General features: G+C 32.3%; 1 protein-coding gene across 1 annotated transcript; it reads right to left on the bottom strand.

Annotated features, from left to right (window-relative positions):
* Positions 1-69,604: 69,604 nt before the first annotated feature.
* LOC118202750 (beta-scruin-like) lies at positions 69,605-126,882 on the bottom strand. Its single transcript, XM_035374945.2, has 8 exons — positions 126,761-126,882; positions 120,962-121,171; positions 111,652-111,823; positions 110,638-110,757; positions 99,296-99,482; positions 83,501-83,698; positions 75,505-75,722; positions 69,605-69,840 (listed from the first exon to the last, which is right to left on the bottom strand). Exons 1-8 carry the CDS (start codon positions 126,770-126,772, stop codon positions 69,680-69,682), a joined length of 1,278 nt encoding a protein of 425 aa, XP_035230836.2. The 5' UTR covers positions 126,773-126,882; the 3' UTR covers positions 69,605-69,679.
* Between the last annotated feature and the right edge of the window lie 17,297 nt (positions 126,883-144,179).

Here is a 144,179-nt window from a genome sequence, read left to right as displayed (position 1 = left end):
GTTTTATTTCGAACAGTGTTGCCACTGCTCGTTTCCAAATCGTTCAGTTTGTAAAAACAAAATTATTAAATATTTATAAGATATGAAATAAATAATAAAACAAAGTCAAAATTCTAGCTTCCAGAGGTACATGTTTACATAGAGGACTATGTTATTTAAAATGGGATGGCTCTATGTACGGTCGATTTTTTTCACATTACGAGGATCGTATATATTGTGGCTTGGCAAATGCGGTCGAGAGCAGGAGACTGACGTTAATTACGGAAGGGGAAAGTAAACGGCTGTGTCAGGGATAATAAGGGGTGATATATTTTTAAAAAAAGTGTTTTTAGGTCTCATTCAGTATCAGTATATCAGAAATAAATGATGCACATGGTATCAGAAGAGACAAATTACATAAGATACGAAAAGTTATATTTATTTGTTAATTAACATTTCATTATTACATTGTTTTCGTTCAGGAATTTCCTTCCACCCCCCTCTGAGCAATACAAACAGGTACATGTAAGTCGGCTGAAAAGCACTGCTATAAACAAATAATCCAACCCAATTCCAGTTGAACAGCGATTATTAATACTAATTGTTTACGGAAAGCATCCTAGTTTTTGAAAAGCTTCGTATCATCTAACATAAAATTAATTAATTAATCATCTTAAGAATGATTTTGTGTTGAATATTGCAAAACATATGAGGGTTGGCTAGGCATGATTTCATGGAGAATTTTCTAAGGAAAATGGGCTCATATTTACATACCTTAAGATTATAAGTATTGATTAACATTTCCTATAACTACTTCTAATTGAGGCTTTCTAAGAGTAAACCCCTTAATTTTGACTCGCAGCTTTTAATTTTAGACTAAAATATGAGCATAGAATCTACCTTTAAACAATGGGATTTGTTTTTAAACACTGTGACATGAGAGTGCCTAGTAATAATAGTTTTAGCGTCGCTAAGAATCATTTTCTGGATTCTCATATTAATTTTTTCCCAAAAGATATTAAAAGCTGCAATTGACAAGTATGAGCAATGCATAATACATACATATATAACGTAAGCATACCATAAAGAAAAATGAACCCCCAACAAAAGCTCATCGACTGCTATTGAATTCTAAAGAGGGGTTTATCAGAGGGAAAATGGCAATTAAAATCAATTAAAATTCCATTTAATTGATTTTAATTATTTATTTACTGTATCGATTTATTACTTATTGTAATGGATTGGAATATTTGAACATGAATTGGCTGAATATTTAAGAAAAATATTATGACTGCGAGAATAGGAAAAAAAAAAACATTTTTTGAATATCTGCTTTCTTATAGAATGCAGATTAATTCCTTTTTACTCAACGAAAATCAAAATTTAGTAGCTAATTAATCTGTCCTGTATCGACCACTTTAGTTCAGTGATTCGTATTAATGTGCGCTTTTTAAAAAAAAATTTAAATGCTTCAAGAATAATTAATTAGAAAAAGGCATAATTATCTTCTTACCCTTAAATTCTTCAATAAAAAAACTGCATTTTCAGCTATAAACAAGTGAAATAATTTTCTAAATATAATTCAAAGCATGAAAAATAAGGTACATAAACAGCTTAGAAATGGAACTAGCATTGAGATTCTCTTTAATAAATATGGTGAAGCTTAACAAAAAGTCTACGAAGTGAAGTAATTCTGTAGAATATTTTCTAACTCTTTATGATTAAATTGCACTCAATTATACTTTATAAACGACATGTAAATACTATTTAATGTATATGTGTGGATGTGCGTGTGTGTGTGTGTGTGTGTGTGTGTGTGTGTGTGTGTGTGTGTGTGTGGCTCGCTAGCGGCTGAGCTGTAAAGTCGTTGAACTTTGGCAGGTCGATCCAGGGTTTGAATCCGGATCGACGGGGATGGCATACAGCCATTCCCGTCGGCGTTTTCGAGGTTTTCCCCACGTGTAACGTGCATGAGAGTCAGTTTTGCTTAGAAAGTTCTCCACGAGGCACCCTTACCCTTAGGCAAATAACCGTCGAATTCTTTGCTATAATCAAACAAAGCAGACCAAACAATAGATATATAAATAAGTAGCTTAAAAACTGCTATATTTTATATATACTCATTAAGTAGTATTTCAATATATATAATGATTAAAAGAAAGGTAAAGTCGGATCCTAACTGATTGTATATAATGTAATCCCTATGAAGGCCCTAACAATTCTTTCTCACTTAAAGTCGTAACCCAAAAAGAGAACAAATTAAACTTCAGGTACGTATACAATACTGAATCTAATACAAAAAATACAAAATATAAAAATAAATTATATATGTACGAAACCTAACTAACTATTTATATTGATATTACGTAAATATACGTATGGTAATGAACATTGTATAATAAAGATATTTTATACCTTATTCTATATTTGGTTCCATTTATATATACCTATACATAGATATATATAATTTAAGGATTCCGTTTAAGGATTATAGTAGTAGTTAATACTACTACATATAAAACACAAAAGTGCATCAATAATGTATTTTTCAGTATTATTTAACTTCATTCTTAGGAATTTTCTGCAGTCTAGTTTGCGTTATTTTATTCATAAGTTTCAAATAAAAACAATTATTGTTTATATGCCATTAGAAAATTAACCAAAAAGCAGCGACCACAATGTAATTGAGAAACAGTCCTTAGCCGTGAAAAGGTTGAAAGCCATTCGGTTATGACTATTATCTCACATACTCAGCTACTTCGCATACATGGAACATAGCATTCGAAATGAAAAACTCAATATTTAGTACAAATTCATTCGTGTAACAAATATCTGTCTTTCTACACCTATGGCTTTAAAAAAAGATGTTATTTATCTTACAGTTTATCGTTAAGTAATACATTTTCATTGTACAAAATTGCATTCATTCGAAGAATTCAATTTGTATTTTCCTGTGTATAAAACTGAAAGTAGAGAAGTTAGATGTTTAAACAACCCTCGCATTTTCTCAAGATCCCTAGCGAGATTGTCCGCTCCTTGTCAGCTCTCCCCTGAAAAAAGGGATTGTAAATTTATGACCTGACCGCAAATCAGGGTATTTCGTATATATAGACATGCAGGTTCTTAGTTAATTTCTTTAAAAATAAAACATGGCGATAATATATCGTGGCAACAATTTGAAAAATCATACGCCGTTTACAGTGAACCGGTGCAACCCATTTCGAGATTAATAGTCTCTTTTGGGCTTGATATATTATTAATATATATAAAAATAATAATGTTTCATAAGAATAAATTGAATTAAATTAAATAAATTTAATTTAAATACAAATTTAGTTAAATATTCTTTGCGCCATTGCTGCAAGGAATGAAATTTAAATTTAAACAAATTAAAATTTTAACAAACGCGTATAAAAGTAAAAAAGCAAATTTAAAGCCAAAATAAAAAAGCCAAAATAATTTTTTAAAAACTTTTATAAAAAGATGTGTAAACATATAAAAGATTTAATTATCGAACTAAAAAAATTCATTGGTTTCTAAAATACATTGGTTCCTTGATTATTTTATAAAGAATTAATTTTTTTAAAAAATTTTAATTTTTTTGAAAAAAGTTTAATTTAATACTTGACGTTACTTGTTTGTTTCTCAAAAGACTTCATTAGTATTTTCCTTTTAGAACTTTAATTCTTAAATGTTAATTTCTAAGGGTACCACTTTATTGGTATTTCTTTTTACTTTTGGTTTCGACTTTTACCCTTGCCTGCATGAATGACGAAACACGAATTGAATGATTGGAGAGTTAGGTTTTGAGGCAACTTCCCCTTGATAAGTCTGTCTCCTGCCTACTCAACAGTCATTCACTTATGCATTTAAAAAATTTTTTTGGTTTAATTTAAATTTTAATTTTGTTTTGCACTTGATTTGCTTATGCTTCTGAATTTAGTTCGAGAATTAAATCTTTTATATTGTAAGGATCTAAGTTTTACTAACGTTTATTTTATTTTAAATCTTTACTATCACTTCTTATTTTCTACTTCCGGCCAGAATTATAAGCGTTAACGTATTTATGCAAAGTTTGTCTGGCGAACGCCAAGTATTTAAGTTGTGGCTTTTTGCCAAGCGAGAGAGAGGAAGCAGTTAGTCGAAGCAAGCCGCTTACCTTAAAAGTTTTACTCAGTTGCTGGTTGCCTTCCAGGCCAGAGGTTTAATCCTCTTGATAACTTTAAACGTATTGTAGTGTTCACAGTTCTCTGTACTACATACGGCTTCCTGTTAATATAAGGCCAATCTTCCACGTTTATTATTTTAAAGTTAAATTAGAGTTAAGTTTTATTTTTATATTTTTACGTTTAGACCACAAGTAGTGGGTCTTTGTATTCCGAAGTACGGAAGTTATTGTAAATAGAGAAAAATAAAGGGTTTTGTATACCCTTCTTGTGTATTCTGTCTACTTCCCACAGTTATTGAACATAGCTTTAGTAAGCTCTCTGTTCCGAGTCAGGTCCTTGCATGTTCCCGAAGAAAGTAAGACGGAACATTGAACCTGATAATATGTTTACGCATTTTTTTATAAAATTTTTTAAAAAATTATTTTGGCTTTTTTATTTTGGCTTTAAATTTGCTTTTTTACTTTTATACGTGTTTGTTAAAATTTTAATTTGTTTAAATTTATAACAATAATAATATATATTATTAATACATATTATAATAATAATATATGTTATTAATATATATATTATAATAATAATTAAAGTTATTATATTAATTAACTTATATGTTTAGGAAATGAATTATCAATAATACAGAAAAAGATATTGGATATTTTTGAAAATTGAAAGCAGTGATTAAATATGACAGTGAAAACAAACAATAAATATTTCTTTTTCAATACCGAATTTCTTAAGGTTTAAAACCAAAAGGCCTTCACAACGAATTTAAAAAGTGAAAGAAAAATGGTGTTTACGAGGAATTTGTGAAGAAAAGTAGAATCTTAAAGCTTATACTTACATTTCATTCTTTTTGCCTTTACAAATATTGGTCTTTCTTTAAAATACTTTCTTAAAAAATGCAAAATATTTGGAAAAGATACTTTAAAATTTTATATCTCTGCAAACATATTATTGCTTATACCTGAAAAAAAAATTCGGGACATTATCATGGATAAAAATATTGATGGATGCGCTCATGTCAAAATATATGTCATTTGAAAAAAGACAATTTTGCATTTTTAAAAGAGCTACATTTTTGTTTTTAAGGAAGATTTCAGTCAACGTTGACAAAAAATATTTCATCGACAATCTTGTGATTAATGACTTCCAGAAAAAGCAAACAACATCAACAAATTGCAACGAGTGGTTCGACCCATTTACTGCGAGCTTTTTAAATGAAATCTGTTTTGGGAATTATTTCTTCCATTCTTGTAGGAAGTAACGGAATTACTGTAATCACGAGAAATGCCGGCTATAATATTTCAAAGAAAATATCCATTTTGACCGCTATCGAATGCAATTTAACGATGTTTTCCCGTGACATCTGTACGGAATGACGGAATAAAGGACTTTTTATCCCCAGAAGGCTTATAAAATTAATTTAAAATGAATTCACAAGACATTTTTTCCTTGACGTCAGTACGCCACACCTTTACTTGTTGTTGAGTTATGTGAGATATATACATTTCGCATAACTCAAAAACAAATAGCCTCAGAATGCGGAAATTTTGTATGTAGGACTGCTATAACACGTAGTTGTGCACATATATCCTCACTTTCTTACCCGGCTCGATTTCAACCAAAGTATCCACTTTGACCTCCATCGAATTTTATTTAACGATGTTTTTCCGTGAACTTGATAATTTTGTGTACGCAAGGAAAAATAAAGGAATGTTTTCCCCCAAAACGTATTGCGAAAGGTGGTTCTAATTCTAAATGAAGTGAAATACTTCAACAATCTACAAAAATAATCATTTTATTTACAAAGCAACCTGGATTGCATCGAAGGTTCACTGCTCACTAACTACGTCGCAAACTAAAAACTAACATTCCTTTTCAGAAGCGAAGCGCCCTCTAACGGCGATATATAAATCATTTGGGGGATTTTTCCACACTCCCCACCTGATAATTTTTGCAAAAATTATCACTATTTCAGCATACAAATAATAAAATATAAGAAAGCAACTTACATATCAAATGCATTCAACTGATGTAAATATAAACTGCAAAAGGAAATTCTATAAAATAAACAAATATAGTTAACTGCATCAACTCAAATGTTACTCAATACGTAAATATTAATTCAAATTACAAACAGTAAATTATTAGTAATAACTAAACTAATTATCTAAAATTAATGTTAGTGAATATGAAATACAAGAAGTAAAATTAAAAGGTTACAAATTTAGTTCATTTTCAGTCTGATAGTTCAAGGGGGTATATCAATTGTACAGGTCTCTTAAAGTCCCCTTTTTTAGTTTTTACCGCACATGATCGTACAAGACCATCACGTCCTTTGAAGACTTGAATTACTCGACCTAAATCCCAGAGGAACTTAGATTTAGTTGTTCCTTCAAGTAAAACTATATCACCAATTTTAAGATTTTTCTTGGCTTCTGGTGTACCGAAGAAGTGAGCATTTCTTAACTCAAGGAGATACTGATTTTTCCATTTTTTCCAGAACTGTTTTATAAGCGTTGTCTGATATTCTTTTCGTTTTATTAGACTCTTTCTTGTTGGAGAGTTATTCAGGATCTCAGCAAAGTTGTATGGATATTCATCCTTATGTCCGATCAATAGAAAATCAGCCGGTGCAAGCGGTTCAGGTTCATGTAAATCGTTGTAAACGTAGGTCAAAGGACGTCTATTCACAATATTTTCGACCTCTGTCAACACAGTCATAAATTCTTCAAAATTCAATTGAGCTCTGCCTAATATCTTTTTCAATGGTTCCTTTATGGTTTTCATAAGGCGTTCATAAAAAGCTCCCCACCATGCAGCAAGCTCGACGATAAATTTCCAAGTCAAGCCTTCATTTGCTAGAAAATTTTGAAACTCTGTACCTTTAATTATGCTGTAAAAATACTGTAAATCTTTGGCAGCATATTTGAAAGTTTTCGCGTTATCTGAATAAAAGGTGCGACAGTTTCCTCTTCTCGAAATGAAACGTCTGAGAGCCAAAATGAATTTGTTTGCAGACATGTTGGAAATGAGTTCTAGATGTAACGCTCGTGTAACAGCGCACGTAAACAATACGATGTATGATTTCTGAATGTCGTTTCCAGACCTGATGTAAACTGGACCTGTGAAATCCACGCCTGTAACATAGAAAGGTGGAGTTTCAACAATTCGATCTTTAGGTAACTGAGCTGTCATTTGTTTCTCTGGTTTTACTGCGTATTTCCGACAAATTAAACAGTTCCCTAAGACTTTCTTTACCAACTGACGGCCTTTAGGAATCCAAAATTTCTGTCTTAGTTTGGCTAAAGTTGCTGCAACTCCCGCATGCAGAACGTTATTATGTTCCCTTTTTACAATTAATTCAGTAAATTTGGAATCTTTAGGAAGAAGAACTGGATGCTTCTCGTCAACTGTATATTCGGTTTCTTCTAATCTTCCCTTAATTCGGAGAATTTTATTTTCATCAAGAAACGGTGCCAAGCTGAATATATCAGAGCTTGGAGAAAATGACTTGTTAGATTGAAGAGCCTTAATTTCAGGTGTGAAGAAATCCATCTGGGATTTACGAACACAAAAAATTTCAGTGTCCTGAATTTCAAAGGCACTTAATGTTCCACTATTAGCAGGCAGTTTTCTTGCCTTAGCAACGAAACGTCTAACCCATGCCATAATTCTGAGATATTTCAGCACATTACTGAATTTTGTTATATCCAATAGTTGATCATCTCTTTTCACAACAACGTCATAAACAGATATCTTACTACGGAGTTCTAGTTGCTTATCGTTTCCCACGTCAAACTTCGGTTGAACTGGACAGTCTATACGTTTGTTTTGCAACCATTCTGGTCCAAACCACCAAAGTGAACAATTTCTTAAATTAGCAACAGTAGTTCCTCGTGATACGAGGTCGGAGGGTTATCTTTCCCACGGCAATAATGCCAATTATTGCTTTCAGTTAGTTTCTGAATTTCATAAACTCTGTTTTTGATGAAAGATTTAAATCTTTCGGGAGATCCCTGAATCCAAAAATACGTTATTTGAGAATCAGTCCAGCGGAAGGGGATTACTTCGTATTTTAAAGATTTTGCTATTTTATCACTCAATCTAGCGGATAAAAGCGCACCCAAAAGCTCCAATCTAGGAAGTGTAAGGGATTTCAGAGGTGCAACTCTACTCTTGGAAGCAACAAAAACTGTTTGAAAAGTTCCATTGTTCAAAACTATTCTCAGATATACCACGCATCCATAAGCTTTCAAACTAGCATCAGAAAAGCTATGGAGTTCTATTTGTTTCACATCTGCATCTAATATTCCTTCTAAATAGTAGCGGGGAATTCTGAGGTGGTTCAGTTCTTTAATTTCTTCGTACCAGGCTTTCCATTTACAACTAAGATCAGGTGGCAGTTCATCGTCCCAATCAATTTTCGCAGACCAGATTTCCTGAATCAGACACTTTATTCTTATAGTGAAAGGGCCATAAAATCCGACAGGATCAAAAATACGGCCTGCGGTTTGCAATAGAAAACGTTTTGATTTGACTGACGAGGAAATGAAATTTGTCAAGTGCTGAGTGTCAAAATAAAAATTATCATTATCCGTATCCCAGTTAATTCCTAACACTTTAATTAGGACAACTTCAGGAGATTCTTGCATCGAAAATTCTTTGCGATGCCAAATATCTTTGAGTTCTTTGGAATTAGTATGCCACTTATATAGTGACATGCTAGCTTCATTAAAAATGTTCACAATTTCTAAACTTGTTTTCAGGGCTTGTTCTAAATTTTGGTGACCACCAATAATGTCATCAACATACAGGTAGTTGTTTAAGAGTTCTACTGTTTCAGGATATATTTCTGAATATTTTTGAAGGTGATGCTTAATAGTAGCAGCTAGGAGAAAGGGACTAGATTTTACTCCAAACAAAACTCTTGTAAATCTAAAGATTTTCAAACTTCCATTGTTATCATTAGGATCATCTTTCCAAAAGAATCGTGTAACGTCCCTGTCTTCTTCATTTAACTCTATCTGTAAGAATGCTTGTGTAATGTCCGCTGTAAAGGCTATCGAATTTTGTCTAAATTTTATCAATAAATCAAAAATATCAGGATATAGGTTCGGACCAGTATATAAACAGTCATTTAGAAAGAGTGTTTTTGGTTTATGGGCTGAAGCATCATAAACTATTCTTAGTTTGCTTGTTGCTCTATCCTTTCTGATGACTGCTCTATGAGGTAAATAAAATAGGGTTTTATCATTTTGATTGTCTTCTTGAACTGGTTCAATAATATGTTTTAACTCGTAATCCTTTAAAACCTCTGTGTATTGAACAAACAAAGAGTTATCAATTTTAAATTTGTTACTCAATTTCTTAAATCTTTCTAGTGCTATATCCCTATTATCTTCCATTAAATGTTTTGAATTCGGTTTCGAAGGTAATTTTACTTGGTATCTGCAGTTCTTATACCTGATATCAGATTCGAAAGATTTCATAATTTCTAAATCAACAGTTTTGTCGTTTTGAGTATCACTTTCCAAACCCAAGTTTTCTAGCTTCCAAAACTGTTGTAACTGATCTGATATCAAGTTTTCATTTACAATTACTTTCATAGTTAATAATTCACTATGATCATTATTAACTTTACCCTGCAAACACCACCCAAATAAAGATTCTGTGGCTACTACATTTCTTGAAATTCTTTTACCAGTAATTATAGAATAGTAGAAATCTACCCCTATGAGAATATCAATTTTGTCACTTTTTCTACAACAATCTGCTAATTGTAAATTTTGTAAAATTTTATTTTTCTTAGCAAAGTTCAAATCTGGAGGAGAGATAACAGTATTGGATATATTTTCGGTTTCAAGAAGCTCAATATATATATTAAGATTAGGATCGTTTACATTTTCTAGTTTTGCTCTAACAACATTAAAGGTTTTTTCTAACGCACTTTTATCACCAAAGGAATAAACAGAAAGTGATTCTTTTCTAACAATCGGAAGTTCCATTTTAGTAGATACATCTTTAGTTATGAAAGATCTCATTGAGCCATTATCAAAAAGAATTCTGACATTTTCAGATTTATCATTATTTCGGATCAATGCAGAAGCCGTTTGTAATAATATTTTATTAGATCTATTTTCATCGGAATTATATGACGAAACAGCGGAAATAACGCTCGAATCCGACGTTTTCTTTTTAGGTTTTTCATTATCTTTTTTCTGATGGAATGAATAACAAATGGCTTTCGAGTGTTTATTAAGCAGAAGGCACAGTTTATTTTTTGTTTACAATTTTGGATCCGGTGAAATCGACCCAAACATAAAAAACACCGCGATTCACTTTTTAAGATCTCCTTTTTCTTTTCTACACTTAAAATTTCGCAATCCGCAGATTTATGATTTGTGTTCCCGCAGAACAGACACTGCGATTCGGATGACGCCGCTAATAACTCAACTGTAGACGGCTTGCTCGTTATGGCTGGAGAATGTTTATGTTTGAAGGGCAAATGCTTTTCCAATCGAGAATATTTTTCTCTAGAATTATAATTAACAGAAGCCGCGCGTTCTCTACTGAATACTTCGTTCCTCAAAAAGGCTAACAAACCTTTTAAATCCCAATTTTCGTCTTTAATTTTTCGGCTATAATCAAGAACGAATTCATTAGGAAGTAATTTCAAAATTAAAGGCGTTAAGAGATTTCCGTAGGTATCAGAGTCTATTTTTAATGCTTCAAGATTTCTTATCTGTACTTCGGCGTGATCTAAAAGTTTTCTTAATCCGTTTATATCATTAGGATTTCTAACCGGTGAAGTACTTAAGAGTTGTCCTAAATGCGAATTAATTAAGATGTTCTTTTGACCAAATCTGGAACGTAACAGTTCAAGAGCAGCTTCGTAATTATTTTCGATGAGAGCGAAACCAGAAATAGCTTTAGCGGCTGAGCCACCAAGAAAGCTTTTTAAGTAAATTAATTTTTCTATTTTTGATAAATTCGGATTTTTATCAATCGCATTTTCGAACTGACCTATGAATTCTAACCAATCCGAAGAATCACCATAAAATTTAGAGATCGTTAATTTTGGAAGACGAGTGAATTTGTTACTTTCGTTTTGGGATTCTGTAACGGTTTCATTAGAAGTGTATCTATTTGCATTGTCCGAATTTTCCAACTTATTCAACTCTTTCAACTTTTTCTTTCCTCTAAACTGCCACACTTGTATTTTCTCTTCATATTCCAAAGCGGATGAGATTTCAAGTTCAAATTCGTCTTCTCCGACTTTTAATTCTCGTTCTATTTCAGCGTCTAAATTGCTCAAGGATTTTGATTTATCGTTTAACTGGTCTAAAATTTCTTCTAATACATTTACATTTATACTACTATCATCTTTATTCAGTTCGGTTTCAATTTTCTTTAATATCTTGGACACTCCGGTCCTCAATACCTTTCGTTTCGATTTCAGTTTAGCAATAAGATCTTCCATATTATATTAAAACAGAAAATACAGGCTTACCTTGGCTGTCTTCGCATAAAATGATATCCAAAATTAAAAAACACAAACTTCTAAATTGGCCAAAGGTTCTCGGCACCGATGCGCCATATTGCGAAAGGTGGTTCTAATTCTAAATGAAGTGAAATACTTCAACAATCTACAAAAATAATCATTTTATTTACAAAGCAACCTGGATTGCATCGAAGGTTCACTGCTCACTAACTTCGTCGCAAACTAAAAACTAACATTCCTTTTCAGAAGCGAAGCGCCCTCTAACGGCGATATATAAATCATTTGGGGGATTTTTCCACAAAACGTATTGCAAAAAGGATTTAAAATGAATTCAGAAGATTTTTTTCATGACGTCTGTACATATGTACACACGTAAGTACTTGTATATGTATGTACTTATCTCGCATAACTCAAAAACGAGTAGCCTCAGAACTTTGAAATTTTGTATATCATGCAGTTGTGCACCTATTCGTTTGGTTGCAATCGGCCGCACGAAACGTATATAAATATCTCCCTTTCTCTCTCTCTGTATATATATATATATATACAGAATGATTCTAAATTACCTTTACAAATTAAGAGAGGTCATAGTACTCATCCAGATAAGCAATAATTACCATAGAACATAGGGTCACTTTCCACTGTGAGAGGCAGAAAAATATAATATTAGAATTCCAATCTGAACTTACAACAGTGTTGGGACAGCGAATGAACGAGATCAAATGTTGCACAATCAGTTTAGTGAAAAACTCACAGAGAGTGCACAAAACGGATAAAATTGAAAACTTGGCGTTCGAGTGTTAATTCGAACTCAGACGTTGATGGCAAACACTCAAATGCGCATCTTTAGTTGGTAAGATCTCAACCTCGCAAACGATTGCAACAAGTCAATTATGTAATCAAGAGCTGAATATTATCAACTAACTCCAATGTCCGCTGCATACCGAGATTATCATGAAAAGTTCATGCTGCGTTCCGGCTGTCAGAACTTAGTATCCCATAGAAGGGTGCTTCAAGTAGAATGAACGCAGCAGAGTAATCCAGGAAGACAGAATAGAAGATGGCTAAGAGAAAAACAACTGCTACCTTGATACTTGATATCACGTTAGTTTTTCTCCCTAATATATAATTTCTCCCTAGTAATTTAAATAATTAACTTGTTGCAATTATTTGTGAGGTTGAGACCTTGTCAACCAAAGATGTGCATTTGAGTGTTTGCCATCAAAGTCTCACCTCTAATTAACACTCAAACGCCAAGCTTTCGGTTTTATCCGTTTTATGCACTCTCTGTGAGTTTACCATTAAACTGATTGTGCAACGTTTGGTCTCATTCACTCGCTCTCCCAACACTGTTGTAAATTCAGATTGGAATTCTAATATTCTTCTTTTCTGCCTCTCAGAGTTTAAGTGCGGCTAAGCTTAATTTATTTTTACTATAGCAGCCATATTTGTTTACATTTGAAACTTAGCAGAATAGTCAATTTCTACACCTTCAGTGACTTTTTGCCCACTGAGACCAAATAACAACTTTCAATTTTGTGCACCAAAAAATCTGCCTATTTTTGCCGACTGAATTGCTTGTTTTTCGTAAGAACTCTAATTTTAATTTGAAAAAAATTTTTTTTTTTTAAATTTTTTACCTGTATTTAGTGTTTTGTGTTTATCCATAGTTTTCAATTTTTTATTTTTTTTAAGATATTTTGAGGTTTTATGTATTTTTGCCTTGCCGCAAAGTGAGAACTGAATTAATTAAATGAGAAATCTATCTCTAATGAAATTCGAGGACATAATTTTAAATGAAATGCAGCAAAAAATGTGTATAATTTCCAAAATGCAATTCCCAAACGCGAAAAATGCGTGTTCCGCACAAAGAAGTCATGTGGTGTACGCATCCGATTTTTTTAATTGCACAACAGTTTAATAATTGTACTATAACCTGTATTTACTGAGCAACCAAAAGAGAATCCTTGCTCTGTTTACTATTATTTCCCGTTTGTAACAGTATGCATTTCTCTGTATTACTGCTCCAAGATAGTACGTAAACTGGCATTTTTAACAGCCAGTTGCTTCATTTCAAAGAATTAATACGTTTGATTTCAACACTTGTGCCACTGTTTAATTTCCTTTTCAAATAAGAACATTTTATCAGACACAGTCAAATTATATATAGATACGGGTATATCGGTTGTAGCCCACGCTTCTAAAATGCGATCGGAGCTGTCGCATGATAAACTACACGCTTCTTAACACGCTAATCATGTTCTTTAATTTTCTTTGGCTAAAAAGCCAAAGAAAATTAAAGAAGGAGCTATCTCATGGTCGTTCATTGGAGATTGCTCTGATATTCTTACTTTCGATCCTGAGCGTTCAGTGGATTTTTTTAGTTGTGTGCAGAAATATTTAATTTTATGCGCCTATATGATACTTATTTGCAAGAGCCGGAAAATATCTGGTAAAATGCCCAATAATCGTCGCATGCAGAGGAATTTGGAGTTGGAGTTGGCGGATGTGAATCTTTTGTGTAGACTTGCGAAAATACTCGCATCTGTGATGGTCCATTTTAATTTATGCCTTGCTGTTGAGAGAGGGAGTTTTTTGAAGCTTTTGAAACAGGAACAAATTAAAATGAATAACTATAATCTTATTTTTTAAGAGACTGGTGTTGATTCTGTCCTGCACTGTAGAATTTTAGCGCAGACTGTAAACAGGGCCTAATGTGGAGTGATAAAGAAGACTAGATAAGTCTTTCAGAAAATTTCGCGAAATGGAAAATATTGAAACTGATAAAGCTTATAATTAAGAAACTTTAATTTATGAGAAACATTTCGCAGAAACTTATGCATGAGATAAAACCGATAGGTATGCCGTTAAGGAAGGATCCAGCCGCTTTAGATGGTTAAAAACGAATTGCTAAATGTAAATTAAATTATTTGCGGAAACGCCTAGTGAAGAATCCCGAGTATTCAAAATTATAATCGTATTTTAAATGAATATCAAAAGTTACGGCACACTAGAGAAAGCGATGAGAAACAAGGATAATATTACATTCTTTATATTGGAGTATATAGAGGAGAAGACAAAAGTAAGTCGGCTAGTTTTGTATGTTCTTAATTTTATTCGTGAAATAAACATTTATACTCCGTTATACTCAGATTTAGAAATATATATTTGCTTCCACTGAAGACATACAAAATATGTATCGAGCTATCTCTATCCACCTAGATCAGTGGACGTTGCAAAGAATATTTGTGGAAAGAAAGCAAATAAAAATTTCCGGCTGAATACCCTTACTTATGATACTATAAGTGCGCACTTTTTAACCATGCGGTCACTTGTACAGCTGTTTAAGGACAAAAAAGATAAATTCCCTTGAACAACACCTGTACTGAGAGAAAACATGTTCATGGATTATATTTTATCCAGAGTTGAATCGTTTAATTCTCCATTAAAACTCCAAAATGAGTTAAAAAGCATTTTGAAGAGTAGAAGTATGGGTTCTCCATAAGTATTGTGGTAATGCTAAGGAATTATGTGAAACGAAGTATAAAATATACTGCTTTGGTGAATCCGAAGAATATTAAGTGTAAGGTATTTTATGGAAATGTAAAATATGTTTTTTGAGGTGCATCGTTAAAATCGATAACAAGATGAATTTCACTAAACGACAAGCGTTATCCTCAATATCTCGCATCTTTGATCCCCTGAAATTAGTAGTCCTAGTTATAATATTAATCATGCAGAAATTGTGATTAAATGCTATTAAATATTCATGCAGAAATTAAAGTTATTAAAACAGAACTGGATTGACGTTCTCTCTGAAAAGGTTTCAACTTTTTCTGAAAGGTTTAGTTGATTGCCGCAAAGTACGCTAGGGTTATCTGCCTAAGAGGAGGGATGCATTCTTGGAGGACGTTTTAAGGGAAACTGGCTCGTATATCCCTTACACATAGAGAATCCTATGAAAATGCCCGTGTCCCCGTTCGTCTTAAATTCAACCCAGGTCAGGACTACCAGTTTCTCGCAATTTTACCACTCGGCCAATGGCGGGCTTTTGCCGGAAAAAGAGGTTAAGGAATGGAAAAATATTTCCACTACCTTACATTTAATTAAAAACACTGAAGTCAATAGATGTAGCTATAACTACGATACAATTAAGGTAGAAATGCACAGCATTTTCAAGGAAATCAAACGCCCAAGTAAAAGTCATAAAAATTTCGACAATGATTTCTTTCAGACATCCAGACGTTGTTCATTTGAATCCCAGAATATGTACCAATAGTTTATCTTACAACATAGTCTCATTTGTCTTTACCATTAAGTTTCTCTTTAATTCAACGCCTTTCGTAATTAATTTCGCTTACATCCCACATAGCACAAAAACATCCTTGGGATATCCCAAGGATGTTGCTCGCGGGATATGCGCACATCCTCAGGACATCCCGGAATAAATCCCGCGAACCTCCTAAACACCTCCTCCCGAGTGCTTAATGTCACATCCCGGGATATCCTCAGGACATCCTAACCAAGTCCCATCGACAGCGTGCGGGATGTTATTAGGATATGAACTCCTACTTACTACATCCTCAGGACATCCCACAAACCTCCTAAGCACATCCCATTATATCCTAAAAACATCCTATCTATGTCCCATCGACAGCATATGGGATGTTATTAGGATTTAAAGTCCTACTTACTAAGGACATCCCGTAATATCCCAATTTCCTCCTAAACTCATCCTCCTGAGCGCTTAATGTCACATCCCAGTATATCCTTAGGACATCCTATCTACGTCCCACCGACAGCGTATGGGATGTTATCAGGATTTGAAACACTAGTTACAATTCCCTTTAACCTCTTAAATACATACTCTCAACTGCTTAGTGTCACATCCCAGTATATATACAGAGGAAAATTTTAGTGAATAAAACTGAAAATTTTGCTTTTATTTTTTAAGATATTAAAAATCTTTTGATCATTTTTAAACATCCAATAGTCCCTAAATTCAATTATTCATAATTAAATTATTTTACAAAATCAATCTCTAATTTCAGTTAATTTGTATTAAAAATTGAATAATAAAATTACCCATTTAATAATCTTTACATAAATGAATCATCTTTCTTTAAAACATGTAAGGAATTTATAGTGTTTTGATGACACTGTTGGGAAATTGTTAAAAGGAATAAATTGTATTTTTAAAACTAAATCAATTCCTAGCCTCAGAATAAATAAATATGTTTTCGTAACATGAGAATGCTGCAGGCTTTTTTATATATTTAATACTTAGTTGTAAAAATTTGACATTATGTTAACAATTCTTTATATCATTCAAAAGGTAACTCAAGAAGCTCTTCTAAAATTCTATCTTTCTGCTCACACAATTAAAAAAAAAAAAAAAAAAAAAAAAAAAAATCCGAAAGGCCTCAGATTTTAGCAGTCACTCAAAGAGGCTAAAAGTTTATGAATGCATAGATTATCAATACAGATGGGGCAGTGGAAATAGCAAAACATTTTATAAGATACTGACACCAGAAAGTTATATGTCTTCTATATATTTGAAAAATGAAGAAATATATCATGTAATTATGTAGAAATATTAAAATGTTTTCAATTAGATATATCACGAATTAAATGCATTTTAAATCAATCAGATTAAAAATTTAAAAAAGCATTGTTAAGAACTGTGTGTAATGCTTTTAAATAGCTTGGTTGTTAGTCAATAATATATTAGATTTTAAAGGTAAATATGTTAAATTTTGCCAAATGGCAAGACTTGAATGAAAAGCGAAACAAGTTTACGACAGACGATATGAAGTCACATTTCAAAACTAATAGCCCTTTTAGATTAAAAAAAAAAAGTTCTGAAAATAATTTGCAATGGTTCATTGGTATTATTTTACGCAAAATTCAGTAAAATAAAATTTACCCGTTGAAATCAGCACCAAATTAAACTTTGTAAATTCTAGCGCATGTTAAAGGTTGTTTCATCCAGAATTTTATTACTAACCATTCATTTCAGAGCAAAATAAAACAGTAATTGCCATTTATATGACAATCAATATCAAAAATTTAAATCTGCATTTTATGCAACATAGAAAAACTCCAAAAGATCTACTGTTTATCATGCAATTAAGGCATTTTATTCTGCTATCAACTCTACCAATTATTAATTCCATTAAGTATATTCAGTTTACTCTTTCTGCTCAATATATGCAATGTAAAATTTTCCATAAATTTATTAATTCATTTTATTTTGAGGTGAGCTTTTATTCAACTCTCAATGTCAACGAGAATGTTTAGTTCATTTTTTATTCGGTCTCAAAAGAGAAATCAAAATACGTGGATTTATGTACGTGTATTTATGAATCAAAATACATGAGAAATCACAGTGAGAAAAGCACTGCTACCTTAAACTGTGATTATATATAACAAATGCAGTGAATTATAGTTAAAAAATAGTGAAAATATTTATATTTCTGAACTATTTCATATATAACATTTTCAGTTTCGCATATGTGGCAATTTAAGAACTTTTTTACGTATACCAATTTTTTGAAATATCTGCAAATTTTTGTATCTTTAAGGAAAGCTTATTCTTTCACCTGTAGTATATAAGTAATGGTAATTTACCAGATAAAATTACTTAATGGGGAATACAGAAAAATATCTAACCACTTACCTTTGTGACTTCATCTGCAAAGAGACTAAAAAAGTAGTTCAGCTAAATCTGCTATAATAAATATTTATAATAATGCTAAATTATGCAATATCTATTAATATGACAAATTTTTGTAAAGCTATTTATTTGGATGAAAAATAAACACATTCAGAAATTTATGGCACTATATTATGATTAACAGAGGAAAAACACTTTTCAAAATTCAAAATAGTTTTTATTAATCCAATTTATCACATTTTATTTGAATTCATGAAAAACAATCTTATATCCATGTATTCTTATGTATATAAGAACTCTTGATAAATTGGACTCTGTCATTGCCTTTCACAGCACCTAAAATAAAAAAACACTCACAATTACTATATGTGAATATAATTCATAATTAAATTTAAACAAATGACTATTAGAATGCAAATTAAAGGAAGCATTTAAAATATTTTAACATTTAGTACCTATAAACAGAGTAGCAATTATTTGATTTTTCAATTATAGTAAAATAAACATGGGGGATGCCTTTTAAAATTTTTTAAAAATACTCAAACCACCAGCTGAACATATGAGCAGTTTTATCAATCAGCCACTGGTAGGTAACATGGATACTGAATCAACATATAAAGTTGCCAAGATAAAGAGAGAAACAAAATTATGATAATCACATCTTACCTATTCATAAAACTATTTTAAATTTAATGTGTAGGCAAGTCCAAAAAGTGTGAGAATGAATTTATTTTGCAACACAAAGTAAAGTCTTGCAGGAGCAAAAAAAAACTTGTCTCATGAGATTGGCAAGTAAAAAATAATTAACTGCATCTGGTAACATTTATCTGACAACACATAAGTAATTGTTAGCTACGTGCAGAAAATAAAATCTGATCAGGGGCGTAGCTAGAGGGGGGCATCTGTCCTCGGGTGCAGAATCCAAGGGGCGCCAAACTGATGTTAGAACATTTTAGAATTAAATGTTTTCCATCCTTGGCAAGCAGTAGGGGGCGCGAAATCTTCAGTTGTCCCTGAGCGCTGAAAACCCTAGCTATGACTCTGAATCTGATCATGTTAATGCAATTTTAAACTTTTGAATTTAACCGCAGAAATTTATCAAAGAAGTACTTGTAACAGTAGTAAATGAAGATGCGGCTAATCTTTACTGTATGGTACACCTTGGTTTCTGTCTGAAAAAAAATCGCAAAGTGGTATTGGTTGTTTGTGAAATGTGGAAGCCCATTGCGTCAAATAAGTTTTTCGGTAACCCTAATGTTGATGAAAGTAGCCTTTGGGAAAAAAAAAAAAACTTTTTTTTTTTTGTCAATAAAAAGGAGTTATTTCTGCAAATATTGCCAACGTGCTGTGATAAATTTAGTTTTGGGCTATTTTTTTTAATAGTAAACCTTTTGTACGGTCCCAGGTTTTTGGTTCTTACCATTCTCTTCAATTGCTGTGTTTGGTTGCACGGAAGTGGTATGGTCTTGTATTTTGAACATGCTATTTATTATTTTGGTGTGGGTACCATCGTTTGAGTATGTCTGAGGTGACTAAGAGACGAAAAATTTAATTGAATTGCTTACCTGGAGAATGGTGGTGGGAAGCCTAAACATATGCATGTGAAAAAAAAGGTATGTTAAAAAAATGACGTTTTATTTATTTTTTTATCTCTGTGTGTTAATTTTTGTTAGAAGATTTGTTGTTTAATGTTTTTATGTTAGGAAATATGTATTTTTGGTAACTTATTCCTCTCTGTTTGTGTATTTTTGGTTGTCTGTGTGTTAAGACAGTGGCAAATTTTTTCTGGTAACTATGATATTTTTAACTTTCTGATTTTCTTAAAGTGAAAATAGATCAATGTGTACATGGACAAAGTTAGGCAGTGCACAATGCCCAGTTTGTGCAGTTCTCTGTTTTAATAGGTCGATGTGTACATGGACACAGAGTTTGTGTATGTCTTTGACTTCTTATTTTGGTTTTGTGTAGCGGCCACCTTGAAATTGGTGCCGATCCTCTCAGGTGACGATCTTGATATAAAAAAAAAGAAACGATTCGCCAAGGGTTACAGTAGAGTACATTTTTACCAAAGATGTTCTACCATAATCACCATTTCAGTGGTTTAAACACTAGTGGAGCAGTATGCAAAGATGAAGATTTGAGTTTTGTTTACACAGCATGATGGTTTAGGCATCCAGCCATTACAGTGAACAAAATTATAATAAACATAGCCACAATAATTGTCTATAAATATTGATGTATAACACTGCATTAACTAATATATTTCTTACGCTAGTATATACAGAATCCTTAATCGAAGGGAAAATCAGAAGACAGTGCATGCACTTTCCTTTAACTGAAACATGGATTTGACCATACAAATCTCAGTCTTACAGGACATGCCACACTATGCAGATAGACAGTAAAAAGTGCTTGTGTTGTTTTTATTTGTTAGAGGTATGAAATAAATATACTTCTAGATTTTAATTTCTTCTTTTCTTGTTTTACATTTGGATTACCTATCAAAAAGTAAGGAATTTTGATATTATTACAATATCGGAGTTAAAATAACAATTATTGGACATGTTAAAGTAATGAAAATTTTAAATTAGGTTAAAAAGTAACCCTTAATGTGGCATATTTTTGAATTAAACTCTATCGACATTTAAAACAACAAAACGTCCCTCTTTATTAAGGACTTTAATTAACTAATTTTAAATGCGAAGCGATTAATGAATTATTTCCCTTGCATGTTATAATAACTGAAACAAAATTACTCTGATACAGTCAAAATTCCTAAATGCAAGTACATAAAATTTACTTTAGCAATTTAAAGAGATGAGACACACTGAACACATGAATAAATTTCTATCAAAGAATAATTTATTAAATTTGGCCCGTTCCATAGTAAACTTTAACCATTAGATTACATTATTACACCATGTTATCAGTTTGAAAAGAAAGTCATATGCCAGATCTTGGATGTAAAATAAATGCACAAAATAATATACAGATTATTGAAAAATGATGTATACCAATGTTTATAGATATGATTAAATGTAACAGAAAATTTACTGTCACAACCACATTTTTAAGTGAAATGTATTATTTTAACATTTTACAATATTTAAGGTATGGCATTAAATGCAACATTATGTGCCTGAATATAAGTTAGTAAATTAAAAAAAAAATAATAATAATCAAAGAATGAATGTCATGAAAAATTTCAAAAACAAGCAGAATTTAATTTAGAAGACCTTTAGACACTTATGATAAATAAATTTGAGAATTCTTCACCCAAAATTAAATTATAATTAACTAAAACCAGTTTGACTGACTTTCTACAAAATCCTTCAGCTGCAATTGTTTCTAGCTTGAAAACCAAATTCTTCTCCACATGGTAATAACATCTTAACCAGTTGAAATTCCTGCAGAAAGTTTGATAACACAGTAATAGAATTAATAGAATAGAAAAATTAACACAAAAGTATAGAACATCATTTAAACTTAACATTATTACAAATTTTGGTGCTTTCTGACTATCTGTAAAGCTGTGAAAATTGGCAAAATGGTTAGTTTAAGGTTCATATCTACTGCTCTGTTCACAAGTAGTAATTCAAATAAGCACTTTATAAGAAACAAGAAATTTTAGGATGCATACACAGAAAAATATACACATTGGGTCAATATTCACATATTTTTCATCCAATGGAATACTATTCAGAAATAAAGATTAAATATAAAGCATGTAAATACATGTGTGTGGTATGCATATTCATAGTTTGCTATTATCGTGTGCATACTCTTGCTGTTTTAGCATAAGTTGAAGCTGTGAGGGCAGATGATAAGAAAGTATCAGAATTTTTCATGTAGATTGCCCTGACAATAGTATCTCAATTGTTTAGCACTGACATTTACATAGCGCATTAGAAATATATGTATAATAAAAAGATAATTGCATATTATTAATTCATTTTTTTAAATGCCAAACTTTAACAATTCTTTCACATATAATTAAACAGAATTCTTTCACATGAACATCTAAAATCCATTCTTAACTAAAGAATAAATAATAAAACCATGTAAATTTCTTATCAAGCCCATCATTTCCGAAATGTCTACTTCTGAAAGTTCCCAGCATTTCTCAATATATTTTTAAATTACTAAACTAAGCATCAATGATCGTCATGTTCGCTAATGTGGCAATATCTTTCACACTTCTTTGTTACCACAAGTAACAAGTAGGCTTCAATAAATTTTTAACTGTTACATGCTATTTTTGTTTAAAATTTGTACAAATAATAAAATTAAATGAGCTCTTTATAATATGCTCAAAGAAATAATTTAGTATGAAAATTTCTATGTTATATATTGGCCTGATTAATTATTCAGGAAATAATTCGGGTTTTCAAAGTGCTTCCAATAATTCAAATTTCAGCTTGTGTCAAAATAAAATCTATAACACAAAGATAGGCAAATTTCCTTATGAACAATGCATTTTAACATTATTCAATCACTGGCAATCACACAGTACTGATTGCTTCAATAAACATTACTGTAACTGTGTTATTTAAAAGACTGTAATGTTTTAATTATTTCCTTAATTAAAACATTACAGTCTTTTCCTCCTTCTAACACCAAAAGAAAACCCAGATAAGAAATATAAAAATATCAGTAAAAAGAAATTATATTATTGAATGACACTTTACATTAATTACACTTATGCATATATTATTTTATTATAAATTATTTCAAAATCAAAGAAGAGAAGGGGGAGAAACTTTAATATTGACATTTCTAAAATGATATAAACATTAATCATTTAGTACAGTTTGTTATTTCCTGCAAAAAGAATTCACTTTTCTGGATAGCATTTATATTTCCATCTCACTTTCAATGAAACATTAAGAGAAATGCATATAATTTAAACACCAGTTTATTTTATTTATCAGACAGATTATATCAACTCGAAGAAACCTATCAGTAAAATTCGGTAGTAATAATTCTGAATGTTAGGTAACTTGCAAGATTCAACAAAAATTATAAATACTTTTATTATAATGACAATACTACGGTAACATGAACATAAAATTAAACTGCATATAACTATAAAATAAGCCAGCATATAATAATGGTGCATTGGTTTCTAAAACAATGGGCTCGATGAAAAAATACATGTATTATGGTAGCTATTCATATTCTTCAGCTTTCCTAATATTCTCACGTTCACTTTACATAACTAAAGTATCTAAAATACAATAAAAATGCAAACAATATTTATGAGAAAATGTTAAAAGCAATCATAAGCATTTGATTGAATGACCATATTTTGTCTTCCTGCAAGTCGAATCTTAAAATGATATGCAGTTTGAAAAATGCTTAATCCTTTTATAAAATATTCAAAAAGGATTAAAAAAAGGTACTGTTCTGTTATCAGGACCGGGTTCAGAATTGTATTTATGTATGCTTGTATATTTGTATGTCTACATATACACATCTATGCACATACTTACGAACACAGGTTCATACATTTCCGATTCTGGTCCCAATAACAGAACAGTACCCCCCAAAAAACTTGAATTACAAACTAGATTAAGATAATGTTTCAACCATACATATTTTGGACAAAACAATGCATCTCACTTTCAATGAAACATTAAGAGAAATGCATATAATTTAAACACCAGTTTATTTTATTTATCAGACAGATTATGTCAACTCGAAGAAACCTATCAGTAAAATTCGGCAGTAATAATTCTGAATGTTAGGTAACTTGCAAGATTCAACAAAAATTATAAATACTTTTATTATAATGACAATACTACAGTAACATGAACATAAAATTAAACTGCATATAACTATAAAATAAGCCAGCATATAATAATGGTGCATTGGTTTCTAAAACAATGGGCTCGATGAAAAAATACATGTATTATGGTAGCTATTCATATTCTTCAGCTTTCCTAATATTCTCACGTTCACTTTACATAACTAAAGTATCTAAAATACAATAAAAATGCAAACAATATTTATGAGAAAATGTTAAAAGCAATCATAAGCATTTGATTGAATGACCATATGTAGTGTCGCTTCAGTTCCGTTACATTTCTAATTAAATTTAGTTAAAGCGGAATGGCAACACCTTCTAGTCTCCGAAAAGAACGAAGTAAACAGAACTGCGAGTTTTTGTCACGCGATGCTATGTGCATGTAAAATGTAAATAAATCTTATGAATAAGAATCTATAACTTCGTAAGGAATAAAATATTGGTTCCATTGGAGTCAGAGAAGTGTTATTTTTCTATATTTGCACACCAGACACTTCACTGGTGTATCCCGGCGTGATCGAATTCTACAATGGCTGACGAAGACGAAACCGAAATTAAAGCAACAACTGCATCTGTCGCCAAGGTAAGCGTTAAAGTTCCTCCTTTTTGGAAGCCAGATCCTAAAATATGGTTTATTCAACTAGAAGCACAATTTAGAAATGCAAAAATTAGTGTAGATCAAACAAAATATGATTATGTTATAAGTTCCATTGAACCCGATATTTTGTCACAGGTATCTGATATTCTGCTAAGTCCACCACAAGATAATAAATATGAGGCAATTAAAAATAGACTAATTTCATTATATGCTGATTCAGAGACTCAAAAAACCCAAAAATTACTGAGTGAGTTAGAATTGGGTGACAAAAAGCCATCTCAATTACTGTGTGAGATGCGTAATTTGGCTGGCGATAAAGTAACAGATACTTTCCTAAAAACATTGTGGCTACAACGTTTACCCGTTAATATGCGTAGCATTATATCTGTTAGTAGTGAAGATTTGTCAAAAGTGGCTACAATGGCCGATAAGATTTGGGAATTAAACCCTGTTACTCCCCAAATAGCTGCTGCATCATCCATAACGGTAAAAGCGGAAGTGATTGAAAGTTTACAAAAACAGGTTAGTGAACTTAGCTTACAAGTTTCTGCTTTAAGCAAGCAACGTCATAGTCGTCCCTATTGTCGTAACCGATCCAAATCACGAGATAGGAGTTACAGTGGTAACAGATCTAGTGATATTTGTTACTATCATAAAAAATTCGGTGATAAGTCATTTAAGTGTAAACAACCCTGCAACTACTCATCAACATCGCAGACAAATAGTCCGGAAAACCAGCTCCCCGTCTCTCATTGACGACGGAGGGACAAGGGGTGCAGCTGAGTCGTCTTTTCATCAGCGACAAAGAATCGGCTACCCAATTTTTAATAGATACTGGGGCAGAAATTTCTGTCATTCCTCCCTTGCCTGCAGATAAAAAAAACATCTCAAAATTAGAACTCTTTGCTGCAAATGGTACGAAAATTAAAACATATGGCCAAAAATTACACAAGCTTGATCTTGGACTCAGACGATCATTCACATGGCCTTTTGTAATTGCGGACGTAAACAAACCGATAATAGGCATGGATTTTCTTGCAAATTTTAACCTTTTGGTAGATTCTAAAAATCGCAAGTTGATTGATGGTACTACATTCTTAACAACCAATGGAACTCCTTGTTTTCAAAATAACAATAATAATATTCCGATTTTAAATGCCGTAAATGATCCATATAAACGTATCATTAACGATTTTCCGGATTTGTTAAAACTGAATGTAGTTAATAATAAAGTTAAAAATCATAACATCGAACATTATATCGAAACCAGAGGTCCACCAGTTTTCGCTAAAGCCAGGAGACTATCAGCTGAGAAACTTAAAGCGGCTAAAAAGGAGTTTGAATTTATGCTCCAAATGGGTTTATGCAGACCATCCAAAAGTAATTGGTCGAGCCCACTACATCTCGCTATGAAGAAATCAGGTGATTGGAGACCTTGTGGAGACTATCGAGCGTTAAACAACGTCACGATTCCTGATAGATACCCTCTACCATTTTTAACAGATTGCAGTTCCATTTTAGCTGGAAAAAAAGTTTTCTCATCCATAGACCTCATTAGAGCGTACCAACAAATTCCAGTTCGCGAAGAAGATATACCGAAAACGGCCATTCTCACTCCCTTTGGCTTATTCGAGTTCCCATTCATGACGTTCGGCCTACGAAATGCGGCCCAAACGTTCCAACGTTTCATGAACAGTGTGTTGAATGGACTAGAATTCGTGTTTTGCTATTTGGATGACATTCTAATAGCCTCCCCAGATGAAGAAACTCACCAAAAACATCTACGAGCAGTCCTTGAGAGACTAAACGAATATGGCCTGTGTATTAATGCGGCAAAGTGTAAATTTGGTCAAGCAAAACTTGCATTCCTGGGATACGAAGTGTCAGCTGAAGGACTTAAACCTCTTTCAACGAAAGTTGATGCCATCAAAAATTTCCCAGAACCAAAGTCATTTACTAGTTTAAGACGATTTTTAGGTATGGTGAATTTTTATCATAGATTGATACCAAATTGTGCGAAATTGCAACAACCTTTAACAACATTGCTCAGTGGTATTAAAAAGAACTGCAGAAAAGAAATAACCTGGACGGCAGAAACAAGAAACGCCTTCCAGATCTTAAAAGATGCACTTATTCATGCCACAAACTTAACTCACCCATCCGAAAAGGCTGAAATATCGCTAACAACTGATGCTTCCGATACTGCCATTGGAGCCGTTTTACATCAGATTGTGAATAATGAAAAACAACCTTTAAGTTTCTTTTCCCGAAATTTGACATCAGCACAACAAAAATATAGTGCCTACGATAGAGAACTCTTAGCCATCTATACAGCAGTAAAACATTTCAAATACATCTTAGAAGGGCGAACTTTTGCAATATACACGGATCACAAACCACTAACATTTGCCTTCCAACAAAATTTGGAAAAAGCTTCCCCACGACAAGCTCGACAACTGTCATATATTGGCCAGTTCTCAACCGATATCCGATTCATACAATGGCATGAAAATACCGTCGCTGACGCTCTCTCTCGCATAGACACCATTTCTGTACCATCTGCAATAGACTTACAAGCTATAGTAGACTGTCAAGATGACGACGACTTGGAGATACTTAAAAACAACCCAAACTTAAAAATCCTACAGATCCCTATACCGGACAGCGACAAGAAAATTTACTGTGATACTTCTACAAATTATAATCGACCATACATCCCTGCAAAGTTTCGGCAGAAAATATTTTCTTCAATCCATAATTTATCTCATCCTGGAATAAGATCCACGATAAAATTGATAACATGACGTTTCATATGGCCCAATATGAATAAAGACTGCCAACTATGGACTAGAGCATGTTTATCTTGCCAAAGATCTAAAGTTCACAGACATACACATTCATCTTTGGGAGAATTCAAAGTACCTCCACACAGATTCCAGCATTTAAACATAGATCTGGTGGGTCCGCTACCTCCTTGCAAAGGATTCAAATACCTTCTAACCATCATCGATCGTTATACACGATGGATCGAAGCGGTACCGTTAGAAGATCAATCAGCAGACTCTATTGCTAAAGCTTTGATTTATACTTGGTTTTCACGCTTTGGAATTCCGAATCGCATAACATCTGACCAAGGTCGGCAATTTGATAGCCAACTTTTTCAAGCTTTAGGAAAATATCTTGGTTTTCATACAAACACTACAACTGCGTACCATCCACAGGCAAATGGCCTGATTGAAAGACAACACCGAACATTAAAAGCAAGTCTCAAATGTCATTTACTCGAATCAAAATCATGGTTGGAAGCATTGCCTTTCGTTCTTTTAGGCATAAGATCTGCCATCAAGGAAGACTTAGGTTGCTCATCCGCAGAACTTGTATACGGAACTCCTTTAGCATTACCTGGTGAATTCTTTTCAACAGTACCTCATATGAAACAGTCTGAATTTTCTCAAAACCTTCAGAAAATAATAAGAGCTATGAAGCCAAGTTCTACCACCACCCATGGAAATAGAACAGTCTTTGTTTCTAAACATCTTTCCAACTGTTCTCACGTATTCCTATACAACAACATTAATAATTCGTCGCTACAGCCTGTCTATCTTGGACCGTATCCTGTAAGAGCAAGAAAGGATAAGTACTTCGATATTGAAATCCAAGGAAAAGTTAAAAGAGTTTCAATAGACAGACTAAAACCATGTTTCCTAGTGCAAGATTCTGATATTCCTTTTCAAAACTCCCATTCCAAGAAAGCGGAACTTGGGAAAACACCTGCACTCAAGAACACTGAAGAAAATTCAGAAAATCATCATGAAACTAAGACTACTAGAACCGGCAGACATGTGAAGTTCCCCAGTCACTTTAAAGACTATTTTCCATAATCGCTGTCACTAGGAAGGGGGTGTGTAGTGTCGCTTCAGTTCCGTTACATTTCTAATTAAATTTAGTTAAAGCGGAATGGCAACACCTTCTAGTCTCCGCAAAGAACGAAGTAAACAGAACTCCGAGTTTTTGTCACGCGATGCTACGTGCATGTAAAATGTAAATAAATCTTATGAATAAGAATCTATAACTTCGTAAGGAATAAAATATTGGTTCCATTGGAGTCAGAGAAGTGTTATTTTTCTATATTTGCACACCAGACACTTCACCATATTTTGTCTTCCTGCAAGTCGAATCTTAAAATGATATGCAGTTTGAAAAATGCTTAATCCTTTTATAAAATATTCAAAAAGGATTAAAAAAAGGTACTGTTCTGTTATCAGGACCGGGTTCAGAATTGTATTTATGTATGCTTGTATATTTGTATGTCTACATATACACATCTATGCACATACTTACGAACACAGGTTCATACATTTCCGATTCTGGTCCCAATAACAGAACAGTACCCCCCAAAAAACTTGAATTACAAACTAGATTAAGATAATGTTTCAACCATACATATTTTGGACAAAACAATGCAAACTCTTATTTTTATACAATTGTTCAAACTATTTAACATAAATTTATTGCTGCAATAAAATAATAAGCAATCTGATCACACATATTATTTTGAAACTGAATGCATAAACTAGACTAAAAAAATTCAGTCATAAACATTTGGATAGCAGGGCAAATTATTATTAGATATTTGAAAAGACAGCCAGCCATTGAGATACACGTAATTCACGACAGAATGGTAACAATTCATAAAGCTGTGAAACATTTAACTGTCAAAATGACATAAATAACATAAATTCGAAAAGCAAAAAAAGTAAACATACAAGTATTGCAACTGAACTTACCTTTCATGCAACAAAAAATATCCATACAAGTTATCCTCATGGCGCAGCCATTTTGGATTTCGTTTCAAATCAGACCTTGAATCAAACACGGGCGGCTAAAACCCGCCGGGAACTGAAGAAATTCAACCAATCAGAATAAGCCACCGTCGGAGACTGCTTTTGGCCGCCAATTTTTATGCCAATAATTGAAGAGTTTGCTTTGGATTCATTTCCTCCTCATATTCCATTTTTCGTATCTTTTGATGATATGTTTTTTGTTTAGATTTGTAACTTTTATTTTTATAAAAGGCAACGGAGTGGAAAATTCGGTGGATTCTCATGTGAAATGTGTAATAAAATTTCTAGCGAAAACAGTGTGTTAGTGAATCAGCTGTGTCTTTTTTAAGGTGGTATATCGCAAAAATTATTTGCCGTATAGAACTTTCCGCTTCATTTTTAGCGCTGAAAATTACAGACAGCATTTTTTTTTTATCACCAAGTAAAAAATACACACAAAAAAGGCTTTCTCACGTTTTCGTGCTCAAAAGATATTTTTTTTTTTTTCCAATACTGGGTACTAAATTTAGCTCACAAAGCCACAAGTTTATACTTTTTTTTTTTTTTTTTTTTTTTTTTTTTCAGAAAGTTTCTAAATACTAACAAATTATAATTTGAACGTTTTCTAAAATGTATTGCATTTTTGTGTGATGTTTGTTTTCAAGAAATGTAACACATTAGATTGTATAAATTGATAGTAAAATTCTCAAATATACTGTATTTTTGAAAAGCTTAATATATAATTTTTAAATTGTTTTATTTATATAATAAAATTTGGAATTCTCTGCCAATTTCAACACTAAATAATATATTAGGAAAGTCTTCCAATTTGTATATGTAAATCTCAGTTCAATTAAAGTATTTGATTTCTGCAATAGTATTTTCTCACAGAAGATTAGTTGCAATACTTTTACAGACTTTACGTGTGTGAAGGATTAATTCACATAACAAATAGATTTTTAGAAAAAATGTCAGTAGCATAACATGAGGAATGTAAAATGTGAAGATTTTCTCTACAATGTATTATACATATGCAGTTTATAATCATTCGAAAAAGAGGCCCGTGAGTGGTAAGACTGTTGAATACTGATAGTTAGGTTTATAAAATATGCTTTTGGACACATTTTGCACAGCTTATCTGGTCTGACATTTTCTGTAAAGTATTAAATGAAAAATGTAGTATTTGTACCCAATATAATACCTGATCTGCAAAATAAGATTACTGTGGCTGTGGAGACTGACATACCAGTGAAACTGTTATATGGTGTTGTAGATATTACACAAATAGATCAGCTAGATTATCAAGCAGTATGAGGGTAGGTATCATATAACCAAACATTTATAGGTATGTGTTTTAAAGTTATAGACTGATAATATGATTAGAAATTATATTTCTGTCATACTTATGAATCTTCTGTGAAACATACTTATTTTGCATAAATCTACTTTCAAAATACTCTATTTTGATACAACCCATAGTTTAAAAAATTAATGGCTTTAGCATGGAAACTGCATAATGAAATTCCTAATTGTGTAAAGGAAGCTACAGTCATTATGGAGATTATTGCTTATAGGTGAAGTTAAACAGGCTTTAAGCTTGATGAATAGTATTTCCACAGTAAGATCCTTAACATTCGCAATAAATTTTAAATTTAAAGACAATTGTAAATGGGGAAACATTTAGCAGAACGTAAAAACTTTTTGAAAAATCTGAGCTTCGTTCTTAAAACTTTTCGAATGATCAACTGAGGTGAGAGAACAAAATAGCGTGTGGCAATTTCTGGCATAAATTTTGCATGTCATGAAATTTATTCGATATTTTCGATAATTTCTACAATATTCTTTATTTCGGTTTTTTTTTTTTTTTTTTTTTTTTCATGCACAGTTATTTGTTTTCTGTGTTTGTAAAAATTAAAACATTTAATTATAATTTGGTATTTTGTTTTATGGAATAAAGCGCAAGCTCTTTGTTAATATTTTGGTAGCTAATATTTAATCAAAATTTTATTTAGGTTGATAAATTACAATTTAATATATATTGCCAAAAACATCAGATTATGTTGCATAATATGAATATATTTATAAATTCTTAAAATCTGTAAATATTAAGTTTTTTAGTACTGCATTCAAATATATTTTTTGCACATGGATCATATGCATAATTACAAAATATAACTTAAAGTTGGAATATTTCAATTGTTTGTTTTCTATATACAAATGCGTTGTTTTTATCCATTTAACATTTCATCAGTAATTTCTTAACACATTAAATATTGCATTGGTCCCTAGGAAACCAATATTAAACCAAGCAAAATAGACTTGCTGTTTAATATATTAGATATTATGAAAACATAACATTAGTTTAAACCATTGTAAAACAATAAATGAATGTTAATTATGTAATTAAATGCACATAAGCCATTTTTGACTCTTATATAACAATGGTATAATAAATTGAATGATGTTAAGCTATTAAATTTGCTTGGAAAATAACAATTATAAACACTTTTTATATAGTTATTCTGCTACTAGGCATAATTATTAAAAATGAAAAAAAAAGTGCAGTTTCTAAATCAGTTTTGATATGAAGAAAAAACAATGATGATACATCATGTAATGGTAACTTCATCCGAAGATTCTACAGCAGAGTAAACTGAGAAACCTTCTATAAAATGAACATAAAATTCTTACAAGTAAAATTATTATCATCTTTCATGATTAGTATTCATTCACAAGATTAGTATTCATTCGAGTGGATAAGACTAAGGTGCACTGGCAGTTTGAACGCTGGTAGACAGGCTAGCTTTTCAGGATATTTCTTGTGTGTCACATGAAACAGAAGTCATTTTCTTGTAATATACTTCATGAAAGTCTTCTTCGCTCAAAAAGATACTGTTTTCATGATTTGCAAAAATCAGTTAAGCAAATAAGAAAACATTCTCATTTTCTACCATCCGTATAGAACTCCGGGGGGGGGGGAATTGTACGATCTCTTATAAACATAAATATTTTTATGCATGTTCTGATTTAAGAGAACAAAAAAATTTATTTATAAAAAAAAAAAAAAAAAAAAAAAAAAAAAAAAAAAAATTAGTTTTTCTTATTTATATTTATACTGAAAAACTACATAATTATGAAAATTCACCACATTTCCACCATCAGAAATGATAGTAAATTATAGGCACATAGGCAATAGATGTGTAGGCTATAGTATAAAATTTCTTGCTGCTTACAAAAAAAAAATTAGAGTCATCCAATGGTGGTAGGTTTTATTGGAATATTTTATTTATACAGAAAAAGAAAATGCATGGGATTTCAAGAAAATTTGTTTAGAATTTGTGCTAGGGATTACTATATGACATCCGAAATCATAATCATTTACAGCAATCATAAGTAAATGAAATTAAAATTGCAGATTAAATATTCTGTGATTTCCAAATATGTATAATTACAAACTCTGAAGACTACTTAAGGTGATAAATTAAGGCATATTATTCAGAAAAGTCCTGACAATAAAAAAAAAAAAATAATGTACAAACCAACACATATAGTGTAAAATTATCCACGGATTTATCATGAATAAAACTTACTTGAATGTGCTAATGCTGCATTTTTGCAAGACGTAAAAATTACATCTTTATATTAATAATTACATCTTTATATAACACAATGAAATGAAACAGAATTATTTAGATACAGAATAATGCATAATCTATTATTTTTTTTTCTTTTGGGAATTACTGGGTCAGCTGAAATTTTATGAGCTATCCCATACCCTTTTAATATGTAGATTCTCTGAATAATCACTCCATTTTATATGTTTCAGTAAGCCCTTTTGTTAATATAGTTTTGCTTACAGAAAAATACACAAAAGAGAGATTTCTAAGATCAGGTTGTTTAAATAAAACATATTCTTAAAATATTTTCTTTATCGAATTTTATGTACATACAATACATGAAATAATAAGAAACCTAAATATCACCAAACATTTTCAAAAACACAAAGAGCCAAGAAATTTTACAATACAGTAATGTTTATCAATTATTACTTTATTTAAAAGGGTATTAGAAAATCGAAAAGTTATTCGGTATCGGGATAGCAAGTTGAGTAGAATTTACAGTTGTATTTGTTTTAGAAATTGAAATTTAAATTAATCCCAATAAATATTGTACATTACTTATCGCCTCTACGGTAAATTAAATATTAAATCACGTCAACTTCCTCAAAATAATAAGCGAAACAAATTATCTATCTACTACGAAAGAAGAACGAACAAGTTACCATAACATTAACAAGCACATTCTGGTATACCAGTTTTGCACTAAAATTGCGTTTGGCGAAAGAGAAATGATGCCAAAAGTTCCTGGCACAACGGTTCTCTCTGATTGGTTAAATTTCTTCAGTTCCCGGCGGGTTTTAGCAACACCACCTAGAACTAACTCAAGGCCACGGCGCGCAGTTCGTGACGTCACTGCAGTAGGGATACTTTCGTCCTCGCCAACTTTAAGGGTGCCTTCTTAAATATCCATTTGACAGGCTTATATAAAAACTGAAATTTTTATATTTAATTCTTATCGTTTATAAATATGGAAAATACCTTGCTTTCATTAGAATGTGAAGAACCGAGATTTTTATTTTTAGAATGTTTTCGATACGAATAACTAGAATTTTTAATTCCATTAAAAGTTATTACTGATGTTACTAAATTTAATCGCTGAGAAACTCTTGTTAACGAAAGAAACTTCACACTTAATGAATCGGAATTTTATTTGTACGCAATAATTAAACAGAAAGACAATTTAAGACATGAAGGCAGGATATAGATCCTAAAAAATTGAGATAAATTCTAACTGATTTAAAATATGAAGCTAATTTACCTGGAATCATGTAGCAACATAAAATCGTTAGTTGAAAACAAATATAATTAATCAGAGATGTTTATTGGTCAAGGGTCGTATTAATTATACTTACAACAATTTATGCCTTGACTAATAAACATCTTTGATAAGTATAAGTAATATATCTTATTTTTGACATATGTTACCGAATAATAATAAATACTCATGTTTGAAACAAATAACGCTAAGCTTGCAACGATTTAAATAAGTTTTTATAATTATTTGAGACATTAGGTGCACAGAGAGAATTGCATATTATTTTGCATTTTAAATGGCAAATATCAAATCTCTGATAGAGGTCTGATATAGATCTAAATAGCTAACCTCTGATCTTTACAGGGAAATTTTATAACATGGTTTAGCAGTATTGTGTGGAAGGCAAATGTAACAAATCCTAAACTGGGATATTGAACACAACAAATGAAAAACACAACTATCATTGCATTATTACTGCCGAATAAAATTACTAACATATAAATGCCCTTAGGATGCACTAAATTATACATTACAATTCGAAACAATTTATACAGAAATACTTTAGATAATATGTATATGCTTATTTTCAATCAGTCAACTAAAAAGAGGAAGGATTGTTTTCAATCAGTCAACTAAAAAGAGGAAGGATAGAGGAAAAGAAGAAAATCATCGAAATTGTCTTTGCAGTCAATTCAGAATTATTCAAAACTGTCTGTAAACGGGGAACGATAAATATTGCTTTTTTTTTTATCACAGACTGCATTTCATCAAATAAAAATGTATGGCATAATATTTCATAAAGACTACATTTCTATCTTTAGAAAGAATTTAAATTGTAGTCTTTATGAAATATCATGCCATACATTTTTATTTCCATACGTATGTATATGCATGCGTATATATGTATGACAATATATTCGATTTCTTTGGAAAAAAAAAATTGCTTCGACATACTGATATACAAAATATACAATTAGCTACCAAAGATGATCATAACCTTTGAATTGTCCGAGGGTGAGGAGCCAAAATACACCCAGAACTCCTTAAAAATTTATAAGCATGGGGTGAAATTGTACATAAAATACTGAATAGTATCATACTCTCTGGAGAATACCGTAAGTTTTCTTTGGATGTATTAATTAATGTTAATTGCTCCCTAATGAATTGTATGGCTTTCTGCTTATTTTCATCGTATTGTTCTTCAATATTTTCTAAAGTTTCACAAACAGAATTTATTCTTAAATTCTGCACATCACTTTTAAATTCATATGACAACAAAGCGTTTAAAATAGAAATTACCTCATCTACATTGCCAACAGATGCTGGCAAAGTTAAATTATTAAATTTTTTAAGTTCAGTTTACCCAATGTAAACTGAAAGTTCAAGTTTTTCGTTTATTAATGCTGAAATATTTATTTCAGGGCACGGTGTTAGCTCAATAATTAAAAAGATAGCTTCCCGTGCTCTTTTAATACAGTTCCACAAGCCAGGTAGCTTTCCTTTTCCCATCTTATCTAAAAATTCAGAAAAAGAAGAAAAGGATTTTTCTTTTTCATTCGTCTGAAACTGGGATATACTTTCAGTTACAGCCCACTGAAGATTTTTATTTTCTAGCCTTTTACGACGTTCATCTGGGCTTTCTCTCATGATAAATTCCCTTGAAATATATTTTGGGCAGTTTGGGAAAATACTAGGAATCGCAAAACGTTTTAATTTGTACCTCGATAAGGAAGCAGTCACCTTCCTTCCAGTCCTTTCATCAACGAATTCTGTACATTTTGAAATGTCCTCAGGGTGAAAATGAAGGGCACAAACCTATCAGCAAGAATTTGTATACATTAAGTTTTTCGGCTTTAAACTGAGCATACATTATTAAATTTCATTAAATTTGTAGCATAAAATAATACAGGTTAAGTTATTTTAATTATGGCAAAGCCTCGAGGGCTGTCTGCCTAAGGGGAGGGATGCCTTCATGGAGGACTTTCTAAGGGAAACTGGCTCGTATATACGTTACACATGGGGAAAACCCCGAAAACACCCATGCAGTCAGCCCGTTGGCGGGATTCGAACCTCGGACCGAACTACCAGTGTTCAGCGACTTAACCGCTCGGCCGCTGGTCGGCCACTAAAATAATATAAGTTAATGTTTATTCACGACTAATAGAAAGAAAATCATACTTATCTATTAATTGTATAAAGTGAAACAGGTACTAGTTTTGAAGAATAATGTCTAATTAGATAGAAAAATCTTTTGTCAAATAAAGTGTTGCATAAATTTAATTATTTACTTACAAAAAATACGAAACACTTGCATGCAAAGATTGTTATAATCGGATTTAATTATCTAAACTAGAATTAAATACAAGATTTTGTAAAACTTCATATTTAATTATTTATGTTATATTAAGTGAATTTTGAGAATATCAGGCATGAACTCACAAAAATTTAAATAGCGTATTTTTTCGCATTAACATCAGAAACAAAATTGGTATTAGTTACAGAGATATTATCAAGATTTTTCAAGGTCTTCGGATTTTAATAAATACGCTGTTCCTGTGACAAATGTATCAAGATATTTAAATGCAAGCATTTTGCAACATACAAAATGTATTTACAATTTTGAATTTTTATTAATCCTACATTTAATCTAATCCTACTTTTAAGTCACACATTTGTTTAATTTACTTAACTTGGTAAATGATGCTATTTACTACAAATTGACTAGCATGACGATAAAGAATGCCATCTGCTATGGATTGAACGATTAGCATGATGATAAACAGTACTATCTGCTATAAATTAAATTCATAGTATGATTAAATCATCATACTTATATAATCACTATTAGACTTACAATAAGATTAAATATGTTTACTTTCTATAAATGTATGTACTCGCTTTAGTTTATGATAATTATAACATACTTAACACAGAAGCACTTTTTAAAGCACAGATAAGTATAAACTTATTCATTAAAAAAAAAAAAAAAAACGCAACTTACCTTCGAAAATTTTGTTGGCTTGAAATTGCTTCTATGAATCGCCTTTATCCATTTATTTAAGAATTCTTTCTCTTTCGGAAAAGAGAAAACCTGTACTTTTGGACCATTTGGATAGTTCCCTTTACAGTTAGGTACACAGCATGTGTAAACCATATCAAAAATTTGAAAAACAAATAATAAAGTGGAATACTTATAATATAGAAATATCTGAAAAAAGAAAGAAAATGTCGACTGTTCTTATGGACGATTTCTGACCAAGTGACCGTCAAAACTCCGGAAATCCACCCACCACAGTCCTGGGTGGGGAGAGTTAAATGAAATACAATCCCTACTGACACTGACGTCACACCTCCTCCTGGGAAACGCGCCGTGGCCTTCAGTTAGTTCTAGGAGGTGTTGGTTTTAGCCGCCCGTGAATCAAACAGATGTTTACGGATTTGCGGAAGAATACGAGGAACTAGTAGTTTGCCGGATACAATGTGCAATGACGCGAAAGAATATAGTTCTGTAGAATTTCCTACATTATTCCGTAATAAACAGTACTATTTCCTAATTTTTTTCTTTATCTAATTAATTAATTAATAGGGAAATAGTTAAATAATGCCGAGTTCATTTTTAATGAAATGTAAAATTTTGCATGTATGGGACGACCACCTTCCGTCCAATATTTCTGAGAATATAAACAAATTTTGGAATCTGAGAGTATCAGTAAATAAATATATAGAATATCGCCTCTCAAACGACCACTTCTGAAAGTGACTAATAGTTCTGAGATTATAAATAAATATTGATATTAAGCATTATTTCTATAAGACGACCATCTCTATATAAGACCAAAGTTTCTAGAATCTTGGATAGTCATCAGAGATGTATCTTTACTGCGAAATTATCGCACGACTGTAATTCAATATCAATAACGGATCGCGCGATTGAAAAACATTTTCTGTCCCGTAATTAGAGGAAAAAAAAAATTTCCTTATGAGGTATTTCTCCCGCTTTCCTAGCGTGCCTTCGTGGTATAATAGTTCTGCACGCTGGGCCGGTATTTCAGAGGTCCGTGGTTCGATTCACGGCGAAAGCGGTTGCTAATTTTTCATCTCTACGGCTTCCCAAAAAAATCCTAATGTCTCTACAGTGGCGCCCGAATTAAAAAGGTGTTGGATGAGGTATATCCACACCCAGGATTTAGTGATTGGATCCCCTTAAAAAAAAAGTCGGCCTTTAAAAAGAGAAGTAATATAAGGTATTTCTCCCGCTTTCCTAGCGTGTCTTCGGCCCACCAGCGGCCGAGCGGTAAAGTCGCTGAGCCCTGGTAGTGCGATCCGAGGTTCGAATCCCGCGAACGGGCTGGCTGCATGGGTGTTTTCGTGGTTTTCCCCACGTGTAACGTGTATACGAGCCAGTTTCCCTTAGAAAGTCCTCCACGAAGACATCCCTCCCCTTAGGCAGATAGCCCTAGTGTGCTTTGCCATAATTAAATACGCCACCACCACACCTAGCGTGGTGTAGTGGTTCTGCACACTGGGCCGGTATTCCAGAGGTCCGTCCTTCGATTCCCGGTGAAGGCAGTTGCTAATTTTTCATGTTTCCTGCTTCCAAAAAATACCTAATGTCTCTATACCCAAATTAAAAAAAAAAAAAAAAAAAAAAAAAAAAATTCGTTTCCGTAATTAAATATTTTTTATAAAAAAAAATATATGTTATTTAGAATTTAGAATGCTAATCCATTGAAAAAAATCTTTTCCATGACTAAATAAATTTTTAAAAACGTCAGAAAAAATAGCAGTTAAAATTAATAACAAAATAACAAGAATAAATCATCAATCATATCAATATTTTTAATGTACAGCATTTAGAAACAACTTAGTAAAATACATATGAAAAATAAAATAATGTGCAAGTTTCAGATGTGCAATGTCAAAAAATTAAAACTGGTAAATTTAAGAACAAATATCCTCAAAATGTTTGACAACGAAAGTCCTCCGGACAATGCAGAATGAATGTCCTCAGGATGTGAAATTGGTGAACTCCTCAGGACATCTGAGAATCAACATCTTCAGGACATCCTGTCATATCCCGGGACATAGCGACTTAAATAAGACATCCTCAGGATGTTAAATTACGATCTCCTCAGGACATCTGAGAATCAACATCCTTAGGACATCCTAAGTATGTCCCGGGATATTGCGACTTAAATAGGACATCCTGAGGATGTTGCTATGGGGGATATATTCGTTGCCAACGTGCCATGGATCTATGGTAGTTGCCGTGGATTTCCGAAACGTTAAATGATCTGTTTTGATGTGTACTTTTAAGCGAATTATGAATTGATTCCATTGTATTAAGTAGTTTGAATTTAGTCAGCAGCAGAGGGAATTGAGTGATCTTTCTTTTTCACACAATTTATAGAATCATGAAAAGTTGGGAACTGTCTATCGCTAGGGGTTTGACGCATTGAATATTGGACTGTGCAAATAGGATCTGAGAAATAAAGATAAAGAAATAATTTGAAAGAAAATGAAAACCAAATCTCAGAGAAGTAATTGAAAAAAAAAATCAAGAATATTATATTAAATGCAGTGAGCCGAAAAAAAAAAAGAATTATTCATCCAGCAGATATTAAAGAAAAGTTCTAAAATCAATTTTCTTGTCTTACAATGGAATCAGGGTGTTTCAAGAAATCGCAAGATAAATATACCTTCAATTATTTGCTTAAATTCATGGTTGTACTACTAAGTTTAGACAAGAACTGAGTAAAGCAATCTTTCAGGTCACGATAAATTTGTTCGATAGTCTACGATTATTTTCTCATGTTTTAGTAAAAACTGAGAAAATGTAATTTGTAAGTATCCGTTTCAAAAATGGTTCTATGTTTTTAGAAATATATCTTTTAAAAGGAATTATTAACGGATGTATAATAAAAAGGAATCTTAAAAAATGTAAAAATTCATTTATAAGTAGTTCTAGATATTATCATACAGAGTATCTAACCCAAGATATCAAGGAGTGCACTTATAGTGTGCAAGGAAGATTGCATGCATTTTAAAGAGTTAAATGTTTACATGAAAACAGCTATATAAAAGAATATACGCATATTTATTTATATTAAAGATTTTTACTTATTTAAAAATTAGTGGGTCGTTTTGGAGCAAAATGTAAGCGGGGTTTGGAATCTAAAAGTTTCAGTCTTCAAGTTAGATTTTTTCTGTTTGTTTACATTAATTAAACCCCGTTTCTCACTAAAGGACATTCCTTGCAATTAAAGTCATCATGTCGTTGCCTGAATCTATAACTCAACTTAAGACAGTTAAAATTTGCTTAAATAATAGAAAGTGTTTTTATGAGCTTAACATTTTAAATCCTTTTAATTCATAAATAACTAAAAAAAAGACCAATAATTTAAATAAAACAAATAAAATACATAACTGAAATAAAATAAAGAATTTAATTAAATAACAACAGAATTATATGTCTGACAACTGAAGAAACTTAAAACGTTACATCAAAGTAAGAGTTTTAACTATGTAATAGTAAGAGGAAATGAACACTTAAATTTAATTTAATTCTATCTCTTTAATTAAGTAGGTTGAAAAGATGTTATTCGCCTGAAATATAAGAACCTTACCGCTAAGTAAACTGTATAATTATCTCAAGACGTACTAATTCGTTTTGTGCTTCTTGAAACAATTCAAACTCAGTTGAAATAATATTTAGTGGAATGAATTATTCAGTACTACTCCACGAAGTGCACCGACTAAAGTTAAACTTTAAATTAATAACTTCAAAAGGCTTAACCTGCTAAATGAGCATTTAAATTCGATATAATGAAATATAGTTTGACTGAATGCGCGTAAATTATGCTTTAGAACATTTACTAGCAAGCGTTTTACAAAAAATTCGCAAAAGGCTTTACTTTTCTTATTCCTTGATGCTAAGTCTTGCATTTCCAAATACACAATTTCTTAAAATTTTCATCGCGAATGATTTGATACTAATAATAAGATACTAATATAATTATAAGTTTTCCTGATAATAGAAACTGTTTTATACTCTCCCCATAGAACAAAAATTCTATTTTCTAAATGATTCATTGGTCTTAGGAAATGAACTCAGAAGCTATCGTACTTATGCATGTTTAATTTTCAAACGCAGAAAGTACCGTACTTATGCATGCTTAATTTCCGAAATCTCCCATTTTAAACCCTTAATCAACAAAATAAGCAAATTTAAATTGGGAGTTATAAGGTGCATTTTAATTTTAAAAAAGTTATTTTAATTGTGCTTTCTTATCATTCCTCGTTTCCACTTGCAACTCCCTACCAGAATGAGTTTTTAGAATTGCGTTGAATGCAAATGAGTAAGAAGTAGTATTTAAGAAAAGTTCAGCTTACTTCGAGAGAGAGAGAGAGAGAGCTAAGAATCCTGAGTAGCGCGCGTTTGCCTTCGGGCTAAGTCTCTAGAAGTTGTTACGCTCGGTCGTATCTTACGTGCCTCTTGATAGTCGTCCGCTAGTTCAAATTAAGTGTTACATTAGATTTGTGTAAGCTTTGGCTAAATCTCTTAGTGAGTTATAGTTAGTTCTTATTTTTTATTTGCTCGAGTGGAGGCTGTATTGTAAGCCCCAAGAAAGGAGCCTACTGTTCATTTATTTTGAGTGAAATACAAGAGTAGTTAGCTCTTGAGATCACGATTCCTGTTATTTGAACTAAGCGATAAGTCGCTTAACAGTTCACTTGGTTCCTTAACATTTACTTTAGTAGAATAAGAAAGAGGAACTCTACAGAGTTTCTCCTTAAATCTGAGAACAAAGTGCTGGAATTCGGCTAACAAGAATAGGCATTTTCCAAAGGGGAATGTAATGTCTTTCATTCAACTTACTAGAATATCACAACTAATACATGGGACGAACCTTTCTAGGAGATCCCGTAGTAAAGTGGTTGAGACTAAAAAAAAATGGTATTTCGATAAACATTCGCATCACAACAAACAAGCTAATTGCATAGATATCATTATGATTTTCCCCATATTTAAGCAATTACGAGTTAATTTCTTTTCAAAAATCCACCGCATGACAATCATTCTCATGGTCGTTGCATTTAAATAGCTTAAACTAACCATATAAAAGCTCGTATAAAATGTTTTGTATTTGCAAGAACCTATTACAAACAGTTCTGAAAAGGTTTTGATAAAATTAACTATCTTACTTTGAAAATCTCTGCATTTAAAAGAATACCTGTATCTGCAGTTTTCAAAAGCGCTGTATATTTCGCTTCATAATTAACATTTTATGCTTAAAAGCGAAATTTGATTCTGAGTACGAATACCTCTGAAAGATTCCACATATACTTTGAAGAATAAAATAGTAAACATAATCATTTCAATGAAATACTGATCAGAAAAGGGAAATCTGCAGCAATACTTTACATAAATATAGCATGCAGCTATTTTTGTCAAACATCCTCAGTAGCACTAAATAGAGGATATTTCAAATTAATTTCAGGGCTAAATATCGTTTGAAACATTTTAAGGTGATACATTATTCAAATTTTAGAAAATGACTTAAGCAGTGCTGGCACTGATTTCATAACCAGTTTTTTATGTAACATATTCTAGTAAATGCATATAGAACCGTATCATTATCTGCCTGAAAGAAGGACCTATTTTAATTTAATTCTCGTTTAAAAATCTAGCAAAGACTTGCTTCAGAAAATTAATAAATATTATATTATGCATTCACTCAATGAAACAATGTAGCAGAATAGAATATCACAGGCTCTTCTGCGTTTCACGAGGACATTTTAAAGTTCAGCGCTAGTATAATACTTAATTATTCATATTTTGTTACGCGAAACATTAACGCGAGTAACCATATCTTTTAGAAATTTAGACTCAAAAACAGGCTTGAATGTTTCTCTTTAGTAAAATTTTAGACGACTCCCTGTTGCTCTCTAAAAATTCTCAGTTAGCTGTGTTATGCCATTTATTTTTCTTTCCTTGTTTGGGTGGTATCCTTTCCTCTTCAATAATCCGTTACAAAAATTAAAAAAAAAATTAAACTGTTACTTTTATTAGCATCAGCGATTTCATTGGTCTTTATCCTAACATATTTTTCGCATAACTTTTTAAAAAATACTGATGTGTACGCCACATGACTTCCGTGTACGGAATATTAAATTGTACGCATTTTTTGCTGCATTTCATTTAAACTCATTTCCTCGAATTTCATTAAATATATATTTCTCATTTAATTAATTAAATTCTCACTTCGCGGCAAAGCAAAAACACATAAAAACTCGAAACACCTTCATTAAAATTATAAAGTACAGAAAAGCATAAAACCCCAAATACACTTAAAACATTTAAAAAAAAGCAGTTTTTACAATTAAAATTGGAGGCTCTAGGCAAAAGCAACCAATTAGGCCATCGGGTCAGAAGACAGATTTTTCGGTGCACAAAATCAAAAGTTTACTTTTGGACTCATTCGGCAAAATAGACACTGAAAATGTAGAAACTGACTTAATTCACTATTCTTCTAAGCTTTCAATGTAGACAAACATGGTTACTATGGTAAAAAAAAAAAATCTGATGTGTACGCCACATGACTTCCTTGTACGGAATAGTATTTTTTCCTGCATTTCATTCAAACTTATTTCCTCGAATTTCATTAAACATATATTTCTCCTTCATTTCATCCAGTTCTTCACTTCACGACAAGGCAAAAATACACAAAAACTCAAAATATATATATTAAAAATTGAAAGATATATAAAAACATGACACACCAAATACAGTTAAAACAATTTTTTAAAAAAAATATGATTAAAATTACAGTTTCTACTCAAAAATAAGTAATATGGCGAGCGAGCGAAAAGGCAGATTTTTCTCACTCGCCAAAAAGACACTGAAGGCGTAGAAACTGCTTTAATTTCTTGTGGGCGCTGTGCTGAGTGAATATGAGGGATAATTTGATAACTTAAATGATAATTCCAGAATGGTTTAAGCATGAATTCGCAATAATAAAAAGACGCTGCTTTGTTGTGCGAAGGTTCGTTTCTCTACATTGGCAACAAATCCAATTTTATGTAAGTTTCAAATGTAAACAAATATGGGTGCTATGGTAAAAACATCAGGCTTAGCCGCGCTTAAAGAACTTTTAAATTGTTGATAATTCTACAACTATAACATGCAGGTTAACTAAAGGCATAAAAACCTTAACCGGAATATAAGAACAACATAATTCAATCCTTTTTTAAAATTAAAAAATCCACAATTTACAAACATAAAATAAAGAAATTGAGCTAACTGAGCCGAGTAACAGAGTGGATATATATATATATATATATATCCACTCTGTTATGTATATATATATATATATATATTTATATTTATACACCTTTGCTGCGGGAGATTCCAACCAAAACGGGAGGTGCACATGTACATGTTATACCGGACCCATATACAAAGTTTGAACTTTCTGAGGCTACTCGTTTTTGTGTTATGCGAGATACATACATACATACGTACGTACAGACGCCACGAAAATATCTCTTCAGAATCCATTTTAAATCAGTTTTGTAATTGATTTGGGAAAAAACAGTCCTTTATTTTATCCTTACTTTGGAGATCTCACGCAAAGACATTGCTAAGTTGCATTCGATATCGGTCAAAATGGATATTTTCTTTGAAATATGATACCCGAAATTTTTCTCGATTAAAATACTTCCTTTTTACTTCGTACAAGGAAGTAAAAAGAATCTGATCTGTACACCACTTGACTTCCTTGTACGGAATATTATATTATATGCATTTTTTCTTGCATTTCATTTAAACTTATTGGATTCAATTAAATCTATTTCCCACATGTTCTATTCAAATACTATATATAATAAATCTAAAACGATGTGTAAATGAAATTAAAAAATAAAAAAAAAATAAAAAGAAAAGAAAAGGAAAGAAAAGAAACAGTTTTTCTCATTCACTTAATTCAGTTCTCACTTCGCGGCAAGGCAAAACTCAAAAATATCTGTATTACAAATTACGAAGTAAATCTTAAACACTTAATCCCTCGAATAAATTCCAGAGTGAATTAAGCATGATTTAATTCGCAATAATAAAAGAAGCATTATCTTTGTTGTTGCGGAGCTTAGTTTCTCTAGATTAGCAACAAATCCACTATTCTGCTAAGTTTCGAATGTCAGCAAACGTCGCTGCTATAGTCAAAATAGCCGCACTTAAACAAATTTCAAATTGTTGATAATTCTACAAATATTGCATACAAATTTATTAAAGGCATGAAAATCTTAACAGGAAGATAAGAACAGCATAATTCAATCATTTTGACACTATTTCTAGGAGTAAAATCAAACTCAAATCTTTATTAATATGGGTTAATTAATATTTAAAAGGGTTTTTTTATTCTGATCTTAAACTAGTCTCTCGGTGCTCGAAATTTCCCGCAGCTCACTCTAATTTTTCTTGAATCTGAAGCTAGTACTACTTTATGCAGTTTTAAACATATATTTAGAATTTTCTATTCTAATATTAATTTTATTACATTGTGTCAACAAAATAGTTGATTAGTTTGAATAAAACGCTGTTTTTTTTTTTTAAATTTAAATGTTGTATAAAACTACTTAAAACTGATTGTATTATGCTGGTAGAAGTAAATTTCTTCTTAGGTACAAAGAAAAAAGTAATATAAGATTCAAAAACAAATAAGCAAGTAAAATTTGCTTTTAATATTACACTAAATCCCTAACAACTGAAGTTGAAGCCCGCAGTTCGAATCGCGTTTAGATCTCGGTGAATGGGTAGCTTCATAAGCGTTTCTTGGCTTTGCCACATGTGCTACTGAAATACGAACCACTTGCCTTAGAAATCCTTCACTTAAGCAGATAGCTTTTGCATGCTTTGTTTTAATCAATTAGTCTCTTGGCAATAAATAAATTAAATTAATTTGTTTATGCTCCTAAATAATATTTTCGAAAGAAAATAAAGCTCAGTTCATTCTGAACGTTCCTGTCATGAAATGATCTGTGAATTGTTACCAGTTAAAATTTGAATCCCAAATTGACTTGAATAAATGACTGTTTACTTCAAATATTTAGATTGCAATAAGATGTCGCATTAGTGAAATTTCCGAATGTCTAAATTCGTTTATATTTCATCGCTGATCATTAAGCTTCGTGATGCTTCTTTGATTAAATGCAAAAGATATTTTAACCTAGTGTCTGAGAAGTAGTTAAAATCGCTAAACACTTGCCGTTCGATACCGGTTCGAATCCTGTCGAATATAGTAAGTGCATGCCTGTTTTTGTGACTTTTTGTATCTGTAACATAATATGAGGCGGTTTCGCGAATACTCCTTGTCGGATTTACTTATTTAAATAAATACACAATAATTTTGACTACTTCATCTTGCATTAAATAACGTCGAATTAAAGTAGACAATAGAGTTATGATTTAAGATTTTTACCGAGTCTGAATTTAAAGCATTGTTAGTTGCAAATGCTTCATCTTTTATTATTGCCGGTCTCAAATTTGTACCATTTTCCCTTTTCTGCAATTTTTCTAAACTCGTCTTCTATTGTTCCTTCAGATTTCTTTCAAACGCTCCACGTTTTAACAAAAAGATATCAATTATTTAATGATTCTCGTTTCATTTATTTCATTCCATGATCGCTTGTGCTGTTTAACACTCTATATTTATTTTCCTTTCTCACTAATTTCGCTCATATTTGCATTATTAACTTTGGGTTAATTATGCAAGGCAAAGAATGTGAAGTTTTTCGACAATGCAAAAAAACGTCTTCGTGTCTCACTTAATGAATATCACTTAATGAATGGCACCATAAATTAAATTTGCATTTTAAAACAGAAACCCTTTGATGTTTAGCACTTTTACTTATTTCTAATAGAACCTACTAGCCATCATTCATGGCATATTGAAGTGAATTGGAGAACCAATTTTATTAAAAAAATAAAATACAATTAAAAAAAATTTATACAATAAGCTTTTATTTTTATCTAATGAAATGGATATGATTATTAACGCACTAAAGAGAGAAAAATAGTTTTCTGTATAGTTTAATGGGAAAAATAAATTCAGAAGTTGAATTTACAAAATCCATGTACCATTTAATATCATGAATAATAAACGCATTGGCCCCCATAATAAATTTTAAAAGATAATGGCTTGGTAGGCCATGCTTTTGTTTTTCGCGATGTACAATTTTAGATAAAATATAATAATATATTAATTATATAAAAAAAAATCTGAAATGTTTCAGATTTTAAATTACGTCCAAAGGGGCGTTTTTTAACATTTTGTGTGTTACCTTTCTTTATTAAATATCATGTTCCTCGCACTTAAAACCATAAGATCCAGTGCAACAGCAATATCGCAAAATAGTTTTAAAACGAGCATATCTTTAGAATTTCCGATACAGCGACTCACACGCTGGAGATAAAAATGTTTTTTCTGCACAACGTTGCCATTGCTCGCTTTGAAATCCTTGAGTTTGTTAATCAAAAATTCGTCAAAGTTTTAAAAAATAGGAAATCGATCATAAAACAAATTTCAAATTTCAAATTTGGTCTTCCACATGCTCATATTCGTTGGAGGATTACGTTATTCAAAATTCGATGACTCTATGTACCGTTGTTTTATCACAATACGAGAAATATACATACATTTATGCAGCTTTTTCATTATTTAATTTCTTCAAATATAATGCAGGACTCTAACATTTTGTGGCAACAGTTTAAAGGAACCGGAAAAGTGAACCGACATTTATGAGTCCGACGCAAAATGCCAAAACGAAACTAATAGTCCTTCGGGATTCAAATCCCTTTGGACTAATAATAATTATTAAATATAACTTAAAACAAAGAATAATTATAATAAATAAATTATAATAATATAAATTAAATAGTGCTATATAACCTATTTTTCGCATTATAATTTGTGATAAAATATTTTCCCCCCTTTAGTTTATTTGTTCCCATATTCAGTTTAAATAAAGCTCATTTTTATTAAAAAAACTTTCTGAAAATTGTTTTTTTTTTCTGTTTTTTGGTCTCAATTATGCGTTATCAATAATGAAAATTTTAGTCAGTATTAAAACACAAGCGAGAAATTAAAAGAAAAATATGAAATAATGAAAAATAATTGAGCATCATTGAAGTAATGAAGAAACCACTTTGAATATTCAATTTCGGAAACTTAATGTAATAATAATGTTGCAGCGAGCATATTACTTTAAGGTAAAATGAAAGAAAGAATATCCTGAATATTTCATTAAATATGCCATTTAAGCGCGCCAATATTCCAAACTAAATTTTTTTCTCTCGTCTGCTTTAGACAGCAACACGTTGTTTAGAACATAGTACAATATTGCTCACTTAATTTTATGATCAAACTTAATTTAAAGGATGGCGAAACATTTGCTTTGTAAACAATGTACATTTCACATTTTCATATTCAATGCATTTTCAGATGTTTGAAATTTTATCAATTCATAAATGTCAAATATTCCAACAATTCGAGTGATTTTTGAAAATGTGATTAAATTTCAGAAATTAAGTTACGATTTTCATTGAAAAGAATTTTTTCGCTGATGAATCGTTCGATTATTCGATGATACAAACAGTAAAATTATAATATACTATGTTCCTTCATTAAGCAAACATATGTGCCAAAAATGATTTAAGCACTAAATAAAAAATCGAATTCGAGTTTTTTAAAAATCGATTCACACCATTGCATTATAATCGACAAACAGAACGTGTACAAAATATGTGCTCAGTAGCTTATCAGGAAGTAATCTGAAAATCGATGACAGAATTCTACTTCTAATAAAGCACCAAGAGTGAGCTAAATTGAAAGTTTATAATTACAGATGTTTTTCAAGAAAGCGGCTGCCAGCATGAATGCAGGCTTTGCACCTTCCATGCAGTGATCCGAGGAGATACGTGAAAATACCAGACATTTCTCGAATAATAAATGCAACAACAGAAATCCTAGCAACATGATTTTCTATGGAATCGATTGGGGTTTCTCAGAGACGGCTATTCTAATGACCCTACAGTAAAACGTGCAGATAATGAAAATTTGGGTCAGCGCCAGAGCCACTTCTATGATCTATTCATTTGGGAATTCTGCATCCAAAGCATTCCACTCATTCATACCCAAATAAGGTAATTTTCCGCTGTGTTGAAACTATTTGCGTATTTTAATATTTATTTTAAAAGGTGTTGGAAAAGCGTTTTCTAAATATACTGAGTACATTCCCATCCAATCAGCCTGATAAAAGACATTAAACGATCAAACGGTCATGAATGATTCCAAACCAAATATTTCTGAGAAACACCGCTTGTGCGAATATGGGTGTATGGCATGTTGAGTTGCTGGTAACTGCAGCTTGAAAGTTCCGGTCATTAAAAATTTCTAAGCATCTTTCGTCGATGAGTTAAACAAATCCAGAAAACTCCAGCTGCAGTGAAATCTCGTGAAGAAACCAATGCAAGATCAACACGAAAATCTACAGGTATCAAGGCTTGCAACCTTTGTACATGATAAAGGTATTATTTCCCACCTTGTGGTTATGCGCGACATAGTTGAATGGGGCATACATCCTACATGGGCTATTTCTCAAGTGCTACATACAGTCTAGACATCTCTAACCCTAAGAAGAATTTCTAAGTAATATTTTGGGGCCTTCCATTCTTTGGACGCGCTATATTTTAGCTTAATATTTCTAGAAATAAATTTCTGCCAGCTCTGTTTAAATATTCTTTTAAAGCTACGGCATATTGGCAGCCAACTTATGCTATCTTTCGATATGTGTCTCTTCCTCTGAAACTTTATACTTTCGTTTCTTGATGCGATGAGTTTGGCAAATTCCCAAATTTTTAAATTGCACTCAAAAGGGAACGTTTTCAAAGTCATCAATTATCACTGTATTGCCCACCAATCTTGTATTTTGGACAACTTTTAACTGTATAGTTATAGAATATTAGACACTCATTTTTACTACTACTTATTTTCCAATTATAATATTCAAACCTAATTGTTTCAGAGAATTGAGAATTCAAGGATGGAAGACGCTCTTTACAAAGTGCTTATATTTCAAACTTCGGAAACAGGATTTGAAACCGCTACTTGCGAACGGGTCTCAAAATACGTGGCACGAATTTACAGATAGTTGTTCAAAGAAAGCAACGCATTTTAATCAATATATGAGATACACAGTACCTGAGTAACCAGTTAATAGAAAGAAGCGACTTTTGTTTCAAAGAATATCTTGAATGTGCTATGTTCGTATCTATTTTAAAAGAAATGCTTTAAGAAAACTGCATTAAATAAATCAAATTTATGATATACCTTATATTTTAACGTATGAAATTATTAAAGCGTGAAAATACATGAGTCATTTTACCCCAATGATGAAACGAGTTCCGCTAATAATTTAAGACCTTAATTTAACGATACAGCTATTTATCATCCCCATCCTTTGACTCTTTAATGCTTAGTATGCAAATTATGTATGGTTTTAATTTATTTGCCAAAGATGCATAACTTCCAACGGAGCGGAATTTTACTGTAAAGAGTGAAATATCACATGCGCATATCTCAAATGGCGTCTCGCTTAAAATGTATCTTTCTGAAGATATTTGTCTTCTAGATATAAAGATCAGCTACAGAGAAGAATTGCCTACGTATGTGTGTTTATAACCGGTATTTTTTCTTCTAAATAGAGACTAATAAATTGAATTATTGAAAAAAAAATTTTGAGCCTTTTCTCCTTAGAACCTGATTTGAACTTTTATGAACCGTCCTTATATTCGAACCAGGAGACCTTTCTTTATTTGAATGCCCGGCATGCGAGCGATCGGTTCTTTGAAGGTGACTAAATTTGTTAACTAAAAGATATGGAGGAATTTTCCAGAAATATTTTGAAAGTAGTAGTTAGTACAAACTTGCTTAACTAAATTATTTGAATTCTCAAAATGGCCGCCTGAGTAATAATCGGTAATTTACATGCTATATGTATATATGCAAATATAATGAGCCATTATTCATCCATTCACATTTTTTAGAATTACTTCTCCCGTTTTCGCACTAAGCAATTTAAGACTTTTGTTTATTCGGTTCAAAATTTCTCCTGAAAGTAAACATGGATTCTGAAAATGTATTTATCCTAACTAAGATGTCCATAATGCAGTAGAGGCACCATACATGAATAGAACCTGAAAGCGCCAGAATCAGCCGTCTGTTGTCTAACCGCTGCCGTAATCGTTCATGAATCTGCACTAGCCAAGAGCCCATTCAGCTAGAGTTAAACCAAAAAGCATGACTTTAATCTGGGCGCTTAGTATGAGGCACTCTGTGTTTTCTACGAGGAAACAATACCCTGGTCATTATTTCATTTCTCTTCATCACACCATTGTAGAATCTTCTCTCTAAGAACCAATTCGATTAAGTTGTGACGCATTAATGAGAGAACTCCTTTCAGTCAAGTGACGAGTTTGCAAGCCTAGGTGCATTAAGCAATGTGTTTATGAACTTTATTGAATTAGATGGCATCATTATAAAAGTTGCATGGCTATATGTTATGAAATAAGATCTTTACACATGATTTCAGAGTATATTGCTGTGAAAGAAATTTTGGATTACCCTGTAGAAAAAATGAAGGAAGAAGTATACTAAGCACACAACGTTTTTGAAAAAATGTAGAAAAGACAAATTAGTGATTCTTTTAAATCGTAGAATCCTCCCGATTTCGTGACTCATAATTGCATACTATAATCTATCACTTTCAATTGCACCTCAGTTTCAGGACTTTTATTTTTAAAACATTCATGAATTCTCAAAGTTAATTGCATTTACTGCATCTGAATGTGAAACAAGTTTATATGTTTCTGAAAATTAATTGAGGAAATCTTAAAGAAATTTCATTGGATTCAAGTACACTGAAAGCTATTATTATATTTCAAACTATAACACATAACTTTTCGAAAAATTCTAAAATATATAATTTACATCAATGTGAATGTTCACATTTTTAATTTTTGGATTTTTCATTGTATAATGTACATTATCCTTTCTTTCTGCATACCTTCCTGGTGTAATCACAATACACTCGGCGCGTATTCGAGAGGTTCAGATTCAAGTCCCAGCGAGAGCACTTCACTTTGATCACATCTACTGCTGCGAAAAACCTAATGTTTCTAGAGTTGTCTTAAAAAATCTACTGCGATTACGTTTTGGTAAATTATGAATGCCCAATGTAATTTTTTTCGGAAAATCGCCTTCTACTGAAATTAGTCATGGATCCATATCTAATTTCTTTAATTTAAACCAAAGCAAGCACATTATATGAGAACTGAAAGCATATTCGTGATTATATCACTTATGCTTTCGGTTCCAGACAGGAACCGAAAGCATATTTTTTTCCGGAAAGAACAGATTCTTTTTTTTCGGAAAGGAAAAAAAAAATTGCTTTTGTGATAAAAGCAAGAGAAAATACTAACATAAATTAGTAAGCAGTGAATTATAAATCTAGACATGCCACCATAATGATATAATCGAGTAACCTTCAACATGAGGGAAAATTTATGTTAATATCTTGCAGTTGTTGCACATTTCGTCTTTTTCATGGTTATATGATAATTGCGCATCACATTAAATTTCATATTTGGAGAGCAATATATTAGGAAATGAAAAGCTGAACCATTCGGTAGCAAATAAATAGACATTTAATTATAATTATTTTTGGCTCATATTTATTATAAAATGATTATCTACAGAGTCGATCGATTTTGAAAACGCCAGTTAATTTTATTAGATTTTTGGAATAAAATTTATTTAAAAAATTAATTTTCAACTATATGAAGGCACAACGAATGAAATTCTATGATATTCTTTAATCAAACATTTGAGAAAAATAAGTATAAATTTATTTGTATTAGATAAAATAATATTGTTACGAATTTGGTATTTAAAAAGCTAATGTTAGTTCAATTATAAATTAAATGTTTTTTTCCCGCGCAGCGCAGCGCGTGACGAATATTAAAAGAAAGCTAAGCCGGAAAAAAAATTGAAAATACAAGAGCTCGTGCATTTAACATTAAATAAATAAATATCTCTTTTTGATTTCTAGAAAGTACTAGAAAATTCTCGCACGCGATTTTAAAATCTTATAAACAGAGGAAAACCTCTCAGTTCATGGTAGGTATTAAAATACGTTTCTGAAAATTTGTGACTTGTGACGCGCTTTCGAAACGCTTTAAATTACATCAGAGTATAAAGTTTATACAAAGCTGTGGCTACCAGTAGCTAACAGCTAGGTTGGAGCTAGCGATGTCAGAAATAGAGATAGATGATTTACGGAAATAATCTATATGAACGGGTTATCCGTAACCTACCGAAGGAAAAGTTTAATGAGATTTATAATCTGATTATGGAAAAGATACAATTAGAAAAATCAGGTTTGAGAGCAGGACCGGTTACTGAGAGAATTCAGCATATTTCAGAGAAGTTAAGTGATCTCCAGCTAAATATGCAAGCGCAGGAAACCCCTAAAATTAGGAGGACAAATTCTAAGCTTAAAAAGAAAAAGTGGTCAATGAAGACGGATTTATTGCCCCTCTCAATACCCTAAAAAGAACGCGATCTGAGACTGAGATAAATGAACCACCTCAGAAAAATAAATTTGCGGATTTACAGAATGACGACAAAATGGATAGTGCAGATACCGAAGGTGAATTTATTGCCCCTAGAAAAACTGCAAACCATATTCCCCCAATCGTGTTAGACGAGTTCAGTGACGACTGGGATAAGATAAAAGAGAGAATAGAGAAAGATTTAAAAATTAAAAGTTACAAAGCTGGAATGAAAGGAGATACCCTAACCATTCGAGCAAAAACCCCTGATGATTATAGAGCGATCACAGGCATGTTCGCAAGTGAAGGAGTCCCTTTCCACACTTTTAAAATTAACTCAGATAGACCGCTAAAAGCGATGATAAAAAAGCTACCCAGAACGATGAAAGTAGAAGCTATTGAAAACGAGCTGAAGGAGTTAAAAATACCCGTAGAAAACGTGAGGCAGCTGACCAGCTATAGGGAAGGTCAGATAGTGAAGCTACCCTTGTTTCTAGTTGAAACCAAGCGAAACCATGATGGAAAGAAGATTTGGAATTTGGAAAAACTTGGAGGACTTGATGTCGTAGTCAGACAGTACAAGAAAAAGCCTGGACTTGTGCAGTGTCACAGGTGCCAGCGTTATGGACACTCAAGAGAGCACTGCCATTACAGAGCCCGCTGCATGAAACGTGCAGGCTGGCATGAAACGTACACGTGCAAAACTCCCAAGGAGAAACTACCGGCGCGCTGTGCGCTCTGTGATGAAAGTCATGTCTCGTCGTACAAGGGATGTGAAAAGTATCCTAAAATACAAAGAAATGAACCCCAACTCTCAGCGAAAGAGCAGGAAGCTAGATTTAATTTGAATAAAGATGACTTCCCCACATTGCCAGGTGGAAAAACTGACGAAAACGCCAAAACTTGGCCCAGTTGGGCGAAAGGCGGAAAACCTGAAAAGAACATATTTGATTGGTTCAAAAAGCAGCTTTGCAAAGTGAAGGAACTTTTTATACGAAGTTTAAGTCAGCAAAGTTCCTAATGGGAAAAATTGAAGTCGGCATGGAAGCCATCGAATACATTTCAAATATTGAATATGAGTTCTAATAACCATGCTCACGTGACAAATCTGATCGATGCGACGCATTCTTACTTAAGGATATCGCTTTTCAATGCAAATGGTGTTTACTACAAGAAATTTGAATTAATGGACTTTTTATCGGCTCATGATATTGACATTATGTTGATAAGTGAGACTCATCTCAAGCCTTGTGATAAGTTCAAAATTCCAGGTTATAGCGTTATTAGAAGCGATAGGCTCAGGACTACTCGTGGAGGTACTGCAGTTGCGATCAAGAATCACATTAAGGGGACTCATACACCTTAAAATCCATAAGATGTTCGAATGGGTGACTGTTGCAAGAATTGGGATAACTTATTTATTTTAACTTACAGGACTTAGACATCATAATTTCGACGAATTTCCCTACCATACTTGCGGGTGATCTAAATGCAAAAGATCGCTCCTGGGGAGCCAGGATGGGTAACAGAAATGGTAGTCTGCTTAAAAACTATATCTATGCAAATAACTTACAGCTAGTCACCCCAAGTGAATACACTTTCTACTGTCCAAGTGGCGGAGACATACTAGATATTGCATTACTTAAAAATATTAGTCAGACTCCCTACTTAGAAGTCAAGAAAGAACTATCGTCAGACCACTATCCAGTAGTGTTTGATTTTCACGGCTTTTACCCTGACCCTCTAAGGAAACGTACTAAAGTGAATTGGACCAGCTTTACAGATAAACTACGGAACATGCCTTGTAATCCCTTCTGAGAGACAGCGGGGAAATTGAAAGTGAAATTTATTCGCTGACTTCCGAAATTCAAAATGCTATTAAGAGTTCTTCGTATGCTTGAAGAGATACCTTAAGGAATAAACTCCCTGAAGATATATATCGCGACATAAAGGAAAGAAATAGAATTAGGAAAAGGTTTAATGTTACGCAAGCCCCTTCACTTAAAAGGACTATAAACTACTTCAACAGGAAAATTCAGGTCGCCATCATGGAATTCAGGTCAAGTAATTGGGATAATCTTTTAGAGCATTTTAGCACTGATACAAGCTCTGTGTGGAAAATTGTGAATGCGATGAAAAAAGATAGGACGTATCACATTGCTCCAATTAGTCACATGGGATCCACCCACTATTCTTAAGAAGACATAGCCAATGTGTTCGCAGAGAAACTGGAGGAGACGTTTAGGCCCAATCCCTCGACCAACCCTCAGCACGAAGAGGAGGTTGAAAATGTCGTTAACATGCTCAAAACCAGGGATAATACGGATTATATAAAATTCATCTCCCCGAAAGAAGTCGATACTATCATTAAACATATCAATACCAAGAAAGCTCACGGGTTTGACGGGATCAGCAATTGTGCTCTGAAGGCACTCCCTCTAAGGTGTATACTTACAAACATCTTTAATGCTTGCATCAAGACGAGTTATTACCCTTCGCAGTGGAAACACTCGATTAATATCACTATACTGAAGCCGGGGAAAAACCCCTCACTTACAGACAGTTATCGTCCTATCAGCCTTCTTCCGGCTATCGGAAAAATATTTGAGAAAGCTTTAAACAACAGAATTACAGACCACCTAGAAAGATTGGATCTGATAGACCCGGCCCAATTTGGTTTCCGGAAACATCACAGTACAACCCATCAAATACTAAATATCGTTGAGATTATCACGCGAGCTTTTTTTCCACAAGACTGGTGTGGCAGCATGCTTCATAGACCTTGAGAAGGCCTTCGACAAGGTCTGGCACGAAGGACTGATTTACAAGCTAAATAACTTTCTTTTTCCTCTCAGCCTTGTGAAGTTAATCATCTCATACCTAAAAAGAAGAACCTTCCAGGTGAGAGTTGGAGACTCCCTTTGGCCCAAAATTATTCAACATTTTCGTTAATGATTTACCCAACCCACTGAGTCCTTCAGACTCTTCCCGATAACAAAAGGTTAGATTTCGAAGCTCTGTCCGGCGCCTTGGAGCTGCGCTTTGGAGAGAAGTGTTTAAAAGATTACAGCAGGCTTCAACTAAAATCCCGTCAACAGAAGCCCACCGAAACATTTTAGGAGCTCGCCACGGATGTTGAAAGGCTATCACGTCACGCCTTTTCGGAGTGCCCGACAGAAACAAGAGAAATCCTGTCGCTGCAATATTTCATCGATGGCATCCGGGACCCTGATATACAGAAATCACTGTGAATGGCGGATGTGAAGGACATAAAAAGCGCTCTTTTGTACGCCATGAAGTTCGAGGCAGCCCAGCAAGCAACTAGTATAGATCGCTACCCAGTCAGAGCTGTGCGAGTCGACAAGCCAGTGGATCAACTGATGGCTCGTTTAGATGATTTAGCCAGAGAAGTTAATGCTTTGATACGGAGTAGGAGTGAGAACAAAGTGGCTGGAGGTGTTGGAGATGTGGTTCTGAAGGTCACCTACGACGGCATTGCAGAACACACGAGAGCACGGAAAATAAGGCATACGATTCAAATAGACAATTAAATGCCATGAGTCAGAAAAGGATTGACAAGAAACCAAAGTGCTGGAACTGTGGAACTGAAGGCCACGTACGAAAGAATTGCAGAACACCCCAGGGTACGAAAATGGAGACCATTTCTCAGCAACGGCGCAGGAAACAAATTAATGACCATATCAAGGAACGGAGGTTGCCAGATAATGAAAAACCTTGTTTTAAAGCACTCAAGATTTCTACAGTGAGTGGCAACAGTAACGGTCTGTCCATCAATGAGGTATATCGATGGAGTTCCTTGCAATATGATAATTGACACAGGAGATAATGTTACCATCATTAGGAGAGATTTAGCTGAAAATTTTAAAAATAAACTTATTTGGACGCCCTCCTGTGTTACCCTTCAGACTGCGTCTGGTGATAAGATCGACATAGCTGGGAAGTTAAACGTGAGCATCAAACGTGAGCATTTGGAAGTTCCGTCTACCATCACACTGCTTATGCGGCGGATATCACAGATCCATGCATACTTGGATTGGACTTTTTAAGGAAATACAATTTTTCCTTAGACTTCAAAAACAACAAGCTGTTTTCAGCATCTGAGGACATGACTATCCAATACTCAGAAGGGATCCTCACCTGGAAATCCCGACGCCTTGTCCGAAAGACCCAGTTCGGGAAGCTGCCGAAATCATACTAGGGTCGAAAAGAAACGCAAGACTACCAACTGTTCTCCATCACAAATGCTCTTCGGTAGTGACCTTCGTCTGCCTTGTGACCGCCTGTTTGATCGCCATGCGGATGCGCCTTCATCGCCTGAGGAATACATCCAAGATGACCAGGCCCGTTTTGAAGTGATGCACCGTTCCGTACGAAAGCGAGTCAACCTGGCGACGGAGAAAGTGAAGTCCAGATACAACACGAGAGCTACTAGACATAGATCCAAGAAAGGAGACAAGGTGTGGTCGTGGAACCCGATTCAACGAAAAGGACTCAGTCCTAAATTTTAGTCACCTTCGGATGGTCCATATACAGTGCTGAACAGACTGAATGACGACGTGGTTCGGATCCGTAAGTCTTCGAACTCTAAACCTAAAGTCATTCATTGCGACAGGTTAGCTAATTACTATGGCCATAGTACGTAATGTAAATAATTGTAAATAGTATAAGACCATGGTCCTTTTTGTTTTTAAATGTGTATCTGATTTGATTTGTATTTAGTATTTGTTTTGTATTTTGTATTTGATAGCATTTGATTTTTTTTATTTATAGCATTTATTCTTCATGTTGTTTATTATTGTAATGTAATGTTTATTAATGCATTTATGCCACAGTTGTAAGTTTAGTTTCCTGTCCAGGAATTGTACTGCCCGGGACGTGCAGTCTTTAGGAAGGGAGCAGTGTTACGAATTTGGTATTTAAAAAGCTAATGTAATTCAATTATAAATTAAATGGTTTTATTTCCCGCGCAGTGCAGCGCGTGACGAATATTAAAAGAAAGCTAAACCGGAAAAAAATTGAAAATACAAGAGCACGTGCATTTAACATTAAATAAATAAATATCTCTTTTTGATTTACAGAAAGTACTAGAAAATTCTAGCACGCGATTTTAAAATCTTATAAAAGGAAGAAAACCTCTCAGTTCGTGGTAATTACTTAGTTTGTTGTTTAGAAAACTGCTCCTGTTGATTGTAGCGAATTCGCGGATTAGCTTTCTTTAGCTGTTTTGTAATTAAGTTCTATTGAACATTTGAGTAGTTAAAAGATAACTACTGTCAGCTATTGTAATACTGCACGATAATGTGAGGAAATTTAAGCATATTTCTTGTGATAATAATAAATTTTTGTTCATTTTTCATCGGACTTGCGCATTCATTTCGTAACGAATCCGTACGCACGCAACAATATATATAAAGCGCATTTCGAAAACAAAAATATCTTCCAGATTCCAGATCTTTTGAAAATCAGTGTACCGAATTTCATTGTCAGTAACATTTTACAGTGCTAGAAATAATAGCATGAAGGTTTACCTTAACTCAAAAAGGAAAAATAGTAGGATAGTAACTCAGTCTTACATTGGAAAAAATAGTAATAGACTATAAATGTTCATCCTTATAGTGATGCATTAGTAACACGTTATCTTGAAAGCAAAGGAAAACTGCAGATGGAGGATCCACATAATCTTCGGATTTAATTCCTATATAACATATGTGGGTCGAACTAGGTCTCCGACATCCATTCTTGGAAAGCGTCAAGGTAGTTTTCGTCGTAAATACATTTTGTTATCTTTGTAACTCCAAGACCAGTGGTCTCAAACTGACAGCCCACCAATACAGTTTAGTTTTGTATTTTAATACAGTTTTTAATACGAAACGTCTGCATTATTTCCTATGATATATTTTCATTATTTATGAGCATCTGATAAAAAGCGTTTCAAGTGGAAATAAATGGTGCGCTTGTCTTGTGATAAATAACTAAAAAATTCAATTTTACCTGAACTACGGATGGAAAAAAATTAAAACAGTTTTTAAAATTTAATTAGCTCTTTGAACTATACGGAGGGCCGGGGAAAAACTGCTCCGTTTTTATATGTAAGTATGAGAAGTATGCTTTTGTCCAGTCTAAAAAGTTTCATTATATTTTATTAAACTTTATCTAGTATGATGTTTATAAATAATAATTCTTCGTAATATGTATACAAATATATGGAAACAATTTTCGGAATGAAACTTGAAGTTTCGTCGAACTGGTAACTTAATAACTTTTAAAGAAAATATTTCTTATATATGAGAACAAAATTAAATGAATGTAAGACTTGAAATGTTACATATATTCATTTAGAAATATTATGTATACACAGGCCAATCATATTACAAATTGTAATAAAGCATATTACAAATTTTGTAGTGTAAAATTCATTGGAACAGAATATTTAACCTAAAACAGCGTTTCTCAGCCGTTCAATATTTGAGACCCAGTTTTCAATCATCATTTTTATCAGTCCATTTCATAGAATTACAATATGTACGATTTTCAGTATTTTGAGTCTAAAGCTATATCACGGCCTTAATTACAGACCTTACAAATTATCAATAATTAGTAAATTATTGATTTACTAATTATTGGCAACAGTGATCCGCTGTACTAACCATTGGCAACACTGATCAGCTGGCAACACTGATCCGCTGTACTAATTATTTGCAACACTGATCAGCAGGCAAAACTGATACCCTGTTTTGACAAAACAAGCGTCGATGCCTCGCTATTACTATCTGTCTTACGTATATCATATCATACCAAATCTCACTGCTTTGGAGGACGTCTGTGCGACAGCGATGTCTCAGATGTCGAGTTATACTTGAAACAATATACCTTATCACTAATTAATTTATGAATATGAAAGATACGTTTTCTTCTTAAAGCTATGCTTTTTGAATATTGAACGGTTATTTTCATCTGTTTTTCTCTCCTTTCGTGAGAAACAAATTAATCTGAAACTTCTCTTTCCATTAAACATCTATTACAGAGCATCAAATAAATCCTTTAATTCTTCAGCGTTACAAGTTTGAATTGATAGCGATATTTCTGAGAAATTTAACTACTAATTCACTATCTTCGATGAATTTATCTTACACTATTCCAATCTTCAATGACATGGCCTTAACCAATAATGTATTTTATTTATTCTTTAGTCATTAAAAGGACAGAGAATACTATATATGGATAAACTATCCCGGCTATAAAATGGTGCATCAATACAAGTGTTTTATACATTTAAAATTAATGCTCCTTATTTGGCGTTATGTTAAAATTTAATGACGATGTTCCGATTTGTAATGTACATTTGGGCAACATTTCACATTAAATATTTATCGCTGTTTCATAATTTTAACACTAAAGGAAATTGTATCAAATTAAGCTCAATATTTCAGAGTTTATACCAAATTACTGAACTAGAAGGTAAAGGGAAATAATTGATTTTCCTCCCGATAAACTCTATACGTTGGCTATCAAAAGTTAAACACGCAACAGTAAAATCAACAAAACTAGAAAACTAGAAAAGAGAATCTTTAATTACACCAAACTGCATATGGAATTAGCAAATGTATTTAGAAGTGAAAGCAAACAAGCATTATGCACAAAGATGAAACATTATTAAATTTTCATAAATTTTTGAAGACATTTGAGATATTTAGAAATCGGTGTTCAAGCTAAAAGCAACCAAGCAAAACTTTTATTAATTAGTATTGCAATCACCCTTCGACCTTCACACAAAAGTTAAAAAGATTTTAAAGATTTCCCATGCCTTCATTGAAATGATCAACAATACAGATGCTGCCAAAGGCCATTCCTCATTTGCTGCAGTTTTCAACTGTCCGAGACTGGCTGGACGGGATACAAGTCCAGACACAGCACGCCCTAGGTCATCCCGAAAATTTTCAGTGGAGTTAAGGTCAGTGGAATACGGCAGTTCGTGGGTGACTATTTACGGCTGTTACACTGTACAAGAAGTACCCTCACTATCCAGGTACATTTAAGAACGTTGGCTTGATGGAGATGCTAATTATCATTCAGAAAGAAGGAATCAGGCCTTATTGCTGCAGTTAGTATCTCACAATGGGATTTGGATTTTATACCGATAATGAATAGCCCTCACAGACCTGTCTTTGAAGATATACAGCTGGGATGTACAGCAGAACTGAAATTCCAGCCTACATCAAAATTCTTCAATTACGGAGTGTTTGATGTTCTGGACTTTCCTTCAAGACACTTACGCGCTTATCGTCTGATGACATGGCAAATCTGGAGGCTTCCGTGAACAGGCAGCTACGCCAACTTGAGAGAGTCCAACTGAGATATCCACATCATCACTTTAAGCTTGCGCCCCTGGATTGAATGATTATGGGAACACAAAAATTTGATACTCGATCGTATAGCCTTTTCATGTGAAGATTTCGGCTCACAGTTCTGGCAGATATTGTCTTACCAGGAGGAACTACAACCAAGATCTAACAAATGTGGCGATCGCTCGTCGAATCAACTTGGGTAATAGAGCAACGTACCGGTCTTCGAAAGGGCTGATATCCCTTGGCGGACCATGCAGAGGTCTTCGGACAACAGTTTTTCATGCGTAGAATTGTTTTCGAATTCAAATAATTACCGAATGATCAACGGAAAGAAAAAAAAGATCTTTGAGTGAGTCTACCATATTAATGCTACCGACTGCATGCCAGCGTTCACGATCTGTCACTCATCTCTTTTCAGAGAAAGAAACATAAATACCGACAAAACCTGTTCTGCGACTGTTATAAATACTCGTTTCCGCATTTAAATGGACCTATGGACATTTTTAAACACTACAGAATGTCGGAAACTTGGATGACTGCCTAAATAACACATGTTTAGATAGTCAATCGTAATTGGCTGCAACATACAATACAACATTTGCATACTGTCATCTGTATCCAAAACGGTTTTACGCTGCTCAAATTCGAGTACGCTTTCAAAAATTTAGGATTTGCATTCCGTAATCAACTTTTGGAAGTCAGTGTACATAGTTAAGGGAAGCAACCTTTTTCTCCCAAAAATTCGATAGTAGATTTTCAGTAAATAAGCCCAAATTTGGCTTCTCAAATTAGGGCTTATTTACTGAAAATCTACTATCTTATTTACTCACAACATGATTTTATATTTTTAGCATGATGTTTATCTGTCTGTATATGATGAAATTTCGTCTGCACGAACTCTTATATGAAACATCCCAAAATTTCCATTTTCCGTATTTAAGTGTACTACATTCATATAAAGTTTTGATTGGATCCTTGGTTAAATCGGACAAAGGTAATTTATACGAAGTCCATAACAGTTTCTATTTTACAGTTCCAGTTGTAATATACCAGTTTCGGTTACAAGTTCATAAGAGTTTTTGCTAAAACATTATATTAAAATACATCCAAAAGTTTGCAAATTTAGTATTTAAGACATTTATATCGATAAGAACAACATATTAAACTGCGGCTGAATCTGATAAACAACTAGTGATATTTTACTTGAAGCGCCGAACAGAGTTTTCTGAAAAAATATGTTTTGAAATAATCCACATCTTCTCAAATTTCGTACTTAAAACATGCGTGGGATTGAGAACAACATATTACATTTATAAGCATTATATTCCTGGAAGTGTGCCAAACGCTAAATGATAGCAAGATTATTTTGAAAAGGAGCTCTCGGTATAAGGTAATTAAATGTATTAACCTCAATCTTCAGTTTTGTGTTCATTTCAATCTGGAATGCGATTACAATAAAGAAATGCTGCCAACAAATGCTATCGTTATTATGCTATCGCTCATTTTTAAAGAAACATTATGCTGAATAGAAATAGTAGAGCGAATGTAAAAAAAAATCGTTTATGACACCACTTGACACTAAATTGTGAATTCTAAAGATAAGCTGTTTTTATAAAGACATGTTGTTTTTAAAACTTTTTGATTTTGATGTTAAATATTACCGGGCCTTTTATACGAAGAAATTTATGTTTAATGAATAAAACTAAAAGGACGATTATAAAAGTTGCCATCTTATTCGCTGATATTATGAATTCCGAAAAGACTGATAAAATATTTGGTTACATTGAACACACTGCCGGGAATTCCAAAGATATGCTACTTCTAAAAACTGTGTAGTTTTTAAGACATTGACTTGTGAATTCAAAACACTATATGATGTACTATAATATTCCATTGTATGGGATAACAGAATAATAAAAAATGTATAGTGCCTATAATTAATATTTAGCTATAAAGTATCTAACTTAAATTAAGTCAAATATCTGAAATCCTTTAACTTTAAACTACTCTAAAGGAAAATGTTGATGGCATGATTAGAAATATTCAGAATGAAATAGTTTGGAAATAGTTTGTACATCGTTGAATTGTTGGTTTGTTTAATTGCTTGCGGTAAAACTTGTCAGGGCCGCATACTTAATTAGACCACTCAAACTTCAGACAGAACTATTTCCATGTGGCATAAACATAGTTTAGGTCTAAATTCCTAAATCCATACCCTCATGTGACAGTGAAGTTATCAAAGCAAACGCGGCAGTTTGTTTTATTTAATATAACCTCATGCTCTCGAAATTAAACTCAGCTTTACCATTATCCTTGATATAGGAAACACTCCTCTACTTGTGAAATCCTTTTATGTCAGATATGGTTTAATCAGAATTCAAATTAGAAAACTATTTAAGGAAAAGCACTTTCTTCCATTGCAGTGAGTTTGCAGTATAATTGAAAGTTCACTTAAACATAGGCAATTCGAAATTTTCCAACAAATATTTTATTCTGGCAGCACCTCCTTAATAATTATAATCGAATAGAAAGCTGAACAATTAATTATCTATATTAATTAATCTGCTTTCGAAACATTGTCTTTTGTCTAAAAGTTAGGAAATGCATTTGAGTTAAATCACCCTATATTCTCTTTAAAGAGATTACAGTAAGTAGAAATGAAGAATTAAAACAGATGTCAAAATTATACTTACTCGCTAAACTTAAAGTAGGCATATGTAGGAGAACGTCTATTATATTCTAGACTTAACTATTATATTCCAAATCCTGCCATACACAATAATGTAATGCATAAAATACAGCGCAATATGATTTCAAATTTGATTATAACAACCTATCTGGTCATAGACCTACCTAAAACCTATCTGGTCATAGAAATATCCGTTTATTGTCGTGAATCAGTCGCTCAAGTACGAAGAATTTATTGTATATAAGAAAAAATTGTGTAGAAGTAGTGTATCTAAGAATATAAAAAGAAAGAAAGCATTCTTATTCTTCGTCTTCAACTAAATGTTTTATTTCACTCTGGTCTATGTTTTAAGAATTAAAGGAAGAAAGCATGGCATGCACCGAGAAGGATAATAGAAAGTAAAATAATGCAATTACCAACATACAGTGAGACAAAACAGTCTTACATGCAAAGCAAATTACTGGGTTTATTAGTCTAATTTGTATCTAAGAAACATTTCCTATCCCTATGCAACTTAAATGCTTTTTACGTAAATGATCTTTACTTAACAATACTTAAATAACTTTTAATTTATAATTTCTGGCTTCATATCTCATAAAAATTAAGTCATATATATGTATGTATATATATATATATATGTGTGTGATGATAAAATTTAGTTTGGTAGTCCGGAAGTTTTGAAGAATCACAAAAATCACTTGATATTCCAAATATACCTTTATTACTTGTGGCACTTCACAATGGAGGCCAATTTGCACCCCACAATTTTGATGATGGCGCATTACATTTTTAACCAAAGCAAAAAAGCAGAAGACGTCCTTCGGCCAGCAAGCATAGGCAGAGAAAGAGGGTGGGGTAGGATTGCAACAATATTTATAGTCAAATTTTTCGTTGATCTGATTGGCTAAAACTCATACGCAATGCAAAAGTTTCAAGATGACATAATGCGGAATACGTTTTCAGATATGACGCAGTTTAGGGAAAGTTATTATTAGAGACAAAGTACCCAAATTAAAAATGAGCAATTAAGATACATTTTAAATTATAATTTTGATTTGCATTTTTTTTATCTTACATATCCCCCCTTTAAAGAAAAAAAGGCTTGGCGACAGAAAAGCCTTTTTAGAAGAAAGCATTAAAATAGTAGCGAAGCAAAGGAAATACCATTTTTTAAAAAATAATCATAAAATTTTGATCTAAACGTTTTAAAACAACAAAATCTTTTAGACATAATTTTTTACAAGAAATGTAAATTTAAAATGCTACTGAAATTTTGCAAATTCGTTTTTCTGTAAACATACTGTAAAAAAAGTTCTACTTTTTTCAATAACTAACAGTAAAAGTTCACAGTTCTTGGAATATTTACTTGAGTATCATAATCATATTTTGCAATTCTTGGCTTGAAAATCTTCGGTAAAAGTTTTTGTCAAAATAAAACCAAAATTTTAATGTAAAATAAGAGTAAACAAACTTCATAATTTTACCTGCTTAGGGAACTTTTTTTTAAACAATTCAAATATAAAAATTTAAAATACATCTATAAATTACGTTACAAAATTACAAGAAATTTCAAAATACTATAATGTAATTAATTCATCATTTGAAATATTTTGTTGAAATTATGCTTTTTACTATTATTAGACATTTATAGTTCACTTATTCTTTACTAAAACTGAAGATCCGACAGCTTTCTATAAATACTAACATATCCATCACATTGGTTTATCAGTTGAGCAAACTGGTGTTTATTCTTCACCAGTGGCCAAAAGATTTGCCAAATTGGCAGTTACATTAAAAAAGGCCTCCGTTCCTTGGACAGAGGCATTTGGCCTTTTTAAACTGCCCCATCATTCCATTACTTAAAAAAAATTAACTGCACTCCATTATGTTAAAAATCTAGATATGCTGTTTTTTGTATTGCGCAGAATTTTTATTCATGTTGCATCCTTTTATGAAGAGTTGAATTTTATGGTATTAAAAATTTGATTTTCATAATTATGTTTAATAACGAATTTAAAAGATTAGTTAAGATTTTATTTATGGAAGGTTATTAACCTGATTAATATATTTTTACATTATTGTTTAACTACTTTTGAAAAACTATTCTGATTTTTTTATTATTTTAACAAACAAATTTTTGTTTAAAAATTTGAATTCTAAGAATTTTCTAATTTTAAGAATAAAGTGACTCAACTTTGAAGGCTCCCACTTTTTTTTCGTATATAATAATAATTACTTTTTTACGATGACAAGAATGAATGCATGTAATACATTAAACATAAATTGTATACCTTCTAAGTTTTATATAAAAAAATGTTCCCCGCAAAAATTTTAAATATCTTCTATTCAAAAATTATTGGCCACCAGCGTCCGAGCGATAAAGTCGCTGAACACTGGTAGTTCGGTCCGAGGTTCGAATCCCACGAACGGGCTGGCTGCATGGGCGTTTTCGTGGTTTTCCCTATGTGTAACGTGTATACGAGCCAGTTTCCCTTAGAAAGTCCTCCACGAAGGCATCCGTCCTCCCTTAGGCATCTAGCCCTAGTCTGCTTTGCCATAATTAAATACGCCAACAACAAAAATTATTATGGAACCATAAAACAATGAATTCATTGAAAAAAGTGCATAATATCTGTGAGCTTACTTTTATCTTGTGAAATTATTGGCATCAACAGTATCTTCATTCGATGAAAAGAACTTTGCAACAAAAATTTACTTTCAATGGATATTTTGAGAAAAATTGAAGACTTTTATGCTTGTAATTTATTTTGTATTATTCTTCCATATATTATTGTCCTATACTTCTAAATTTAGTTATAGGTTATATGTTTATTTATAAATCATAAGTTCCATTACAAAATTGCATAATTGAAAAATTTTATAATTATATGAGAAAGGTCATGGCTTTCTCATATAATTATAAACTTTATGTAAAGCATCATTTTGTAAGCATCAAATAGGGCATAGTTAAAGTCTGTAAGCTATGTCCTGGATGTCTTTCTTCATGCCTTTTCTCATACGTCTTGCTTCACTAATGTACTAATGCTTTGCTCGCCCGGCCTTTTGTTTCGAGGGGGGGAGATGTAAAATATAAAAAAATAGGACGGCTTTGCTCTATGCGAACAAGCAACCTTTAATTAACTTTCTGTAGTTTCAGGATCTTCCCCCTAGACCAGTACTTTCGAGAATATTCCAGACTTTTACGAAACCGCTTCTATAAATAGAAAACTCCTGCCATTTTTGCGTCAGAGAGACCGCTTTCTCCCTTTGCTGCTGCTCTGCCTCTCTTTTGTTAGAATACAATTACGCATTTAGTTTAATCTTATTTCGTAAAGAGTGATGATATGCCTTTCAATTGAATAAAAATGTGGAATCAAAACAATAAACTTCTGCGTCATCATTTCTGCCAAGCTTCATTCATGTGCTCAACTTTCAAAATATTACGTATATATATATGTGTGTGTGTTCGTGTGATTTGTGGAGCCAGTTGCAACAAAAAAAGGAAATCCACAACTACAGGTTATAGCAGTCCCTATGTACAAAATTTCAACGTTCTATGGCTACTCGTTGTTGGGTTATGCGAGATGCATACATACGTATGTAGGTTACGCACAGACCTCAAGAAGAAAAATCTCTTCTGAATCCATTTTAAATCCAATTCACATTTCTTTTTGGCAAAAACAGTTTTTTTTAATTCTGTTCGTACATACAGATTTTACTTAAAAACATCGTTCAAATGGTTTCGAGAGGGGTTGAAATGGATATTTTCGTTGAAACATGATGCCTGAAATTTTTCGCGATTACAGTACTTCTTTGCAAAAAGGTTTGGATATACATTCTGTATACAAAAAGGTCCCATAATTACCATATTTCGATTCTGATGACCTAAGCTATAAGAATAAAAAACAGCTATCTGTATGGTAAAGTTAAATGTATAATTTACGTTTTAAACGCTGTGGTTAGACTACTTGTTCGGAATAAAGTAATTATACTTCGATTCATATTACACATTGTCTCAAAGCCTGATACCTCATTAATTCATGAAGTATATCAAAGAGCAAGCAAAATCTCATGTGTTAGTGGAAATACAAACACGAATTTAAACAGTACTTTTTATTACTTACTAAAATTATATTTTGCCTTCCAGGTGTCTTCTAAGTGTATTTAATTATGGCAAAGCACACTAGGGCTATCTGCCTAAGAGGAGGGATGCCTTCGTGGAAGACTTTCTAAGGGACACTGACTCGTATACATATGGGGAAAACCACGAAAACGCCCATGCAGCCAGCCCGTTCGCGGGATTCGAAGCTCGGACCGAACTAAAAGTGTTCAGCAATTGCTCGGCCGCTTGTGGGCCGTTTTGCATTCCAGAGGTTTGAAATCCTATTCTTTTGATCCACAGACATGCGTTATATAATGACATAAACTGAATTGAACTCATGTTATGATTTTTTATTGAATTTATTCACAGAGATACAATTAAATTTTTAATTTCGATTGCTTTAAGAGAAGAGTTAACCAATCTTTGCTTTTAGTGTTGATCTCTGGTAGCGGCAACAATGAAACCAGATGCCTCTTCTGGTAAATTTTGTAGAATATTCCATTTGTTTTCTTTGGCATCGTAGGAAAAAGGATGTCTAATTTGAGACATCGTGTGAGTATTGAATCCTCCAAACACGTAAATATTTTGAGCTGTAAATTAAGAATGATCTCAGTAAGTCTTATAACGCATCAACTTAACAAAGCTAACAGCAGAAACAAATTAATAAAGCCAGTTTGCTTTCTTTAAAACTTTAATAATAATATTTGTCATTGATATAAATTTCCAATGCTTCTCTTGTGCAAAAATTTCTTTTCTACAAGAAGTATTTGAATTAATTTTTTGTTAAAATGATTGCGATAACTATAATGCCAAACACATTATTATGGTAGAGGATATTTACATTCATCACCGAAGTTTTGGAAATATCTTTTTAGTTTAATTCATCATGAAAGACATATTTTAAGGGACGAAATTTATCATTTCATTTTACGACGCAAAATAATTTATTGCAGGTTCTACTTATCTGCTGGCAGCACACAGAATTTAAATATTTCTTACTTTATGTATTATCGATTAACACTTTGGAAATGCATTCAAAATCTCATGCAAAAATTCTGATGCCAGGTATTTTACACGCAATCGAATGACAGATGATTATCACCTCGTTTTGCTTTAACATTTTTATACATACTTTATTTGTTCACATTTATCTCCTTATATGTATCAAGTAGCCGATGTTTTCTTAGACACCATATCCCCATTTTCCTAAAATATGGATTCAATTCTATATTACAACATTTCCGTATATCTAAAGTGAAGACAAATGGAAAAGGCATTTGTTTTACAAAGAAATATTATGGGATTCAAAAATTCTGGCATGACTTTGTTTTCGTTATTTTTGACTTTATTTTGCATCTTAATGCCGGAAATACATAATTTGAAAATACTATATAAAACAAAATGTAAAAAATACATTTTAATTACCCTTCTTTCTTTAAATGCTCTAAAAATAAAAAATAATTATAATAATTTTTTCTAATAGTATACATTATTGATAAATTATGTAAAATAAAAATCGTGGAATTGTTAACAATGGTTGAGGTTAAATCAAAGGTATCTTGGATAATTACATTCAGTTCATTTAGGTTTCTTTTGGATACTTGGATATATATATATATAAGCAAGATATAACAATTAAATAACTGAATCGAAATTCGTGGTTAGCACTTTAACAGGAAGAACTTACGTCAAAAATGAAAAAGAAAAAAAATCTGATGTGTACACCACATGACTTCCTTGTATGGAATATTAAATTATATGCATTTTTTCTTGCATTTCATTTAAACTTATTGGATTGAATTAAATCTACTTCGTCGATAGAGCATAAACCACAATAGTTGTTTACCATAGCGACACACTGGCGCTAGATTCATTGAACAGCGTTATATTTCGTTCATATTACAACTCAGAATGCACAAAATTTATATCAGTTGAAGAATTATCTAATCGTTCCCACAGGTCCTATACAAATACCAATTTGAATATTCAAAATATTCAAATACCAATAAATCTAGAACGATGTATAAAAGAAATTGAGCCAACAAAACAAAACAAAACAAAACAAAAAAAAAAAAAAAAAAAAAAAAAAAAAAAGAAAAAAGAAAAAGAAAACCATTTTTCACAGACGATTCAGTATTTCTCGTTCAATTAACTCAGTTCTCACTTCGCGACAAGGCAAAAACATATAAAAACTCAATATCTATATTAAAAATTACGAAGTAAATCTTAAACACTTATTTCCTCGAAAACATTCCGGAATTAATTAAGCATGATTTAATTCGCAATAATAAATGAAGGCGTTATCTTTGTTGTTGAAAAGCATAGTCTCTCTAGATTGGCAACAAATCTACTATTCTGCTGTTTCAAATATAAACAAACATGTCCTCCATGTTATTTAAAAATTAGGCTTAATCAAACTTAAACAGCTTTTTAATTATTGATAATTCTAAAAATATTGCTTGCTGATTTCCTAAAAGCATAAAATCCTTAACTGGAAGATAAGAACAACATAATTCAATCATTTTTAAAGCAAAAACTGCACAACTTAACATATAAGAGTAAACCTAACTGAGAATCACTGAGACGAGGTGCACATCTAAACATGCTATAGCAGTCCTATGTACAAAATTTCAACGTTCTGAGGCTACTCGTTTTTGAGTTATGGGAGATACGTACGTACAGACGCCACGAAAAATTCTCTTCAGAATTCATTTCAAGTCAGTTTTATACTTTTTTTGGGGAAAAAAGAGTCTTTTATTTTGTCCTTACATACGGATGACACGCTATCGAATGCAAAAAAAGCGTTAAATTGCATTCGATAGCGGTCAAAATGGATATTTTCGTTGTAATATGCTGCCTAAAACTTTTTGCGATTACAATACTTCCATTTTACTTCGTACAAGGAAGTAAAAAGAATAAAGCAGTATAAAACCAATAGATGTAAATAATATACTTATTAATAAATACTGACGATAAAATCTGCTCCAAAGGGACTCAAAACAAAAAAAAAAAAAAAAAAAAAAAAAAAAAATGTTGTACACAATTTAAACAGTACAAAATAAGAATTACATACATACATAGTACATATTTCGAATTTAGAAATTAGATCAGCAGTTTCTCCAATTAGAGGCAGTAAGCTATATTACCATATTTCAAAATATAAAGAACTAATAAACAGCAAGACTATTATGAAACAAAAACCTTAAAATTATTATGCCAATATCTAACGAAACGAAACTAAGTCACATTTAGCTGTAACCTAAAACAGAAAAGATTTATAAAGTTAAAAGACCTAAAATTAGGAAAAATAATTAATAATAAAAAATGAATGCAAAAGTAAATTAAAAACCATTGATAAAGATGTTCCTTAGCTTTATTCTCTGTGGTCTATATGACTGGAAACACAGAAAAGTGACGTAAGGTGTTAAATCGAGTAGAGTAATAGAATGGTAATTTGATACATTGAAAAATTATGTTTTTCAAATAAATTAACATATTTTATTTAATTGCATTCTTTGTTTGATCACGCTGTTCCTGAAATGAAGTTCTTTTTGCGCATTTTATTTTTGAGGTTTTGAATCAGTTTTTGCTTTTTATTCTCCTTCAGTGACTTTCCCCATTTCTTCGCAAGCATTTCAAGTTCAGTATGGGAAAGCGATTTCTTGGCAGGTTTATAATGTTAAGATTGATATTAATTTCTTGGGTAGTCAATCCGTTTTAAATTTAGAAACAAAAACATCTTTGAAGAAATACAAATAGCTTTGGATATATCATACAAGCTTGGATTGTTCGTTTTGTCGTAGAATTTTGTGTTTCCTAACTCTTTTAGCAGATACATTTTATTACGCTATTTAAGCAATGATGGGAAACTAATAACCCCTATTATATTAAAAATTTTTTCCTCAGGAATAGCATATTTACGGTTCGTGTGTTTTCATCTGCGGTTTATTGGTACTTATTCGTTAACAGCCAAAGTTTCGCTTAGCTTTGAACCCGATATTTTTAATGACGTGGATTGAAGTAAAGGCATTTATACCAGTTTGCACATAATTACATTGACCGTCTTGGAAACAGCATACTCGATAACAGTAAGAGGCATTCTGCGAAGATCCTTCATTCTCAAGCGAGAACGTCAGATCACCACCCGCAAAAGCTTTATAAAACCGGCAAAAACTTTATAAGCGCATAAGTAAAAGCCTTATAAGATAACGATTATAATTCCTAAATTCAATGGAAAAGGTTTGAGATTTCATTGTTTTTCACCATCAAAAATGAAAGAAAAACATGTTTGAAATTACATTAAGATTCTAATTCACATGCAGTTGGCTTCTCCCAAAATCGTTTTAACATCGCGAAATTTTAATCTTTTCTTCGTTTTCTAGGAAGAAACCTCGGCCATTAAAATGGAGTCTTTACTTTCTATTTTCCATTTATTTCCAGAAGCAGTACTGAAGAACTGATGGAACCAACAGATCATTGTTATAAAAGTTGAGAAGAAATATGAATAAGACTGATAGAGAACGCTAGACATTAATACTTCTTCCCTCTTGACGTGTGAACAAAAATTGTTTTTCGCCAGTACACAAAATCTTTTCTCGGTTGCAGTTATAGACATGAGTACATAGTCTTCTGAAGAGATTTATAATGTGGAACTTTATTTGTCTGTGACACCCATTAATTTCATTATTTATTGAAATATTTATGTATAGATTAGAAAACGAACTCGAAATGCAATATGAGTAGTATTGAATTAACCGCTATCTTAACTCTTCCAATGTAGGTTGCAGAATGTCATTTGTTACGTACACAGCGGAAAGATGGAATAAAGTTGTATTGAGTTCAATAGAATGTTTTACATTCTTTCTATGCACGCCTTAAAAGAAAAAGAAAATTAATTCAAATTTTGGACTCTACTAAGTCTGCAAAACAAGTTATTTTCTCCTATTAGGAATGTACTGTTGTTTTCAGGTTTCATATAATTCGTGAGTTGCATAACGCCCTTTAATATTACTTTAACTCACAAAATTTCATAACTAACATTCATTTTTGAGGAAAAATACCTTAATTTAGAAGTTAAATAACAAAAATAATCGTTATATTTGCAAACATTTTCTCTTTGCTCTTTGACAGCTTAGGATGATGATTCGGTAAAACCATCGAAACTAGTCCTGTGAATATAAAGGCTGATTTTTTGTTGTTTGACTACTAAATTAATATTTGCTCGGCGTGTTATTTTTACCTCAGCAATACGTTATTAACTATTCATTAGGGATACGTAATTTACGTATTTACGAAGCAGATGTAAATGCGTGAGAAGATTAATAATATTAATTATTAAATGCACTTTTTAAAACTTCTTTTGATCAAAAATAAGTAAAAGACAGGCATTTAAGACAATTTATTTAAATCACTTTAAGAGAAATTTATTATTGGATAATCTTATTAAAATATTATTTTTATTTAATTCGTCTAGTGATAGATTCAATCATTTTGAGGAATAAATATTTAGACAGCTTAATTACAGCATTTATATTGATGTTATACGGGTTTTTTAGGTATTTATATACCTACCCAGTTTTAAATAGTAAGTACATAATCGCATTTAAGTTCTTTTAAAGAAATGCAATTATGTAGTATGTAAAATTAGCCTTGAAAATGATCACAATGCGTATATACGTAATATATTATCGTAGGAAAAAAATGCAGATAACTGGCTTAGAATCTCTTTTTAAAAACTACAAATAAATAAATACGCAAAATTAACTCCTCTAAATATGAGAACATGTATTTGAAGTTTTTTTTAGAATTCTTTGTACTTAGTTATTCGAAATTTTAACTAATATCTCAAGTAAAACTTTATGCTTGATTTATTTTTCTTTAATTCGCCTGAGATAAATACTTTTCTCATCATACAAATTTTCTTCGAATCCCATAAAAAAATTGAATTTCTAGGTAATTGTACTAAACGTAGCACATAATTAAAATGTCACGGATTGGATACCTACCTTTTTTATTCCTTTTAAAATTAGGTAAATTAAACACCATTCATTTAAAAGAACTTTCGGTCTTATAATAAATGTTTTTTTCACTTCCTTTCACGAACGTCTATATCACTCATTTTGGAAAGAAACATTTCACACATAAATAAAACTTCTGGAAGCAAATGTTCACTTTAAAAATGAGTAAATAGCGTTATGCACTGACAATTTCAACTAAATAATAAAGTACATAACTAATGAAATCAAGTCGCTTACCCACAATTGTGGCTACAAGATTGTGACATTTTTCTGGCAAGGGATTTCCTCTAATCCACTGACCATGTTCTAATCGATACATGTCCTGAATACTCTCTAGATTTCCATTGTTTGGGGTTGATGATCTCACTGCGCCGCCCAAACATATCAACTTGCCTCTGTCTACGAAAAGCTTGGGAAATGCCAATGCCAGAGGCAAGTCTGTTAATCGAGTCCATCTGAAACGTAATCATCATCAGTAGTCATTTAAATCAACCATAAATCTCACACATTTAGTTATAGCAAATATTAAAATCTGGCAACGATTTCAAATGAATAGACAAGAAGAATTTTCAAGTTTAATTAATTAATTAAAGATTCAATGCAACGAGAATCATTTTTAATAGGAAGCAAATACTTTGCATATAGGAGTTAGTTACATTGTGTAACTTGCAACCTAATAATTAAAGTCTAAAAGAAAACTAGACAAGGAAATAAAGTAAGTGTATCTCGATAAATAAGGTTTTATAATTTTGAAAACTAAAGCTTAGAGCTGAAGCAAATTCCTAAAATTGACAAATTATCTATAAATTTGTAATCCTTAGTGTAGTCTTTCACTTCCTGATCTACTGTCAAACGTTAAGTCTCCGTGTTACGTAGCAGATGCCATGATTACTTCCGTCATTATCTAGTACAAGGGTTCTCAACCAGGGGATTATTTCCTCCCTGGAGGGGGATTTCATAGTTTTAAGCGCGGTTGTAGTAGCCTTTTCGTTTGACTTATTAGGTTGTAACATACGCAATGCACGTTAGCTAAATAATTAGTTTATGAATATAAAATACTACTTATGTGAAAGTTTTGGTATTTATCAACATTTTTAATACTTTTTGTTGTTTGATTCATGAAACATGTCAGAAAATAATCAAAATCTAAACAAATATAAGCATGTGCTTTTTCAAGTTTTGGAAAGGAGGCGAAGAATGATCTAGCAATGCTGAAATAGGTGCATGGGACAAAACAGGTTGAGAACGACTGAATTAGCACATTATAAATTTTACATACTCTATCCACTCCATAGTGTCATTAAAATTAGAGAATGTATTTCCAACTTATTCACGACTAACTCCTCATTTTTATACCAAAGGATATTTTATCAGTTACTATTTTCATGTAACTGTAGAAAATGGGGTGCTTTTCTGTTAAGCTGGTGCCATTCGTTAATATGAGACAAAGTTCTAAATGTGATACCCTGTTTAAATTGCATTAGCAAAATCTGTCATTGACGCGAAAAAAACGAGAAGAATGAACATTCAGTCTAATATTTTTCCATCCTAGATTTTCAGTTATTTTTGTGTTGAAGTGCTAATAGTTTTTCATCGCAAACTTTGTGCAGTTCTTGGAATTCTCTGATGATTTCGCATTTTTGAAGAGCAAAAAATCAGAACTGCACAAAGTCGATGGTACAAAAGCTCAACTTCGCATTTTAAAGGTTAAAGGTTATAGGACTTTATATTTATTTTAAATAACCAGTTTAATTTAATTTTACGCTCTTTTCTATAAGCCTTCATTGCCTTATATATCAATGCCAGAATATTTAAATTGCGCCAGAATATTTGGTAGCCAGAATGCCACTCAATGCCAGAATATTTGGTAGCGCGCGTGAAATAATGTAAATTCTACGTTGAGGAGGAAAACTTTAAATACTGGATTCTAGAAAGGAAGGGAGTTTGGGCAATCGCTGTCACCTCTGTAGCGTGAACTTCTATTTCTACAGTTATTGTTACTTTACCTGTCATTACAGCTATTACTTTGCTGCCACTAAATTTCGATGCGGTTTTAAGTAACAGTAGTTTTTTTTAACCCTGTAAAGAATTTCTACTACATACTAATATCTTCGAATTTTTAGTTTAGTTCTTGTTATTTGAGTTCCCGCCCAGGTGAGGCGAGTGTATAGCATCAGGTCTACGCATTGTGAATTTTAAAGAGTTCAATAATAGGTTCTTTTAACTAAACTAAACATTTGTACTTTTAACTGAACTAAAACTCCTGTGTAGTACCTACACGTACAGTTGTCACTTAGAAGATAGACAAGTGGTTCTTACAAAATTATATTATATTCATTATGAATAAAATATTTATTCTTCTTACAAACTTTAAATAGCGTCAGGGTTGCTGATATCTAATTAGAATTCGCAGCAACATTTATGTTTGGCGTTAAGTGGCGTCTCATTAACCAAAGAAAACTGAAAATATTCATTGTTCCATAAGTACAGAGCTCACTAATGATCGACAGAATAAACCAATGATTACTGTTAATTCGATCGAATCTGGTAAATAGGCTGCTGCAATGGAGATTTCGTAGTTTCTACATGTGTAAAATGAATTCAGGTCAGTTTCTCTTACAACGTTCCTTCTGTTCGGCAAAGCTCACACATGTTGATGAGCGGTAAATTTGCTGAGTATTGGTAGTTATAGACGAGTTCAAATTAGGACAAACGACCTGCTGCATTGTAAGTTTTGTGATTTTCCTTGTTTGTAACGTGTCTAGTTTCTCTTAAAACGTTCTCCAAATGACATGTCTCCTTATAGGCAGGTAGCCTTCAAGAGCTTTTCCATAATCCAAATAACCCTCTCGTTGCATAGACTGGTCTCTGTTCTTTGCTGTATTCTGTTAAACGTCCCCAAAATGTCTTAAATATGTAACTACAATAGCGTCAATTTTTGTATATATCATCGATGCACATATTGCTCCATGAACTTAGCCCCACATTCAGTATGACAGAGAGGTTTACCACATGTAGCACGCTATATAATAATATATAATGTAACGCATTAGCAGCAGCATTTTTAATACTTATCTTTGCTATTCAATCAATATAACTGGCCATGTACTTGCTAAGTATTTTGCAATAGTCTTTTTATGCATAGGTATTAGCCGGCACTGAGAGTTCTACGTATTATTATATTTGCTTTATATCTTGTATAAGCATCTCAGGAGAGAGAATGGCTGCACGTTTCCCAAAGTGTTTTTCGTAGTTTTCATTAACGTATAAAGAGCGAGGAATTCCCCCATGAAAGCATCAGATGTTAGAAGTAAAGTTCCATGTGTACCCATACTCAATTAACCAGCAAAATATTTGTCATACATTATGCAAGAATATTTCTAAGCATTTTTTTTTCTTTTACAGTATTGAGAATTCTCTGACTATCAGAACTAATATCAAATCTCAATACTGATTTTTGCGTATAACTGGCACATAACTTTGAAGCCCACATATATTACTCAAAATTACAATTAAAGTATTCTTATCAAATTCGCTGGTATCCTGCTTTCTAGTTACGTGTTAAAATGTTACATGTTTTCGCAGTCATCGTATTTGCTGTGGCTTATGAAAATTGTATGAACTGTGCTTATGAAAATTTTACGAATGTTATTTCAGTTCAAAGAATTGTCTCCAGGCTCAGTCAACCATAGGAGGGAGAACACATTACTCTCAGCTTTTGAGTGAAGAACGTCTTGATATCCTAGTACATTGCAACTTGGGAACGAACCGGTATGCAGAAGAACTTCAAATAAATCAATATTCTCAAGATTTCACATTGGCTGGTTTTTGGCTATTCCGAAAGTGAACTCTTCTACGTCTGGAAAAGGAACGAAGCTCAAGATGAATCGCTCCCGCAGACACTATATAGTTCAACTATGAAAGACGATTTTTACGAATGCTGAAGAGAGGAGTTTTGCGTAATAAAATTAATTTGATTGTGTTATAGTTATGATCTATCCCACTATGTGATAACAGAGAGGAATGCTTTAGTGGAGAAGTTTTAAGCAGCGTATGAGGCATCCATTGTGATTCACAATGGTTTTGTGAAGAAAGGCATTAAAGCTGGTGGTCAGTGCTTTAACAAACCCGGAATCATATCGCTCACGAAGAAAAATGTTATGCATGTATCAAAACGATTTTACAACGCAAACTTTAGTTGTGCTCTACATATTTGATGTACTCAGGCGAATAGTAGTACAATTTAAATTTAGAAACATTCTTAGATTAATACTATTGACAGATATTGATTTTAATTTATTATTTTGCATAGCATTCTTTTACGTCACCATTACTTTCATAATTTAAACTTAAATTCTGAGAAAGGAAGAAATTTCTGTTAGTGAGAATTTTCCTCTAAATTGGAATTCTGTAAAATGCACCTTATATGTCTTTCTCACGAATATTTTAATACATATGGTAAATAAGATATTCTGAAATTTTATGAATGAAAATTGTACATCTTAGAGAAAACCGCAGACAATGATTTCATTCTCAAAGGGAGAATCCTTCGAGGCAGAAAACTATCCGTACTTCCCTGCCTTAATTATTATTATAATTATAGAACCAATTCTTAAAATCAAATTCCATGTATTGATCTTGAATAAATACACTAAAAACATGCTTGTCTAAATAATGCTTCAGAAACTAAGATTTTATGTATAAGTTACCCTCGCAAGTACAACTTAAATTCAATTAAAATTACTTTCAATGAAGAAAGAATATTTTTTCAAATATTCCATTAATGCTGCATAAGTGGATTATAAGGAACTGGAATAGAAAAGACGAGTAAGCAAATTCTTCAAAAAATAAAATTACTAGTGCCGTTTAAGTTTATTAATCCTATTAAGATTTAAATTTTGAGTGGGGCTTTCAATATTTATATTTCTCTTTAAGACATTTGAACATGATTCCTATCAGGCAGTTTCAGATAGACTTAAAATAATAAATGAGGTAAAAGCAAACAGGGAAGAAGACTCATATATTATTTGATGATTATTTGATTAAGATTATTAGATGAGACAAAAAACGTATTAAGTAAATACAGTAGTTGCATGCTGGACATCTTTTAGATACAGCGATGGATAAAATAAATAATCCAAACCAAAATTCATTATTCAAACAATTCTTCTGTATTCTGTTTTCCTTCAAAATATTTCCTGAGGATAAAAAAAGGAATGGAGTAATTATCAGAAAAAAGGTCAATTTCATGGCAAGCGGAAGAAAAGCTTTTGTTTGCTTTAAAGTTTCAGACTTAAAAAAAAAAAAAAAAAAAAAAAAAAAAAAAAAAAAATCGCTTGGTATGAAATTTACTTAGTCAGCTATATATGTCATAATAAAAGCAAAGGAAAACTGACGGAGCACTGTAGATGCGTAGTTAGATCCATATTGAAGAAGAATTTTGATTGCGTAGTATTTAAAGAACTTGGCAGTCGAGGCAGTTTTAATTCCATTTTTATTTCCAGTCGATATTTGTGGTCACAATCACTTGGCACTCTAGTCGTGCCTTTCCACAGAAGATTTACATTTTTGATATTGTTGGGATAGAAAGCAAGCCAGCGAAATTACATCTTAGCAGAGTAATGAGAAAAGCTGAAGTGCGTCGCTATGCAAGATGGAGGCACGCGAAGAGAAAAGTTTTGGTTTACAAGGACAGTTTCAGTTCCCAATGATTACGCCATCAGAGCTGCGCCGATCACAGAGTGATCCAGAAATGACGCAATGCAAAGAAGTTGTTACGATTTTAGAATAGAGAGGAAGAATTAATGTTTATAGTTTAATCTATAATTTTGATTCATATATTTTTATCTTACATATATAATCGCCGTGATGGAATTATTCCATAGTAAATCCATTCAGAAAAGTCTAATAAATATACCGCATCATATAGAAACTTGATGTCATTCTTTCGTAAAGCTTCTTCTGCAGTAAGACTGGAGCAAACATTAGGAGCAAAACATAACTAAAAAGAATCGATCGAGGTATGATTACCAAGCCCTGGTACTTTGGTGATGCCCCAAAAGCGGAATACAAATAAACCGTTAAAATTCTACCGTAACTTGAAAACGAGTTCCATTATATCACTAGAGTACGATTACAGGAAGCTGCCTTGGACATTTCTCGGCTTATTTGTTTCTGGAAAAGTCACACTTCGATATTTTCAAGTCGATCAGGCAATGTTGGCAATATGTGCCTGAAGTGATACAATATATTACTAAACAGCACATGCACATGCATTTCGTCCAAAGATTTTATATTACTTTTTTAAAACTAAAATTCAGAAAAAATACTTTTATTTGAAATAAATACACTTTATTAGGTCATTATTATACACAGGTACATACATGCAGTCCATATATGTTATATTATTATAACATCTTTTATACTCGCACTTTTATTTATTACATAACTATTATACTCGCAAACGCCCATACATGGAGTCCAAATATGTTATATTACGTATAACATCTATTATACTCGCACCATTATTTATTACTCGCTATTTTAATTTACTTTATTATGCTCCCAAAAGCCCGTACTTACAGTCCGTAGATGTTATACTTATTTTTTTAAAACTAAAATACAGAAAAAATCACTTTTATTTGAATAAATATACTTTATTTAGCCATTATTATAATTAAAATTTAGCAAACGTGTAGGGTTTACCTTATTTTGCATAACAAATTATTTTAAGTTTCCTATATTTCTTGAACTCCTCAACTTCCCATTACATTTCTTCGCCAGAATGTAAATTTAAAGTTAAGTGAAGTGCGTATTTAAAAGGGTAAATCTCAGAGTGTATTCAGAGCGTGTTTTCTCTAGCCAGCGCACGTTTCGTTAGCTGTCTCGCTATTACGCTAGTATGCCTCTTGATCCTTTCGGATAATTTTCACACCTGTTAGGTTTTTTCTTGAGTCAACCTAAGTTATTCATACTTTAGCATGCTAATCCAGCACTATTCTAATTAGACTTTAAATTTATTTACATTCTTCGTTTAAGTTTCACCGTAAGTTGACCATGTTATTGAAAAGAACGAAGATCGTGCCTTTCTTTTATCATTTGGAATTAATAAACGGTTATATCCACCCTTCTGTTCTGGTATTTCATTTACGCCTGCGCGCAAGAATTCAGCAGGTTCATTCTAGGATGTAGTTTAGTTTATGGGGAATAGAAGAGACAGATCATACAAAATTATTCGCAATAGACTAATTCATAAATAGACTAAACTTTGTCTAAATGACTTCAAGTAATGTTAAAATAATTCAATAAATTTTTTCTGATTTGAAACAAATTTTTAGAAATGCCAAGTTCTATTATAACATATCACATTCAGTTTGAAATTTTTATTTGCATTTAAGTCATTATTAGTTGCTCAAAGAAATTAGCAAATTCGTGAGTAATAATTTATATGTCTTGTTTTAATGAGAAAGCAATCAACATAAATAAATAATGTGCTTGAGATTTGCATAGCATTCAACTGCGAATGTCCTTAATAACTATAATTTAATGTTCAGTTTAATAGCTGTTGATTCTAGTCCTACAAATGAAACATTTGATATTTCGATTTTGAAATATAATGAACTAGGGAAAACGCAATACTTAATGTAACCAACTAATTACTCAATTCTAATACTATTATCATTAATACATTAATAATGCTAATACTATTAGCTGCTATCAAGAACTGCTTACTTCTTCAGACAGATAATTCATCTTTATCGCATTACATGACTTATGAAGTAAATTAAAACTATGTAATTACACTGCGAGAACTATAATTTTGACAATATTCAGCAGGGAGTCAAGTGACATTTACAATTAAATTCAGTAAGAAGTAACTATATGAGATTGTAAATCAGAGATCTATATCATTTAAGCAAATTTAACCCGTGTTTGTAATTAAAGTTATTTCAAAGAGCTCTGTGCATCTTGAGAATTTATCGCAGGATCCTCTTCTTCAAGGTTAAATTATGATTCGAATTAATTTTTTTATAAATATAAGCAAAATATTTCCGATCCTTGTTGAAGAGGAATCAATTCATATTACCACAAACACGAAGAATTTTTCGATAATATAATCCTAAATAAATTTCAATAAATTTTAAAGTTAAATATGTCTCTCATCTGTTACGTCTATTTACAATCTATTAACTTTTAGTTTTTGTTAAAAATCTGTTAAAGGAAGATAAATTACTTGGATATTTTTCTATCGAAGCACCATACGGTGTTAGACAGCAAGATATCATCTCCAATAGAGACTAAACCGCCAGCTATCCATAACATAGTTCCGAAAGAGGCGACACCCATTGCCATTCGAGATTCTGGAAGAGAAGGCTGAAATTCCACCCATGCGTCAATTCGAGGATCATATCTTTCAATCGAAGTCAGAACTCTGAAATGAGACATCAATAATGCATCAGCTACAAAGTTTTAAGCTCATTTTCATGTATAATACATCGGTTTCACAATCTAATTTAGTCTGAATTATTTATTGGATTTAAGTTTTGAATATAGTGAAGAAACAGCTAAAGGGTACAATAAAAAGAGATCCGTTTCAACAGTCTTTATTTGAAATAAATGTGAATGTGTGCGACCTGCTAAACAAATGACTTCTTCATTATTAGTCATTGAAAAGAAGTAATTTTTGAGATTCATATCAAATGAAAAGAGTAGTGTATTTCGGAAACCACATAAGGTGATTTAAAAATATTTTATTAATATATTAAATTTTGACTAAAAAGTTAATTTAGGTTATGTGAAGAGTCTAATCACGACAGATATTATTGCAGTTTTATATAAAGTGTTGTTGCTATAGCTGGAAGACTGATAAGTTGACCTCATACAAAGTCTTGAATCTCTCTTTTTCTAAACGTTTCCTTTAAGATGAATACGCTTTCGTATAAATCAAAAATACCGAAAATACTTTATCGAATTATGCATATTCGGAAATAAGAAATAATTGAGGAATTTACAGAGAGATTCACTCTTGGCTGATAATATTCTTGTTTTCGATCCAATATGAAGAACTTATTCAAGGATCGGCATTTGGCAAGAACTGTTTTTGATTAATTTTGAACTTCAGTAGCGTTTAAATTCGCAATATTCTTCAGATTACTCGCATATTTGTTTGAAGGAAAGTGGCTGGCCTATTTCACATTATGCATTAGAATACCGAAAAATAAATTAAATAATATAAATTTACAAAGAATAGGTAGATCTGATTACAGATACATAAGAAAATCCTCTTTAACAGGAGAATTTGATATAACACATGCCACTGGTCCCTTCATCTTATCCACCATATTGAAAGTTATACAAGGCATTTCAAAAAGGCGCCAATAATGTTAAAACTTCTGTCGTGTGAAATTACTTAACTGGATATTCACTCTAACGGTTACATAGTATACAGTTAATTTAAATTGCTGACATATTATCATCCGTAATCTCAGGGTAGCATCAGATCGTCTACTCCCCAAGAGTCTTTTATTACGATTCTTTTTTAACTAGAACGTACCTCACTAAGTTCTTTGACAGAGCTTCTTCACATTTTTAGTGGCTTTTGTATTAACAGTAGGATAGTTTAAAACATTCGCAACAGTGTTACAGGCGTATCAAGCTAACTTCTGTCTGCTGAAGGCACGGAGAACGAAAGAACGCAGGTCGTATTTTCGTGCTCTTCTATGTAGTAATTAACTGTCAAACAACCGCGAGCACAATTAAAGCAAATTAAACGTTATTTAGTCACTTATAATGGCTCATAAATAAAACTTTTATAAGGAATAAACCGACGACCAGAATCAGGTTATTTGACATCGACTAAGTTTAGCTCAAAACTAAGCACCTGGTCGGCTACACTAAGCCTGAACACAGGATTTACCAAACTACACAGTGATTAAATTAAGCTTTAGCCATTTACGAACATAGCATATTTTACTGAGAATTTAGCAGGAACTAAATTCTCAGTAAAATACATTGGCATTTTGACGAACTACTCCTGTGGTTTTATGGTTAACACAAGTATTATGATATTTTCAGCTTACATTTAATTACGGTATGATGTCATTCTGATCACAACATTTTTAATGAAAAACAAATTAGCAATTTATAGTATTTTAATAATAAAATGTGTTATAATTTATTTTATTAAATTTATTTTAGTTACAGGGTTAAAGTTGTTCAAAAAATGTTTTAATTTTTTTTTTTTTTTTGGTATTAGAGAAATACTTGGCCAAAATTTCGCTTTTAAAAAATAAAAAATAGCATTAACAGTAATATATCCTTTACTTTAGAAAATAAAAAAAACTATTATTAATACGATACATATACTTCCCAACTGTTTCCGAGATTGACTGCGTCAGGCTCAATCAATCGACAAACGGCATCTCCCAACAATTTCTTCAGAGGCATTTTCTGCTTCAGACGCATGGAATGCCTCTGAAGCAGTAGCAAATAGATCAGTTTTAAATGTTTGCGAACTAGCTGACTTTATAAGAATGACAAACTTTTTATTTTTCCTAAAAATCTGTCCCTAGCCATTGTTTCACTAAAGAATTTTGGGCCCCCGGATTTGGACCATAAACTCAAAACAGAAAGTCTTTTTGCAGTTAAAGCACCACAAGCATATAATAGAGTAATAAAAGCGTCTAGCTTATCCAGTGAAAAATAGAGCTTAGGATACTCCAACTTTTGACATGCTTCGTCTTCAGTGCTTTGCTGTATATGTTGTAATACTTTTTCATTGATAAAGTAATTATGTCAATTATTTTTTTCTCAGCAAACGTAGTTGTTCCCCTATTTCTTGCATTTTGAAGGGGAAGCCTTCCAAGTGAATTTCCTTAATATTTCGTATTTGGAAAGTTCGAAGACGTCAATAGTTTTTTCTGAATGCCGAAATTTTGAACGCAAAGAAAGTATTCCGATTTTTGAAACATTTTTACAGCTAAAACCTATATACTTGAAGAAACAAAAGACAGATTCGATGAATGTTTAGGAAATAAACAGATTTCTATATGTTATACGTAATCAAAATATCTAAGTTTCATGTAATGCTCAAAATAAGTCACATGCAGTAATTATGAGCTGAGCGCATCTCACGAAAGAAAATAGATTATAGATGATTTTCTTAAGCGAATGACTAAAGCAGATAAAATGCTGGTACCTTGCCTAGTTGTTAAGTATTTGGCAGACTAATTAACTGGCTGCAGGATGTTTCAAAAGTTTTCCAAACTGTAACTTAAATATAATCCAGTTTCTAATAGACAGTATGACAGAAAATATTCCTTTCTCTTGCAGTGTAGACCTGAATAGATAACGTATTTAAAATAAGCGAAACTCTTTCTTCCAGGAAATCGCATTCAATTCCTAGATCAAAATTAAATTATTCGTACCGATGCATCCATTCTTTTATCCCTTATTTCGTAAAAGGCAGTTTTTATTTATAATTTGATAGTTTTTCTTCGATGAAGTATTTATTTTCCAAGTACTGATGTTGGAGTCAGAATGGTGGAGGGAAAGTTTTCTGCTTAATCACAGCAATACAGTAACAATTTCCTATTTATTCAATGTATGCTCCCTGTAAGTACGACATGCAATTTAATGCGTAACAGATATCTCATGAAACAACTTTACGATTGCATTTCTTAGAATCTTGCTTAGAATCTTAGAATATCTGTTAGTGTATTAATTCAGAAACATTGCTTTTTATCTGTCAGTATTTTTTAAATCCTGTTTCACTAGTGTTACTGATTTTTAAGCAAACGAATCTTAAAGGCAAGAAATGTTTATCCTTAAATATTATAACCAGACAGTTTAGACCTGTGCATTATCTGCACTGAAAGGAGAATCAAATTTAAGGATTTTCATTCAAAACCAGTTTATTGCATTTCCTACTTGAAAATTCTCTTGTTTTCGAAATATTTTTACTAGACACTACACTAATAGAAAAAAGTAAAAAAAAAATTAATAAATTTCATATATTAAATGTTTTGACGATAATGATTGCGATACCTAGAAAAATATTTATTCCTTTTTACTAGAAATGTCAGTGATTAAATTTTAATAATAATTGAATATATTATTAAAACACGAAAAATGACAGTAAGGAGAGAAAGTTATTTAGTTTATGTCGTAGCAAATGCTTTTGCTACGCCAGTGCAAGTTTTGTTAGAAGTGTATTTTTACATCAGTTTAAAGGACAAAAATATATGAAGCAATCAAGCATCCATTTATCATTAAAAAAACGCCTTGCTTCTGATTTTAGTTAAAGGTCTCAAAAGTCATTCTTTTAATTAAAGTATGTTTCTAATTTTCTCATTTAAATAGTACAATTTAGAATCATTTCTGTGATAGGCGAAGTATCAAGAACGCTTTTTATCATTCCGGATATGAGGGACTTATTTTTAAAGAGCAAATAATAAATTTAAATTTTAGTTAAAAGTTTTGTTACATAGAGAAACATTCTCAAAATTTTCCTCATTGTTAAATCTTGGTACAACAATCTATTATGAAAAGCAAAAGGATTTTCTTGTTATTTTTAACATTGTAGCATTCGATTCTTATCATATATGACTTTCCTTATGTTTTAGATGTTTTTCATTATGACCTGTTTTACGAGTTTCATTATCAAGAAATGTGTTTCAGTCTGTAATTATTTCGCATTTTCTCTAATACTAGGAATGGCACAAGAACATTTTATCAATACTTTGTAGAGTTCCTCACTTTGCAATTCTAAGTTAATGTTGGAAGTGAAGAATCTTAAGAACTGATAAGCGAATAATCGCTTAAGTTCGGGCGACAAGAAACAACAAGATAGAAGGGTAACTAACCCTTTATTATTCCAATAAGATTTAACAAAACTCCGCCTGGGAGTGTACAAAGCCCTCACTCGGGCTTGAACTTAAGAGACTAAGAATTAAACTAAAACTAAGATTAGCTAAAGAAATATATCCGAAGCTATCAAGATTCAAATCGAGTTGGCCCCTTAACTTATTTGACTACGAAGCTTAGCAAGGGCGTGAGTACGGCCGAGCGTAATAACAGCTTTGAGAGAGAGAGATTGGCCAAAAAGGCAGACGCGCGTAAATCAGAAACTCTGATTCTCTGGCCGGAAGTAGCAAGTTGAAGTTAAGAATTTGACAGGAAAGGAACTTAAACTTTAACTGTTAATAAAATTAACATAATCCTTACAACTTAATAAAGGAAACATAATTGTGTATACGTTTATTACCTATACTAGATGTAAGCATTATCACAACAATCATTATATATCTAATCAGAAATTGTTTTCACGTTTTTGCAGTACATATTGTACGCATGCTGAGAAGTTTATTGTCAAATAGCAATTTGGCTTCACGGGTAGTTTTAATTCTTGCTTTATTCTATGACAACAAGGACGAATAAATGGGGATATAAATGTAGGAGTTGGTAATTAGATTGTGAATAAACGAATGTATTGGTCTTATGTGAAGACAGACAGAGGATGCATTGTGTTGCCTTCATGAGTAAAGCGCTGAGACCTCCTAAGAGGAAGGATTTTGCTAAAAGGAGAGTTTTCCTTGATTTTATCCTCAAAATTGTGAGAGGAACCAAAATTACAGAAAGTTAAAAATGTTGTAAACAAATTCGTTGTTCTAAGTCAGCGATTGCGGTGTCTACGACAAAACAAACAGATTATTGTCGGGTGCAGGCCTTTCCAGGGCGTAAAGTTGAACAAAATACTCCCAGAGCGTAAAGATGAACAAAATACTTACCAGGGCGTAAAGATGAACAAAATACGTTAGTCGTCTTTTCTTCAGTCGAAATAGGAAAAAATGTTCGGTGTATAAATTTAATTGCTGCGTGGCTATAATTCGTTTGAGAAAGGTTTTGCTATGACTGAGTTTAACCAATTACGTTCAAGTCAGATATGGCATCATAAAATGACTTTTAATTAATACTGAGATGCGTTTTACGTAATCAATACTGCATGGAAGAGGTAAAAAGTACTTATATGAGTAAACTTCGGAATTCCGTAGAATCCGGATATTGTAGGAAAGATATTGTTGGAAAAAGAGGTCTATTTTTTGGGGGGGGGTGCTGTTAGCAAGAGGAAGGAAGGAGAAATTCTAACAAGTGTTATGAGTTTGGAGGAATATGAAGAATAAAAAAGAGAGACTGTGGAGGGCAACTTAAAGAAGGTTGTTGCAATGGTGGTGAGAATCTACAATATTGCGGTGATGATGCGCAAAAATACGAGAAAAGAATAAAAATTGATCGAAGATGACTTGGATTCAACTGATTTATATGGGTTGATATCAAAAGGGGACGAAGTGCTCAATTTTTGCAGACATTTGAAATATGACTGACTGTTAAAGTTCTCTGTCCTACCCGGAGGAAGCGTTCTAATTTCACAGATACTTAAGAAACTGCTAAGAGATATAGGTCCCTGTCCGACGGTAAGTAGGTCATCAAGTAACTGATATTTGGAGGGAGACAGTTTCATAGAACCTTCGGCAACTTGAATAGGGCTTTTGATTGGGATATGATGAGCGACTTACATTGTGAAAGTTTCGATACAAAACGTCCTATTCCGAAAATCCTTTCGAAATGTTTTCCTTATGATTCTTGAAATACCATCGGAGTTAGGGTTTATAACTGTTTCAGAGAAAATGCGTGACAACTAATATTCAGGTTTGTGGTGTGATATACAGAAACTGATCAGGATTATTACCTAGCCTGTTGGAGCCTGTTTGATTCTACGGAATTCCGAAGTTTACTCATATAAGTACTTTTTACCTCTTCCATGCAGTATTGATTACGTAAAACTAAGTATGAATATGTGAATATGGGTTACAAAGTTTAATTCCAAGGTTAGAGTGAAGTCGATTATTTGCAATATTATTTGGAAATTTACATGTTAATAGAAGGAAACCTCAAAACTGAATTATGAGTTTGTATGTATATGTGTTTATATGCCTGCTATGTTACGGCTTGAAGATTTCTGAATTATTTTATGACTTGAACCTCAGTTATTTATTTGAGGGTGTATTTAACTGTCAAATTGCTCATTTGGAAACAAAATTAAAGTTTGTAATTTATCAAATTGTGTACGTGAGTATTCAGAGCACCCAAGATGTTCTTGTATAAAACAATATTATTATTTACAGTAAAATATTTTTGCCATACATCTTAGAGCAGAGGAATTTTGATTTGGGATTATTCAGAATTACAAATGTATGTTTAAACTAAAGCACAACACGCGGGATTTGAAGTTTATATTTAAAAGAAAAAACTTTACAACACTCAGCCAGCCATTTCTATACGCCAGAACGTTTTTTCTAACATGGTACAGTAAAACTACCATTTAAATGTTTCAGTCGCTGCGCTTATGGTGAAGCTCTGAATAAGCGAAAATGCATTTTAACAAAGGAATGTGCATACTTTTAATAAAGTAATTCCAGCCTTCTTTATACTTTGATAAAGCGCAGCAAAATAAATGAAAACGTACCTGCTTCAAAAAGTACTGAATTTGGTTCTCATATTTCTGTTAATAGTGCAGATTTTTAATTATTTTTTAAAAGAATATTATTTTTTCCTTTATTTGGCAAGACACGGAAAGGACGGGATGTTCCGTGCAGGACGTTTTAAAGAAAAACCGGCTCGTATTTACTTCCTACATGGGGAAAGCCAAGAAAATCGGCGAATGTCCATGTAGCCAGGCTATTCGCTGGGACTCGAACTTTGTATCGAACTACCAAAATTCAGTGATTTTTTACAGTTTGGCAGCTGGTAGGCCAATAATGTGGTTTAATTTATATTTCGTTTATAAAAAAAATATTATTATAATATTTTTTTTATAAACGAAATCGAATGGATTCAGAATTCTCAATATTTTGATACTTTATGTTCGATGCATTCTAGAAATTAAAATCCATATAGTAGTATTATTTCATAGTGAAATAACAGTAATAAAACAGTACATGATTTGGCTTCAGATTGTGTGCAATAAACTTTGTGATTTCCCTCATCATTAATATAAAAACATTAAATCTTAGCACTTATTTTAGTGAAAACAAATAACTACACAAAACTTTTTTTATTTTAGATACTAAGCGTTCATTATAATCTCTTCAGATCAGATCTCTTCTTTTTCTGTTTCCCTCTCCAGGAGCATAGTTTAGAACACAGTCGGGGTACAACGTAGACCTGCAGCCCTTTTGGGTATTTAAGTAACTGAATAACTTAATCTAATTTAATCTAGACTGTATATTGTGTATTATAAAAAACATTGTAATAAAAAAGGCATTTTGGAAACATTAAGAATAAGAGCTTGGAAACTTCTGAGATCGAAAGAAGTAGATATTTTGGAGTTCAACTTTCAGATTAAACTTTGTACTATTTGCATTTTGGGTTAAGAAGCTAGAGAAATTCCGCACAATATTTTTAAAGAATAAATGTGTGTGTCTGTGATTATGGCAAAGCCTCGAGGGCTATCTGCCTAAGGGGAGGGATGCCTTCGTGGAGGACTTCGTGGAGGAACTGGCTCGTATACACGTTACACATGGGGAAAACCACGAAAACGCCCATGCAGCCAGCCCGTTCGCGGGACTCGAACCTCGGACCGAACTACCAGTGTTCAGCGACTTTACCGCTCGGCCGCTGGTGAGCCAAAGAATAAATGAGAACTGGATGGAGAATTGCGAAAATATTGATTTCGATTTCGAAGCAATCAATGAGAATGTATTTCTTTCTAAGTTCAATGAACTGTGTACAATTTATTCATAGCATATACAGTAACATTCCCGAATTTCTCAATTAACTTTCATTTCTGTACCAAGTACGATGACAGAGATTTCGTTTCTTTTAAGCTTAAAAAAATTCTGTCTGTCCATCCGCCCATCCATCCCTCCATCTATCCATCATTTTACCTGTCTATCTAACTATATCTATCTATCTATCTATATATTATTATTATTATTTTATAATAATTTTTTTTTTTTTTTTTTTTTTTAAAGTTTAATTCTTGACATTACTTGCTTGTTTCTCAAAAGACTTCATTAGTATTTTCCTTTTTGAACTTTAATTCTTAAATGTTAATTTCTAAGGGAACCACTTTATTGAAATTACTTTTGGTTTTGACTTTTACCCTTGCATGCATGAATGACGAAACACGAATTGAATGATTGGAGATTTAGGTTTGGAGGCAACTTCCCCTTGATAAGTCTGGCTCCTGCCTACTCAAGGGTCATTCACATATGCATTTTTTAAAAAAAAAATGTTTAATTTAATTTTAATTTATTAAATTAGTAAATTTATTTTCATGGATTGATTTTGCACTTGATTTGCTTATGCTTCTGAATTTAAATGATATTGTAGATTAGTTCGAGTATTAAATCTTTTATATGTTTGCACATTTTTTTAAAAATTACTTTGGCTTTTTTTCCTTTTTTTAGGATTTAAATTTGCTTTTTTACTTTTATACGTATCTGTTAAAAATTAAATTTAAATTTGTTTATATTTAATTAAATTTGTATTTAAATTTAATTTTTTAATTAAATTCAATTTATTCTTATGAAACAATATATATATATATATTGTAAGATTCCTGTCTTTTAATTTACAGCTACAGTCGAGGATCCTTAAGAACAGGTAAGCGAATAATCGCTTTAGTTCAGTAGACAGAGAACAGAATTCGAGAAGGGTTAAATACCCTTTATTATTCCAAATAAAATTCACAGAAGACTCCTTCTTGGAGTTTTACAATGAAGCCTCCACTCGGGCTTGAACTCAGGAAACTAAGAAATGAAACTTAACTAATCTTAACTAAAAATGTATAGCCGAAGCTATCACGATTCTAACAGAGTTGGCCCCTTAAAGCTAACTAACGGCGAAGCTATCAAGGGCCTAAAGTACGGCTGATCGTAAAAAAAACTTTAGAGAGAGTATAAACAAAAGGCTAACGCTCGCTGCTCAAAATATCTGGCTCTCTAACGAAGTCAGTAGAACTTCACAGTTAAATATTTCTCATTTGCATTGAATCGCTATTCTCAAAATACGTTCTGGCGGGAAGGTGTAAGCTGAAATTAAGGAAAGACAGGAAAGTAACTTTTAATTAAAAATTAACTGTTAGAAAAATTAAGGTGAACCTTACAATATATTAAATATACTTAAATCTACATAATATATATATATGTGTGTGTATATTATATAGATATTATATATATATATATATCATACTTAAATACTTAAAACTTGAACTTTTTGTTAACTTACATATTTGCGAGTGAATACTTACTATTCACGGAGGTCGGAAGATTTTAGAGTTAAACTTGACGTGTTACGTACGACACAAATACGTAGGCGTAGCGTCTACCTGAATTTATTATAAATTTAGTTTTCATTATAAAGAGAAATATGGCTTCTTATTGACTACTTAAGTTTAAAGAACTCTGCAAATTATTTCTTCAGTTTACCTTTTAGTTAGTTATATTCATCATTAAATCTTTTAGTGTTATATTCATCATAAAATTATCCTTATTGTTTTAGGAGAAAGTAAAATGTTTGCGTAGTGCAAGAGGCAATAATCCAATTAGTACTTCATCTTCACATTCATATCAGTCCAGGTTGTCGAAGGGGACAATATCAGGAAGTATTTAATATCCAGAACCAGTACTTTGGCCAAGCACATATGTGAAGAAGCAACCAAGCTGTAAGGTATAAATCAAATTTCAAACAGAGTTCGCTGCATATTAACATGGCCGCCGCACTTACTGTTACACAAGTGGACGATAAACGCAATATCACTTCCCCACAATTAGCAAGATTGATTACAGAACACAGTTCCTTTCGCGAATATTTCAATACATGCCACTTTCTATGACTGTGCTTAATGGGCCTTTTAGATAATGGCCATCCAGACCATTATTTAATAATCTGCTCACATATCAGAGAACGCGAGCTTAAAATCACTAGTGTAGAGTCATTAAGTTATTTTTGAAGGCAGGAAAAATAAAAAAATGAGCAATGCCCTTGCCGGGAATCGGACCACGGTCCTCTCGAACAAGCGTCGATTGTGCTGACTGCTACACTACGAAGGCAGGAAAAATAAAAAATGAGCAATGCCCTTGCCGGGAATCGAACGACGGTCCTCTCGAATACGCGTCGATTGTGCTGACGGCTACACTACGAAGTCATGTTAAGAAGGCGGGGGAAATAGCTTATAATAGCACATAAACCAACTATAAGTTTATGATAAAACATCATCTAGTGGCAAAGATCGCCAAGATTTTCAAGATTTTAACAAAACACGACGCCAGTCTATGCCTAATTATATAACTTTTTCCCTTTAATCACAAAAATAAAAACAGCGACTAAAGCACAACCTTTATTTTCACTGTAGCTTTCTTTTCTACTGTAGTTGCTGTTTCGAAATGTATATTTGTAAAATATTGTAAGGTTTGTAAAGTATTTGTTTTATGAAGCGTTACTTTTGATAGTGTATATTTAATGGGCTAAAGTGTATCTTCTGTAAATCCTTTTGAGTATTTTGCACATCCAAATTGTGTATTATGCAAGTGTGAGATGTATTGTGTGGGTGTGTAACTTCTGGGTTGTGGCTAAGGACACTAGTCTCCTTTTAATAAAGTGAATAATATCCTAGGCCTTAACAGCAACAATACCATGCAAGGTTATCGATATAATACAACCCACAATGTAGCTCTAAATACTAGGTATGCTCGAACGCGAAACAATGCAACTAAGCCTCTTGATGGAGTATGGAGTCTCTACCTTCAGTCAGCTGCCAGCTGTAAAATAAGGCAGTTCAAAAAATATGTATAGAGAAACTTACATCTGTGTCAACATAAGTGTAATATTCACTAGGAATGAAATAACGTACATTTTCATTTGAAATAACATTATAGTTTTCAAAGTCAAATAAAAACCTTAAAACTTCTTTCGAACTGGGAAAAAAAAAAAAAAAAAAAAAAAAAAAAAAAAACTTTGTAAAAAAAATAATTAAATCATTTATAATAATAGTGAGCCTTGACCTCATTTAAAACTCAATCTAATTCTTTTCAACTTTTTATGCATAAAAGATACTAAGAAAAGAAGCATTTTGCAGATCCCATAACAAATCAGTTACAATGGTTTCAATTAAATTATTAGCTGAAAAAATATCTCCAAAATAGCTTAAAAATAAGCATATATTAAAATTTGTATGTAATGCTCTTTTCAATTGATTATATTTTAACATATTCTTACACAAACATACATATCTAGACATTTACGTAAACTTTTTATTTAAATGTTAAAAGTCTTGATTTCCTTTACTTTCGGTCTTATATTTTCCCGACAGTTTAATAATATTATTTTAAGCTAGTTCCTGAAGTAAATTCAAATTTCCTTTTAAATTGCTTCGGAATTTTACAGGTATTTACACATTTTTAAAACGATTTCGGTAACAAATTTTAAAAAACGAATAATCTTGCAGCAGCTTTTTATTTGAAATATAAAATATCATCTGCTACTTTTAAATTCACTCTTCTTTCAAAATGTCGCATATAAACAGGTTATGGACTGAATGATATGTTTTTGAGCTTTCGGAATAGAAATATTCCTATTCCGTAATTCAAAAAAGTTGTGAAATGCATGGTATTAAAATTTCAAAGTGCAGTTTTTGTTATTCCGAACACCGTCAGTCATGACTTCTACATGGAACGAAGATTCCTGACAAACACGCGAAAGTACTGTTTTTGATGATTCTAAAGTTAAATCGTTAGTAATAAGAGAAACTTCTTCGACACACAAATCAATTTCATTTTTTATATACATCAACAATAAAAAACTTATGTGTACACCACATCACTTCTTTGTATGGAATCTTAAACTGTAGAGATATAAGGTTTTTTTTTTTTTTTTTTTTTTTTTTTTTTTGTAAGCAGGAGAGATGAAAAATGAGCAATGCCTTCGCCAGGACTCGAACGTCGGACCTCTCGAATACGCGCCGAGTGTTCTGCCCATTACATCACGAAGGTATGCTAAGTAGGCGGGAGAAATATTTTATAAAAGTATACGCATTTTTTCATGCATTTAATTTAAACTTATTAAATTGAATTAAATCTACTACCGCATAAACCACAATAAAATAAATGCACTCTTTAAAATTCACTATAGCGACACTCTGGCAGATTCACAGATTATTCGGCGCTGCTACCTAATGTGTATGCGCTACTTGTAAACATTCACCTCTGTCCGAGACAGAGTGGCGACAGTATTGGCTGCTACTTTTATTTCCTCAAATTTCATTACAGCTACATTTCTCATTCAATTAACTCAGTTCTCACTTCGCGGCAATGCAAAAATACATAAAACTCAAAATATCTTCATTAAAAATTGAAAGATATGAAAAAAACCAAAGACAGTTAAAAGAATAAAAAACATTTAATTAAAATTAGTTTCTACGTAAAAACAAGCAATTCGGGCAGCAAGTAAGAAGGCAGATTTTTCGGTGCACAAAACAAAAAGATTCGTTTTGGTCGCACTCAGCAACAAGAAGCTGAATGTGCAGGAAGACTTAATTAATTATTTTGTAAAGTGTTAAATGTAAACAAATATGGGAGCAATGGTAAAAAAATCTAGGCTTTGCCTCCCTAAAACAACTTTTAAATTGTTGATAAATCTACAGCTATTGCATGCAGATTAACTAAAGTCATAAAAACGTTAACCGGAAGATAAAAACAACATAATTCAATCATTTTAAAGCAAAAATGGAAAATTTACCAACATATAAGAATAAAAGAACTGAGCTGACTAAGCCGAGTAACAGAGTGGGTTTTTATTGCGTTTATTAGATTTAGGTTATTATTCATTGAGTTTATTAGTTTTTATTAGAGTGGATTTAATTTTAAAAGTATATAATATATGTATATTTGGTGGTCGTGTGTGCTTAATGCATGATATAATTAAAAAAAAATAAGAGTAGACAATCTCCTATAACAAAAGAATATATTAAGTACTAAATTACAATTTAAATTACATAGCAGACATCAACGCAGAGATCGGAACACAGTTCATACTACCGTCGCGTACAGTTGTTTTCCGAGAAGTCTGAGTGAGTAATGACGTCGCTTTGCTGCTCCGATTAAGAACTGGATTTTACACGTGGCGCCATCTCATGAATAGAAGTTGAAGTATCTGTCGGAACGCCACATATATTTATTTATTTATATAATTTTGGTGCGGCCGATTGTAACCAAAAAGGGAGCTTCACAACTACATGTTATAGCAGTCCTATATACAAAATTTCAATGTTCTGAGGCTAGTCGTTTTTGAGGTGTGCGAGATACATACATTCATACGTAAGTACGTATATACACCACGAAAGAAATGTCTTCTGAATCCACTTTAAATCAGTTTTATAATTCGTTTGGGGAAAAAAGTGTCCTTATTCTGTCCTTACGTATAGATGTCACGCAAAAACATCTTTAAATTGCATTCTATGGCGGTCAAAATGGATGTTTTCGTTGAAATATGAAACTCGGAATTTTTCGTGATTACAATACTTTCTTTTCTTTGTACAAGGAAGTAAAATTCAAAAAAGGAAGATTAACGATTTAAAAAAGCAAAGAAACATTAATGTTCATTATCTTTTGCCAAAGCATGTGGCTCAATGCAGAGCAACTTGCGGAACCCTGTATGAGTAATTTGATCTTAAAACAGTGCTTGTAATTGTCAGCAAATATTAGAGAAACTACCATTTCGTCTCTGAATTCGCTACATAAACGACATTTTGACGCATTTTGATGATAATAAAGATTTATCCCAGATTTTATCTATTACAAACTCGACTGATCCAACCATCCCATCACTTTTGAAATTGAATCTGGAATCTTTGAAATTGAACCTTCCCTTCCTTGATATTCTTATTATCGCAATCAATCTGATTCCATCTCTACTGTTTACCTAAACAATTTTCTGTCTGTTTAACCCGCCATGCCAAGTCATGTCACCAGGCTAAGCAAAAAATGGTTTCTTTTTACGATTATGTATTTTGAATTGTCAATGTTTATTCCCCAGAACCTTTGTTTGCGTTTTCTATTCTGTTTTAAGTTACAAATTTGGCATGCACAAAAACCATTATCATATTTTGCTCTAAGTAAATATGCTTTAATTATAGGTAAGCGAAACTAACCTCGAAACTTCGAAGTAGAACTGGAAAAAGTGTGTAGAGTGCTAAAGCAATTTTGTATTAAAGTACGTAATACTTATGTCATTGGAAATATTGCTATTGAAACATAGAGATAACTCGTTATTTATCTACTAGGGTCTGACTGATTTTAACCCTAGTTTTCAGTTATAATAGCATCAATTATATTAGCGCTGCAAATGTCCATAAAAATATTACTTGGACATATTAAAAATTAAATATATTTTAACATACATCATTTATGTCCTGTGTAATGTTTTTAAATGCATAGCAATTGTCTTTGTCTAAATTATTAAGAATTGCTATCTTTCTTTTAAATCTCTCTTTGTATAACAGCAGCCAAATTTCGGAAAAACTGCTAAAGGAGCTTAAAATACAAAGGCTCTCAAAAGTTTTTGCCACATGTACCCGAGCACCCCTTTCACAATACCCAGAAGATCATCCCCCTCCTTTCCAAAACTTGAAATATATGTATATATATATATATATATATATATACATTTATCTAAGATGATTTTTTAACATACTTTATAAATTAAACGACAAATAGCTTAGAAATCGTTGATAAATATCAAAATTTGAATGAAAGTTGTTTTTTACATTCATAAACTAAAATTAAATACTCAAGAGCTAAATAAAATAAATGAGAGCACTCCCCCTCTGAAACTTTGAAGGAGTTCCTGATTGCAAACATTATGTGTGAATTAGGAGCTGACAAAACTGGTAAAAGAATTTATAAGTGCAGAAATGGAACAGCTATAGAAAGACAGGGAAGAAAGATTTAATAAAAGAGTTGATGGCCCTTACCTACTGTTTTCATCTTTTCCTCCAATAGCTAGAAGGCCACTGCCGAAAGTAACGACGCTGTGCAGACACCGAGCATGATTCATGGGTTGCAGTGCTGTCCACTGTTCGGTCTCTAATTGGTATTTATAACATTCTTTGAGGGGCAGCATTTTTCCGGTTACTAATCTGTCCAAAGGATTATAACCACCTGAAGAGAAATGGCATTGTGACTCCAGTTCCAGGATACATTTTTTGAATTACAAATTATATTAGCTCTGTCCTTCAGTAACTAGTTGCGAAGTGCTTCACAATAATTTGTTAGTTAAATGCTCTTCTTTTTTAGGCAAATATGCGTTTTGAATATCGTTAGCAATTTGATGAGATTTTACAGCGAATTTTATTAAACAATTAAGATTTTGTGAATCTGTAATCTTCCTATCCTGATTTCGTTGATTCATTTTAATCGCTAGAACGTATAATTTAATTTACTCAAAAAAAAGAAGATATTTTAAACTAGCAAAAGCAATATATGCGTTAACCGTGGTTTATATTAATTCAGAAGTCAAACAACAAAAATTAGCGTTATATTTTCAAATTTTCACAGGACTAGTTTCCATGGTTTTACCGAACCACCATCGTCAGCTGCAAAAGCGCGAGATAGGATATAATGATCAGATAAGATAATAAATCTGGATAGAAAATAAGCTTCTTATCTTATCAGGGTCAATGTTCCTTCTTACCTTCTTCGGGAACATACAAGGACCTGACTCGGAACAGAGAGCTTACTAAAGCTATGTTCACTAATTGTGGTAAGTAGACAGGATACAGACGAAGGGTATACAAAACCCTTTATTTTTCTTTATATACAATAACTTCCGTACTTCGGAATACACCGACCCGCTACTCGGGGTCTAACGTAAAAGTATAAAAATAAAACTAAACTCTAATTTAACTTTAGAATAATAAACGTGGAAGATTGGCCTTATATTAACAGGAAGGCGTATGTAGTACAGATAACTGAGAACACTACAATACGTTTAAAAGTTATCAAGAGGATTAAAACTTCTGGCCTGGAAGGCAACAAGCAACTGCGTAACTTCTAAGGTAAGCGGCCTGCTTCGAACTCACTGCTTCCTCTCTCTCGCTTGGCAAAAGGCCACAACATAAATACTTGGCGTTCGCCAGACAAACTTTGCATAAAAACCTTAAAATTCTGGCCGGAAGTAGAAAATAAGAAGTGATAGTAAAGATTTAAAATAAAATAAACGTTAGTAAAACTTAAGATCCTTACAATCTTATTTGATCATTATATCCTATCTTGTTCATTTGCGCTTTTGCAGCTGACGATGGTGGTTCGGTAAAACCATCGAAACTAGTCCTGTGAAAATTTGAAAATATAATGCTGATTTTTTTTTTACTTCTGAATTAGTATTTGTTCGGCGTGTTATTGTGTCTTAATCATGGTTTATATACTAAGGGATGAGCAACCCAGATTGACGATTTAAGAATAACACGAGGAATGTTAAATTCAACTATGACTGTTTTCGTGTATTTTGTACTTTTCTGTTTATAGTAAATAAGCTTATTGAATATGATTAAATAAGGTGTAAGAGCGATCCTAAACAAGAGCCTGAGAAAACTTCTAGACAAAATAATCTTATTTGGTTGACAAGTCAAGCTCGTTAGTGCAACTTTAAGTTTCCTCCGAATGGTCTCAAAAAGGCCAGAAAATCTCTTTACATATGCAGTTATTTCATTGTAACATTAATACCACTTAATAGTTATTTGTCCAAAACATTCGTATGTGCATCACCATTATCCCTGCATTGTTTGATATGCCTGAATATCCTTCTCCTCATTCGCTTTAAGTTGTTGCTGTGTTACATGCTGGAAGGCTTCAAGCGTGCTTGCCAACAGATCATCATAGGCCACGTACCGACTCTTCCTGACGTATGATTAGATGCTCCCTCACAAGATGTTGCTTTGTGTTTTAAGGTCCGTACTTAGAGGCAACCAAGGATAAGGGGCTGGTGAATTTAGCAACCCACGTCCTATCCACCGGCCGGCGAATAATTCATTGACGTGTTAACAAATCGCTAAAGCGAAGTGGACAGAAACTGCAGAATTTGGGCATCTCTATTCGCCTCCTTTTGCAGTCAAATGACACTCACGTTGAGACTTATGTGATGAGCACTGTTGTGATATGAATGATCAGGATGGGTAGTTCAAATCTTAAAATATATTAATATCTTACACTGTTACACGTATTTAGTTCAGGTAAGGGGACTTTCTAGTCACCTTATATAACTTTGTAAATGTGATTTAACTAAGGGATGCTATAAATTGCTCGGAAAATCTTTAAACGTTTTCAGAAATTTATAAAAATCAAACATACATATTAAAGTAAATAAATGGGTTTGATCACTATACTTATTATAAACGCTACTGTGGATGTTGTGCCTCCACTTCTAACTGTGAACAATCTTAGAGACGTAAAATGAAGCAAATATTACATTTTACAATTTTCATTTAAACAATATTTTGATTCACTTTATTTGATTTTTGAAACGCTTTTAAAATTTTACGTTAAAAATTTCGGAGGTCATATTTCAACAGAAATTTCCATTTTGAGTGTTCCCGAACACATTCGGATGATTTTTTTGAATAACCTCTATATGTACATGCAGAACAAAAGATTCATATTTTCCAAAACGAATTGTTAACTAGATTTAGAATACATTCAAATGGGACTTCTTTCGTGGTGTGTATACGTAGGTATATATCTCGCATAACTCAGAAACTATTAGCCATAGAAAATTTACGGGACTGCTAGAATATCTAATTCTGTCGTTTTTTTTTTTTTTTTTTTCCTTTTTTTTAATTCGCAGTACTAAACGTACTTCCGTGCCTGGGTTAAAAGGCTTCATCTCTCCTTTATTTTCGCAATCGTTGGTCTTAGTCACATACTTCCAACTTCCAACTATAGAGGTGTTTTAATTGACGATATTGACCGGGATATTTAATTTCAGCATTTTCAGTTCTTGATAATCTTTTCAATTTGCTTTGAGGACTGATTAATTAAGTTAGAATGATTCCAGGAAACAGATTTAAATGAAGTGCAACAAAAATACAAAAGTCTTTAAGTGATGAAAATCGGAATTGTCATATTAAAAACAATTGAACAAATAACGAAATCTAACTTTTAATGGTCTCCCGTTTCCTATACTTGCATTTCAGAAATTTTTACTTGTTGCAAAAACGTAAAACTGCCAGAAGTTCGTCTCCCGTACGTCAAAAATTGTTCGGGATTTTTAATTTCAAAATTTCATTTTCACCTTTTCTTGACGAATAGATTAATTAAGTTAGACTAATTTCAGGTAACACGTTTAAGTGAAATATAGCAAAACTATGGCGAAAATATTCATGTTTTGGCAACGTTAAATTTAAAAGAAAATTAATTTTGAGCACCTGAATTTTAATGCGGTCCTCTGTTTCATTATATATATCTTATATATATCATATAGTCTGTATTCATATATATATCTCACTCTCATATTTCGGAAAGTTTTATACTTTTCATGAAAAAATAAAAACACAAGAAATTTGACACTCGGTGACAAAAAATTGACGAGGACTTTCATTTTGTCATTTTTCATTGCCTTGAGAGATCGGTTTATTAACTTAGAATAATTCAAGGAAATGTTTAAATGAAGTGCATAAAAATATATACATAATTTAATAGGCCGTACTAGGAAGTTATGTGGGTGGCCACATCAGACGTTTTTCACATAAATCATTATTGAACTATCCTTTGAATTTTAGTTATTTTATTTTCTTATTACATCATGTTATCTTACTCTGCATAACTGAATTAATTCTTCAATTTAAGTTTGCTTAATTGTAATTTTCGAGATTTGCTTGACGCAATTGCCACTACCAATCTCTCCCTGTCCCGAGTTCAGCAAACATGAGTTCCACAGTTTTTGTATCAAGCAAAAGTAGATTTGCCAAAATCACTTCCGCATACATACATATATTCAAATCTTCCTTCTTTAGACTTAGAGAGAAACGAAGAATTAAGTGTTGTAAAATAAATTTTAAATAATAATATTTATTATTTTGAAGGACTGGAATGGCATGCCAGAATCAAAGTAAACGTAATGCAGAAAGGTTCAGTGTTGAATTTATCTTTAAAATTTCAGTTATCAGAAAAAAGTAATGTTAGCAGAAAAAAGTTATGCCAATAAAAAACATCACTTATTATCAAATGTGTTAATTTCAGTGGAACAAAATGCTGACTTTGTAACTGAAGGTAACTTCTTTGAAACTTTGATGAAACTTTTTTAAATTGGTTACTTATTTTTATTTGATTAAAAGACATAATTATAAATGTCTGAGCATCCGTTTCGATTAAAAAATGTTAATTAAATTTTGTGATAAAGATGGAGTTTTTCTCATGCATGTTATAAATTTAAAGTAGTTCTTAAGGCATTGATGTAAGGGAGTTGATTTTTTCCCTTCCTTCAAAATTCTTTCAAAATATGTTTTATCAGCGTTTTCAGTAAAAAAATAAAATATCAACTAATTACGTTTCTGAATTTCTCTCTGCAGAATAAACCTTTCATTGATAAAAATAAGCATAGTTTTAAACTGCAAATCATGACAAAAGAAAGGAATATTTGAAATTATGTCACTTGAAATCATTTGTTCGACTCAAAAGATTTTCTGATTGAGTTTTTCTGAAAAGAAAATGAAAGAGATGTTTCAGCATAAATATTTCAACTAAAGCTTAGTTTCGAACAAAATCTCTATGGATTTTAAATTTCAAAACGTGCTCTTCCTTTTGCCTTTGTTAGGTCACGAATACACGTGTCTCTTATCTTAATCTTTAGAGAACATTCCATTACAAAATCAGGTATATAAAATGCTACATGCTTCAAAAGAAAATCTTTAACTAGATTTCGAAATGCAATTTAATTCAATCGCTTTTGATAACAAATGTTTTAAGATTTTTCTTTGCACGCTAAAAGGAGCTTTATAAAAGCACTTCTCTCGAATGAAAAGGGAAATCGAAACACATCAAGAATTAAAGTTGTATGAAGGCCATTTGATGTTAAGTGAAGGAAAAATAAATAAAGAAATAAAGAAAGTACTATATCTTTAAGAAAGAAAATTATTAGCATCAAATAAAGAATGCTGGAATACTAAGGATTTTGGAATATAAAGCACCGAAGAAGAAAACTGTAGTTTAATCTCATTTAAAGAATAAAACTATTTAAAAATAAAGATTGCTTTCTTTTTCAAGGAAACTATATTTTTAAAGGAATTCAAATTATTTCGCGGCATGTATAGTGAAGCTCTACATTAATACTCTAAGGCCTTAAAAAACAGAAATCATGTTACTTATCAAAAATACTCGTATGTTATCATAATTGCCGGAGGTGACATTCTATCTGTACCTATATTTCCAGAATCAGCGTTATGTCTTTTTAAGTCTTTTTCAAGAAGACTCTTTTAAGACTTCATCCCAAACTAGAGATAAATTCGCTAAAGTGAAAGGTTTTTAACACTGCACGCGAAAACACTCATTAGGTATTGAGCACCGTCATTTTAGTTCTCATTTACATACTAACAGTTCCAATAATTCATAAATAATTTTTTTTAAACAATATTTTTCCAAAGCATATCTATTATCCTATTATTAAAATAATTTTGCGTACTTTTCGTTGTGAATTTTAAACAGCAACCATATCAGCGCTCTGTAAAATATATTTACTCGAGTTGAAAAAGTACTTTAACTTCTAATGTGCTATGATTTATTTTTAAATTGTCACGTAGGGTGCTACTGAGGAAATTTAGTTGATTTCACTAATCCCCTTTTACTCTTCAAGTCTTTACTGCTCTTGTTATAATATTTCCGCCCCTTATCAGCTGTTTTAAAGCGCATTTACTCCTAAACTTTATGTATGAAAAATGCAATTTAATATTATTTTAATCTTGATTATAAACCAGCGACTTTATATAAGGCTAGTTGAAGCATTATTGCTAAGAATCGACAATATTCCAAGCAGCACAGATTGTAAAGGATGTTATGTTTCGTGTAAAAACTCTTGTAAAATCTCATGAATGATAAGCGTCTTAGTAGTGACATGTAACTTAACGCAAACGATTACATAAGAGGATTTTAAACGCCGACTCTTTTTAGGATAATTCAAAGACTAAAGATTGCCCAAATCCTTGCCCTGTATCACGAATGAGTTAACAGTGGCATCACGATATTTTCGGTTTACCGCTAATTACGGTGTGCGGCCATTTTGACAGTAATATACACTGGTCATCATTAATTAAGCAAAAATCACAAAACTGACTATTACTCAAAAATTTACATATAGAATGCATCCCAGACATGCTCGATAGGATTCAGATCCGGTGATTGAGCTGACCACTGTATGCACTGAATTATTTGCTGCTGAAGTATGGATCCACGATGCAAGACTTGTGCGGTCTAGAATTGTTGTCCTGCAGCAGGAAATTATCACCCATTACCTCGGCATAACGCACATAAGCATCAAGGATGTCATCTGTATAAGTCTGAGTATTCAATGTTGCACGTGGAAAGATATGGAGATCTGTGCATTCACCCAAAGAGATACCATCCCAGACATAGACATTGGCTCATCCACATGCATCTCTTTCACGGATGTTTGATGGATGATAATGGGTTCCAGGTTCTCTCCAAATAAAATAACTCCTACTATTGTTTTGTAGGATAAACTTGGATTCATTCGAGATAACAACCCTCCATTGATCAGCCGTCCAGTGAACATATTAATGCGCCCACCTCAACGTTTCCTTCTATGATGCGAGTTGAGCGAAACGCAAATGGCTGGTCGCCACACGTACAGACCTTCCTTGTACAGTCTTCTACGCACAGTTGAAGTTGACACCAACTTCTTGCTGGCTGCAGCAAGAGAGGATCTGAGTGTAGTTGGAGATGCGGTTCCATTCTTTCGTGAGCATAACAACAAATATCTATCATAGGTGCTCGTTGTAGTGGTTGGTCGTCCTTTGCCGAACCTCTTGGATGCCGAATACGTGGTTAGAAATTGTTTTACTAAAGGTCTATGAACAATAGTACTGACATTTAGCTATCTGGCCACTTCGGTCAGACTTTATCCTGCTTCCAGTCACCCATTAGCTCTCCATCGCAGTTCTTCGGGCAAATGATGCCTGGAGGTCATTGCTACGAATCGGTTACCCCACATTTCTGATTTCAGTACCATAGCTATATTTGTAGGATTCCTCTCAGATATGCAATTCTATGCTCCTCAAAAATGATGTATTTCGACTGCAGCGCCACTTAATTGGATACTGCAGTTTTAATCGACAATTCTCATTTGACATGATATTCAAATTTTATACGGACTAGCTTATTTTTAAACAGCTTAACGCCAGTTTTGGGATTTGCCCTTAATTTTTGGAAACCAGTGTAATTAATTATTGGAAGAGATATAGCGTTTACGGTTTTTTTAATAAAATATGATATAATTTAGATTATTAAGCTTCTTTTCGTTCTACAGTTAAAATTTTCAAAATATGGTTTTAATTTATTTTTCTTATTTAGAAAATTATATAATAGCAGTTTCTCTTTTGAAAAACGAAGAATTAGCATTAAAATCATACCCTACACAAAATATTTTTTTGCGATTGACTGTGCTAATGTAACTAACTCCTTTATTTCTTAATTAAAAGAAGTAAAAAAGTTGTCCTAAGCAGTATTTCTTCCACTCATATAAAAGGGCTCATTTAATCGATAAATGGCCATGCTCTCCAATATTTTATTCAATTGATCTAGTTTCTTTTTTCCCAAATAAAGATATCCATTTACAAAATATTTTATTTTTATATCAACTAAAAGTCAAATTTTGTGAAATTTACCTTTTTTTCGGGGGGGGGGCATTTATTGTATAAAGGAGCATTTTGCCTTAGTAGGAAAATGTTTCATCAATTGTAACATTTTCGTCTGTGTTGTGCCACAATAAATGGTCCTCAACAAAGGTATTCCATACCTTTGAAGGAGGAGCAAAAGAAAAAGTTTGAAATCTTCAAATCGATCTAATTATTTTCAACTCAGTTATTTTCAAGAATCTCTTAGTAGTTTAATTAGAGTTTAGAGAACGCCCAGGATTTGAATCATAAACTCAAAATAGAAAGTTCTTAGTAGCCAAGGCGCCACAAGACTAGCAAAAACATCTAACTCAATGAGTGAAAATTTCCAGGTTAGATTTCTTGGACTTGTGATATGGTTTTATCAGCTTCTCGTAAACATTTTGAAAAGGATGTCTTCTGAAGAGGTTGTGTGCATTTGCTGAAATAACTTCGTTTTTATACACTATACAATCAGTTGTTATTTTTCCCCTTTTAACTGAACTTCATTATTTTGAAACATTTAATTTGTCTTTGTTTTCTTATTGTACTATGGTTTATTCCACGAAGAACTTAATATTCAGACAAGAAACATGAAACCCGATTGGCCCACTATCATTTCGGGAAGGGGCAGTTTCACTTCTATTCTAACCACCTGTCGAATGTCATCTGGCATGAAAATAAATCGAAAACCCAAACAAATGACGTCAAAACATTTCTATAGCAATCCGAATTAACCTTTCACTAAATATGAAAGAAGAAGCAATAATTCTAGGTGATACATATAAAAAATATATTTGAATTATGTCAAATAAATTATTCTATCATCTTGGCATATATTTAGAAAAAGTTAAAATATATTTAAAAAGATTGAACGTAATATGAACAATCTAATTTCCTTTACGGTAAAAATGGCCATTTCCGTAATTGTAGCGTTAAAAATCATCTTAACATATCCGTTACTTTGCCATTGTTTAATAGGTTTTTGGGTTTGGAACCTATAAAGTTGTGTTTAACTAAACAGATGGTAAAATATAATTCAAATGTATGAGCAAAAATTTTGCAATAAGCATACAATGATGTATAAAGCCGAATTAAGTAAGCCCCGACAACAATAATAAAAAACAAACAGTTTAAGGACAGTGAAACTGAAGAAAATATCCTCAAGAAACAAAAGGAAATTAAAGTGAACAGAGAATTTTATAGCATGAAGCACATAAAAAGCTAAAATATATGAAAAGGGAGAATGCTTGTTGAGTAACTACGGCTGATGTACAGTGAAAATCATCATTATTTACATGTAAGCGTTAAACTAATTTAAACCAATTGGTAAAACCTGTATCAAATAAATTGAAAAAATTGTTAAAATTTTGAATTTATTTAACCAATGTTCAAAATTTTTGATAAGGTAGATGCTTTCCAGTTAAAAGTTAAAACTGTAAAAAAGCTGAAACGAAGGCTTTTAAGAGACTGTCATTCCAGTGAATAATGACGAACCCTTAAATAGATGCTAAAATCTCTAAAAATATGTGCGTAATCTTCTTTTAAAATGTGGCTGTGTGTCAACCGAGTGTGATTTATTCTTAAATCTGTCAAAAAAAAATCCCTATTTCTGTTTGTAATGATCTCTGAAATTTTTTCACTTTGAATGCGGGTGCTTTCCAATTAAAATAAAGTTAAAACTGCCAAATTGGTTAAACTAAGACTTTTAAGAGTCTGTCATTCCAATAAATAATGACGCATACTCAAAGAAATGCTACAATTTCTAAAACTTAATGTGCGTCCTCTCCTTCTAAAAGTTGTTGGCTGTCAACCGAGTATGATTAACCTGTCAAAAGAACTTCCTCTTTTCGTTTTGGAATAATTTTCCAGATTTCTCATTTTCGATTTCACAATCCTGCATATCCTAGAATGCCTCTCATTTATTGAGCATTTTATTACGAATATTCGAGCTCATAGCTGGCAATGGAATTGGTCTACAGGATACATAAACTGCAGATTTTGCCGTTATGTCTGCCAATTTGTTACCCTATATACAACAGATCTAGTATTCAGCAAAAGGATATGGTATCCTCTAGCCTTAAACCTTCATATAAATTCAGTAATTCAATTCCTAAAGGACTGAAAACATCAGAACACTCAACGAATGAAATCTGGACATTATAAATGTTTTCCTGTGTTGCCCAGAAGTAAACGAAAGAACAAGTCTTACAGCCAAAATTTCAAACACTTCATTCATAGGAGAGCCTCAAACCTTTCACGAAACTTTTATATATGAAAGCAGATGCCAGCCTCGACAGATGGCCTCGACAGTGTGATGTAATCTGTTTATGTTGGCTTATGGATATGGTACTCCTATATGTGGACACAGAAATGTTGTTTATGCAAACGATCACTGGTGTTCTACTTGCTCAGTTTGCTGAAAATTTTCAGAGGGTGAATATGAGCAACTTTCTCTACGGGCATAATTTCTCCCTTTGGTATTTGGGTTTCAGGCTATGTTATAATACCAGATATCAAACTCCCTAAATGGGCAAAGACATGATGTTTTCGTCATCCAGCACAAGCATCCAAACAGAATAGTTGGACTGTCATCAAGTACTATTTAAATTATCTTTAAATAGTATTTGATGACAGCCCAACTATACAGCATACTATTTAAATTATATTTAAATAGTTCCATTGAGTGGATTAGTGGCCCATTTAATAACTTTGTTCAGAGCGATCTGCAGTCGTTTCCCTATATATCATTCCTTGATGTCTCGTTCCTTAGCATCGTATCTGCAGATCATCTACATACGAAATTCCATGCATGGATGGCAGAAGCTTTTTGAAGACTGCATTTACTTTGAAACTAAACAATGTCACGCTCAATACACAACTTGTTCTTGACACACGTTCTTATTGAAAGATGTACTTCGACAGCAAGTAGCCTGTTTTAACGTAAAATGAGGTACTTTTCAATATATTATGGATGAAGATTGGGAAGTTTCTACTCAAGCCACAAAAACACAAATCTCATAGAAGCTGATAGGTCCTAGTCTAGTCACCTGCCTTTTTCATTTCACAAAATACCCATATCAAGTAGTTTTCCTTATTGAATACATTCCGCACCGCTATCTCCAACAGCTGTGTATTGCCTGCAATAGACTTACCTTTACGGACAGCGCACTTTAGCAAAGAGATAAATGGCCGCTTTCGTCAAGTAATGGGCAAATTATACAAAAGTAAGATTTTATTAGATTTATTACTTATAGATTGATTTGATTGCATTATTTGAAAATGCGGAACAATCAAAAATGGTTTCAAACTTTCCATTATACTATAATAATGATAATAACGAATTATTATTATTTCATTTTATCTTCTAGAAATTGTTGTACGATTTCAATATATTAGGGAAAAAGTAAATCAAACGTAATAAAAATATTGCGTACCTATAAAGTATAAGAATTCCTTTATTGAAGCCATTTTTACATCATGCATGGGTTGTGGGCACTGAGAAAGAGCGTGCCATTCCTTATCTTTTACGTCAAAAATGAAAATTCTGTTTTGACCTGTTAGAAAATATAGAATTTGTATTATTATTTCACTTTCCAATAACACAGTCGAAGCAAACAGAATGATTCACGTTTTAATAATAATAAATGAGTTAGACAACATATACAAAGATCCATCACCATCAGTTTTAATCTTTGTAAAATTTAGATCTACCTATCTACATAATCGTAACATTTATTAAATTATTTTGAGACAGAAATTCAATTTAAATATTAGCAAATTCAATGGTGAATTTCCTACTCAGAGAATGGAAGATACAAGCCAGCATACATGCTGCAGAATAATTTATTGCCTTCATATGTAGGAAATGAAGAGAGTCATTGAACATTTATTCAAAGACAATGCTTAAATTCGCAAACATAACCATAATGTGTTTTCGTAAATGGAGTACATGTTTTTAAATTATTCAAACAGCTGACAGAAGACTTTTGGAAAACTCTGAGCACGCCTTGTCAGATCTATTTGTGCAAATAACAAACATTGCATAGGTATCGGTGAATATAAAGATAGTTTGATGCAAGTATGGAGGACAGATAATATGCAAGAACAGTAAATACGTATCGTGTCCTCGTACTGTTTCTCTTGAACAAAACAGTTTTCGATGGACTGCGTTTCTATTTTACACATTACATAAAAAGAATAAATTGTGTAAATAAGAAAGTGAGGTCTTTTAAAACTTTCGCAAAAGGCATTGATGAGGGAGCTATTTTCCAGAATACAACTTATACATATTTTTTTCTAAATTCGCTAATTTTGATCTCTTTCTGATTTTTTAATTTTGTGTCTTTGTTTCTTTTTGAAATGCAAAGCATACAAATATTTTTTTTTCAATTAACAGAGAAAAATAGTGTGCATTTGTCCTTGTCGTCTAGGGCAGATAAAAAGCTGACCTTTCTCTAATTTGGCTGAGTTGAATGCCCCCAGAAGATAGATGACTTCGGATCGGCTGCTTGCTTTCTCGTAACTCCAGAGGGCTTTAATCGATCGGGTGGAAATTGTTGGTTTTAATGCATTTATACTGCCTGTTTGGATAATAGAAGTTTTGCTCCCTTCTTCACCTTTCTGAAGAACAGATATATCATAGAAATTAATTTTAAGCAGCAAATATTTATATAATAGAATAAAACATTAAAATGATAGCATATCAACAAATCATCTGTAAATACAATATTAGCTCTAAAATAACGTAAACAAAAAACATCAGATAATTTCTAAGCATTCTTTTCATTAGTCAAAAAACTTGCAGATGCTAAAAAACAGCACTTTATTTTAAATTCTGAATTTTTTGTTTTGTTTTTGTTTTCTGTACGTGTGTGTGTTTCTATAATAGAAAAGGATGATAAACATGCTTTAAGTAAAGTATAGTACAATAATGAGTAGAAATAATAATGCATTCTAGTTTTGGGCACGTTTGGTTCTGTGAGCTAACTGAGAAGATAATTTATTGTTTACTCCTTTCTTCAATAGGGATTTAAGGACTTACATTGGTGCTTACGGAATAGAAACTATCAGTAATAACTTCACTTGTATCTTTACCTACAAATATCTGTGATCCGTCATTGTATAAATCAAGTAGAGTTGATATTTATGTAAGTGTATGTACATCTATATATGTGTAATACATATACTATAACAAATAAAAGACAAAAATATATATCTTCTTTTCCAAACTACGAAACATCACAAAGTTTATCTGGCAATTTTACCAAAAAAAGGTGTATCTTGCAGGTACATTGAAATAAATTACAAGACACAGGAAATAAATTACAAAATATTATTGTTTGAAATTCGGGATAATTCGGGATAGTAATATATGCAGTGACTCAAAAAAGTACTGGAACATAAGAAACTTTCAACCATTTCCTGATAAAAATTCAGCCGTTATTTTAAAACAAAGTATTTTTTGGATCTAAATACCATGCTAAAAGTATTACGAGGAACCATATTAAGTAAGCCTATTAAATAAATGAAATATTTTAAATACCTTGCATTTAACTATGAATGAATGTTAAAATGTGCTATAAATGTTACAAAAGAGCCAGTTCTGACAGACGTTTCTAGTAAAACACCTAGTTTAGTTTGTTTTATATGGTTATGGCAAAGCACCTTAGGGTTATCTGCCTAAGAGAAGGTATTCTTTCATGGAGAACTTTAAGAGTTTGGTTTGGTTTATTTAATTATGGCAAAGCACACTAGGGCTATCTGCCTAAGGGGAGGGATGCCTTCGTGGAGGACTTTCTAAAGGAACTGGCTTGTATACACGTTACACATGGGGAAATCCACGAAACGCCCATGCAGCCAGCCCGTTCGCGGGAGTCGAACCTCGAACCGAACTACCAGTGTTCAGCGACTTTACCGCTCGGCCGCTGGTGAGCAGAAAACTGGCTCATATACATATAGGAAAAATCACGAAAATGCTTATTCAACGGGCCCGATCGCCGAGATTCGGTCGCCAGATTGAATTATGAGTATCTAGCGACTTTACTTTACCTCTCTGCCGATGTAAACATCTGGAAGACGACTCTTAGACGAAGAAAAGTTAAAGTTTGAATTTAATGTTTAGTAAATACTTTTTTGACATGAGACAAAAAAAATTAAGAGTCCTTTTCATAGAAGCAAACTTGCATCTTTTCATTGGAATCCTGAGAAGAAAATAGCTGAACTACTAAATTTAAAATAAAATATTATGTTCAATTTAATTCTGAAATACTGTTAAACACATTTGTTTGGAAACAAACTATGAGCAAGAGCAAGGCATCCAAGAAGATTGAATGCACGCAAAGAAAAATGGTCCTCGTAAGCATGATATAAAAATTTAAAACCAGTGTAGGCAGCTTAGCTTTAAATGCCCAACAAATGTTTAGCATTAATAATGCAAAAATAGTTGAAAATACCTTGAGAAAATGTAATTTTTCTGGCCTTATAACTAGAAAAATCTCAGTAACGAAAATCGACCAAGAGAATTATAATTTACTGAAACCTGTAATAAAAAACCTCAGAATCTTTTAGAACCGGCTTTATTTGCAGGTAAAAGTAAATTTAATATTTTGAGTATGATTCAAAGCAATTATTGTGGCCAAACCCTAGCACTGAACTTCAAATAATAACCCTTAATTCTTCAGTAAAACATGGTGGAGGCGGCCATATGATCTTGTTGTTGTTGTTGCTGCTTATGCTCAATTTTCCGACGTCGTCAGCCTGGGCCTACGAAATTCTTTGTGGCAAGGAGCGCTAGATTACGCCTGTCATTGGCAACCTAGGGCACTTAACAGGTGACTGCGAAATTTGGCTCAGTTCTTCCCCCAGTTTTGATGGGAAGCGCCCCGTGGGGACGGCTCCGAGGGTCTCCCATCTCTCTTCCCTTCCACCAAACCCTACGATAGGACTCATGGAGGTAGGAAGATGATAGGACTTTCGACTAGCCACATATTTAGTGTATCGACCTGCTGCGTCGACACTATGCAATTACAAACACCCATGACTTCTCCTGTATTCAAGCCCGGACTCTTCGACGCGGCAGTCAGCGACGCTAACGTATACCGGGTGGGCGGCCCATATGATCTTGGACTATATGAGTGCTTGCGGTTTTAAATTCCACATTTTAATTTTGGCAAAAGTGATAATTTTATGTATTTGAATATTTTAAAATAAAGTTTGAAATATAGCCTACAAAACATTGGCATATTATCGCATTAAAACTTTATCAAGTCGATGATCTGAAGCATAATGCTCATATTTGTGGATTTGTGTACCTATCCCCATGTAATCAAAACTCTTGTGTTAAATCCAGATTTCTGTCCTATTGAGTATATTTGGAGTTATTTGCAGGTCAAAATTAATAAAAAGGATTTTCCATTATAAATGCACTTCGAGGAAAAACTCATCATATAAAGGAGAGAAACAGAAACTGATCTCAATCAAAATCTTATGAAATCCAAGGCTCAAGTAATTCATGAAAAGGAAAGGTGGCCCAAAACATTATTAGAACAATTACAATCAACATATTTGTGTGCTCTTGTAAATGTTTTAGCATTGCATTATTGTTTGCACACGAAAACTGTAGAATTTAATATGTGTTTAGCGTTTTTTAAAAAATGCCGCCCAGATAGTACAGTGATTAGGTGGAGACTGACTGCGATACCCAAGGGCTCGGGTTCGAATTCCGGAGAAGTCATGGATGTAAAATTGTCTGTCTCTTAAATAAGAAGGGAACGGTGTGCACCTATTAAATGCCTCCACAATAAAATGACCACCATTTCTGGCCTTAGGCACCAATGTATTTATTATCATCTACTTCACCAATCTATTTATTTTTAAGTATTTCTGGCACCTATTCTGGTCATTTCTAGTCTTTCGCAAGTGCCCGCCATTGGAGGAAAATAAATTAAATTCATTTTAAGATTTTTAAAAATTTTGTTCAGATTTTAAGATATAACCCTTAATAAAAGTATTTCTTTTAAATTAAATATTTAATTATTCTTTCAAACATGTCTGAAACCTTGTTTTTCCATAATATTTTTTGACTCATTGTAAATAACCTAATGTTGACTTAAAAATTGAACGCGCACAAAAAAGGATACGTACCGGTGTTAACATATTTAAATATACAAAAAAAGCAAACGAAATAAAATGAAATAAATTCAGAAAAGGCGGCCACATTAAATACAAAGTACTTTAAGTACTATTTATGCGTAACAATCTGAAGGGAAAATACTTTGCATTTCAGGGCATATTTGCAACGTAAAATATACATAGTCCTGCACATAAAAGGTCACTTATTTTATTATTTGTAATTAGCTACATAAAACTACTTCTGTTATCAATATATTAATGGATTTCAAGTATAAAATCTTCTAACGAATTAAGATCTTTACAAATGTTTAAAATGCAATTTAAACTCGACATGAAATTCAAGGTTTTTAATGAAACTGTACTGGTTACTTTAAAAATGGCAATCATATTTTAATGTTCCCACTCTCGTAGTTTGCTCTTACAATATCTTATTCAAATCAGATCATATAAAAAGCATCTTTAATTGTAAGACAAAGGGAATTAAATTAAATCACAAACTGATCACAAGCTCAGTCATATTTGGCGTTATTCTATGATTAACTCTAGTTTCAATTAACTATGGCTTCCTGCGAAGCAACGTACGTGATTAACTCTACTGTTGTGACAATCATCTTCATTACAGCTCTTCACAGCACAAGTAGTGTGCATATTTAAACAACGTCCAAATGTTTATTTCCATCGCAATTTTGTTGTAATGTACGCTGCTATTTTTAAAACTAACTAGAATGTTTCGCATTATGTTCATAGAATGCGTATTCTATTAATTGCGGCTCATACGATTCGGGCGATGAACAGTGAGTCTTTTGTTAACAAAAGGGCACTATTTTCTTCCTGGTTATTAACATTCTTTTACCGCTTAAGCAGAGCCTTCGTACTCTCTTGTGACCAAATTGAAAAGATGAATATAGCCCATCTGTTTGCATAAAAATAATTTCTAATGTGAGGTTATATAAACGTAAGGAAGAGTAAGTTCTCTTAGGGCAGTAAACCGATGATTAAAAATGATTTCCTTTTTCTTCTTCCTTGGTCCTGTTTATTTAAAGGTTTAACGTTAATCATTAGAAAAGAAGTTTAAAAGACAACGTTTATGGACCTTATATGCTTTAGAAATATCAAATACACTACCGAAGACAACCGCAGTACATTCAAAGAATGCATATTTTAAAACAAAATTTAAGTTAAGATCTCTTTGAAATCTAAAAATTTTAAGACCCATTTAACAGATCACATAATTACAATCAACTTCTATCCGCTGACACGGAATAACACGCAAGTGGGCATGGATAATATGAAAACATCTGAATGCGCTATAACATTGTTATTACTGCTCCTAGTACTATAACAGAGCTTGGTCTTTAAAAGTTTTACATGAATGACATAACATGAACTATACAGTTTATTGGTTAAGAAACATTAGTTTCTAGCTCTTAAATCGTCTGCTACATTCTTTTCTAATACTCACGCTGACATCCTTCCATACAATACTATAAACATTATGCTTCTTTTAAATCTGAATTCATTTATTCAACCATAGAGTCTAGAATCTAAACTTATAATTTCACTCCTACACTAAGACTTATCTTGTTATTTACTTTCATTTTATTTTTCTCTTTTTATTCATCTTCTAGGTTTCTTTTGAACTATTCATCTCGAACGGGAAGGACTGATAAAATTCTACAGCATTCATCAATCTTATATTTCTCCACCCATATTTCAGTATTTTCTTTATTCAAAGTTTTTATTTATTTTTTTTTTTAATTTTTTTTTCTTTTTTGAATTCATACATTCTTTTTTTGAATACATTACGGATTATAAAAAAGAGGAGCAAAACTGTGATCACATCATTGGTTATGGCTTCTCTATTTACGAAATAGGAGATCAGATTCTCCGGTTAATATCCTGTGTTAAGTTTTAAACTTCATTCCAAGTCTTAAAAATTAGATTGATTGCATCAAATACCCTGAGATTTTTCAAACTTTCACAAGTTTATTAAGTTTTTAAATTCTAGTTTAAAATGTTTCTTATGTGCTCGCGAAAGCTTAGTCTGTGTCACGGAGATCGAGTCATAATGTATTGTTAATTATTCCATCGTCATGCAGTCTGCACTTCACTTCGTTTTACATTTCAAGTCAGCATTCTGTTTAGCTGAGCTCACATTTCCATAGAAATCTTTTCTTCTACACGAAATTCTTTCTGAAGGCTAACTAAAGTAATAAAAGCATAACTAAAAGGTTTTCAGAAATGTAATATATAACATTTTATGCCTTTGGAGCATTTTTATGTAAACAAATAAAGCGTCTCCATTTCATCGATCCTTGGAGTAAAAGGCTTTAACACGGCATTGTGTCTCTTAAAAAAGTAGTGATATTAGATTTTAAGCATATAATATTAAACCCAGTCAACGTGTTTCAGTGTTACTTCAAAGATGACAGCATTTTGCCATAAATATAAAAAAGAGCCTAGGGACTAATTGAAAAGAATTATCGTCTCAAAACATTTGCGTTTAACTGAATTCCTTAAATTCTCAGACATTAAAATATTAATTCAAGTGTAACTATATGACATAATGGATATGTATATATATATATATATATATATATATATATATATCCCACTTTCATGGAGTATTTAATTTATTTTATTTCAAAGTGTTTTTCTTGTATCTGCCACAAAGTGTTTTTCTTGTATCTGCCATTAAAGAAGAGAATATAGCAAGAGATTCTGATGTATGGTAAAACATTAAGGGACTCGAGGTATAGAAATGAAAAATTTGGATTTCTAGTTTACATTCTGTACTATAGTTTTCCAAATAAAACATTTCACAGTAATGGGTGTACATTGTCTTCCAAAATATAAAAATAAACATATTTTATTTTTTATGCTTCATCATTAACTCCTTTCTGTTTTAAATTTTATTGTTGATGTATACTAATTTCTACTACTATTACACGTTAGTTGACAAAACATATTTAGCATGGATTTAAAAGTATTATGAGATATATGTGATAAATAAATAATTTAGTAAATACCAAGCAAATATTTAGCTTTATCCATCTCTTATGTAATAAAGGTTTCAATAATTCCTCAAAGTATATTTTTAATTCAAAATAAAGGTTTCAATAATTCTTCAAAATATATTTTTATTCCAAAAGACAATGCTTCTCGAGAACAAAATGTTCATCTATATCTTTCTTTCAACACAAAAGCAGTTCAATGAAAAGAAAGAAAAAAACTTACATATTTAAAATTTTTATAAAATATCATAGATTCTTAGCTACAGACGAGCCTTTTTCGTTGGCTAGTTGTTTAATTTACCCTAAAAATTTCGAATTTTACGAATGTCTGTTGTTATTTTGGATTTCCCTTCATCTTAACCGCATCGCATTTTATTTATCGTAATTTAAATATTTTGGCGATTAGTTTTATTCTCCAAAGGTTTCGCCGGATCGTCAACTTTTGACAATATCTGAATGCGGTCCTAATAACAGAACAGTACCGCTATATTTTCTTGTGTAGACACATCGAAGCCTTTCATTCTATCCTTGAAAATCCTAGGAGGTTCATCATCTCCTCAAATGCAAAAGGAAAGCTACAGTGAGTGAAATACCAAGTATTAAGTGAGCAAGCATACACTGTAAATTCCATTACTACTCGTGTTGATTTTCGTTAACCAAGACATTAACCCAGCAGATGCAACATTCAGGTAATATCCTTCTTGTTTGCTAGAGATAAATGCTTAATACAAGAAAAAATATACAAGTTTTACGTACTCGAGTTCCAGTGCTTTCAGAAGCGTTGGAAGTTTTCGTAATTTAAATTATCATTGCTTTTTGGTCCTTAGAAAGCGCCAAAAGTTGCAGAAAGTTTTCAGCTATTTCTACCTTAATTTAAAACTTTGGCCCCTGAGTTTCGCTTATGGCAGCATAAATCACTTTACTTCATCTAATTGGGATTTCATATGAAACATTTAAATTTAATGAATTTTTTTAGTCCTGTGGAGAATTAGCACTTGTTATGGTCAGTAATATTTATCGGTTATTCGATTTCAAGGAACTGGTACAATAGAACTGTAAACAATAGGTGCAATAGAAGTATTTAAACAATCTTCCTTCTTCCTTATTAAAGTGCTAAGCAACTTCAAGTGCAGAATGTTGATCTACTGAGTCGTATTGCTTTCACACTGTGGATCACATGAACTCATTATTACAATGGACATCGAATATACATCCTAGAATTTTCTTCTTCCGAAATGTTTTCAAAATTTTTATACGTCGTTAAGGCTAATAATATTCACATTTAATTTACATAGCTTAATTTATTTTAGCTGTTGTTCAAAGAATGTATAGCGGTATAAGAGTGTTAAAATAAAATAGTCAAGAAATGAAGAAAATTACTGCCAGTAATGTTAATACAAACAATTCATATTCACTTTTTAGGCTAAGGACTTTTCCATTCCCTTAGAACTCCATTATCTTCCTCATATGGTTTTCAACCACCTATCCAGTGGAAAATACATTATACATGATCTAGCGTAATGCACAATAATAAATTGTTTCACATAATATAGCCAAAGCAATTGTAGGAAGTTCTTAAGCTGGAAATATGCTTCGAAATAAAGCTTAGCTACGCAGACGTATAACTAAAATTTATATGAAACCATCATGAAGTTTCTCGCAGACAAAACGGAAAATTTGTTACAGCATTAAAAAAATAGTGAATTACCAAGCAGTTCAAGGAAGTTTAATTTCCTTTCAAATTAAAAGTCTCTAAATAAATGACTTAATCATGCTCGCTTTTCAGTTAATAGCATTTTGCACAGATTTTCTGGCTACTTACATCCACATCCAAGCAGTTTTTCAACCAATATTCCCGAAGGACTAACAATTTGCTTAACTTATCACAAGCCTTACCCACAACAGGTTACACTTTAGCCCCCCCCCCTTTACAGAAATATCATCAGTCCTCTTACTCACGCCTGAATTTGACTTCAAAACATTTTCTAAAACGCAGCTGAACAGGGTATCAAAAGTAGTTCGTAATGCAGCAGAATGTTGAAAATTCAACTAAAATTTTAATAGCAACTATCTAGTACATTCACGTATCTTCTTTTTATACATTAAGTTAATCTGCATAAGGCTTCTTTCAGAAGTTTGTCTAAATATCATAACTGGTTTAAGCCGAGCTCCGTTGCTAGGTAACCAGACTTACCTACGTCACAAAAACTAATTTATGGGTTTTGGCATAAAGTTAGAAGTTTTCAAACTTATGCGGACTTAGTATAGAAGTCGACCAATTAGAGCGAACGCGCGAAACCTATTGAGCGAGAAAACTGCAGACACAATCTACGCATGCTCAAATTTAGTTTTTCTAATTGCCTCGCAGGTGTGAGCGGAACTTCCGCACGTTAAACCAATGCCTCTATAATATTTATACCACCGTCTGAGTGGAGCTTCTGTTGTTCCAAAGAGACATTTAACTTAATTTTAAAACATACAGCGTTTTATCAGTTTATCTTCTTTCTCTGTAATGCTGAAATATGCTGAAATTATCAAAGGGCATTAATTATAACTCGATCATTTTTCTACAACAGCTTCCTTATTTCAAACTATGAAATCATGTATCTGATACCTCCAAAATACGCTGTCGTATCTTCAGCCCTTTCCTCACATAGTATCCTCTGTACGCAGCTTGAATGATGGTTGCGGCGCAATGAGCAATACATCTCTCTTCCATTATACGCTTTCTTGTAATATAACCTCGGAAAGCTGCTTGGATCTTTGTCGCGGCCTGTTGAGTTTTAGCAACACGGAATTCCTCTGGATCGAAGACAGAAACATCCTATAAATCAAATTAAATGTATTCTGAAACACTTACTAACAACATTCATGATGAATATCAGACTCTTCATTATAATTGCTTTTTATGAATGACATTCATGGCATTAAAGATGAATGGCATTAAAATATAGTATTGAATATATATATCATAGTGCATATGCAAGTTAAGAAAATAAACACACAGATTCAGTTTTATACCTTACTAACATAGTATGTAGTTTGCCTAAAATATTCCACTTCTCTAACTCATAAGAAAATACAAAACCCATGCAGTTGCTCTAGATATACTTTTTTGCAGCAAAAATGAAAACTAAAATTGTATTATTAAATTTCAGCTATCTACATAATTTCAGTTTGCATAAATTGTTATGAGTAACATAAATGTTTTGACATTTTCATTTTATAATGATCTATAAGCAATGTGTCATTGAAACAACCCATGTTTTTATCTAAGCTTAAAACTAATTAAAATATATTTAATACACTTTTGATAAAAAGATGGAAATTTTCAAAAAAGCAGCATGAAAAAGTTTGAGACTTATCTAAAAAACAAAAAACAAAAAAAAAAAAAAAAAAAAAAAAAAAAAAAAAAAAAAAATACTCCTAAAATAATCTGTATGTTGCTCTCTAATGCTTGTATTAGCATTTATCGGATATTTTAATAAAATGTTACAAATGATCAAAAATTTACTACAATATTTTGGGGAATATTTGTCATGTTATAACTTATTTTCTCACACAGTTTCCTTTCGTACATGCACTAGAAAACGATGTAAAGATAAAGCATTTAGTGTTTCAAAAAATGGTATATTTTCAGTAATAATTTTTTAAATGACAAATTTATACGCAGTCTCATTAATTAATTCTTTCAGCTCTAAAAACCATTTCAATGCGTAAGCATTAAGAACTATGCGTAAGCATTAAGAATTAAGAACAATGCGTAAGCATTAAGAACACTTTGCTGCTCTTTGTCCTATATAAAGATGAATTTTATTAGTTAGTTGTTACTGTTAGTTGTTATTTATTTGTTAAATTATTACTTAGTAAGCAACTAATAAGTTTTATAACACAGAAGATACAAATATAAAATTTGTATAAGACCATGTAATCATTTAAATTTGATGGCATAGTTTCATATAATCGTTATGGTTTTTGATATCCTTTAGACATTTTCTGCATTTTGTTGCAGTAGCTATAGCTTGCTTACATTTCAATTAGCCGTTGGAACTAACAGGACATTAATTATACATTGACAAGCCAAAACAGTATGACCATCCTCGGCTGTTGGTCTTAGTGAATTTGATGGACAGATTGCAATGACCCGAAGACTTGGAAAGAGTATCTTCTAAACTGCCCTACTGGTAAGTTGTTCATGATCTGCCGTTGTTGGTATTTATGTAAAAAAAGATAAATGAAGGTGAACGCAGCAGTAATGACCAAGGTTTTGGATGTTCACGCGTCATTTAAGAAAAAGGACGTCGAAGACTGTCCCGCTTAGTACAACAAAATTAGCGCCAGACAGTGACTGAACTGACAGCTCAATACACAATACAGCGCATGTTCAAGTGCTAGCGTTTCGGAACGCACAGTTTAGCGAACACTGTTGAATACGGGACTGATCAGCAGACGTCCCACTCCTGTGCCTCTGTTGACCAAGCGTCATTGTCAACTACGCATACAGTGGGCTGTCGAACTTCGAGACTGGACCAAGGATAAGTGGAAGATAGTTGCCTGATCGGATGAATCACAATTTCCCATTCATCAAATCGATGGTCATGTCAGGATACGCAGTCTTCCAGGCGAACACTTGCTCCCCCCTTGTCCAGTAGGTCATACACAGGCTGCTGATGGCAGTATTATGTTTTGGGGGAAGTTCTCATGAGCGCCACCATTAGTTTGTAGAACAGACCATGAAAGCTGCGCATTGTCTGAACATAACTGCGGATCAATTGCACCCTTACATAGTGTCCGTGTTTCCAACTGGAAATGGAGTCTTCCAGCAAGACAACGCCGCATGTCACAAGGCTCGAATTGTGTTGGAGGTGTTCGGAATAAGGACATAAGGATGAATTCTAGTTAATGTCCTGACCACCTAATTCGCGGGATCTTAATCCGACAAAATTTTCGGATGTCACCGAGCGCCAGCTCAGAACTGACCACCATGTCGGAAAACTTTGTGTCACCGCTGCTTAGATATTTAGCACAATCTGTCTTCAGTCATCTATCACGAACCTGTAACATCTATGCTAAGGCGAATTGCAGCAGTTTTGCAGGCTAAATGTCACGCAATGCATTATTGAGTCGATGGTCATAATGTTTTGTTTCTTCAATTTACTTCAGTTGCTTTGCATTTGTGCGGTGATGGAATATTGCTGCAAACCTTATGGTCTGAATAATTTGCAAAATCTTTTTACTTCCTGCGAACTGCAATTGCATATTTACTTTAAAGCTTATCATTAAAGAACTAATATTTCTCCACTTCTTTCCAAGCTCAAAACAGGTAAATATTTATATTTTCGATTTTTTTTGGCATTAAATTATGTTTGTTTTCTAGATTATTGTTATTATTATTTCAAACCTCGCTGAATAATTTAAAATTTTAAAACTGTTTCACTTTATATTAGACCTTAAGAGATTGCCAGCCTATTAAATAACCACATTGCTCAATTTCGAATCGCCTTACTTCATAAAGCCTTCAGTATCTTCGCTTCTAACTCAGAGATGAAAATAAACTTGCTTCGTAAAATTAAAAATACATTCTGTCTAATAATCAATAAAATAAAAATATGTTTCTCTATCGCTGAGGATATCAACGTTTACGGATGCCTTAAGTATACTCATAAACATAAATAAAGGAACACGAATAATGATCGTGGTGTAACAAAAGATCTTCTGAATTCATAGCGTGTATGGAAAATGTGCTGAACTACGGGTTTTCATACGCTTTAATAAAAATTAACTGACAGAAATAGGCTGCTCAAACGTAAACAACGATAATTCAGTTCACTAACTATAAAACATCGAATCCCCAACTACTTCATATCATTTAACAATACAGAACTAATAGCTGTGGTGAATAGTGTTAGCAGTGGGATCAGTATGTTTAGCTAGTTTAAATACAAATGCAAATGATTTGTTTTCTTTTACTCATATACTTTAAATATAAATTAAAATGATCTGTTTTCATTTGCTGCTCTTTTTATATTTATAACCGAGTTTATAGAGCTCCATGCAAAGCCACTGTTTTAGAAATCAAACTATTTTTAAATTTATATCCTCTTAATTTTATTGACCCACTAAACGGGCTTTGTATAAACGAAAGTATTAATCTTCCAGTATTTCTATGCATTAAACGTATACAAGCATTAATAAACATTCATAATATTGGCTCCATTCCTTGAGAAAATAGGTCTACATTATAAAATTAGCAAATAAATAACCTTGTGTTTGGCGTAGATTTAATTAAGAGCTCAATCAGTTTCAAAAGCAAATAGGTACAGATCTCTCTTCACCTGTAGCGAAGAAATCTGCAAGATTGGAGAAAATGCTCGTGCTGTAACAAAACATCCCATGAATGCTCTTTCGTTTTTCCTGATGAAGAGGGACCTGTACCTATTTACCCTTGAATTCGACTGAGTTCTTGACTAAATCTACGCCAAACACAAGGTTGTTCCTTTGCAAACTTTATGTTTCACTTTGGCGTGTTTCTCTTCTATTTTGAGGATTCCTCATGCACAGATATATGCGCTTCAACTTAGAAGTATGCCATCTCAAACACACATATATAATTTTCATCAAAAAGATCTCTTTTTCAATATAGTACCCAGGTATCAGGGATTCGCTAATTCTGCCTATAATGAACTATAACGAATAATGCCTCTATGATCAGTGTCGGTTAACAGTGCTGTTCGCTGTATCTCTGGGTTCGGATTCGAATCCTGGGGATGGCTTTGATGCTTGTAAGTGCATATTGTCCTTCATGCACAGGAACACTTAAAATACACATTGAGCTAAAATTCCTCTTAGAGTAGTTTGATGGTATGAGAAGAGGTGTCGGATATCCTTAAAACCGTCATTCGAAGAATTCTCTTTCAGAATTATGATGGGATTTTGAAAAGTGGTATTGTTGCCTATAATGTCCCTAAAGTTCCTGTCAACTATAGACACAATCCAGTACTCCTCACCTGTATAAAATTATTGCGTTTGATCTGATTTTACTGTCAGACCAGTGAGATAAGGATACTCACTTAACAACATAAAGGATATGCCTATTAATATATTTCAGCTAGTAATCTGGGAAGATTACCGTACTCAGTTGCCTTTCACAGCATTTCACAAAATTGCGTGTTCAGTTTAACCACACTGTACTGGGAAAGAAGGGGTGTATGAAATGTATTTTTCTTAAAAAAGGAAGTTGTTTTAATCGTTATAAACCTCGTACATATTTACGCATTCTAATACTTGGTTGTTTAATTTTAAAGAACTCTAATAAAAAATTACTTAAATCTGTGAGATTATGTTTCTCTCTTCACAGTGCAGAGGGTTCGTATAATAGTTTAAATTCCGTGTATTTTTTATGAAAAGTGTCACGTGCCTGAATTGTCGCCGTGGAAAACATTTCGTTACTTTATTCATTTCTCAAATCGGAACTACGATTCTAACTAAATTTCTAAGTAATTGTGAAATTGATAATTAAGCGCAGATATTTTATTATTAATTTATCTAACTTAAAACTCTGAAACTATTTCTTTTTTACATTTAAATAATACATTAATAAAGTCGAAAGATATCTTAATGGTATCACTTGCTTAACAATAAATAGTCGAACATATGTGCAGCCATTTTATTTATTTTACTCGCTTCCATTGCCGAATGCATAGTAAAATGTTACATTTAATTTAAACTACTTATTTATGTAAAACAAATTAAAGAACACAGACCATAATTGCATATAATTTGCTTTCCACAAAAGATGCATATTTTTTTATATGTTTCTATTGATGAAAAAATTGTACTTAAAAGTAAAAGACGTAAAAAAATATAAATGATTGGTTACAAATATAGCTGCATCATAGCTTATGAACACTGGATATTCCTACCATTAAGCATTCGCCCACAACCGCCGGAGCAGTAACGTCGCTGAACGCTGGTAGTTAAACTCTTGAGATCAAATTCCAGCCAATGAGCTAGTGGTATGGTGGGTTTTCGTGCTTTTCTCCATGTGTCCTTAAAAGGTCCATCCCTTTCCATAGGTTACTAACGCTCGATATGCTTTACCGTAATAAATTAACCTATCCCAACCATTAGCCATGTTACCGAAAGTGTCCATTCGGTTTAATTTGAGATATTTAGCTGCTTTGTTAAATTCTCTCAAATATACTTACTCTCTATTCAGATTTTTGTTTAATGAAGGAATGAATATATTACGAAATTTATAACTAAGTTCTTTCTTTATTTTACCTCTCACTCATTCGTAATTCAGTTTCACCTTATTAATTAAGATTATTATATTTAACTCAAGATTTCAGTTACTGTACAAAAAGTTTTAAGTGCAACATAAATTATAAGAATAAAAGATGAGCACACTCACCCACAACACCATAGGCTCTCCACCGAAAAGAAACTTCCTTGGAGTTACCCCGTACTCAGAGAAAAGCTTTTCTTGGCCACAGGTTTTCGCAGCAATGTAGCTGCAAAAGAGAAAACATTTTAAAAGCATATTCCTTTCAACATACACTGTTCAATCTAAAGAGACATGACGTTTTCTACTATGAAATATTTATTCTTATATGTTGTTTATTCATAGGAAAAACACTAAATTTTTCAAGCAAAACTCTTTGTCGTCTTGCTCGCTTTCATACATATTTAATCTCAACTCGGCAACAGAGAACCACTTTATCACATCTAAAAACCACCTCTTCAGCTACACATATTTACGAGTAGAGCTACACATATTTCTGTCTCTCCTATTATGCAGCTACACATTTTTCTGTCCTATCTTATTTGCTAAAATGATTTTTTAATCAGCAGACAAATAGGCTCTGTATCAAGTAAAAATATTACTGTTAAGTTGTTTGATAGCTCTATTTTATTGAAATATGTTAATTAATTGTTTAGTTACCGAAGAAATTAAACTCATCCCGATTCAAATTTGATGATCATTTTTGAGCTACCGAGTCTTCTGACCAGTGTTTCTTAGATTCTGTTAAAATAATGATATGAATATGAAGATTTATCTAGGTAGATTGACTAAGTACGTGCACTCTTTACGACCTTACATTAATTAATCTTTAGTTAGGGATAAAAATATATTGATTTTACGTGAACTATTATTTGGTTCATTAAGGCAACAATCCAGAGAATATGGTATCTTGCTTCTACATTTAAAGAAATGAAGTTTGCAGCCAACATTATGTCCGAATGTCATCAACAGTGGCTAAAGACAATCATATATTCTTGCGTGAATTGAATGCAATTGTGATTAGGATTAGAAACAAAAGTATTGCATCATAAACCGTTTATACAATTATTGTTTATGCTCCAGCAGCTGCTATAAGCAATATCTGAGGTAAAAAGCTCTTAATCATGGTAACATAATTTCTCCCTGAAGGTATGATTCAAAGCTGAGAGTTATCTTCCAAGTAATCTTAATTTCAATCAACCAGTTTTTGAAAAACTATACTAATTTAAATCGCTTCTAAATTTCAGCTTACTGCTTTCTCTATCTCTGAATATTATAATGGGCAAAAGTAATTGCAGTTGTAAGCCTAGATATAAAAGCGTTTTGTGTGAAACGCTTTTCATTCTTCACATAAGAATGAAAAAAATGAATTACATACGTATTTTATTGCACGCGTTTTGACTGGATAGCATGCACTCGCACAGTTCAGTATTTAGAATTAAAAAATATTCAGTAAGAGCGTAACAACATAATCGACCATGACTCCTAACTATTCGTTCATTGTTCAGTGCTTTACGATGTTTGCTGGCAAACTAAAAGTCCATTCCATTAATTTCTTCTTATCAAACCAACAGCTTAAATTAAGATAAAAAATAATCTTAGTCTGGTAATTATTATGCCGAAAAACGTAATGCATTTGAAACGAGAATCTGCCATTGCCTCATTTTTACGAAAGTAAGTTGTTTTACTTCCTTTTACAGCCTTTTAATCAAACTCCTATTATCCAAACCACATGGGATTAACGTCCATCTGAGTATTCAAAAGATCTAGATTACCTGTACACCTAAACATTAATTACCGTAATGTATCAGACAGAACCTTTTCCGACTTTAATATTTTATTTGAACAATGAATATGTTTTTGAAAAACTACAAATGAACCTTAAAGAAGGTGCATCACAGTTTAAACTTATGAGAGGATAAAATGATACTTTATCTACAATTGCACATACAGAAACAAAGGCGATTGTGAAATATGTGCTTCGAAAGTCTAGCAAAAAGGAACTGATACCAGTTACTTAATCTTGTAAGACAAAAAAATGTAGTGCAGGGAGAGGGTTTAGTTTGGTTTATGTGGTGACGTCAAAGCCTCGAGAGCCATCTGCCTAAAAGAAGGGACGCGTTCGTGGAGGACTTTCTAAGAGAAACTTGGTCGTATACACGTTACACATAGAAAAACCACGAAAACGCACATGCAACCAGCCCATTCGCGAGATTCGAACCTCAGATCGAACTACCAGCGATCAGCAACTTTACCATTTGGCCGCTTTTGGGCCTGCATAGTGAGGGAATTTACAATACACAATCAAGTTCACTTTGTCTGTAAAAGAAGCACATGTTGTAATTGCATGTATCAAGCGAAATTCACACAAATACAATGTGCAGTTCTTTTTACGTTAATACTATAAGGATATATATTTATCGAACATTGTAATCACATACACAAGGTGAGTTATATAAATAGAATTATTAGCTTTTTAAAAGCCGTACTCTATGATCTTTTCATGTTACTTAAATCAATGAAAACATTAAAAAGTACTATTTAATTAATTAGAAACTTAGATTTAGTTAGCTTTGAAAAAGAGCAAGGAATTGGGTGAACTAGACTTATAAAGTCCGGTAACTGTACTTTTACCGCACTCTTACAATACATAGAACTTATAGCTCCAGTTCTAACGCAAAATTGAAGGAAAGCAAAAAGAACTAATAAAACTGTGATATATTCCATGAATAAACACATTCGCAAAAAAGTTTGATGTAAAATTCTTTTTTTTAATTTAGACATTAGAAGCACGGGGAAATATGGAAGGTGAAGATATTCGGATTACATTTTTGTAAAAGTATTCTGGCCGAACGGTCAAAAAATTATAATCGTTAGTAATTTGCTTATTCTGAGACTAACCTCGTATGTTGATGCAAAGTTTCAACGTTATTTTTATTTCGCTTGCACACAATAATCCATGCTGACAGAAAATGTTATATATTTCCTGAGAATTGAATTGGTCTTTTATACTAGGTCTTTAACTCCTAAATAACGAATTCGATGAAAAGCAGAAGAAATAATCTCCTATTTGCAACCTAAGAAGAATCTGAGGAACTGTACAAACTAACAGTTCCTGATGTTTTCTATTGCAAAAATGAGAAAATGTTTCAGAGCTTTTAATAAAAAGACAAAAAAGATTACATTTTTTTCAATAACCAAGGTTCTTCTTAATCATTTGAAACTGGCATCAAATGATTAAACAGAACTTAGTATATTATTATGTATTATTCAGCATCAAGAGTTTAAATTGTATGCTAAGTCATTCACACACAAATTATCAATATTCCGGAGATATTACGTCAAGATTACGATTTTGTAACAAACCCCATTCTAAATCTCCTGTTTGAGAGAAATTAAAACTTTCAAGTCTTGACATTCATACAAATATCTTCAACAATTTTTTAATTGTATCACCTTCAGAATTGCGTCACATATCAAACTATTATAATTTAATCACAGAATTGCATCTGCTGTCAGCAAATATTACCGATCTCAATTTCAATCTGCATTTAGAGAACAGAATAACTTTAAATACGGAAATTAATTCAGACTAGATCAAATTGCATATTTTTATTTAAGGAATTTACAGGAATGCTTCACTATGTATGTAACATTAATAAGAGAAAGAACACAGTCTTGAATGTTATGCTTTTGTTTCAAACAATACTTCTCACTTTAAAGTAGAATAAATGAATATATTTAACACCAACTAGATTTATTCAACACTGGCATTTTAGGATGCGTCCTTGACGATGAAATAGAAAACGTGAATATCTAGCTGCCTTTCTAGGAATAAGAGAAGAAAATAGAATTAAAAATTTCTAAAAGGTTATAAACATGTCTGATGGCAGAAAACTGCATAAATTTATGTTATTATTTATAAAATCATTGTTCCTTTTTTTCAGTAGCCAAAAACATATTTCTTTAATGCAAAAACATTTCAGTGCTGGCGAAGATGAGGGAATTATATCTGATCTACCACGAAATCGATAGAGTTTTATTTAAAATCTAAGCCAAAATAAAGTTGCTTTCTCTGTCTAAATATAAATTTTTCATTTTCATTTCGCATGTTTCTCTTCCAGTTTGAAATAAGATTTGTATCAGACTAAAATATAATTTTCAGAAAAAATCTAATTCTAGAAAATTATTCTGCAGATTAAATAAAGATTTTGATCAAATATAAAATAACTTCTATAACAAAATTTGTGCGCTGAAAATTTTAAAATTTATGAACACTAAAAAAATTTAAACTCGATAGATTAAAAAAATTATCTAATACGTATACCACTGGATTTCCTTCTACGGCATCTTACATTTTACACATCTTTTGTTGAATTTCACTTAAACTTATTTCCTCGAATTTCATTAGAGATATATTTCTCATTCAATCAATTCAGTTCTCACTTCGCAGCAAGGCAAAAATACATAAAAACCTCAAAACCTTTTCATTAAAAATTGTTAAATACAGAAAAAGCAAAAACACAAAATGCAATTAAAAATAGTGAAAAAAAAAACAATTTGCCGCTTAAACTTTTAAATTGTTGATATTTCTACAACTATTGCTATGCATACTAATTAAAAGCTTAAAAACAATACCTGGAACATAAGACAAACATAACTGAATCAACTTTAAAGAAAAAAAAATTACAATTTACCACCATATAACATTAAAAACATATTGCTCATAGATCCTGATATGAGAGTAGAAATATATATATAGATATTATATATGTTTGGTGGGACCGATTGCAATGAAAAAGTGAGATGCACAGCTAGATGTTATAGCAGTTCCATACAATGCTGTCGGATCAGCGAGTCATGATTAGACAGCATCTGCCAAGTGGAAACAAATACCGTAAGGCTTACTATAGTTAAGGGCGGCAGTCCACTTGAGCAGCGTTCAGAAGTCCCATACATAAATATTCAACGTTCTACGGCTTCTCGTTTTTTTGAGTCATGCGAGATATATATATACATGCGAAAGTACGTACAGAGGTCCCAAAAATATCTTTTCTAAATCCATTTTACAATCCGTTTTGAAAACAAGATTCCTTTTCTCTGTCCATACGTAAATAGATGTCATGCATAAACATCACTTAAGTCGATACGCGAGCCGTCAAAATGGATATTTTCGTTAAAATATAATACCCGAAATTTTACGCTATTACAGTAATTTTTACTTCGCACAAGGAAATAAAAGTGATTCAAATCTCCTTTACTCAAATTTGGATTATTTTACAATAATATTAAGTTAAAAATTAGAAAGCAGGGAAACTTGACTATTTCAGATTTTACTAGCAAGGCATGAGCATAAGCAAATTCAATAGAAAGAAATCTGCGATAGGAAATGTAAATTTCTTTCAGTAAGGCGCAATAAGTATGAAGGAAATTAGCAGATACACGCAATTTAAATTAATTAATGAAAAATCTAAAAATATCTCTTGCAGGCGAGTGCCATTGTGACAGATTTCTCTGAATGAAACTCACTTCTGTTTGAATAGTGGAAAACTGATCTACTCTTCTCTTCAGCCTGTTCAGTATTTCTCAATACCTCTTTAACGGGAAACTTTTGTAAAAATTTAAACTCAATTTGTTTAGTCTAGACACTAATCTAACCGTCGTAGACTGCCGAAGGAATAAGTTCCCATTTCAAATCTAGAATGCTAAAGTTAAAAAAAAAAAAAAAAAAAAAAAAAAAAAAAATATTGGTTGTCTTTTTAACTCGAAGTTAAAGGAAACTAAAGTGTCAACAAATTTAATTTCTGCTTTTTAAGAAATGTGCAGGCAAATTATTTGCATGTCGCAATATAAAGCCTAATAACCTCTTGCCGCGACCCTGATAATCAATTCCTTTAGTTATTTAAATTCCCTGAAGTCGGATTTTCTAGTGAAGTATATGAAACCCTGAATGCGCAGAAACATTGTAAGAAATAACGCATTAATTAAAACAAACCCTACATATCGAACTTTTAGTTTATATGTATGCAAACTGCTGTCATTAAATTACATTTAAACGCAGACGAAAGAGGATATAAAGGGTGAGAAATTTTGAAATCTAGCTGCATGTTAATGCTACGTTAAAAGCTTGTTTGCTTCTTTTAATAACGGGAACATGTTTAGTGTAATCAGTGACACTTGATTTTAGGTTTCAAAAATAAAACAGAGATAATAACAAAAAAAATTGTTTCCTATTTAAATGTGTAATAAAACTCCTTTTACGATGACCAAATATGTAGTTTAACTATTATGTTTACTATTAAATGTAGCTACGCTAAATTTTATATGTAAAATGATGCCCCAGGAATTGAAGATTAATTTTAAATTTGTGAAGCAAGAAAAATTTGGGAAAGGCCGAGCTATAAGTAAAATCCAATTAGGAAGCTTAATACTGTATCTGAAATCTTGTCCATTTTTATCTCCGTAATTAACAATTTGGACCAAAAATTCACTGTAAAAATGTAAAATTTTTAGCGAAGCAAAGATGCATTAAAGATAAAGGCCAGTCTAAATTTAAATCAGATACATTTGAATAAATTGCATTTGCATGGAAAGTATTTTAAACTACTTAACTGTAATTAATTGCTTTTCTTATGTAGAAACAATACATAACGTAAAGCAGAAGCTGACTTCAGCATAGGTTCTAAACTGCTATTGTAAGCTAAGGACTTTTCAACCAGAATAATTTATAGAGAACGGATTTTACTTCCTTTGTAAGCGTATGCAAATCACATAATACCTAGACGTACGATAATCGCTAACATTTGAATTATTTCACTGTTCGAATTACATCTGACGGTCATGCGTGTTAATGAGAAGCTTAAATCACTGTTTCCCATGAGAATTAAGTTAATTATTTCACTTCCCATTAAAAGCAATTATTTCTGCTCCATACAACTGAGATTCAACTAGACGTTCTTTCGAAAATAATCATTTTAATGCATATTTGAGAGCATTTACGAAATTAATTATATACTGAGTGAAATGTTTGAGTGGATTTAACAACATCATTTTAAATATTATAATGATAATGAGATAAAGAATTTTGCTTCTGAATCCTCAAATCCAGAGAGAAAATTAAACCCAAATTAACCTTTCAGCATTCCAATAAGTTAAAAACTTTGTTTGGATTTTCAGAAATTGGAAATCCACCTCAAAATAATAATTTGCGTTAAGTGAATTTATGCCAGGTGCATAAATTAAAAAAGTGTATTGTACAATTATCTGTAGGTAGTTGAAGTCCTTTGTCAAACATAAATACAAATATTCGGGTACCAGTGTAAATTAGGTGACAAAATGTTATTTTTGTTTAAATTAAAATTAAGAATCTTTCACTTCTAAATCCCATACAGAGAATATAATCCTTTGTATAGGAGAATTCTCTGCAAGACAAGAATATAATTTTGTCCTCGTATCCTAAGTTTCAGGGTAGGCTTTGTTTTAAAGGCCTGTGTGAAAAAATGAGCTACTAGAAACTTCTTGAAAGTTCTACGTATTTATGAAAATACATAAAAATGTGTCAATACTGTTTATATATATATACTATACTTTAGTATACTGCTGTTTAGCATTTGACAATGCACGTGTATTGATATTATAGAGAGCTACTGGGCACACAAAAGAATATAGTCAAATTGTTTCTTCATATTCAGACCTGGAAGTTGTCAAAAACCTATATATTTTTGTGGAATGAAAAATGCAAGATGAGTAGAAGTTCAGCAAACGTACATTCTAATTTAGGCAGAATAATAATGAAAAATACATTCTTAATTACATTAGCGTTGAAAATTTGATAAAAGTAATGATCTAGATTCGCCTTAGCTAACTTTTAAACAAAGAATATTTGCCCACATAATATGGACACAGGAATTATTCCCGTTACAAATACTCCCACTGAAATTATTTACATTTAAAATTTTCACACAGAAAGCATTTATATAAAACACATTTAAGCAGAAAATCTAGACCAAGAATACAAATCTTCTATTATTTAAACAATTAAAACGTAAGGAAAAATATTTATTTGACATTTATACAGCCCTGATCATTCTTGAACGATTGTGTGAATAAAGCTGCATTATACTTACGTTAGAAAAACCATTTGCTTCAGTCTACCCTATTATCCTTATTTGCATTAGCCTACCCAGAACAGTAAATATTTTTCAAATTGTCATTTCCTCTTAAAGTTTGATACAATATTTCATTTTCGTTTTTGTATTTATGTTATATTTTGTGAATTTTGACTGTGCAAATATTTCTGTAGAAATCTTTTATGTATAAATATCCATTAGATAAATACTCCTTGTATAAATTTTCTGGCTTTAAATTACCTTGAGACGAAATTAAATTTATTACAAGTTATATTAGGCAAATGCATCATAAGGTATTTTCTTCCTCCTTTCTGCATGCCTTTGTGGTGTAACGGTAGCACACTTGACTCGTATACGAGAGGTTCAGGTTCGAATCCCGGCGAGGGCATTGCTCATTTTTCATGTCTCCTGCTTAGAACTAAACTAATTTCTTTACAGTATTACTAAAATATGTGTATAAATATATATAATATTTTTATAAATTTTTAGCTTGTTACATATATTCTCAGCCTTTTAAAAATTCTAAAGATTTCTTTAGTATACTGTTACGAAAAAAGTACTGATTGTTCTAATCTATGTACTGATTGTTCTTAAAATTGAATAGCTAGGTACTGATTTTTAGTAATGAGAAACATTGTTCACAGTGATCTTCAGCCGTAGTTATATGAGTTCTTTGTCCACAGTATATGCTTCATACATCACATGTAGCCAAGTAACATGACTAATTACCTACATTAAGTTGGTGGCAGCAACCGAAATCTCTACCAAATATATTAAAGCGAAACGTGAATCAATATTATATATGCTAGCAAGAGACTTTGAGGAATAGGAATTTCAACGATAGTGAAATTTATGCTTTCAGGAGCTGGTATTATTTTTATATGTTTCATTGCTTAGAAACGTATTAAAATATGTTCAACATTCGAAGACTGAGTTTGACACAGGAAAACATTAAAGAGATAGTTTAGTGTTTTTCAAGTTATTAAAATGTTTCTTGAGTCTACATCAAACTTCTGAACTAAACAGGTGGAAGATAATTCATGAACAAGAGCTGGCCATGTTCCACCTTTGTACTAGCTGACTAAAGAAGGGAAAGCAGATACGAAAAATTAAGAACTTTTCTGACATACGTTGTTATGCTTCATGGATTATAGGTCTGGGAGCATGCAAATCTCGTATTCTCCGAATGACGACACAATTTATTTCCAAACGGACACAGAGCTGTATATACTTTCATTTGACCGACATAGGTTTTTCTGTTAATATTCACATTTGCGTTACATAATCAGGGTAAAAGAACTGGACATAAAATTAATTCTGTATTTTATGAGTTTCATTCCGCATTAAGCTGTGTTCTTGAACAACGCTCTAATGAATATTCGTTTTATTTAGGATACATAGGGTGAAATCAAATAGAATAACTTCGTATTTATGAAATATTTTCCACTAAATAAAATCCAGTTCAAAAAGCATTTCAGGTTTAAAACCTTTAGCTTTCTTATTTTAGTTTCATCTTTAAATACAAACGTTAACGCAAAATCAAATGTAGACGATTGCGAATTATAAAATATTAAATAATTTTAAAATTATCGTTATATTTGATGCAGCTGGTAGTGGATGCATGAAACCTGAGTCAGAAATGTCATGATCGAAACATGTTATATATCTTTACAAATGTGTTTCGATAACGGTATTAATACTATATACATTACTAATAGATCAGCATAATGTTATCACGATGCACAGAATTTTTTCACCTCGTTATGCTAATGCGCAGCGTAGTATTAAACCAAATGGTGCTAAATTATTTTTATTTTTAATTTAATGAAAAACATAATAACTGAGCTCAGATTTTTGAAAGAAACAAATATCTCCTATGTGTATAGTTAGTTACAACAAAATATATTTTCCTTTTCGGCGTAACTATTTAAAGAGGAAGTTAATACGCACTTATATAGGGAGGGAGAAGTGATTTGAATTTTACAAAGACGAAACAGTTTTAAATTGTTAATATTTTGTAGGATATTAAGGAAGAACTTTCGAACATACTCTGAGAAATATTATAAAATTGACACTTTTTCCTTCACTGTTTTTCAGGAGAGGCGAACAGTGTCTGCATTCGTTATTTCAGTCCGAAGGACTTCACTGCAAGATAAATTCAGCAGGACATGTTGCGGATGTGAGGAAAGGAGCTTCAGCATTTGAAATGCTTAAATGTTAAGTCGCCGTCTTCAAATGTGGACGCGATAGCATTTTTAAGTTTACCCTGAAGGACATTTAGGCACAATACACGAAATTTCCAGTGCTGTGCTGGTTATGATCACAAATGATTGTATAATTACTCTGAAAAAATTCAAGAGAATTTTTGAAGATCTTCGTAAACGTCTGCCACTAAACATCCGTCAAGAAATGTCTATGAAGAAAATGTCGGCTGTACTGGTCTCTAGAAATTTTACCCTCGAAAAACAAAGAAATGAAGAGTTGGCTGATTTTGAGATGAAAGGCTCTGCTGCCGATGGGAAATGCCCAACCAGTGGTATACTGATTAACGCAATAGTTCAATCTGTTTTGGGATCTATCATAGGTGAACGGATTGATTCCACGGTTGATGTCTGTGGTTTCTCCATACGTAACGTGAGCCTAGGCCAGTTTCTATCGCAGTGTCCTCCACGAAGCAACCTTCATTTTGTGCAAGTAGATGGTTTGTCATATTCAAAAATACCTAACCTAACCTTCGTGGTTTGCTATATTAAAATATATATAACCTCACCTAACGTAAGCGAAGGGGAATAGCATCCATATCTGACACAAACTAAAATAGTTTTAGAGATATGGTTTGGTTTGATAGATCATGTCAAAGCACATTACGGCTAGCTGCCTCACGGCAGGGTTGCCTTCGGGGAGGATTTTCGAGGAAACTTGCTTGTGTACACGTTACACAAGGTATGTCATGGAGGAAAACAGACCACAGAAAACTGAGAAGTCATCTTGCATCAAAACAATATACCTCCTCACTCTGTGCCGCAAGTGAAAACGCTGCGTTGGTCGACTGTGATTTCATCTTAGTTTTCACTTCCCATTCCTTTTATTCTTCAAATCTGCCCGTCAGATTTTTATGTACTCTCACTCTCATATGAAGAATTCACTTCCAGGATGTCCGTCAAAACGGTCCTATAGTAATGGGAAGCTCAGGCCTATTAATAATGATTCAGGATAAAATGTTGTAGTTTTCTGGGCCACATTGTGCATTGATATGGGTAATGATTATGTAACGAAATCATAATGAGAGACTGTAACTCAAACATCTGCTTCATTGTGAGGCTCAAAACCTTTCACCCTTCCCTCGTACATTCCAGGTATGAGGTTAGGTTAGAAGCAATGCATATTTTAGACAAAATATTAAGGATAAACTTCCTTTTTTTGTTTGTTATGCAGATTCTTTATTACAATTTTTGACATTATTTTTCATTTGCCGTTGAAATGCATTTAGATCGTTTCTACTGAAATAAACTAGAAACATAAGCGTAAATTGTGCCAACTTTAAACTTCGTGATATCCTACATACTTCAACGTCACTGAATTATGGATCTACTTAATGATTTTTCTTCGGTACTCAAGATTAAACGTTTTGACAGCAGTTGATAATAGTACTCTTTCTATCAGGGATTAAACATATGAATGTTCATTCTTACCATGTGGCATTGAGTAGCGCCACTCTGATCTCAGGTATTCTCATAATACCAGGCAGCACCGGAGGATAGTAACAAGCCAATATCTCTTCCATATTCATTAGAGGGAAACGAATGAGCTTAAAGATGGAGATAATGTACTGCTCTCTCTCGAGATATCGATGATTGAGCCACTTCAGAGCGGCAAGGAAGACCATGACTTCGCTGTCAGAAAAAAAGACGAATATATAAATAAAATGAATGCTGAAAAGAAGTAAAAATTAAAACCCATGGGGAGAAATTTTATTACATTTACAAACCCAAAGAAAGACCTATGTAAGATAAAACGATTCACGGAACGGTCTATGTAACAATATCATAATCTATAAAATTTTCTCTCTGGTCATAATGGAATTTGCCAAGATCTCCGCTTCTTAGGAATAGAAATATTCAGGTAAGTAATCTTCATTTGTACTATCAAAACTGTTAATAATTCATTTTAACTATAAATTGAATCGTAGTGATTGGAGATCTAAAATTATGCAAAAAAAGCGGTTTTAATTTGGCGTAGTTTTTGACTAAACCTCTGTCCATTCCGAAAGATAGCAAAGGATAAATAAAATCTATGTCTAAAAAAGAAGGATCTATATCTAATAATCCTCGAAATAGGTAGGGATTTTTTTTCACATTGACACGCGAAACTAACAAACTTTTCCTAATTAAAAAAAAATTCCTAGGACTAGAGATATATTATTAAGCGCTGATAATTGACGGGAATTATCAAAACTGCAGTAAAATATAGTAGTAAACTAAGAAATCCTGTGCGAAACTCTTTCTCTTTTTCATATACAGCTGTTCAATTTATGTAGAGAGTGTGTCCAATAATGTCAGCCATCTAGTATAAGTCATGTTATGACTTTTAAGAGTTTCCCTGAAAACTTCTACAGAGATTGTATTTGTCAGGAGTCGAAAATGTGAGATGTCAATTTAGGGAATAATGCGCTGTATGCAGTGCTTCATTGAAGGCGCTGCTGACCGTTTCTTCATTTCTAATTAGTATTCAAGCATTGCACATTCCTTTACAAGATCTGTTTTCTTTCAATAAGAAAGCTAATCGCTCTTGTTTAGCTAGCAAATAATTATAGGTGTCTTTCTTCCTCAATTAGCAAACAGCTAGTTGTTCTAGTTCTTAACAAGGAGTTCTTGGCACTTGTTTCTGATCATTAATAAAGTATTTATTTATTCTTTTTAAAATTTATTTATTCTTTTTAATGCTGTAAATGTCTTTGGAATCATGTCCTTAACTTGTAAGATATAAATAAATTTCAAAATATAAATGTATAAATTTAATTTAATAGCAGAACCACAATTGAGCTAAGCTTAAGATATAATAAGAGTTTAAAACAGAACAACCTCTCGTGCGATCCCGAGCTTCCCAATAACGTTTAAGCATAGAAATATCCGTTAGAAGAGTACTAAAAAGGAGGCCATCATTGTTCATGAAACGACATTTTAGAGGAGATACATAAAATTATAGAAAATTCTGTTCTTATTTAAACGGGCAGCTAAGCAGTCGGATCCTAAGTATGTTTTGGGTTCTGCTTTGAAGCCCACTCTTTGGAAACAATGTTATTTTTCCCCTTCAGCAGAAAATGGCCAATACTGCCTTTTTAGAAGTGTTCTTTTACACTTGAAGGTACAGAAGAGATACAGAGTCTTCTCACAGTCTCTTTTAGATAAACCATTGCTTTTGGCTCTTCGGAACACCTTCGAGTCACTTTTGTTGGGAGCTTTGGGGAATAATCGTGCATTTACCACTGTAAAACGTACGAGTGAAAGATGGCATGTACCACGATTTTCCTTGATTCTTTAAGCCTTAGAGTCCAGTCAAACAGTCATGGTGATCCACTCCGTCCGTATGTTTGTGGTAAGAACTTGACAAATAAGGCATCGTCACTTTAACGCTACCCTTTTGCCGCTTCACTCGCTTCATTTATCAAAGAATGGTTCTAAAATGCTGAAATGTGTATCATCATTGCCAGTACTTTCGACACGCACCAGGCAGTTCTTGCCAATAAAGAAAAGAAAGGAAATGAGTACGTGAATGGGTAGATCGCTGTGATGAATTAGGAGCATTAAATCGACTTTTAAATAAACTTCGGGGCGAGAATAGCCAAATTTACAAAAGCTTCATGAAAATGGGTTAAGGATAGTTTGAAACTTTATTGGAAATGGTCACTCTACTTACTCAGAGAAAAAAAATACGTTCTTTTGAGATGCTTTACCAGCAAAATTAAAACTGCAGATAGCGCTTCGATTTCTGGCGACAGTAACTCCTAACTGGCTAAGTTCTCTGCAATATTTATTTCGAGTGCCAAAATGCACAATCAGCATATTTATTCTAGAAGCGTGTGAGACCATTTTCGGTGTATGAAGTTGAGCGAAAATTATTAATCTTTTTCTTGAGCTCTCCACTTACGATACCCTCAAATTTTTAACATGCTAATAATATTCTCATACACCCTCTGTCGGCGACTTTTATCTTAATAATTCCGACTGATCGTTTGTAAATAAATTCTAATTTATTGTTCAAGTAAAAAGGAAAATAAACAAAATTTAAAAATTTTAGATTATATTTTGTTAGATGTAACAGGTCTTGAATAAAAACTGGTTTTTCGAAATCAAATTTCGAATCAAATATTTGCCTTTTCACTCATTTTTTAATTGAAAATTGTATTTTATTGGTTAGTTGAATAACATATAATTTAATTATTTTATTAACCCTCTGAGCGTTATGACCGGCTTTATTCGGTCATCAGAAGTTTTGCTACTTGGCATACATTAGTTTATAATTTAAGATATTTTGCTTTCTTTAATAATGTAAATATCACCTTAATGAATGTAAATTAAATAAAAATACAGTATGAAAGTTTATGAAATGATTTTTATGAAAATACAGACAAAATAGGTAATTATGCAAACTCAATTAATAAATGATATTTAAATACCCGGCCTTCATGACGGATCTAAAATCCTGAGCCTTTCAGAGAGAGAAAACTGAAAAATAAATATGTTCAAAATAAATATTTTGAATCCGACACCCTAATTTAATTTTCTTCTATGTTTTCTCCACAATATAGAAAACCTAAATTCATTCTGATTAGCAGTAATATCCACGTTATATTTAGGTATTAGCCAACTATGGTCATAATATTCAGTAGTGAAGTATTCCATATTACTTCACAAGATGCATATGCAATAAAAACTGTCATAGTTTGATTATCGCTTCATCTCGGCATCGACATAATGGTAAAAACTCGGCACGTCTTTGCGAACACTGCTCGGAGTTACCGACCGGATAGATTTCCAACTGGTTCAATGGAGAAAAGGAATCGCTGATTCATCTTCCCTACGTTTCTATTCGGTCGAAGTAAGCGTTTACATTGCCAAAGAAGTTGCAGCGAGAGGCTCGCTACAAGTCAATCGGATAAATGTAAACTGGCTTTTACTGCAGTAGAGGAAAAAAATGTAACAATATTCTTTGTTACCAGAGTGAGCCTAAAGTTTATAAAAGCCTTGACTCGGATAAATTGTTTCAGCTCATTAGTACCGTAGTACGTGAAGATCATGTTATTAATGCATTGATTTGCTGAAAACTTCCCAAACATCAGAAATGTGTTATTGGGCATGGCAAGGGAAGTTTTATCTTAAAGGAACAGTCATTGGGAAGTTGACTCATTGTTACATTATCCACAAAACGTAAATAAAATTTGAACTTTCGGAAATGGTTTCGTGACATGACATTTTTCACCATGGCAATGCTAAGATCTTCAGCGTCTGATAATTAGTTACATTCACAGATATTTGAGTGATAAGCAGGTAAAAGCAAAATTCTTAAAAAACACTTATTTCTTTAGCTATGGTAACGAAATTGTGTTCGTATTTTACATTTATTGCATATCACACAAGCTCTTTTACATGTTGTAAACTTTATTGGAATACAACTGTTAAAAAACTCTGCTATAGTTTTCTTCTTTCAGTGTAGTTTCCATCTGCTTAAGTTGCTTACAGTTGAATCAGCCGGCGTTTTCCATTTTGTGTATTGTAATGATTTTATCTTTGCCCAAGATGACAGATATTACTTAGCTTTTCATCTGCATTTTGTTGTCGAAACAACAGTGCTTGTAGAAGTATCAGACACGACGCTGTCCCACTTCTAACCTCCAAAGGTTCAGGTGTGTGGTGTATTTAATTATGGCAAAGCACACGAGGGCTATCTGCCTAAGGGGAGGGATGCCTTCGTGGAGGACTTTCTAAGGGAAACTGGCTCGTATACAGGTTACACTTGGGGAAAACCACGAAAATGCCCATGCAGCCAGCCCGTTCGCGGGATTCGAACCTCGGACCGAACTACCAGTGTTCAGCGACTTTACCGCTCGGCCGCTGGTGGGCCTTCCAAAGTTTCAGGAACGCCCTTTATACGAATATTAACAGTATTTACTTCATTGGTATCCTCTTCGTCTTCGTCAGTTATTTTACTGGCATATGGTGGTTAACACGGCAATATTAACATCGCACTCATCTGAATCTAAATTATTTAACAGTTCCAATTTTTTTTCTAACTTCAGAAACCTTTGCATAAGCATGACTAAGTAGAAAAAAAAAACCCTACGCACATTTTACTTTTAGTTATAAGAGGAGGAATAATGCAATAATTGCGTTCATGTCCTCCCATTGTTCTACTTAGAAAATAGTTAAGAAATAATACGCTGCAACTTAATAGCATTCAAGCTTTAAGAACGTATTAGGATGATCAAGAAGGATTACTCTCCCCATAAAAAATGCCTAATCAAATGTCTAAAGCATTGAACCCTAATCTTTTCCTTGCATTGACCCTTTTGAACAAATGGTGTTCTTCATAATCCCCCTTACACTTTTATCCATAATATAAAGCATATAGCATAATCGCAATGGCACAAGAGGGGAAGCAGTAGATAGCTTATAGTGTTCTTATCAAACATAGAAGGTAACTTACATAGTGATGACATAATTGCCATTTGAACGTGACTTCTGTTAACAAGTTCTAATAGCCGGTATAAGTGAAACAATATGAGTAGATTTTTGTTCTAGATTATTTGTATTGTTTTCTTTATAATTTTTGATTGTGTCTGTGCTTTCCTTTGTTCTACTGCGCTATATATATTTAAAAAATATTATTGCTTTTTATAATTTATTAGGTTAGGTTATTTTAATTACGGCAAAGCCTCAAGGGCTATTTGCCTAAGGGGAGAGATGCCTTCGTGGAGGACTTTCTAAGGGAAACTGGCTAGTATACACGTTACACATCGGGAAAACCACGAAAAGACCTATGCAGACAGCCCGTTCGCGGGATTCGAACCTCGGACCGAACTATCAGTGTTCAGCGACTTTACCTCTCGGCCGCTGGTGGGCCCTTTATAATTTATTAAATAATTTGCGCGCGTTTTTTCGTTTATACTTATTTTCTATGATTTCCTCCACACTACATGATAGAACTTTATACCAATAAACAAACAGTCATATTGCTAAATTATTGTAATCCATGAGATCTTGATTTATACAGATCAGTTACCGATACCTATTCGGCAATTGATCCCCAATCGACCCCTTGGTCATCATTGACCCCATAGGGATGTCTATACTTACACCATTGGGAACCCTTGGTCTCAAGTAAACTGATAAGTATTTATATATCGACAAAAGAGAATGTAC

This window comes from Stegodyphus dumicola, chromosome 2 (genome assembly GCF_044657685.1).
Source record: "Stegodyphus dumicola isolate Sdum_Otavi_A_Nest chromosome 2, ASM4465768v1".
Classification (NCBI taxonomy): Eukaryota; Metazoa; Arthropoda; class Arachnida; order Araneae; family Eresidae; genus Stegodyphus; species Stegodyphus dumicola.
This window is presented reverse-complemented; position numbering and strand designations above follow the sequence as displayed.

Bases quoted from the DNA above. Each gene is read 5' to 3' on its own strand.
- LOC118202750 (XM_035374945.2), bottom strand. The intron at 110,758-111,651 runs GTCAGCTTTTTA...ATTTTCTAACAG, and splicing joins CTCAGCCAAATTAGAGAAAG to GTCAAAACAGAATTTTCATT. The intron at 83,699-99,295 runs GTAAGGGCCATC...GTCTCATTTCAG, and splicing joins GGAAAAGATGAAAACAGTAG to AGTTCTGACTTCGATTGAAA.